This window comes from Vicia villosa, linkage group LG2, assembly GCF_029867415.1.
Source record: "Vicia villosa cultivar HV-30 ecotype Madison, WI linkage group LG2, Vvil1.0, whole genome shotgun sequence".
NCBI classification, from domain to species: Eukaryota; Viridiplantae; Streptophyta; class Magnoliopsida; order Fabales; family Fabaceae; genus Vicia; species Vicia villosa.
In genome coordinates, this window is record NC_081181.1 from 149,072,427 (window position 1) to 149,216,605 (window position 144,179).

Here is a 144,179-nt window from a genome sequence, read left to right on the forward strand (position 1 = left end):
ATACCATACATGTTCAAAACCATAGATGTTCAAATTCAGACATGCTTAAAAGCTTACATGTTCAACATAATACATGTTTAAAAGCATACATGTTCCAAAAGTGACACTGCCAAAATATGAAACTAACAGTCTAAACAATCTAAATATCCTAAACATTCTAAACATTCTTCTTGGATGAGTTTCTCTTTGTTGGAGTTGTCCTTCTAGTAGTTGGGCCAATTCTTGATGCTCCTAATCTTGTGGTTGGTCCAGGTGGTACCCAAGGTGTTGGTGCCCTTCTCACACCCAATTTCTTTGCCTTCTGAGCAGCAGGTTGTCTGATTCTGGATGTCTGAGAAGGCTGAGTTGTTTGCTGTTGAGTTGGCTGAGAAGCTTGTGTTGGTTGCTGTTGAGTAGGCTGAGAAGCTTGTGTTGGTTGCTGTTGAGTAGGCTGAGAAGCTTGTGTTGGTTGCTGTTGAGTAGGCTGAGTAGAAACCTGTTGAGAAGCTTGTTGAGTAGTTTGTGTTGAGTTTTGTTGAGTAGATTCAGTAGTTTGTGTTGGCCCTGTTACCTTACATGTGGCTTTGTTGTGCCCAGATTTCTTGCATCTACTACACTTCACAATTAGCCCAGTTCTCCTAAGTTTTCTGTCAGACCCATCTATCTCTCCTTGTTCCAGATTCCTTTTCTTCTCTGGTCTTCCAGGCATCTTTCTGTACTTTGGAGGATGCACATCTGGGTATTGTGTTTTTTCCCATAGGTTTGAACCATTAATAGGGTAAATGACTGGTTTGTATACTGCAATGTACCTGCTCTTCTTATAGTACTCAGGAATATAATCTTCAAATTTGAAGTTCCTACTCTTCATGCATGACAAGGCATGCACACATGGCAAACCAGTTAGTTCCCACCTCCTACATGAGCATTTGCTGTCTTTCAGGTTCACTGTAAACATCTCATTTGGATCTTGCACATGCTTAACTTCAAATATATGTTCATCAGACATCCTACATATTAGATAAACCAAACCATCAGAAGTAACACCCACATTCCACTTTCTTTGAGCCTTTGCCTTTATATCCTTTATCTTCATCCTTGGGTTACTTTTCAAAGAGTTTTGAATTCTCTTGCTCAGTCATTTAGTGGTCAACAATTTAACATTATAGTCCCTACTGCACTCATGCTTGTCAACAATCTTCCTTAATTGCCAAGTATCCTCATTTGGCAATTTGGCACAATAAGCTTCCCATTGACAACCAGCCTTGCAATGCACTCTAACCCTCACTTTGTCATTCTTTACAAACTTCAAATTTCTTCCACTTTGAACAGCATATGAAGTTATGGCTTCCTTGAATTCTTCCCTTGACCTAAAGTACACTCCAACTTCCCATTTGAAATTAGCCATGTCCTTCTTCAGATTGAACATTTGGTATCTCTTTTTGGTAACTGGACCAGTGCTATCATCACTATCACATCCACTATGAAGTTCTTCATTGTCATCCTCCATATCCTTTTCCATATCTTTATCAAACTGTTTTTTGCTTGGTTCACCATCAGGGTGTGGTTCATGTTCAAGTAGATTATCCAAATCCTCTTCCTCCAACTCATCAAAACCATCAGATGAATCATCAAATGCCACTTCCATAGCACTCTCATAGTTCTCATCAGCACTGTCATCTCCATTATCTGTACTAGACTCATCATGCACCTCACCAACATTATTATCCTCCACAGCCACATTACCTTCATCCAATCCCACATTACCTTCATCCAAACCCACATTACCTCCATCCTTTTCCAAAGCATCATCAGTTTCTTTATCCCTAGTCACATTACTCTCCTCCTGACCAACTACTTCATCATATATTTTAGACAGTAACTCTTCCTCCTCTTCATTCACTATGTCCTCCTCTTCATTCACTATGTCCTGCTCTATAGGGTAGTCACAAAATTCTGGCTCACATACAGTGTGTTGAATATATATGTCAACCCTGAGGTGAACCTTGTAAAGGTCAGCTATGTCTAAGGCTCCCTTATCATCAACTAACTCAGTCATGCCAAATGTAGGGTCCCTGTACCATATTCTCTCAAACTCCCTATAGCCTAAGTGCTTAAGAACACCAACTAATTCAAAATAGCTCCAGGTGTCTACATCTATTTTCTGGGTAGCAGTGTCTCCTCCTTCATAGTTATTATTGTCACTATCAACGAAGGCACCACTATGGTGAATTGTTAGATAAATGATCTCGTCCATTACACCTGATTCATAACAACCCTGAATAAGAACCCTAAATCATAACAATCAGAAACATTTACAAGATGAATAGAACCCTAACAAACGTAATCCATGTAATAAACCCTAAATCAAAACAATCAGAAACATTTACAAGATGAATAGAATCCTAAAAAACGATACCCTATAAGCGAACCCTAATACAAATGAGTGAACCCTAATACGAACGAAGATGAAGAGAACCCTAAAAACGAAATCTATTCGCAACAATCAGCACCATTTAGAGGTATAAATGACATACCTGTGATTCTTCAGTGATCGATATTCTTCACGCGTTCGATTTTGAGCTTTGGAGGTACATCCAGAACTTATCAGCTTCAACTTCTGTGGTTAATACTCTTCAATAGTTGCTAAGTATGAAAAAAGAGCTTTCTAAAGGATACTTGTTTAGTTTTAAATTAATGATACACACGTGGATAATACACATCAACATGTTAAATGTCACCTGTATAAAAAATAATAGCACAACTAACAGAAGCAAACGGAAGGATAAACGTGGTACGTTTTTAATAGATAAGGGAGTTATTTGAACTTTTTAAAAATTATGGGACAAAATTGGACCCCGAGTAAAAGTTAGAGGACGAAAAAGAGTATTTTGCCTAGTTTAAATGTAATTATTTAGTGTAATTACCGATATAACCCTGTAACCTTTATATATACGAGAGATAATAATGACAAAAGTATTAAGCCAAGAATTATTGACACTAATGGTACGAATTTTCCACCTCATGTATCAGAACTCAACCTTCATTCTAGATGGCACCATAGTTTTAATGCATTAAAGTTCTGTATTCGTTTATGCGGAGTTGCTTGAATTTCTGAATACAAATTAAAATTGGACCAAATATTCATTTCAGATAATGATAGGATTTATATATAGAAAGAGTTGTAGCAGCGTTTATATCCATACTAGAATGACCACACATACACGATCTAACTTGTGTATACATTCAGAGAGGTTGGCTTAAATTAACATTGAAGAAATTGAAATAAGCTCCAACACTCCATTGCATGTTTGCAAACTTTGTAGTTCATATACATTTATTCCTTAACATCACAATGTCATGCTCTATCTAATTTATTTTTCCAAATTTTCACACAAAGACAACAGATATAGGAATATTAACAGAATATTTTCCAGAAACCCACTTGATAGACCCTTGAGTAATCACGCTATCACCTCTCTTCTCTTTATCTTCACGTATAAAACCAACAAAATATGTAACCTAATTTTGCTTCACCTCATTGAATGTTATTTGAGATGGACTTACACTCATACCTATTGCCAATGGAACATCAGTCACCAAATTGTAAGTAGTGTTAACAGGTCCAACATTTGTCAATGTTCTTGTATAAAACTGTGATGTGGATCCCAACCAAATCGAAAATGATGGATAGTTAAGTTGTGCTTCGGGCATACTCTTCACCTCAGAGCATTTCACTTCCTGTTGCAAAATAAGTCCAACTTCTTTATCAGTGTAATTCAAACCACATAAATAAGGAATATAATCATTTGGTTCGATATCATAACCGAGTCCTGGGTCGTTTGCTTTTGAAGGGTTAACATGTCTAGCACCAGTGGCAAATACATCAGCGGGTAGAAGCCTTTGATCCAAAATAGGTTTTCCGCGAAGATTAAGGTGACCAATCGGGATGAGAGTTTTTCAACAGCGCTGCAATGCCGCTGAGATGAGGACAAGACATTGAGGTACCTGAAATCAGGGCCGGCCCAATCAAATCGGTGGCCCTGTTCTAATTTAATAAATAGGCCTAAATATAAAAAAATATATATAATTTTAATAATTAAAAATAACTTAAAAATTAAATTATGTAATAAGAAAAATCAATTACATAATTACATTAAATAGAGGATATTAGAAATTAATAATTAAAAGAACATTGACAATTAATAATAAAATTAGGAATTAGAATTAGTTTAACACTAACAAGAATTAGGAATTAACTTAACACTAGCGAGAATTAGGAATTGAGCAACACATGCCAAGTTGCCAACATAACATCACTGAGACTCTGCAAGAATTTGTAATGCTAGTTATCAAAACATCAGTTATTTTCCGGCAACATGTGATGTCAAGCTTCCTTAAATATGTGTTTTGACACAAGAGAAAAGAGAGAGAGCTTCATCTCTCACTTCCAAACATCTGTTTAAACTTAGTTCCTTCAGTGAAATGTACAAATTTCCAATGGTTTTTAATCTATCGGAGGTAATAGTGCCTCCGTCGAATATGATCGATTTACACACTAATAGAAACAATCAATTGAACACTAGCAGAATTAGGAATTAGCTTAATACACTAATAGAAAGAATCAATTAAAAAGGCATCTCGAATCTCTAATAATATCAATAATAAATCTTGAAAGAACGAAAAGAAAAAGAACATACAACAGAGGACGGTGGTGCGGCGTTCCGTTACGGTGCGACGTTTCATTACGACGTTTAGTTACAGTGCCTTGTGTGGCCGTGTACGGCGGTGGGCCAATGGTGTGTTTGGTTTTCTTTTTTAACATTGCTGATATTGAGAAGAAGATAAAGAGGGATAACAGAGAGGGCTTTGGATAGAGAGCGTGAGAGACAGAGTTGTTTTTAGTTTTTTTTTATGTTTCATTTTCCTTTCTTTATATATTTATGTTTATTAATAATAAAAATATTTGGGCCCCAGGATTGTGAGGCTCAGTGCTGAAGCACTGCCTGCACCTGGTTGGGGCCGGGCCTGCCTGAAATTATGTTAAACTGTTGTGTACTATTGTCTAATGAAACAGGCCATGTTGCTAGAATGTTAACATCTGGTCCAATAATGTCTGGTTTAAGAATTACAAAACTTTTTCGGCTTGGTCCTCTAGAAGAAAATGAAACAACAAAAGGAACATTTGAATCACCATTATTGTTCCTTTGAATGACAATGTTGTTGTTGGATTGTAGGTTTTGTGTATGTAATCTTTGATCATTAAATCAGCTGCATAAGTCACTTCAACTACAGGTAAAACATGAGGAATAACAAAAGTGCTGAAATTTAAAGTTTCTGAGTTCGCAAGAATCATGCCAACACCACCTGAGTTTAGAACTTCTCGTCTTGGCACAGTACTTGGAATTACAAAATATCCATGCATATCACACAACATGATAGGAAGCTATCCTACCAAGACTAAGAAATTAAGGTTCAACAATTAAAAGAGAAAGACATTAAAATTAAGCTAAGAAAATAGGGATAAAAACAACTTTGATTTCTTTGATTCCCTTAATTGTGTCAAAGACACTACATATATAATTCTCATAATGGATGTTCAATTAAAAGCCCAAATACACAAAAGCCCAATAACATACTAATAATACAAGACTTACTAAATTAATATTCTTACTTAATTTATCTCTCACTCATTTGTTTAACTACAATTTTACTCTCTATCATTACTCACCCCTTCAAAAACAACCTTGTCCTCAAGGTTGTAAGTGAGAGAAACTTCAAAAGAAATATTTAATATCATCTACTAAAATGTACTCCATTGCTTCCTCATATAATTAAAAGACCACCCACTAAGGTCTCATTGTTAGAAATGTGACCTCAACTCTTCATATGATAAAACTTTTTTCCTTGGCTTTCTTCGATGTAGACATTACCAGAAAAAATATTCCAAAATCCAAGCTATCATCCATTCCATATCTTCATGGCTAGTATAATCAATATGTATCTTCACAAACAGCCAAACATGTGAAAAAACATGCTTTAGAGTATTCTTATGTTTTGCTAAATCACCATATGTTCTTGCATTTACTTCAAAAGATATTACTCCAACATGGATCATGTGAAAACAAAAACAGTGGTTGAATGTGCTCAGGAGAGATGAAGCAAAAATCTTAGTAACACAGTGCAGAGCCATTTTCTTCAACCAACCTTTATAATTTCTTTTGAATTCATTTATGTTTTTGATGCCATCTAAGTCTTGTAGTGTTTCGTGTTCTATAATAACCCACTTGGCCTCTAGATGCTTCTTTAGTAATTGTCTAGTTGCAGAAAACATATTGGAAGTTGGAGGACTTAATTCAAGAACAGGTTTAAAGTTCTGCTTGAAAAGTAAAGTCCTACAAAATGAGATAGTGGTGAACCAACTTTCATCTATTGCTATTTCAAATACTTGTCCACTTTCCAACTCTTCTGTTTTACTCATTCCATCACTAATAAGAATCCAAATAAATGGCATTTTAGTTTCTTCTAATTCCAAAGTCAATTCAATAAGTTGTGAAGAAACTAGGTTTGGAACATTTTTAATACGTTCACAAAGCAAAGCATCCTGAACTGCTACACCATAAGCTACATCCTCATATGGGTTGATACTACTGCACATATCCTTTCCCTTAAAAAAGTCCTTCAATAGCTGCTGCACTTTTGGAATGCTAGAAGACCCACCAACAAGTATAATGTCGTCTATACTACCTCTGTCCATCTTAGCATTAGTAAGACAACTCGTCACAATCTCCAAACACTTTTCAAACAAATCCATATTGAGTTGCATCAGTGTTTCCTTCCAAACACTATATTTCCTTCCAATCAACCTCTTTACAAAGATTGCATCAGTGTTTCTCCTTGCATCGTGGGATTTCACCGTAGTCTTTGAGATGTGTGAATCTGGAGGTTTCGGTGGAATCGAGAAATTGACTTCATCGTTGGAATGAGATTCCTCCATGAGAGTTGTTACTGATAACAAATTTCCCATTTCTGCACAAGACGAAAAAGAAGGGACGCGGGTATTTTTGTGTTTCAGAATGGCTGAAGGTTGCAGAGATTTTTGGTCACTACCAACTTCAGGGAACGGTTTCACCATAAAATCTTCATGAGAGGAAGTGTCCAATATTAGATCTGGCTTCATTTCGTCAGCTGAATATTGAAGAAGAGAACAAGTCTCCTCAGATTTCAAGGGTTCATTTGTTGGTTCTCCTTGAGATGCTTCATCTTCAAATTTGTGAAAATCATCAACGATATACTTCCCAAGTGACTGTACTACTGTAACAACTGCATCACTATGACGTATTAAGGACGACCATGGTTGTCCATTAGGAAGTGCAAGCATTGGAGGTGGATACAGGTATTGGGGAAATGCATCAAAAGCACTACAACTCTTAATGAAATAGAGACCAAGCAAGGACCAAGAAATTATAAATTCAGTGATGTTGCAATGCAAGCTTCCAGTCAAAATTGTTTCCAATTCTTGTAAGAGGGCAATGTTCACATAAATGGGTGTCAGAGACATTTTAACAAACAGCTGGTGGGCGAAAGATGAAAACACAGTGTTGACATATTTGTATAATTCATTTTCTCCACGGCAAAGAATATGGGCAACTTGAGGATCAATTGAGGTTTTAGAATTGATGATGGTATAAAATGTGTTTCTAACTAAGGTGTTCAGCAAAGGATTTTTAGAGCCACGAGAAATATTTACCTTAGAAAGAAGTGGTGGAGGCATGATGAAACTGTTCAGAACAAGAACAGGATCGGGTGGTTTCTGCGGCGGCGGAAGTGGTGGATTGAAAGCATGCCTGCTGAATTTTCTGTCTTCTATGTTCGAATCTAGATCCATACCGTTTTCATGTTCGAAATTTGACATTGTATTGTAAGGAAGAAAGTAGAGTTGTTCTGAAACAGTTACGGTTGTCTTTATCAAATGAGATTTTGGAGTCGAAGCAGGTTCCTCTTCAATAGTTGCAGAAGTTGGATCTATAATTTTGTCATCAACAACATGTTCTTCTTCCTCATGTTTAGTATGTAAGAGTTGAAGTTCCAAGTTTGTCTCCTCCTCTTCTTCATCCATCGGTAAAATTTCTCTCCATTCAGGTTTAAAATGCCAAAGAAATACACTTGTAAAAGTGTCCCAACAAGATGGTGGATGAAGCTGAGACCTCCAAAGCCACCATTGTAGAGCCGGACCTTGCAATCCGGTCACAACTTCTGACAGCTTCATTTTTTCTGGTGTTCTTTATTCTTTGAAATATTTTTCAACACATAGCACCCACCAATAAGAATCTTCTTCTTCATCTCCATAAAACACTGGAATAGCCATATAATTTGGGAGATGAGATCGAAATGAAAGCACCAATTGATAGGAAGCTATCCTACCAAGACTAAGAAATTAGGGTTCAACAATTAAAAGAGAAAGACATTAAAATTAAGCTAAGAAAATAGGGATAAAAACAACTTTGATTTCTTTGATTCCCTTAATTGTGTCAAAGACACTACATATATAATTCTCATAATGGATGTTCAATTAAAAGCCCAAATACACAAAAGCCCAATAACATACTAATAATACAAGACTTACTAAATTAATATTCTTACTTAATTTATCTCTCACTCATTTGTTTAACTACAATTTTACTCTCTATCACAACACTACTTTACCTCGTACATCAATGTTCTTTAATGATGCATACACAAGGGGAAATAATTGTTGAGAAAAATCCTTAGGTTGCAACAATGTTTCACCTTCAAATTCTTCACCATTCTTTGCACCAATGAGCTTGTTGTTGCAAGTCGTTCCTCCATTGAATTGAGCTTGTTGTTGCAAGTCGTTCCTCCATTGATTTGACAGTAGCCTTTTCATTTTGCAGCTGGTGGAGGCATTCCCGCTGGATGATAAACCCCAAGAAAGTCGGAGTGTGAGTTGTGTGTAAAGAAAGTTTTCATGGATGATAAACCCCAAGAAAGTTGGAGTGTGAGTTGTGTGTAAAGAAAGTTTTCTCTCGAGTCTTATCGACACAACTCCATGCTTCTCTCAGTAAATCTTCAACCTCTTCTTGCGGCCACTTTCCCGCAAATCCAGAGGCAACCTCTTCTTGCGGCCACTTTCCCGCAAATCCAGAGGCAACATTGTGGTAAGAGAACACCACTCTTTCACCGCAAATCCAGAGGCAACATTGTGGTAAGAGAACACCACTCTTTCACCGCAAATCCAGAGGCAACATTGTGGTAAGAGAACACCACTCTTTCATTGTAAGCAAAAGCTTCCGGAAGAAATGAGTGATACCGGTTTTCTTCTGATTGAATTGAATTTACATTTTCCAACCTTTTAAGCTTCATGGAGAATCTTTTGATGATTTGCATGAAAGACTGTATGCATATATGAAATTCTGTTTTAATGAACTCAATATCCACCTGTTTGTGTTTTGTTTTACTTCGAGGGATTTGAATATAAAGATTAAGTTAAATTTGATAATTTTGTAGAACCAAAATCATAATTAACTCATAGAATAAAATAAAAGTTAAACTTCAATACAAATCTAATCATCATGATTAACTGTCAGGGTAAAGAAAAAATTTATAATCAATGTATACCAATTAAATTCTTTAGAGTTGGGATATGTTTTTATGTTAACAAAATGCAGAAAATAATTATAAAACTTCATTCTCCAATCATATAATTTGAATCTATTACATAAATCGCAAAATTATTGTAGTACTAAAATTGAAGTTCAGAGAATTCAAACTGATGGTGGTGGAGGAATAGGAAGAAAGTACTAAAATTGAAGGTCAGAGAATTCAAACTGATGGTGGTGGAGGAATAGGAAGAAAGGGAGGATTTGAAGGACAACATTTTTTGGGATTAATTATGCAAGCTGTCTCTTTGGGAAGACAATCATCATCTTCAAGAATTCGTGTTCCATGTACAAATTCAACATGGATAGTTGCAATAGCAACAAACAGCACCATCAATTGTAAAATTTTTTTCATTTCCATTGTAACTCTTTTTTCTTTGGACATCGGTTCGAGCCGGTTCGGGTTCGGGCCCAAGCTTCCAAACCGAGCTACGCGTCGAATGAACACTATAGATCCAATTCCCGACCAATTCCAGCTTCGATTAATTCGGGTTCGGTTTGAAACGGATAAGATACTGGAATTTTTCGGTTATGGAAAATCCTTCTGTTCCAATACTCCCTATAACTATCCACACTAATTCTTCTTCACTTTTCACTCTTCCATTGAACCACAGATCTTTCACACATCTTTGTCTGCAAAATCAAAACAAGGGCCATACAATATTTAATTTCAAACTTATTTCACCAAGTCATTTGATTTCATAAATAAATATCAAAAACTTAAACAAGAGAAATTATAAGTAGAAAAATATAATAGCATATTAAAAAACATAGATATTCTATGCCCCAGAGAAGAAAGAAAAGAGATGTAGGATGGAAAGAGACACTCTTAGAAGGAAGAAGAAGATGAAGTTAAGAAGCTAGAGGAAGAAGAATGCGGCGGCAGGTTTTAGGGTTTCTGCTATAACATTCAATTGAGATGGACTGGGTAGGAAAAATGATATGGACCTGTTGTTGGGACTAAGAAAGCCCATAATAAATATTGATGATTCGGTCGGTTTCGGATACCGACGGACCCAAATCTTTTAACCGAACCGAATCGGATGAAACCGTCCAGACCCTTTTTTACAACCCGTCCACCCGCCAAACCGATCCGATCCATTACCTTAAAAAACCACCGGATTCGGTCGGTATTGGTCGGATGACCCTTTCTTGTCCAGCCCCATGTGTACTTACTTATACAAATTGTTGTGATCTTTTTCATTAATTTCAATTATTCTATAAGTATTTAAATATATCAATTTCAAAATACTAGTCAAACCAACTTATATTGAAATTAAAATGTAGTCATGTTTTATACAAAAATGCAATTTATAGATAATATTCAAATTTATATTTTATAAAATTGCACTAAATAGAAATATCTTAAAAATTAAAATAAGATAAAATAAATAATAATATAAAATATAATGAAAAATAAAATTTAAATTTTACTAAAATTGACATATAACTTGGAACAAATTTTTATAATAAAATAATTTAAAATTTAAGACGAAATAAATAATAGGTTAAATTACAGTTTCGATCCCCTATTTTATCTGATTCACGAATTTAGTCCCCCTATTTTAAATTCCAACAGTTTTGGTCCCCCTATTTATTATTTAAACAGTTTCAGTCTCCCTCTCATATTTTTTCAAAGAAAATTGATGAGATTTTTATTTTTTAACTTATATTTTTATTTACGAAATTCAATAGTAAGTTTATTTACGATGATTTGTCATGTTTTATGTCGTTTAATAAGTAAAAATATTGTTTATTTTAAGTGAAAAAGTGTGAAAGGAGGACTAAAATTGTTTAAATCTAAAATAGAGGGACAAAAAGTGTTTAAATTTAAAATAGAGAGACATATAGAGACCAAAACTGTAACTAAGTTTAAATAATAATAATATATTCACTACTCTAAGGATTATGTTTCACTTTCGTATTTGTGAATCGAGAAACTCGTCAATAAATAAAAAAAATTAGTTTGGTAGAAATGTACTGTTTTTTTCATAATTTTATTTCATTTTTTATCTTGTGCGAAAATTTCGTTGAATTACTTTTGGAACAATCAATTGTTAAGGAAACTTGAGATTTGTCCTAATTAGGGGTGTTCGCGGTGCGGTTTGGGCGGTTTTGACGAAAATAATCATCCTAACCGCAAAAGAAAAAATCGTGCGGTTTGGTTTGGTTCGGTTGGCTTTTAAAAAAAATCCGAACCAAACCAAACTAATGCGGTTTGGTTCGGTTCGGTTCGTTCGGTTTTTTATAAATATTTTATTGAATCATACATATGCATATAGATGACAACATAACTTTGTATTTAGACATTCATACACTATCAAATAACAACAAAACTCGTCATATTTTGACAACAACTTTCTATTTGATATGTAAAAATTAAATTAGAGAAAAGTGGAATAATAAACATAAAATAATAGTATAAAACAATATAAAAATTATTAGAATGAAACAAAAAAATAGAAGAGACGAGAGATTGGTGAAGGTGAAAAAGAAAAAATAAAAGAGTTGAGAGATTAGAGAAGAAGAGGTGCGATAAAAACGAAACTGAAATAAGGAACATTTGCATAAAAATGAGAAGGTGAAAAAGAAATAATATAAGAGAGGAGAGATTATAGAAAAAGAGGGAAGATGTATGTGGAAAAGAAGGCGCGATAATGCTATTAGAGATTTGAGAAGATCGAGACTAAAATCATGTGTAAGGATGAGAAAATTGTTCGTAATCATAAGGTTAAGATATTATAGATTTAAGTTTGAGTTGGATGTGACTTAAGTAAAAGTTAGGTTGTAACATAATGTGGTTTGGTTCGGTTTACAAAATACAAACCGCAAACCGAACCGAACGGTGCGATTTTGTTAAAAGATGACCCAAACTAATCCGAAACAAATGCGGTTTTTTGCGGTTTCGATTTGGTTTGGTTTGGTTTGCGATTTTCTATTGGGTTGGTTTGGTTTTGAACACCCCTAATCCTAATTGTAGAGGTTTACTATTGAGTTATGGACCATATCATAAATACTGAAATTTCATCACATTAAACATAGTATTATTTCTTTTGAAAGTTCACCAAAATATATAAAAGATAGAGATCTCTATTATAAGTTCGATTCAAATGTAAACTTAATTTTTAAAATAAAATATTATATTTATTATATTTTTGTATTTATTTATTATTATAGATGGTAAAGATTTCTAATTAGAGTTCAAATGAAGTGTAAACTTTAGTTTTTTTAATAAAATATTATATTTATTCTATTTTTGTATTCTATTTTTGAATTATTTTTTAAAAATTTACATAATGCATTCATAAAAAATATAATGTAGATTTATTTTGGTCCCTTAGAAATATTACACAACCCAAATTAGTCTCACAAAAAAATTGATCTGATTTAATCTCTAACAAATTTAACCGGATCATATTAGTTGTGTTGTTAATATTTTTTCAAATCGGTTTAATCCTAATTTTAAACCGTGACTGGATTTCCACGTTGAATTTTATTTATTTTTCATTTTTAAATACTAAATTAATTTTTATTTTTAATTTATTTTTAAACAATTACGAATTAATAATATAAAAAAGCCAAAATTCATGATAATTAATTTTCATCATTTCTAGTAATCTTAAACAATTCTGAATTTAAAATATAAAATTTATACCGTCTCGAATCCAAATCTCTTCGAATTAAATGACAATCAATTTACTATAATAGAAACTGATTTGTCTATTTGTAAATGATAGCGACTTTAATAACAATAAAAGTTGATTTGTCTAGTTGTTATTTATATGTTAAGAAATGTGGTTGGGCCTAACTCAGCCCTACAAAACCGACTTGTATGGTGAGGATTGCCCTCACTTATAAACACATGTTCAGGCCATATATTGTCTGATGTGGGACTCTTAACAGTCACTTTCCTAACAGTAGAAATTGATTTGTTTAGTTGTATATGATAATCACTTTATTAACAATAAAAATTGATTTGTCTAATTGTAAATGATAGTCACTTTCCTAACAATCGAAATTGATTTGTCTCTTATTAACAATAAAAATTGATTTGTCTAGTTGTAAATGATAGTCACTTTACTAACCATTGAATTGATTTGTCTAATTGTAAATGATAGTCACTTTATTAACAATAGAAATAGATTTGTCTTCTACTAAATAATAGTCACTTTACTAACCATAGAAATTGACTTTTTTAGTTGTAAATGACAGTCACTTTATTAACCATAGAAATTCATTTGTTTAGTTGTAAAATGAATATCATTTAACCTGACGGGACTTAGATTTGAGATCTTATAGGTAAAATTTTATATATAGAACTAGTAGGAAACTCGTGTTGTCGCACGGGTCTAGTCGAGATTTCACATTACATGTATCTAATTATGACTTGCAAAGTTCCTTTATTTATATCAAACATATATATTAAACCAAAATACAACCAAAATTTTGTCTATGATCACTGAATAGTTGGTATCTCATAGATACGTTCACATCTACCCGTCAATTCACATCTATCTGAATTGACGAGTTAACAAATCCCAATTGAATCCAAATGAGTTAATTTTAAAAATTTATTAAACCTATTTAAGATATTAGTCCGTTTTCCCAACTCTAAAATGGATGATAGCTCCCGTCAAATGCTTTCAAGTTTCTACTAAACAAATATAATTTTAATTAAGAAATACAATATAGTTAGAGAATAAAATTTATTAAACCTATTTAAGATATTAGCTTATTTTCTAAACCTAAAATGTATGACAGCTCCCGTTAAAAGTTTCTCTTTTTAATGTATATTATTATAATAATTAAAAATTATTACAATTAATGTATTTTATTTTTTACGTTTTTATAAAGAGGCAAAACTTACTTTTGATGCGGTGATAAAACTTTATATTATGTATACTAATTAAATAAAATGATAATACATAATTGTAGAAATGTAAAAAGAATGATAAATTTATATTTTTCATAACAAATTTATGCATGTTTCTATCCTAATTGTCTCATGTCCTTTTATCATATACAAACACTTATAACACTTTTATAGTATAAATGATACAATTTTATCATAAAAAACACTAACATTTTTTGATAAATTAAAATTTTAATATAATTTATTATATTTTAATAGTAGTTTTAATTATAGTTAAGTTATTACTAAATTTTAAAAAGAAAAACTTAAATAAAAATTTAGTAAATGACTAAAATATTTATTTTAGTAATAAAGTCTATGTACAAACATCATAAACTGTTTAATTTCCATAAAAAAATTAACGTCTGAAATTATCATAATATGATTTAGTTTTCAATTCAATAATAATGATTTAATACAAATTTTTTAAAAAAGAGACACAATATATAGAGTAAATTAATTAACCTATTAATTATTCTCATAAATATTTAACTTATAATAAAATATATTAAATAAACCACAACCATCTCATTGTTCCACCATATATACACACATTGGCCAATTTGTGTGCTATTTATTGTAATATATTTGTGGTGATGATCTCTTGAGCAAATTGTTTCGCTACAAATATCATTATCCTAATATAAATTAAAAAATTATTAAATACAATATTAATTTATTAAATTTTTATAAAATTAGAAATGTCATAATCGGTGTGAAGTGTATGATAAAAATAATTAATATGATATATGATTTTTCAAGTATAAAAGAATCATATTGAATCAATTTTTATAATTGCAAAATGATCTGGTGAAAAGATTTTCCATTTTATAAAAAAAAAAAAATTTAAAAAACAAAATAATCTCCTTCTATTTTCATTAATAAATATATTTTTATTTTTTATACTCACAATTAAATCATTTTATTATAATAGCTTAGTGTTATAATTTTTTCACATTTACCTATAAAATTATAACAAAATAAAACATATATAAATTATGCAACCAATTTTTTGAATTTTATAACATAAAAATGAAATTTTATTAAAAAATGATTAATAACTTATTTCCCCTGTCATATGGTGAGATATGGTTTATCGTGTAAATTTCTTTTTTTAGATTTCAACCTTGTAATGGGGATTATGTCATTTTACATATTTGTGTCATCCATTCTTTCGATATGGCACGTTGACCCGGTTATTTTCTCCACTTTTTTAATCTCACTTAATTTATAGTAAAACATCTCCAATGTTTCCTTAGATTCTTGCTTATTTTGAAACTATAACTATTTGACTGACTACTAAATCACTTTTTATCATGCCAAAACTTTTCAAAACAGTGCAAAATTTATTTTAGAATATATAAATACCATCTGACTTTTAAAACACCACAGATCCCAAGAAAATCTACAAATTTTTGTGTGCAGCTAAAGCAATAATGATTTTTATTGTATCCATTCTTGGCCACTGTTGCACAAACGTTTATGTAGTCTTATCCATTCTTTAGCTTTATATTTATCAATCTTTTTATTTTTTACCAAAATATTTAAACAATGGCTTAGTGTTGTACTCTTTCCAATTAGTTATTCCCCACACCAAATCACATTTCTTATATGCCAAGATTTCATAACTTTTGACACACCATTACTAACTATCGGCTGCAATAACTCAAAAATCAATATCATTTCAAGGTTGCAACTACTCTTACATTAATAAAAGTCAATTTACATATTTACATGACATTTAACCTAATATGCATCTTTGTAAGATAGTCATGACACACCATTTTTGTCTATAAGCAATTTTTTAGCCATATAAAGCTTAAGGAAGAACAACAACACAAGAATGTAAAGTTTAAGGAAGAAGAACAACACCCGATATCTTACCCACCTATTATCATGCCTATGTATCTATTGACAATATTGATAAAGCTTTTTGAGCACAAGAAGCCGCTACTCTTGGTGTAACCGTAAGTCACTTTAGATAACATAAACCAAACTAAATATGTAAGAATCTAAAAAAAAAACATTGAACTATCATTACAGTTTAATTAGTTGGGATACTCCGATTCATTATCAAAATAAAATTTTTAAAGCTTTTTTTTTTGGTAAAAGGGAGGGCCTAAGCCCAAGACAACAAACAAGTAACCAACAAGAAAGCTAGAAACGAGAACACCATCCATGTCCAACTTCAAATCCTTCGACAGGAAGTCGGGCGCCTCAATAAAGGTAAAAAAATCTTGCTGCATCACTCTCCCACGGCAAGCTAGAGAATGAGCACAAGCATTTGTCTCCCTATGCGTAAAGGTGATTTCTACCTCTCCAATAGCTATCATCATTTGAATAATCTGCAGCTCCATTTTCGAAACGCCATCCATGTTCTTCTTTGCTTTAGATAGAATCTCCACAGCCACCCGAGAGTCCGAATTCACCTCCACCTTTGAAAAACCATGCTGCATAATCAACTTCAGCCCCATAAAGATGCCCTGTAACTCCGCCGCTAGCACACTGCACTTCCTAATGAACTTGGCGAAGCCACTGATCCATCTCCCATGCTCATCACGAATATAAATATTTGTTTTTATGGAAAAACATAAGACAATTATGATGGGTGAATACACAAATTTCTTATGAAAACACAAATTTCTTATGAAAATACAAATTTGTTATTCTTTTTAAATTATACAATTGTCACAACTTTATAATTATTAAAAAGAGAATTTTTTCTTAAAATTCAGTTTGTATAATATTTTTTGCAAGAAGTACTAGCATTTAGATTAAAAAATTGTTACAATATGTCTTTTTGTATATGAATTTCAATAGAGAATGTTGATTTGAAAAATTACTTTCATAATTGCATTGATTAATCAATGATCATTGATCTTTCTTAATCAATTTTCTCTTCTTTTCCAATTTCTATTTTAATCCTTAAATTTAATTAATCGTAATAAATGTATAATTAATTTAAATTTGTTAAATTTGTAAATATGATATAATAAGAAGGTTTTAAAATTGAAATTTAACGAGAAGTTGTCCTACATTGTAGGCTATAAAAAACTGAAAATTGAAGGGAGCTGTAATAGATTTTAGGTTTAGAAAATAAGCTAATATCTAAAATATGTTTCATACATTTTTAGAATTAACTCATCTGAATTGAACCAAGATTTGTCAACTCATGTGGATGCACGGGTATATGTGAACGTATCTATGAGATATCAACGGTAGATTGTTCATTTTAATGTTCATCTTTTAAATCTTTCTTACTGATATTTTATATAATTGAATTACAGAATTGAATGTACGATTTATTATAAGTACAAATCAATGCTTAAAAGTTGGTGTATATTATTAAACCAATAAACGCCTTTGGGCTATTTTACCTTGTTGGGCCATAGGTTTAATGTTAGATGGCCCATATACTTTCCCTAGCCTTTATATACTAATAGCTCTCTTATGTAAGCTTTAACATTCATCAAGTCATATACACGCGCACATTTTTCCTTTTTCAAATTTCTTCACCAAGATGGCTTTGCCACTTGTAATATGGTATTAGTAGATCAAATCCTATCTTCTTCTTCAACCTTCCGCCAACTCTTCCCCTGCATCTTTCTGCTTTCTTTTTCATTCTTTCTTCCATCTGTTCTTCCATTGATCTCTCCTTCACAAACCAATGCCTTCCGATGAAGATTCATCACCCAAAACCACCCCTAAAACAAGCCACAAACACATTGATCATGACCTAAACATCAATCCCAGCAACCCTTTCTACATACACCCCGGCGAAAACCCCGGAGCCACTCTCGTCTCTCCATCCCTTGATGATAATAATTGCCACAATTGGAGCAATTCTATGTGACGCGCTCTCACATCCAAGAACAAACTCGGCTTCATCAATGGAAAACTCAAGAAACCTCCTTTCTCCGATCAAAATTATGAACATTGGGAACGTGCAAACAATATGGTTCTTTCGTGGGTCAATCGCACACTTTCACCTCATATCGCACAAAGCACCATATGCTTCGATTCAGCCTTTGATCTTTGGGAAGATCTGCGCGAAAGATTTACAAAAGGTAACCACTTTCGCTTCTCCGATCTTCTTCGTGAATTGCATTCAATACAACAAGGCGACCGTTCTTTATCTGCATACTTCACCGCCATGAAAATCCTTTGGGACGAACTCGAAGATTTACGACCTACTCCATCACGTTCTTGCATCACACCTTGTACCTGTGACCTAGCTAAAGCCGTTCGTAACTACAAGCATATGGAGTATGTCACCTGTTTCCTGAAAGGCCTCAACGATTCCTATCACAACATTCGCACGCAAATCTTGTTGCTCGATCCTCTTCCTAGCATTAGTCGTGCCTATTCCCTCATCGCTCAACAAGAAATCTGCAATCCCTCTGCCCCAGCTTCTACCATTCTATCAGCTGCAGCATCTCAAACCAATAATTCCCGAGCCAAAGGCAAAGGCACATCTAAATCCAACATGTTTTGCACCAATTGCCACAAAACCAACCATACAATCTACACTTGCTATTTCAAACATGGCTTCCCACCTGGATATAGAAGCAACAACTCCAAAAAATCCACTTCTGATAGCAAGCCTTCACAACCACCAAAATCCACCACCGACAACAATGATATAGGAATCTCCAAAGAAGATTACCAACATCTTGTTCTCCTTCTTCAACAATCTCGCAAAGACAATCAACTTCCTAAAGAAGACAAAGCCATAATCTCATGTATAGTCCCAACAGGTAGTATGCTCAATAATTCTTCTATCTGGATACTTGACTTTGGCGCTTCTCATCATGTCTGCCCATATATTCATACATTTTCTGACATTCATCCTATAAAACCCATGCATATTAACTTACCCAATGGCTCTTATGTATCTGCTCAATTTTGTGGTGCAATTAACTTTACTCCCAATTTTAGATTACATAATGTGTTTTATATTCCCAAATTTACATTCAGCCTCATCTCTATTTCAAAACAGTGTACCAATTCCAAATTAACTGTCTCTTTCTTACATGATTCCTGCCAAATCTAGGATGTGTGTACCAAGGAGGTGATTGGACCTGTGACACTACTCCATAACCTTTACATACTTCACAAGACCCCTATCACACTATGCACTCCTATCTGCTATTCTGCTAACACTGTCAACACTGACCACAATGACAATTCCATATGGCATTATAGATTAGGGCATCCTTCCCCTGATGTTTTACATAATATGTCCAAACAATTCAATGAGATTACTTCTCACAAAACCAATATATGTAATACATGTCATTTAGCTAAGCAATGTAAACTTTCTTTCCCTTTAAGCAATTCCAATACTTCTATTTGTTTTGATATTGTGCATATGGATATATGGGGCCCCATAGCTATTCCCTCATTAGATGGCTTTCATTACTTTCTCACCATTGTTGATGACTATTCTAGGTATACTTAGACTCTCCTAATGCATAACAAATCTGAAACTCGTTTGCATATCAAAAATTTCATATCTTACTGTCAAACTCAATTTCAATGTAAAATCAAAATTATTAGGAGTGACAATGGTGCTGAATTCATTATGCCCTCTTATTATGACTCTTTAGGTATTATCCATCAAAGAAGTTGTGTTGAGACACCTCAACAAAATTCTGTGGTAGAAAGAAAGCATAGACACCTATTGAATGTTACTAGATCTCTTCTTTTTCATGCTCATTTACCCAAATGTTTTTCGTCATATGCATTGTGTCATGCTACTTACCTAATTAATAGACTAAGCAGTCCCACCCTACAACATCAAACTCCTTATAAACTTCTCTTTAACACACCTCCATCCTTTTCTAATCTCAAGACTTTTGGATGTCTGACTTATGTTTCTACACTCCTAAGGATTAGAGATAAACTTGACCCTCGATCCATTAAGTGCATCTTCCGAGGATTCCCTTCTGGTATCAAAGGATTTGTTGTCTTTGATCTTAACACTAGGGTTGTCATAACTTCTAGAAATTGCATTTTTATGAGCATCTCTTCCCTTATACACCACCTACTACCCCACAGAATCAACATTCTGAAGCAGCCTCCCCAAATGACACCACTTTTTTTTATTTGACCATGAGCACCACACTTCACAACCTATCATACAAACTAATCCCTCCAACACACAGGTTACCAAATACTCACCTATCAGCCAACAACAACAAAATTCCCCTCCTATTAACAATAACTCACCCAATAATGCCATCACTGACAACATAACACCAGAAAGTAGTGCTGCTGAACCCCAAACAATTCGCCAATCCAAAAGAACCAAATCTGCTCCTGCATACTTGAAAGATTTTATATGCAACACTGCTCATTCCAATATAACACATACATCTCTCACTACATTTCATATAGAAATATTTCTTCTACTTATTTCAATTTTTTAGCTGCTATATCTACTGCTGAGGATCCTGTATCATTTAAGCAAGCTACAATGCATGACCATTGGAACAAGGCCATGAATGCAGAAATTCAGGCCCTCACCAATAACAATACATGGATCTTTACTACTCTTCCACCAGGTAAGAAATGTATAGGCTGCAAATGGGTTTATAAAACCAAGTTTCATTTTGATCGTACATTAGAAAGATATAAAGCTCGATTGGTAGCTCAAGGTTTTAAACAAGTCCAAGGTATTGATTTCTTTGACACTTATTCTCCAGTTATTAAACTAACAACTGTAAGACTTATCCTTGCCCTTGCTTCTTCTTTTAATATGCACCTTCACCAATTGGATGTTCATAACGCATTTCTTCATGGAGATTTGGATGAGGAAGTATAACTGTCCCTCCCTAAGGGCATCACTCCCTCCTATCCAAATCAAGTTTGCAAACTCTTGAAGTCCATCTACGGATTGAAACAGTCTAGCAAACTTTGGTTTGAAAAGTTATCCAAAGTTCTTTTAGCTAACAATTTCAAACAATGCGCTTCTGATCATTCTCTCTTCATTCACCAATCCAAACCAGATTTTACATTCATCCTAATATATGTTGATGATCTTCTCATTGCAGGTACAAATCTCAACATAATCAATGACACAAAACTTCTCCTGCAGAAAAATTTCCATATCAAAGATCTTGGCACATTGAAGTACTTCTTGGGATTAGAGATAGCAAGAACCAAATCTGGAATTCATCTGAATCAGCGCAATTATACTCTCGACATACTTTCCAAGGCCGGTTTACTTGGTTGTAAACCAGCCTCCACTCCCATGGCACACGACACACGCCTCAACACAACTGATGGTGCCCTCATGTCTGATCCAACAAAATTTCGTAGACTTGTTGGCCAACTTATATATTTACTCAACACAAGACCTGACATATCTTATTATGTTCAACAATTGAGCCAGCACATGAGTAATCCAACAGATACACACTATAACGCTGCCATTCGTGTTCTGCGCTACTTCAAATCATCACCAGCACAAGGCCTCTTCTTCCCTTCCAATTCTACCATCCAACTCAAAGCATTCTCTGACTCAGATTGGGCCACTTGCCCTGAAACACGCAAGTCAGTCACCGGCTTCTGCATCTACATCGGAGAATCCTTAATATCCTGGAAGTCTAAGAAACAAGCTACCGTATCCCGCAGCTCAACTGAGGCTGAATACCGTTCCATGGCGTCTACTGTTTGTGAGCTACAATGGCTAACAAATCTTCTGCACGAACTTCACATCCCGTTTCAAAAACCAGCCTTATTGTACTGTGACAATGCATCTGCTATTCATATTACCAACAACTCATCCTTTCATGAAAGAACCAAACACATCAAACTCGACTGCCACATCGTTCACGAAAAACTACAACAAAACCTCTTCCAACTCATGCCTGTCTCCTCCTCTCAACAACTAGCAGACTCCTTTACCAAACCTTTGGATGTTTCTCTTCTTCACTCGCATATCCGTAAGCTTGGCCTCATGTCCATCTATCCTCAAGCTTATGGGGGGATATTAAACTAATAAACGCCTTTGGGCTATTTTACCTTGCTGGGCCATATGTTTAATGTTAGATGGCCCATATACTTTCCCTAGCCTTTATATACTAATAGCTCTCTTATGTAAGCTTTAACATTCATCAAATCATATACACACGCGCATTTTTCCTTTTTCAAATTTCTTCACCAAGATGGCTTTGCCACTTGTAATATATATTACTAGCCTATGTTAAGTTGGTGTATATTATTAGTATGTGTTTGTGACTATGTGAATGTTGTTCAATTGAAGAATAACTTCAAACTTTATAAATAATGATTTGATAGACGTGTAACGTGAATCCAAACGCGACCCGTGCGATAGCACGGGTATCTTACTAGTTAAGAAATTTTTCAAATAAACTATCAATTAATTTGACAAGTTAAGAAACCTACTTTTAGAAATTTTGTTTTGAAAAATACTATGAATTAATTAATTTTATACTTTTATTAAAATCAATGCACAAATTTCAACATATTCTTTCTTCAATTAATTTTTAACTTGTGTTCCGGACACAAGTTAGCATTACCCATATTCAGGCCCGACCCAAGGGCAAGGCAAGTAAGGCCTTCGCCTTGGGCCTCACATTTTTGGGTTATATTGGAGGCCTCCAAATAATTTTATCATTAAATATATAAAGCAAAGGTGAATGGATTACATAATATGTATGATAGCTCAGCGGTAAATTTAGATTGCAATGTTTTACAGGTTGGTGGTTCAATACCTACTGTTCACGTATTTTTAGTTTACTCTCATTTTTCAAATTTTCCTGTTCTTTAATCAATTTTCATCCGTAAGCATTTTCATTCAATATATATGATAAATATTTAAAATTAATGTTAAATATATATAGCTATATTTTATTTTTTATTTAAGCAAATCATATATAATTTGGATTTTAATATCTTATATATATTTTCATTTGGTTATAAAAAAAATCACTATGATCTTCTATTGTTTTCACCCAACTAAAAATAAATATTTTGAATGAATAATTCTAAATTAAATTTCTAAAATCGTACTCTCTTTTTAATATAGTTTTTAAACTATATAAATATAATAAGTAATTATTTTTATTATGTAGTTCATGAATTCCAAAAAATTATAATATTTTAGTTCATGAATTCCAAAAAATTATAATATTTTATTCAAACTATTAAGATTATACAACATAATATGATATTTTTAATAATAATTAAGAATTAAATTATTAAAATTAATATATTTAAAATATTATGAATTAAGTTTATATTATTTAAAGATTTAATTGAAGAAAATAATAAATTAATTCAAACTATTAAGATAATAAAAAATAACATGATGTATTTTTTTTAATATAATGATTAAATTAATAAAATTAAATATTTAAAAGATTATAAATTAATTTTTTATTATTTAATGATTTAATTGAAGAAAATAATAATTTAAATTTTTCATTAATAGTTTTTATAAAAATAATTTATTTAAATTTTGCCTTAGGCCACCAAATTCATTGGGCCGGCCCTGCCCATATTTATTATTCTATCAATTATGTAAATTTATGTTTCATATGTCATTAATGAAAAACAATTTTGTAAAAATCTTAATTTCTCATTTTCATACAACAATTACTTTTTTTTAATATGTGTGAAAAGTCTAAAACGTCTTATAATAAAAAATAAGAGGCGGAATGAGAAATTTCCAAAAAGATATCACTTCAATGCTTTGAAAAGCCTTGGGCTCGTGAGCATGAGCCTGTTGAAAGACTTGGATGTTGTTTAGGTGCCAATACTAACTCTTAATTTTTTTTATTAATGGTTAAGATCACATAGTTACCATAAAGTTGTTTAATAATTGAAATTCTAATGATAAATTACTTAAACCAAAATAATACAATATAATGTACATGCACGAGGAAGATTGAGTAAGCATGTATGTTATAGTTTGGTAGATGAGTAACTAAAAATGTATCCTTGTTCAAATCTCACTTATTTATTCTCTTTATTTCCAAATATACCTAATGGAGATGATTATAATTCTAAGATTGTGTTCTATTACTAATGGTTAGTAAGAAAATTGCGTTCAAGTAAAATATCACATTTCTTTATCCCCAATGTGTGTTTTTTACAATTAAAGCACTCTATGATTGAGGCTAAGTAATCAATAATGTAAAGTCAAATGCTTGCATTGGAATTCAAGGAATTAGGTGTTCATAATGTTATTTGATTTAAAGAAATATATGTTCTGACTTGAAGTTTGGGTGTTGTCCCCTGCAGTTTGTCCAATTTCCCTAATTTAGTTCAGTTTGGTGGCCTCGAGTTTGAGGGAGTCTCTGCATTGCTATAGGCTAGCATTTGGCAGAGTAGATTCGTAGTGGTTAGACGTGATTAAAGAACTGAACTCAACGAGTTTTCTTGACTATCTTCTTCTATTTTATCCTTTTGATCTTCCAATGATGTCATGATACCAAGGTAAATTCAGACGGCCCGTAAAAGATCGTAAAACCAGGATCGTAGCACGACACTTAAGATCTTATCGAAAGTCAAAATGGTAAATTCACTTGGATAAAAACATGAAAATTATAATACATGAACAAGATAACCTATAAATCACAATATTCAACTAATTTAATTAATAATTCATAATCATCATTCCCTAATTTAATAAGCTCAAAAGATCAAGTTCAAAATAAGTAGATCAAAAGATCAAGTTCAAAATAAGTAGCTCAAATTCGGTTCCTCTGAAGGTTTCCGATAATTCGATTCGCAGCTGTTTTGTTCCAGTAGTTGTGAGCAGTGGGACATGAGTCTTGTGTTATGGAGACCATTTTGAAAACTCGGATATTAGAAGGAATAATAGTAAACAATGAGATTTTTTAGATGAGGAAAGTGGTGGTAAATTGTAGGCGGCTATTGATGCTTTGGGAGTGGTGGATAGGGATGGTAAGAGATGTTTGATGAAGAAAATTGAGGAAGTGGTGTTAGCGGAGCTGAATATGAAGGCCGGAGGGAAGGAGAAATCAAGTAGTTTTTAAGGATTATAGGTACTATGAATATTAGAGGGGAGGTAATGCGCTTAAAAGAAGAAGGATAAGTTCTTTGATTAAAAATGGTGGAGTGGATGTGTTTTTTATTCAAAAAACTAAATTGGCTGATATGCAAGACTATTGTGCTAAAAGTTTATGGAGCAACACATCTATTGGGTATTCTTTCTCAAATTCGATCGGTTTATCAGGCGGGTTAATAACTTTACGGAGAGAAGGGGACTTGGAGGTGATTAATAACTTCAAAGGAGAAGGATATTTGGGGATTAAAGAGCTTGGAAGAATCATATTTATTACATTGTTAATGTTTATTCGTCGTGTATTTTAACAAAGAAGAAAGAGTTGGGGGCAAGTTGTTGGAGTTGAAAGAGGTTCTTACAGGTGGTGAGTGGATTTTCGGAGGGAATTTTAATGCCATTAAACATCATAGTGAAAGGAAAGTGAGATCGTTGAATGATAATAACATTGGTTTGAATCTTTTTGTGGAATTTATTGAGAAAAGTGAATTGGTGGATATCCCTTGCAAATGAAAGAAATTTTCTTGATATAACGGGGATGGGAGGTCTATGAGTCGTATCGACCGGTTTCTCTTTGGATGAGATTATTAATAGATGGAATGTGATTGGTCAAAAGATAGGTGATAGAGATATTTCAAATCATTGTCCCGTTAGACTTGTTTTGGATAATAACAATTGGGGTCCTAAACCATTTAAGTTCAATAACGAATGGTTCTCACTAAATTATTTTATTCCTTTTGTGGAGAAGAAGTGGAAGGATATCAAAGTGGAAGGTAGAGGTGACTTTATTTTGAAAGAAAAACTTCGTCGCTTTAATGATAGATTAAAGTTGTGGAATAAGAATGTGTTCGGTAAGATTCATTTGGAAGTGGAGGAGAATGTGAGGGCTATTAATATTGGGGATGATCGATTGGAAGTTGATTTAGATGACAATCATGCCGATATCTTGTTGAATAGGAAGGAGGCGACTAGTAGATTTTGGTTGAACTTGAGAATTAAAGAAAATATGCTTGCTCAAAAATCAAAAATCAAATGGTTGAAAGATGGTGATTGTAATGGTAGTTTTTTTCACAAGGCTATGAAGGAGAGGAGAATACATAATCATATTGGTCCTATCATGTCTTCGGGAAGTCTTTTGGAGTTGGTGGAGAAGGTGAAGGAGGAGGTGTACCGTCATTTTTTGAATAAATTTTTGGAAACGGATCGAGTAAGGATGTTGTTGGAAGGGATTTCTTTCAATAAGATTAGTAGAGAGGAAAGGTTGGAGATTGAGAATCCTTTTCTTGAGGAGGAGATTAAAGATGCTATTTGGAGTTGTGGTAATTCTAAGAGTCTGAGTCCGGAAGGTTACTCCTTTTTGTTCATAAAAAAATGTTGGGCTTTCATTAAAGAGGATTTTGTTATGTTCATTAATTGCTTCCATTCAGGTGATGAGTTGTCTAAAGCGGTGACTTTTTATTTTTTGACATTGATTCTGAAATCTCCTAATCCGGTATCATTGGATAATTATAGACCTATTTGTTTAGTAGGTTTTATGTACAAAGCAATTGAGAAGATTTTGGCGGGTAGATAAAAAGGGTGTTTAATTCTATTATATCGCCGTGTCAAAGTGCTTTTGTGTTAGGGCGTCAATTACTTGATGGAGTGTTGGTGGAAAATGAAGTGGTTGATTATGCTAAAAAGGAGGGGAGGAATTGTCTTCTGTTTAAAGTGGATTTTGAAAAGACGTATGATAAAGTGAATTGGAATTTTTAAGAACAATGTTGGAAAAGATGAGTTTTGGGTCGGTGTGGAGAAGATGGGTGGATCATTTGGTTTTTCATAACAAAATGTATGTGGTTGTGAATGGTAGTCCTACTAATGAGTTTATGATGGAGAAAGGTTTGAGGCAAGGCGGTCCGCTTTCTCCGTTCCTCCTTGTGTTGGTAGCGAAGGGTTTAACAGGGTTAGTTAGGAAGTCTTTGGAGATTGGGGAATTTTGTGGTTTTTCCGTAAAGGGGGGGATGTTTGGTTGATATTCTTCAATTTGTAAATGATACATTGTTGATAGGGGAAGGCTCTTGGAAGCATGTGTGGGCGATCAAATCGGTTTTGAAATCTTTTGAATTTATGTCGCGTCTTGGTATTAATTATCACAGGAGCAAATTGATTGGTATCAATACTAATTTCAATTTTTTGGAAGCGACGTCACATGTTCTTTCTTGTAGGATGGAAGCTAATTCTTTTAATTTCCTTGGAATCCATATTGGTGTCAATCCGTTATCCAAATATGACATTAAAAAAACCCTACAACCCAACAAAACATTGTCATTCAAGGGAAAAATAATCAGTTATTCAAATTCACCTTATGTTGTTTAATTTTCTTCTAAAGGACAGAGCCGATAAAGTCTTGGAATTCTTAAACGTGACATCATTGGACCGAGTATTAACATTCTAGCAGCATAGGCTGTTTCATTAGACAATGGTACTAAACGCCTTAACATAATTTAAGAAACCTCAATGTCATTTCAGTTGAAAAACTCTCATTTTGATTGGTCACCTGCTACTAAAAAATCAGCAATCATGACAACAGCTAATAGATTAATCTTAACATTATACCTATTTTGGATCAAATGCATCAATGGCATGTTACATTTTAGAAACAAGTACGTCTATCATACCAGTTGATCCAAATATCTCTAAAAAAGTGGTTATTTTTATAAATAATAAAAAGATGTTTCATTGCTACATATATTTTTATAAACGGAACCATTTGCTTTTTGGGTAATAAAGTATTAATATTTCCAATTTTTTTTTTTTTATAAACGGAAAAGTGTATGTGTGACAAAATGGGCGTACCAGACAAGAACTCGTTTATACGCACTAGTTTTTTTTATTAGTTTATGACATAAAAATAGGTAGTGCTTACCCTAGACTTATAGTCCTATATTACTAGTATAAAACAAAGACATGTTTGTCAATTACTAGAGATCCAAATTCATCATAGAAAAACAAAACACAGAGGTACAAAAGTGATAAAATTTGAGTTTCAGATGAAAATTGATTTCATTAAAACGAAACTTGATATATGCATACAACATTCCACGCAAACCATCAAAAGTTTCATCATGAGTTTACACCATTTCTTCCTCTCTTGTTCTTTCTGTACACTATCCATCAAACCACAGGGGTATTTTCTATAAGGAAGAATCAAACAGAAGATCTAATCCTAATGACATTTATTATTAATGTCAAAAATTTAGAAAATATGATGTATTGGTTATTGAATAATGGTTTGTATTTTTAGTTTTTTCTTTGTATTTTCAAACTAGTTTTGTTATGATTTTGGAGGATATTATTCTTCTTCTTCGTCCAACGGAAAGGTATGTTCATCTTCTTGGTAAAAATCACATGTTTTTTGTTTATGATTTGGATTTATGTTTTTTTAAAGATTGTTTATGAATGTTTATGGTTAGATTATATTATTGTTTAATAAACCGTATTGTTGGATTTTCTATTTATGTTTTCCATCTTTACCAACAAAATATTCTAATGTTATGTGTTGTGTTCAAAATGTTTTTATAAATGGTGGATTGACTTCCTATCCATTTTTTCCTATTTAAATATATTAATTTTCCTTTAAAAAACAATATTTTTAAAAACGGAAACAAGCTTACCATTAATCCAAATATTTTTATATATAATACCAAAATAAAAATATTATATAGATGGGTAAAAATATACTGTTAAATCAAATATTTATATATACGAAATAATTTATATCCTTCATATAATTTTGATGACATTTTAGAAAGAAATCTGGTACCACTCATTTCTTCCATAAGCCTTTGCTTTCAATGAACGATTGTTGTTCTCTTACCTCAATGTTACCTCTGGATTTTCACTAAAGTTGACGAAAGAAGAAGCTGAAGATCTTCGATAGAAGCATGGAGTTGTATCTATTAGACTCAAGAAAAAACTTTCATTACACAAAACTCACATTATAACTTTCTTAGAGTTGAAACAAGGGTGTAGTTTGTGGATTGATGATAATATCGGAAAAAGCATCATAATTGGACTCATAGACACTGGAATAATCCATCATTCAACGGAGAAGGAATGCCTCCACCACCTGCAAAATGTAAAGGCTATTGTCAATTCAATGGTAGAACAACCTAGAACAACAAACTCATTGGTGCAAGGAATTTAGTCCCATGTGCAACTCAAAAGCTTCCATTCGAGAGTACAATAGATGGAACATACACTACTACCAAAGCGGGAGGAAGGTTCTTAGAAAATGATAAGGGTGTAGCAGATGATATGGCACCTAATGCTCACATAGCAATTTACAAAGTGTGTGATATCGAAATTGTATGCCTTGGAAATGTTGTTTTAGATGCAATGGACAAAGCTATTGATGATGGTGTGGATGTTCTTTCACTTTTACTTGGCTTTGGTTCTCTTCCATTTTTCGAAGACCCAATTGCAGTGGGTGCTTTTGCTTCTATAGAAAAGGGAGATTTTGTTAGTTGCTCTACAGCAAACTCAGGGCCTAGATACAGTCTTTTATCAAATAAAGCTCATTGGGTCCTCACAGTAGGTGCAATTATGCATGATAGAAAAGTAGCTGCATCAGCAAAGCTAGTAAATGGTTGTGAAACATTGTTGCGAATTAAGTATTTTTCTCAATAATTATTTCCTCTTTTGTAATCATGTGCACAAAATAGGATTCAACCCTTTTTTTATCAGGTTCATTAAAGAACATTGATGTACGACGGAAATAGTGTTGTGGGATATGCATGGATATCTTGTCATTCTAAGTACTGTGCCAAGACGAGAAGTTCTAAACTCAGGTGCTGTTGGCATGATTTTTGCATACTCAGAAACTTTAAATTTCAACACTTTTGTGATTCCTCATGTTTTACCTGCTGATGAAGTGATTTATGCAGCTGGTTTAATGATCATAGATGACATAAAAAAACCTACAACCCAACAAAAAATTGTCATTCAAGGGAACAATAATCTGTGATTCAAATGCACCTTATGTTGTTTCATTTTCTACTAAAAGACAGAGCCGATAAAGTCTTGGAATTCTTAAACCTGACATCATTGGACTAGGTATCAACATTCTAGCAGTATAGGTTGTTTCATTAGACAATGGTACTAAACGCTTTAACATAATTTAAGGAACCTCGATGTCATTTCACTTGAAAAACTCTCTTCCCGATTGATCACATGCTACTATAAAATCTGCAATCATGACAACAGCTAAGAGATTAATCTTAACGGAATACCTATTTTGGATCAAAGGCGTCAGTGGCATGTTACATTTTAGAAACAAATACGGGTATCATACCAGTTGATCCAAATATTTTTATAAAAGTGGTTATTTTTATAAATATTAAAAAGATGTTTAATTGATACAAATATTTTTATAAACGGATCCATTTGTTTTTTGGGTAATAAAGTATTAATAGTTCTATTTTTTTTATAAATGGAAAAAGTGTACGTGTGACAAAATGGGCGTACCAGACCAGAACTCGTGCATACGCACTAGTTTGTTTTACTATTTTATGACATAAAAGTAGGCAGTACTTGCTCTGAACTTATAGTCCTATATTACTAGTATAACACAAAGACATGTTTGTCAATTACTATAGATTCAAATCCATCATAGAAAAAAAACACAGAGGTACAAAAGTGACAAACTTTGAATTTTAGGTGAAAATTGATTTCATTAAAACGGAACTTGATATATGCATACAACATTCCATGCAAACCATAAAAAGTTTCATAATGAGTTTACACCATTTCTTCCTCTCTTGTTATTTCTATAAAACATCCATCAAACCACAAGGGTATTTTCTATAAGGAAGAATCAAACAGAAGATTTCATCCTAATGACATTTATTATTAATGTAAAAAATATAGAAAAAATGATGTATTGGTTATTGAATAATGGTTTGTTGATTTAGTATTTTGCTTTGTATTTTCAGACTAGTTTTGTTATAATTTTGGAGGATATTATTCATCTTTGTCATCCAACGGAAAGGTATGTTCATCTTCTTGGTAAAAATCACATGTTTTTTTTTAATGATTTGGGTTTATGTTTTTTTAAAGTTTGTTTAAGAATGTTTATGGTTAGATCATATTATTGTTTAATAAACAGTATTGTTGGATTTTCTATTTATGTTTTCCATCTTTACCAACAAAATATTCTAATGTTATGTGTTGTGTTCAAAATGTTTTTATGAATGGTGGATTGACTTCCTATCCATTTTCTCCTATTTAAATATATTAATTTTCCTTTAAAAAATAATATTTTTAAAAACGGAAACAAGCTTACCATTGATCCAAATATTTTTATATATAATACCAAAATAAAAATATTATATATATATATATATATATATATATATATATATATATATATATATATATATATATATATATATATATATATATATATATATATATATATATATATGGGTAGAAATATACTGTTAAATCAAATATTTATATATACGAAATAATTTATATCCTTCATATCATTTTGATTACATTTTAGAAACAAATACGCATACCATGTTAGTTGATCCTAGTATATTTATAAAAGAGAATATGTGTATTGTTTATATTAATATTTTTATACATATTAAAAAAAATGTATTATTAATACCAATATTTTTATAAATGGAAAAGTGTATGTTTGAAAAATGTGCGTGCGCACAGGTTTTTTACTAGTTTACAATTTAAAAGTAGCTAGTACTTACTCTAGGATTATAGTCCTACGTTCCTGGTAAAAAACAAAGACAAGTTTGTCAATTACTAGGGATTTTAATCTCTCATAAAAAAACACAACACATAGGTGCAAAAGTGATAAACTTTGAGATTCAGAAGAAACCTGATTTCATTAAAACGGAACTTGATATATGCATACAACATTTCACACAAACCATCAAAAATTTCATCATGAAGTTTACGATGTTTCTTCTTCTCTTGTTTTTTCTATGCAGTATCTATCAAACTACAATGGTATTTTCTGCAAGGAAGAATCAAACAGATGATCTCAACCTAATGACATGCATTATTAATGTCAAAAATTTGGAAAATGTAACTTTAATTCAATCAAAAGAAATCTGGTACCACTCATTTCTTCTAGAAGCCTTTTCTTTCAATGAACGATTGTTGTTCTCTTACCTCAATGTTGCCTTTGGATTTGCACTAAAGTTGACGAAAGAAGAAGCTGAAGATCTTCGATAGAAGCATGGAGTTGTATCAATTAGACTCGAGAAAAAACTTTCATTACACAAAACTCACATTATAACTTTCTTAGGGTTGAAACAAGGGTGTGGTTTGTGGATTGATTATAATCTCGGAAAAGGCATCATAATTGGACTCATAGACACTGGAATAGACCCTTATCATCCATCATTCAACGGAGAAGGAATGCCTCCACTACCTGCAAAGTGTAAAGACTATTGTTAATTCAATGGTAGAACAACCTAGAACAACAAACTCATTGGTGCAAGGAATTTAGTCCCATGTGTAACCCAAAGTCTTCCATTCGAGAGTACAATAGATGGAACATACACTACTGCCAAAGCGGGAGGAAGGTTCTTAGAAAATGATAAGGGTGTAGCAGATGATTTGGCACCTAATGCTCACATAGCAATTTACAAAGTGTGTGATATCGAAATTGGATGCCGTGGAAGTGTTGTTTTAGATGCACTGGACAAAGCTATTGATGAGGGTTTGGATGCTCTTTCACTTTTACTTGGCTTTGGTTCTCTTCCATTTTTCGAAGACCTAATTGTAGTGGGTGCTTTTGCTGAGATTTTGTTAGTTGCTTCTACGAACCTTCCTACCACTCTGGCAGTAGTGTATGTTCCATGGATGGTACTCTCGAATGGAAGCTCTTGAGTTGCACCTGGGACTAAATTCCTTGCACCAATGAGTTTGTTATTGCAGGTTGTTCTTCCATTGAATTGACAATAACCTTTTCATTTGGCAGGCGGTGAAGGCATTCCTTCGCTGATGAATGATAGATGATAAGGGTTTATTCCAATGTCTATGAGTCCAATTATGATGCCTTTTTTGAGATTATCTGTCCACAAACCCCTCCCTTGTTTCAATCCCAAGAAAGTTAGAGTGTCAGTTTTGTGTAATGAAAGTTTTTTCTCGAGTCTTACTAACATAACTCCATGCTTCTGTCGAAGATATTCAGCTTCTTCTTGCCTCAACTTTACTGCAAATCCAGAGGCAACATTGAGGTAACAGAATGCCAATCGTTCATTTTAAGCAAAAGCTTCGGGAAGAAATGAGTGATACCAGAAATCGGTTTTCTCCTGAATCTCAAAGTTGATCACTTTTTCACCTATGTGTTGCGTTTTTCTATGAGAAATTTAAATCCTTAGTAATTGACAAACATGTCTTTGTTTTTTACCAGTATTGTAGGACTATAAGACTAGAGTAAGTACTACGTACTTTTAAATTATAAACTAGTAAAAAAACCTGCGCGTACGCGCATTTTGTCAAAGGTACATTTTTTCCATTTATAAAAATATTGGTATTAATAATACATTTTTTTAATGAGGAATTGCAAAATTGTTGAAATTTAAAGTTTCTGAGTTTGCAAGAATCATGCCAACACCAGCTGAGTTTAGAACTTCTCGTCCTGGCACAGTACTTGGAATGACAGGATATCATGCATGTCCCACGACACTATTTTCCCTTTTGAATCATCATTCTTTAATAAACCTTATAAACAAAAGGATTTCATCCTATTTTGTGCACATGCATACGCAAGGGGAAATAATTGTTGAGAAAAATACTACTGTTGAAACAATATTTCACCTTTAAATTCTTCGTTATTTACTAGCTTTGCTGATGCAGCTATTTTTCTGTCATGCGTGCTTGCACATACTGTGAGGACCCAAGGATTTTCATTTGAGAGAAGAGTGTATCTAGGCCCAGAATTTACAAATTATTGGTTTTTACCTAGATATACCTACGGAAACAAAATATCTAAGTTCTCTCCATGGATATACATACGGAACGTTCTATGACAGAAAATAGGTGGTCCATATTCATCTAGGTTTTCTATAAATTTGGAGTTTCTTATGTTGTCTTTCATACATACACAAAAATGTCTCAATATGATATCAACATCCGTTGGTATATCGCAAGTGTCTCTTACTCCGACGGTAGAACATCTGGGCGGACGTTTAAACTCAACGATTACACCTTGCTCGATGATATCATTGACGAAATCCGATATCGTCTAGCTTACGGAGACAAACAAAATATTCTGAAGCTCGAGTATCATTCACCTTTAGTTAACAACAGAGGGAACATCGTTTACAACAACTTTGAGCTCAAGAACCGAGAAGATGTTTTGGCGATGCGGAAAACATATTACGACTTCGAAGAGAAAATCCCGCTCGAGTTGGTAGCGACAGTGCAAAGAAAGGTCGAGAAAATATTAGAGATGTGCAAGCGTCCATCGGGCTATTGAAATATAATATTTAATTTGCTGCTAAAATCATCAATTTAATGCCGATTTTAATCTATAAATGTTGTTTTTATCATTACAATTGTTGTTTTTATCGTTGCAAATGTTGTTTTCTAGTTTTTAGTATCTGATTTATTCCGTAGATATACATACAAACATATCCCGTATATGCATCTACGAAACGTTTTCATACAAAGTAAAAAAAATGGTGCTTCTAAGAATACACCTCCGAAAATAGAGATACAATATTAGAAGTACACATGATGCCTAAGAACCCTAAGAGATGTAATAAGAGTTTCTTTATAATATAAATTAACTTTTCTCATAGGGATAAAGAGTATAGGTCTCTTTGATGTAAAAACTATTTTTTATTTTTTGATTGCCGTTATTTATATTTTTAAGGGTTTAATATATGATACCCCCTGCCAAACAAGCGAGATTTGATTTTTGCCCCCTTAAAAAAATTGTGATTCCCCCATTTCAAATGCGTCCCCCCTCATGCTGACTTGGCCATGGAATCTTCACACTTGGCATCTCAAGTGGCATTTTAATTTTTTTTAAAATCCACGTCATTTTTTTAATAATTTTTTTATATATTATTTTTTTTTTACCTTTTTTTAAAATTATTTCTATTAACATTTTTTAGAAATTATTTTTTTAAATTATCAAAATAATACTTTTGGGCCTAGGCCCATTTAAATTTCAATAGTTGCCCTCTTACTCCCACATTATTTTCAATTCATAAAGCTACATGTTTGATTGGTATATAAACACTACTTTTATTATTATTACAAACGATGTGGGACTAGAAAGGTATGCTTAAGACAATTGCTGGCTTTGCTTTTTATATTACACATTTCCTTATGCAACGCCATTCTTTATGTCTCCTACATATGTTTTCTTTATTATGCAACACCATTCTTTATCATCCAGGAAGCTAACAACAAAGTGAGAGTTGGAACCCACCAATTACACTTGACTGCATCACTCTTATACTTATATACTTGCTTCCTTCCACATTCTTTATCATACTTGTTTTTCCAAACCCTTATTTTAAACCACACACCAACAAGTGCCAATATGAATATGAACACCGTACTGAATGCATAAATACAATTTATTGAGATTAGTTAATGCTAAAATATCACAATATAAGAATACACCTCCGAAAATAGAGATACAATATTAGAAGTACACATGATGCCTAAGAACCCTAAGAGATGTAATACGAGTTTCTTTATAATATAAATTAACTTTTCTCATAGGGATAAAGAGTATAGGTCTCTTTGATGTAAAAACTATTTTTTATTTTTTGATTGTCGTTATTTATATTTTTATGGGTTTAATATATGATACCCCTTGACAAACAAGCGAGATTTGATTTTTTCCCCCTAAAAAAATTGTGATTCCCCCCTTGAGAAACCCAGATTCCAAATGCGTCCCCCCTCATGCTGACTTGGCCAAGTAAAAGTGAAAGAACATCCACACCATCATCAATAGCTATGTCCATTGCATCTAAAACAACACTTCCAAGGCATCCAATTTCGATATCACACACTTTGTAAATTGCTATGTGAGCATTAGGTGCCATATCATCTGCTCCACCCTTATCATTTTCTAAGAACCTTCTTCCCGCTTTGTCAGTAGTGTATGTTCCATCTATTGTACTCTCGAATGGAAGCTCTTGAGTTGCACATGGGACTAAATTCCTTGCACCAATGAGTTTGTTGTTCTAGGTTGTTCTACCATTGAATTGACAATAGCCTTTACATTTTGCAGGTGGTGGAGGCATTCCTTCTCCGTTGAATGATGATGATAAGGGTCTATTCCAGTGTCTATGAGTCCAATTATGATGCCTTTTCCGAGATTATCATCAATCCAAAAACCACACCCTTGTTTCAACCCTAAGAAAGTTATAATGAGAGTTTTGTGTAATGAAAGTTTTTTCTCGAGTCTGATTGATACAACTCCATGCTTCTATCAAAGATCTTCAGCTTCTTCTTTCGTCAACTTTAGTGCAAATCCAGAGGCAATATTGAGGTAAGAGAATAACAATCGTTCATTGAAAGCAAAGGCTTCTTGAAGAAATGAGTGGTACCGAAATTTATTTTGATTGAATTAAAGTTACATTTTCCAAATTTTGACATTAATAATGTATGTCATTAGGTTGAGAGCATCTGTTTGATTCTTCCTTGTAGAAAATACCATTGTGGTTTGGTAGATACTGCATAGAAAGAACAAGAGAAGAAGAAATGGCGTAAACTTCATGATGAAACTTTTGATGGTTTGTGTGAAATGTTGTATGCATATATCGAGTTCCATTTTAATGAAATCAGTTTTCTCCTAATCTCAATGTTTATCACTTTTGCACCTATGTGTTGTGTTTTTCTATGAGAGATTAAAATCCCTAGTAATTGACAAACATGTCTTTGTTTTTTTACCAGAAACGTAGGACTATAAGCTTAGAGTAATTACTAGCTACTTTTAAATTATAAACTAGTAAAAAATCTGTGCGTACGCACATTTTTCAAACATACACTTTTTCCATTTATAAAAATATTGGTATTAATAATATATATTTTTAATATTTAAAAAAATATTAATATAAACAATGCACATATTCTCTTTTATAAATATATTAGGATCAACTAGCTTGGTATGCATATTTGTTTCTAAAATGTCATCAAAATGATATGAAGGATGTAAATTATTTCGTATATATAAATATTTGATTTAACAGTATATTTTTACCCATATATATAATATTTTTATTTTGGTATTATATATAAAAATATTTGGATCAATGGTAAGCATGTTTCCGTTTTTAAAAATATTATTTTTTAAAGGAAAATTAATATATTTAAATAGGAAAAAATGGATAGGAAGTCAATCCACCATTTATAAAAACATTTTGAACACAACACATAACATTAGAATATTTTGTTGGTAAAGATGGAAAACATAAATAGAAAATCCAACTATACGGTTTATTAAACAATAATAAGATCTAACCATAAACATTCATAAACAAACTTTAAAAAAACATAAACCCAAATCATAAACAAAAAACGTGTGATTTTTACCATAAACAAAAAACATCTGATTTTTACCAAGAAGATGAACATACCTTTCCGTTGGATGAAGAAGATGAATAATATCCTCCAAAATTATAACAAAACTAGTCTGAAAATACAAAGCAAAATACTAAATCAACAAACCATCATTCAATGGCGAAGGAATGCCTCCACCACCTGCAAAATGGAAAGGTTATTGTCAATTCAATGGAAGAACAACCTACAACAACAAAATGGAAAGGTTATTGTCAATTCAATGGAAGAACAACCTACAACAACAGACTCATTGGTGCAAGAACAACCTACAATAATAGACACACTGGTGCAAGAAATTTAGTCCCAGATGCAATTCAAAAGCTTCCATTCGAGAGTACGATCCATCGAACATACATTACTGCCAAAGCGGGTGCAAGGTTCGTAGAAAATGCTAGTTTTTTTGGAAATGCTAAGGTGTAGCAGATGGTATGGCACCTAATGCTCACATAGCAATTTACAAAGTGTGTGGTATCCAAATTGGATGCACTGGAAGTGCTGTTTTAGCTGCAATGGACAAAGCTATTGATGATGTTGTAAATGTTCTTTAACTTTTAATTAGTTTTGGTTCTCTACCATTTTTTGAAGACCCAATTGCACTGGGTGCTTTTTCTTCTATTCAAAAGGGAGTTTTTGTTAGTTGCTCTACAACAAACATAGGGCCTAGAAATAGTCTTTTCTCAAATAAAGCTCCTTGGGTCCTCACAGTAGGTGCAAGTACGCATGATAGAAAAATAGCTGCATCAGCAAAGCCAGTAAATAGTGAAGAATTTGAAGGTAAAACATTGTTGCAACTTAATTATTTTTTCAACAATTATTTCCCCTTGTGTATGCATGTCCACAAAATAAGAACCGATCCTTTTGTTTATCAGGTTCATTAAAGAACATTGATGCAAGAGGGAAATAGTATTGTGGGATAATAATATATATCTTGTCATTCCAAGAACAATGCCAGGACGAGAAGTACTAAACTCATGTGGTGTTGGCATGATTCTTGCAAACTCTGAAACTTTAAATTTCAAAACTTTTGTGATTCCTTATGTTTTACATGCTGATGAAGTGACTGATGCAGCTAGTTTAATGATAAAAGATGACATAAAAAAAACCTTACAACCCAATAAAACATTGTCATTCAAGGGAAAAATAATCAGTTATTCAAATTCACCTTATGTTGTTTCATTTTCTTCTAAAGGACAGAGCCGATAATGTCTTGGAATTCTTAAACCAGACATCATTGGACCAAGTATCAACATTATAGCAGCATAGCCTGTTTCATTAGACAATGGTACCAAACGCTTTAACATAATTTAAGGAACCTCAATGTCATTTCAGTTGAAAATCTCTCATCCCGATTGGTCAACTGCTACTATAAAATCAACAATCATGACAACAACTAATAGATTAATCTTAACGTAATACCTATTTTGGATCAAATGCATCAATGGCATGTTACATTTTAGAAACAAATACGCCTATCATACCAGTTGATCCAAATATCTTTATAAAAGTGGTTATTTTTATAAATATTAAAAAGATGTTTAATTGATACAGATATTTTTATAAATGGAACCATTTACTTTTTGGGTAATAAAGTATTAATATTTCCAAAAAAAATATTTTTTATAAACGGAAAAAGTGTATGTGTGACAAAATGGACGTACCAGACCAGAACTCGTGCATACACACTAGTTTTTTTATTAGTTTATGACATAAAAGTAGGTGGTACTTACTCTAGACTTATAGTCCTATATTACTAGTACAAAACAAAGACATGTTTGTCAATTACTAGAGATTTAAATTCATCATAGAAAAACAAAACACAGAGGTACAAAAGTGATAAAATTTGAGTCTCAGATGAAAATTGATTTCATTAAAACGAAACTTGATATATGCATACAACATTCCACGCAAACCCAAAAGTTTCATCATGAGTTTACACCATTTCTTCCTCTCTTGTTCTTTCTATACACTATCCATCAAATCACAGGGGTATTTTCTATAAGGAAGAATGAAACAGAAGATCTCATCCTAATGACATTTATTATTAATGTCAAAAATTTAGAAAATATGATGTATTGGTTATTGAATAATGGTTTGTTGATTTAGTATTTTGCTTTGTATTTTCAAACTAGTTTTGTTTTAATTTTGGAGGATATTATTCATCTTCTTCGTCCAATGGAAAGGTATGTTCATCTTCTTGGTAAAAATCACATGTTTTTTGTTTATGATTTGGGTTTATGTTTTTTAAAGTTTTTTTATGAATGTTTATGCTCAGATCACATTATTGTTTAATAAACCGTATTGTTGGATTTGCTATTTATGTTTTCCATCTTTACCAACAAAATATTCTAATGTTATGTGTTGTATTCAAAATGTTTTTATAAATGGTGGATTGACTTCCTATCCATTTTTTCCTATTTAAATATATTAATTTTCCTTTAAAAAATAATATTTTTAAAAACGGAAACATGCTTACCATTGATCCAAATATTTTTATATATAATACCAAAATAAAAATATTATATATCGGTAAAAATATACTGTTAAATCAAATATTTATATATACGAAATAATTTACATCCTTCATATCATTTTGATGACATTTTAGAAACAAATATGCATACCAAGCTAGTTGATCCAAATATATTTATAAAAGAGAATATATGTATTGTTTATATTAATATTTTTATAAATATTAAAAAAATATATTATTAATACCAATATTTTTATAAATGGAAAAAGTGTATGTTTGAAAAATGTGCGTACGCACAGACTTTTTACTAGTTTATAATTTAAAAGTAGCTAGTACTTACTCTAAGCTTATAGTCCTACGTTTCTGGTAAAAAACAAAGACATGTTTGTCAATTACTAGGGATTTTAATCTCTCATAGAAAAACACAACACATAGGTGCAAAAGTGATAAACTTTGAGATTAGGAGAAAACTGATTTCATTAAAACGGAACTTGATATATGCATACAACATTTCACACAAACCATCAAAAGTTTCATCATGAAGTTTACGCCATTTCTTCTTCTCTTGTTCTTTCTATGCAGTATCTACCAAACCACAATGGTATTTTCTACAAGGAAGAATCAAACAGATGCTCTCAACCTAATGACATACATTATTAATGTCAAAATTTGGAAAATGTAACTTTAATTCAATCAAAATAAATTCGGTACCACTCATTTCTTCAAGAAGCCTTTGCTTTCAATGAACGATTGTTATTCTCTTACCTCAATATTGCCTCTGGATTTGCAGTAAAGTTGACTAAAGAACAAGCTGAAGATCTTTGATAGAAGCATGGAGTTGTATCAATCAGACTCGAGAAAAAACTTTCATTACACAAAACTCACATTATAACTTTCTTAGGGTTGAAACAAGGGTGTGGTTTGTGGATTGATGATAATCTCGGAAAAGGCATCATGGACTCATAGACACTGTAATAGACCCTTATCATCATCACTCAACGGAGAAGGAATGCCTCCACCACCTGCAAAATGTAAAGGCTATTGTCAATTCAATGGTAGAACAACCTAGAACAACAAACTCATTGGTGCAAGGAATTTAGTCCCATGTGCAACTCAAGAGCTTCCATTCGAGAGTACAATAGATGGAACATACACTACTGACAAAGCGGGAAGAAGGTTCTTAGATAATGATAAGGGTGGAGCAGATGGTATGGCACCTAATGCTCATATAGCAATTTACAAAGTGTGTGATATTGAAATTGGATGCCTTGGAAGTGTTATTTTAGATGCAATGGACATAGCTATTGATGATGGTGTGGATGTTCTTTCACTTTTACTTGGCCAAGTCAGCATGAGGGGGGACGCATTTGGAATCTGGGTTTCTCAAGGGGGAATCACAATTTTTTTAAGGGGGAAAAATCAAATCTCGCTTGTTTGTCAGGGGTATCATATACTAAACCCATAAAAATATAAATAACGGCAATCATAAAATAAAAAATAAATTTTACATCAAAGAGACCTATACTCTTTATCCTTATGTGAAAAGTTAACTTATATTATAAAGAAACTCTTATTACATCTCTTAGGGTTCTTAGGCATCATGTGTACTTCTAATATTGTATCTCTATTTTCGGAGGTGTATTCTTATATTGTGATATTTTAGCATTAACTAATCTCAATAAATTGTATTTATGCATTCAGTACGGTGTTCATATTCATATTGGCACTTGTTGGTGTGTGGTTTAAAATAAGGGTTTGGAAAAACAAGTATGATAAAGAATGTGGAAGGAAGCAAGTATATAAGTATAAGAATGATACAGTCAAGTGTAATTGGTGGGTTCCAACTCTCACTGTGTTGTTAGCTTCCTGAATGATAAAGAATGGTGTTGCATAAGAAAGAAAACATATGTAGGAGACATAAAGAATGTTGCTGCATAAGGAAATGTGTAATATAAAAAGCAAAGCCAACAATTGTCTTAAGCATACCTTTCTAGTCCCACATCGTTTATATACCAATCAAACATGTAGCTTTATAAATTGAAAATAATGTGAGAGTAAGTGGGCAACTATTGAAATTTAAATGGGCCTAGGCCCAAAACTATTATTTTGATAATTCAAAAAAATAATTTTAGCAGCAAATTAAATATTACATTTCAATAGCCCGATGGACGCTTGCACATCTATAATATTTTCTCGGCCTTTCTTTGCACTGTCGCTACGAACTCGAGCGGGATTTTCTCTTCGAAGTCGTAATATGTTTTCCGAATCGCCAAAACATCTTCTCGGTACTTGAGGTCAAAGATGTTGTAAACGATGTTCCCTCTGTTCTTAACTAAAGGTGAATGATACTCGACCTTCAGAATATTTTGTTTGTCTCCGTAAGATAAACGATATCGGATTTTGTCAATGATATCATCGAGCAAGATGTAATCGTTGAGTTTGAACGTTCGCCCAGATGTTCTGCCGTCGGAGTAAGAGACACTTGTGATATACCAACGAATGTTGATATCATATTGAGACATTTTTGTGTTTGTATGAAAGACAACATAAGAAACTCCAAATTTATAGAAAACCTTGATGAATATGGACCACCTATTTTCTGTCAAAGAACGTTCCGTATGTATATCCATGGAAAGAACTTAGATATTTTGTTTCCGTAGGTATATCTAGGTAAAAACCATAATTTGCAAATTCTGGGCCTAGATACACTCTTCTCTCAAATGAAGCTCCTTGGGTCCTCACAGTATGTGCAAGCACGCATGACAGAAAAATAGCTGCATTAGCAAAGCTAGTAAATAACTAAGAATTTAAAGGTGAAATATTGTTTCAACAGTAGTATTTTTCTCAACAATTATTTCCCCTTGCGTATGCATGTGCACAAAATAGGATGCAATCCTTTTGTTTATCAGGTTCATTAAAGAACAATGATTCAAAAGGGAAAATAGTGTCATGGGACATGCATGATATCCTATCATTCCAAGTACTGTGCCAGGACGAGAAGTTCTAAACTCAGCTGGTGTTGGCATGATTCTTGCAAACTCATAAACTTTAAATTTCAACACTTTTGCGATTCCTCATTAAAAAAATGTATTATTAATACCAATATTTTTATAAATGGAAAAAATGTACCTTTGACAAAATGTGCGTACGCGCAGGTTTTTGTACTAGTTTATAATTTAAAAGTACGTAGTACTTACTCTAGCCTTATAGTCCTACAATACTGGTAAAAAACAAAGACATGTTTGTCAATTACTAGGGATTTAAATTTCTCATAGAAAAATGCAACACATAGGTGAAAAAGTGATCAACTTTGAGATTCAGGAGAAAACTGATTTCCGGTATCACTCATTTCTTCCAGAAGCTTTTGCTTAAAATGAACGATTAACATTCTTTTACCTCAATGTTGCATCTGGATTTGCAGTAAAGTTGACGCAAGAAGAAGCTGAAGATCTTCGACAGAAGCATGGAGTTATGCCAGTAAGACTCAAGAAAAAAATTTCATTACACAAAATTGACACTCTAACTTTCTTGGGATTGAAACAAGGGAGGGGTTTGTGGACTGATGATAATCTCGAAAAAGGCATCATAATTGGACTCATAGACATTGGAAGAAACCCTTATCATCTATCATTCAACAGCGAAGGAATGCTTTCACCGCCTGCCTAATGAAAATGTTATTGTCAATTCAATGGAAGAACAACCTGCAATAACAAACTCATTGGTGCAAGGAATTTAGTCCCAGGTGCAACCCAAGAGCTTCCATTCGAGAGTACCATCCATGGAACATACACTACTGCCAGAGCGGTAGGAAGGTTCGTAGAAAATGCTAGTCTTTTTGGAAATGCTAAGGGTGTAGCAGATGGTACGGAACCTAATGCTCACATAGCAATTTACAAAGTGTTTGATATCGAAATTGGATGCCCTGGAAGTGTTGTTTTAGTTGCAATAAACAAAGCTATTGATGATGGTGTGGATGTTCTTTCACTTTTACTTGGCTTTGGTTCTCTTCCATTTTCTGAAGACCCAATTACAGTGGGTGCTTTTGCTGCTATTCAAAAGGGAGTTTTTGTTAGTTGCTATACAACAAACTTAAGGCCTAGATACATTCTTCTCTCAAATGAAGCACCTTGGGTCCTCACATTAGGTGCAATAACGAATTACAGAAAAAATTACTGTATCAGCAAAGCTAGTAAATGGTGAAGAATTTGAAGGTGAAACATTGTTGCAACTTAAGTATTTGTCTCAACAATTATTTCCCTTTGCGTATGCACGTGCACAAAATAAGATTCGATCCTTTTGTTTATCGGGTTCATTAAAGAACATTGATGCACGAGGGAAATAATGTTGTGGGATAAGAATGGATTTCTTGTCATTCCAAGAGCTATGCCAGGACGAGAAGTACTAAACTCAGGTGGTGTTGGCATAATTCTTGCAAACTCATAAACTTTAAATTTCAACACTTTTGTGATTCCGCATGTTTTATCTGTTGATTAAGTGACTTATGCAGCTGGCTTAATGATCAAAGATGACATAAAAAAACCCACAACCCAACAAAACATTGTCATTCAAGGGAACAATAATCGGTGATTCAAATGCACCTTATGTTTTTTCATTTTCTACTAGAGGACAGAGCCGAGAAAGTCTTAGAATTCTTAATCCTGACACCATTGGACCAGGTATCAACATTCTAGAAGCATGGCCTGTTTCATTAGACAATGGTACAAAATGATTTAACATAATTTAAGGAACCTCAATGTCATGTTAGTTGAAAAACTCTCATCCCGATTGGTCACCTGCTACTATAAAATCAGCAATCATGAAAACATCTAATAGATTAATCTTAACAGAATACCTATTTTGGATCAAAGGCATCAGTGGCATGTTACATTTTAGAAACAAATACGCATACCATACCAGTTGATCCAAATATTTTTGTAAAAGTGAATATTTTCATAAATATCAAAAAGATGTTTAATAGATACAAATATTTTTTTAAACATAAAAATTTGTTTTTTGGGTAATAAAGTATTGATATTTCCAAAAAAAATTATTTTTAAAACTGGAAAAAGTGTAATTGTGACAAAATGGGCGTACCAGACGAGAACTCGTGCATAGGCACTAGTTTTTTACTAGTTTATGACAAAAGTGGGTAGTACTTATAGTCCTATATTACTGGTATAAAACAAAGACATGTTTTTCAATTACTAGAAATAGAAATCCATCAGGTGAAAATTGATTTCATTAAAACAGAACTTGATATATGCAAACAACATTCCACGCAAACCATCAAAAGTTTCTTTATGAGTTTACTCCATTTCTTCATCTCTTATTCTTTCTATGCATTATCCATCAAATCACAGAGGTATTTTCTATAAGGAAGAATCCAACAAAAGATCTTATCCTAATGAAATATATTATTAATGTCAAAAAGTTAGAAAATATGATGTATTGGTTATTGAATAATGATTTGTTGATTTAGTATTTTGCTTTGTATTTTCATACTAGTTTTTTATGATTTTGGAGGATATTGTTCATCTTCTTCATCCAACTGAAAGGTATGTTCATCTTCTTGATAAAAATCACATGTTTTTAGTTTATGATTTGGGACTATGTTTTTTTAAAGTTTGTTTATGAATGTTTATGGTAACATCATATTATTGTTTAATAAACCATATTGTTGGATTTTATGTTTATGTTTTCCATCTTTATCAACAAAATATTCTAATGTTATGTGTTGTGTTCAAAATGTTTTTTTAAATGATGTATTGACTTCCTGTCCATTTTTTCCTATTTAAATATATTAATTTTCCTTTAAACCATAATATTTTTAGAAACGGAAACAAACTTACCATTGATCCAAATATTTTTATATATAATACCAAAACAAAAATATTTTTAATATATGGGTAAAAATATACTATTGAATCAAATATTTTTATATACGAAATAAATGATATCCTTCATATCATTTTGATTACATTTTAGAAACAAATACGTATACCATGCTAGTTGAGCCAAATATATACATAAAAGAGAATATGTGTATTGTCTATATAAATATTTTTATAAATATTAAAAAAAATATTATTAATACAAATACTTTAATAAACGGAAAATGTGTATGTTTGAAAAATGTGCTTACGCACAGGTTTTTTTGCTAGTTTATAGTTTAAAAGTAGGTAGTACTTACTCTAGCCTCATAGTCCTACATTTCTGGTAAAAAACAAAGACATGTTTGTCAATTACTAGGGACTTTAATCTCTCATAGAAAAACACAACACATAGGTGCAAAAGTGATAAACTTTGAGATTCAGGAGAAAACTGATTTCATTGAAACGAAACTTGATATATGCATACAACATTTCACACAAACCATCAAAAGTTTCATCATGAAGTTTATGCCGTTTATTCTTCTCTTGTTCTTTCTATGCAGTATCCATCAAACCATAATGGTATTTTCTGCAAGAAAGAATCAAACAGATGATCTCAACCTAATGACATACATTATTAATTTCAAAAAGTTGGAAAATGAAACTTTAATTCAATCAAAAGAAATCAGGTACTACTCATTTCTTCCCGAAACTTTTGCTTTCATGGAACGATTGGTGTTCTATTACTTCAATGTTGCCTTTGGATTTGCAGTAAAGTTGACGAAATAAGAAGCTGGAGATCTTTGATAGAAGCATGGAGTTATATCAATCAGACTCGAGAAAAAACTTTCATTAAACAAAACTCACACTATAACTTTCTTGGGGTTGAAACAAGGACGAGGTTTGTGGATTGATGATAATCTCAAAAAGGAATCATAATTGGACTCAAAGACATTGGAATAAACCCTTATCATCTATCATTCAACGGAGAAGGAATGCCTCCACCACATGCAAAATGGAAAGACTATTGTCAATTCAATGGAAGAACAACCTGGAAAAACAAACTCATTGGTGCAAGGAATTTAGTCCCATGTGCAACTCAAGAGATTCCATTCGACTGTACGATTCATGGAACGTACACTACTACCAAAGCAGGTGGAAGGTTCATAGAAAATGCAAGTCTTTATGGAAATGCTAAGGTGTAGCAGATGGTATGGCACCTAATGCTCACATAGCAATTAGTAAAGTGTGTGATATCCAAATTGGATGCCCTAGAAGTGTTGTTTAGCTGCAATGGACAAAGCTATTGATGATGGTGTGGATGTTCTTTAACTTTTAATTGGTTTTGGTTCTCTACTATTTTTTGATGACCCAATTGCAATTGGTGCTTTTGCTGCTATTCAAAAGGGAGTTTTTGTTAGTTGCTCTACAGCAAACATAGGGCCTAGATACAGTATTTTCTCAAATAAAGCTCCTTGGTTCCTCGCAGTAGGTTCAAGCAAGCATGATAGAAAAATATATGCATCAACAAAGCTAGTAAATGGTGAAGAATTTGAAGGTGAAACATTGTGTATTTGTCTCAACAATTATTTCCCCTTGTGTATGCATGTGCACAAAATAGTGATCATTCCTTTCGTTTATCAGGTTCATTAAAGAGCATTGATGTACGAGGTGTCATACCCCAAAATTTACCCGACACGATCCGCATATTTTAATTTACTAAGGGTGTTAAAATTAAGAGCCATGGGGTTTAACATATCTATTGTTAAATCTGCTCTCTTATAAAACCCTTTTTAATTAAATAGAGATGTGTAATTAACAGGTATTTGGGCCCAAAAATGTTAGCCCATATATCCCATCCTAAGGGTTCTTTTATCTATCTTTTTGATATTCTAGTATAATTTAGTTTTCATTATTTATTTATTTTTTATTATCATTTATATATTTATTTTACTAACTAATATTATTATTAGCTATTATTGAATTATTATTATTAGTATTAGTAAGATTATTATTAGCCTATTTATTCTATTAAGTTAATTAGGAGGTTAATATATTATTAGAATTATTATGAATTACTATTATCAATTTACTAATTAAAATATTTATTAAATTAATTAATTAGACAATAGGCCCATTAGGGTGTAGAAAACCCTAGGTTGTGCATTATAAAAGGAGGCCAATTTTTAGGAACAGAAAAAAAGACATTCACTTTGAGTCTGTTTTACAGATAAATGAAAGAAGAAGAGCAAGAACCGGAAATCAACACCCAGCGTTACCGGTCTCGATCTCTCTCTTTAATCTGTTACAGGTACTTTTCATATTTTTTTTCTCTGATGTTATCTTGTTAATACTTTGTGGAGTAGCCGCCTATTTATCGTTTCAATTTTAAGAGCTACTGTGTGGTTTTTATACCTATTTTATTAGCTAAGTCATAGCCTGTTTCACACCTCTATATAGAGGCCACATGATAGTTTTAATTTTCTATATCAGGTTTATTATTAATTCGTTCTGGTAAAAGTGTATATGTGTATGTAAACAATATTTTGACAGAGTATTTTCGATTCGGCCATATAATTAATATGCTGTATTTCAATTAGGAACTTGACTAACCTATATATTTCAAAGACATCACGTTACCATAAGTTACATGGGCTAGTTTTTTTGTTGAATTTATTACTAAAAAAATGGGGTTAACATTATGCCAAAGTGTTAAAAAAAATAATAGTGTTAATTTTATTCTATTTAAAAATTACAAAGAATATATTACAAAGAAACCCTAGAGATAGGTTTATCAATGCATTAGGGTTTGCCCAATCCCACTAGCCCCTTGGCCAAAGTTTTAGGATTTAATTTATTATTCGTTCCGACTAAATCTATTGGTCGCAATGGTTAATAATCAATTAATTAATTAATTAAATCCAAAATACATTTATTTTGCTAAATGGTTTTAACCAAATCTATTGGTTACGATGATTAGCATACTCAATTCGTTATCATGTAATAATCAAATCTATTGATTATGAGAGGTAATGATAAAATCAATAATTTTAATTATATAAAACTAAAATACACTTTATTTGCTGTTCGTGGTGATCGAATCTATCGGTCAGAACGGTCAGCAATCCCTATCTAATCCGTTAACCATGGTGATCAAACCTATTGATCATCGCAACTAACGGTAACAAATTAAAATCAGGGTTGTACGCCCAATCCTAAAACACTTCCCAAATCTAAAACATTCAAAACATTTCCAATCAAACTATGGATTTTCATCCTTATTCAAAACTACGATAGGCCATTCAAAAAGCTTCCAAAACCATATCAAATCAAATTCTAATTCTAAGGCGTACAACCCTGTCCCCGAACTACGTTGACTCTGATTCTCCCTAAGGAGATACGTAGGCACTTGGCAACAAGGCGAATCCCCTTCCCTCTAAATCTCATTTTTTTCCCGTTTCATTTCTCTTAATTATTTAACTCTCGAAAGCATAAACCTTACCTTAATACCCTTAGCTAGAAAACTGTTAACCTTAGATTCAAAGCCATAGGAAAGGGTTGAGGGTGCCTAACACCTTCCCTCGACCTGAATATAGTATCTTACCCTGATCTCTATACTGCGTAGGGTTTCCTATTCGCCCTTCAGAATAGGCGGCGACTCTAAACGTTAAATTTTTAGGCAGGTCACCACACGAGGGAAATAGTGTTGTGGGATATGCATGGATATCCTGTCATTCCAAGTACGCTGCCAGGACGGGAAGTTCTAAACTAAAATGGTGTTGGCATGATTCTTGCAAACTCATAAACTTTAAATTTCAACACTTTTGTGATCCCTTATGTTTTACCTGCTGATGAAGTGACTGATGCAGCTGGTTTAAGGATCAAATATGACATAAAAAAAACCTACAAGCCAACAAAACATTGTCATTCAAGGGAACAATAATCGGTTATTCAAATGCACCTTATGTTGTTTCATTTTCTACTAAAGGACAGAGCCGATAAAGTCATGGAATTCTTAAACCTCAAATCATTGGACCAGGTATCAACATTCTAGCAGCATAGCCTGTTTCAATAGACAATGGTACTAACTGCTTTAACATAATTTAAGGAACATCAATCTCATTTCAGTTGAAAAACTCTTATTTCGATTGGTACTCTTAACGGAATACCAATTTTGGATCAAATGCATCAATGGCATATTACATTTTAGAAATAAATACGCGTATCATACCACTTGATCCAAATATTTTTATAAAATTGGATATTGTTCTAAATATTAAAAAGTTGTTTTATTGATACAAATATTTTTATAAACGGAACCATTTGTTTTTTGGGTAATAAAGTATTAATAGTTTGAAAAAAAAAATTTATAAACGAAAAAAGTGTATGTGTGACAAAATGGGCGTACTATACCAGATTTCGTGCATAAGCACTAGTTTTTTTACTAGTTTATGACATAAAATTAGGTAGTACTTACTCTAGACATATAGTCTTATATTACTGGTATAAAACAAAGACATGTTTGTCAATTACTAGAGATTCAACTCCATCATAGAAAAAAAAACAGATGTACAAAAGAGATAAACTTTGAGTTTTAGGTGAAAATTGATTTCATTAAAACGGAACTTGATATATGCATACAACATTCCACGAAAACCATCAAAACTTTCATCATGAGTTTACTCCATTTCTTTATCTCTTGTTCTTTCTATACACTATCCATCAAACCACAGGGGTATAAAACAGAAGATCTCATCCTAATGAAATTTATTATTAATGTCAGAAAGTTAGAAAATATGATGCATTGGTTATTGAATAGTAATTTGTTGATTTAGTCTTTTTCTTTGTATTTTCAGACTAGTTTTGTTATGATTTTGGAGGATATTGTTCATCTTCTTCAACCAACAGAAAGGTATGTTCATCTTCTTGGTAAAAATCACATGTTTTTAGTTTATGATTTGGTTTTTTTTAAAGTTTGTTTATGAATGTTTATGGTCATATCATATTATTGTTTAATAAACTGTATTGTTGGATTTTCTGTTTATGTTTTCTGTAACACCCTTCTAAACCCCGCGGCAATTATTAAAATAATCAGAGTAAAAACATGCAACCAAGGGTGCCACAATTAATTTAAACAAAAATGTGTGTCAACTGTCATGCATTATTAGAAACAATTTGTCAGATAACAACATCATGTTTATCACAGCGGAAAATACGCATTACCAAAATCAAGGTAATAAAACAAAACCATGAAATAGAGTACATAGTTAAACTCTAAACTATATCGTTCTCCAGTGTTACACTATCAGACCATGACTGACACGACACCAACTACCAGATGAACTCTACAAGCTATCCTCACCGAGTAATAAGCCGCTACTTCTCAATATGAAAATGTCAATATGTAAGGGTGAGTCTCATTCAAATTAATAAGTATTATACATTCATAAGCAATAAAACATCATACAATTATTATTCACCCAACTATAACATGTATTTCAGATTCACAACTGTTAATCAAATAATCATGCCAACAAAACACGTCACTGAAAGTAACACGCAATCCATTCAGTCATACTATATCATTATGCACATGAATGAACTGACTCTATGCATGTGGTACCATACATGGGATAAACACATCCGACTGATCTATTCATCACCAAGATACAGCCCAACCGGCACAAATTCCACACAATGGGAATTATGCCCACCATTTGATCCACAACATCACCGGGATCCATCACCAAAATGCGTATGAATGGATGCATACATATGACATACTTACAACATCACCGATCCGATGAACAACATCGTATCACATAACTCAACATAGTTATCACCAACAAGTATGTACATGTATCATGCATCATTCAAAACAAATCAATCATCATCATATGATCAAAACAATCACCACATGATCACGTTATACACACATTATCAACATTATAATCATGTTGTCACAACATCACCACTGGATCAAAATGAACAATGTCATCACCAATAACTCACCAAAAGCAACACCGAATGGTATATTCGGTTTCAACACCATCCACAATTATATCACACATAATCATGTCAACATGTATTCAATTCTAGAATCATCATTATTCAATCCACATCTCGATACATACACATTTAAATGGTCATTATCAACAAGACACATTCAAATAGTATATATATATATATATATATATATATATATATATATATATATATATTCATCCCAACATATCATGGATATCACATCACTTAACACATCTATGAATATTAGTCACAAGTTATTAATTCGTAATGCACACATAAGTAAGTCACATGTTATCCATATAGTAACATCAAAATTAAACCATTTAACATCAACCAACTCTATCCTATCATATAGATAATCTCAGTAGCTTCCTAACGCTTCGAACGACGCATAAAACGGAGTTACGGATCAAAAGTTATGGTCTTTACAAAATTTTCTCAAAATTGAACCCCTAAGTCGACGCAGGCTCCTCCCAGGTCGACGCAGGAAAGTTTCTGTCTCCCTCGGGTCTGCTTAGGTCGACGAAGGCTCTGAGTAGGTCGACGCATGCTGCATTTTATGCAGAATATTACTGCAATTTTGACATCCTTCCTCTCTCAATTTCAGTCTAATCACACTATAATAATTCACACACCAAAATATCATTAAGTAACATAACATACTTCAATTATAACACATTTTAGAGGTCATCTAACACCAAAAACATTCATCAATTCATCAATTGCATCAAATCAACATAAACAACCTAAATCCCCTAAAACCTCAAAACCTAAACATGCAATCGAATCAAATAACAATCCTAATCAATTCTACTACCCTTGATTGTATAATAATCACTAACCCGAAGAGTCCCCCCTTACCTTAATTCACGGTTTGATTCTATTTCTCTTCGCGTTCTCTCTACGTATTCCTCCATGTTCTTCGTTCCCTAGCTCTCTCCCTTTACCTCTTCTCAAAACTTTGATCGTACAGAATGAATCCCTCTTTTCTCTTTTCTCTTTTTACCCCTAGGACCCCTAATATGGTCTTCCCATATTGCCCTCATTTACTCTTCACAAATGACCACTCTTACCCTTAATACCTCTAACACTGATATTATTTATTTTACTAATTAAAATAATTCCACTTATTATTCTAATTATTCTAAAATACACCAAAATTCATCAATACACATAAGCATCACGCAAATCACCAAGACATCATATGAATCATCAAGACATCACATAAGTCATCATAATCTCAAACATCACAGATCACCACAAACCATAATAAGGACTCAACATATCATCACATTATCAATACTTCACAATGACTCATAGAGTCACGCTAAAATAATTAAATAAATAATTAGTCTAGAATTCGGGGTGTTACATTTTCCATCTTCACCAGCAAAATATTCTAATGTTATGTGTTGTGTTCAAAATGTTTTTATAAATGGTGTATTGACTTCCTATCCATTTTTTCCTATTTAAAATATATTAATTTTCCTTTGAAAAATAATATTTTTAAAAACGGAAACAAGCTTATCATTGATCCAAATATTTTTATATATAATACCAAAATAAAAATATTATATATATATATATATAAATATTTGATTCAACAGTATAGTTTTACCCATATATATATATATATATATATATATATATATATATATATATATATATATATATATATATATATATATATATATATATATATATATATATATATATATATATATATATATATATATACGAAATAAAATATATCCTTCATTTCATTTTGATTATATTTTAGAAACAAATACGCGTACCATGCTAGTTGATCCTAATATATTTATAAAAGAGAATATCTGTATTGTTTATATAAATATTTTATAAATATTAAAAAAATGTATTATTAATACCAATATTTTTATAAATGGAAAAAGTGTACCTTTGACAAAATGCGCGTACGCGCATGTTTTTTACTAGTTTTTAATTTAAAAGTATGTAGTACTTACTCTAGTCTTATAGTCCTACGATAATGGTAAAAAAACAAAGACATGTTTGTCAATTACTAGGGATTTAAATTTCTCGTAGAAAAGCGCAACACATAGGTGCAAAAGTGATAAACTTCGAGATTCAAGAGAAAACTGATTTCATTAAAACAGAACTTGATATATGCATACAACATTTCATACAAACCATCAAAAGTTTCATCATGAAGTACGCTTACGCCGTTTCTTCTTCTCTTGTACTTTCTATGCAGTGTCTATCAAACCACAATGTTATTTTCTGCAAGGAAGAATCAAACAGATGATCTCAACCTAATGACATACATTATTAATGTAAAAAAAGATGAAAATGTAACTTTAATTCAATCAAATGAAATCCTGAACCACTCATTTATTCCCGAAGCTTTTGCTTACAATGAATGATTAGCGTTCTGTTACCTCAATGTTGCCTCTAGATTTGCAGTAAAGTTGACGCAAGGAGAAACTGAAGATCTTTGACAGAAGCATGGAGTTGTGTCAGTAAGACTCGAGAAAATTTTTTCATTACACAAAACTCACACTATAAGTTTCTTGGGGTTGAAACAAGGGCGGGGTTTATGGATTGATGATAATCTTGAAAAAGGCATCATAATTGGACTCATAGACACTGGAATAAACCCTTATCATCCATCATTCAATGGAGAAGGAATGCCTCCACCACCTGCAAAATGGAAAGGTTATTGTCAATTCAATGGAAGAACAACCTACAACAACAGAATGGAAAGGTTACTGTCAATTCAATGGAAGAACAACCTACAACAACAGACTCATTGGTGCAAGAACAACCTACAACAATAGACACATTGGTGCAAGAAATTTAGTCCCAGATGCAACTCAAAAGCTTCCATTCGAGAGTACGATCCATCGAACATACACTACTGCCAAAGCGGGTGCAAGGTTCGTAGAAAATGTAAGTTTTTTTGGAAATGCTAAGGTGTAGCAGATGGTATGGCACCTAATGCTCACATAGCAATTTACAAAGTGCGTGGTATCCAAATTTGATGCACTGGAAGTGCTGTTTTAGCTGCAACGGACAAAGCTATTGATGATGTTGTGGATGTTCTTTAACTTTAAATTAGTTTTGGTTCTCTACCATTTTTTGAAGTCCCAATTGCACTGGGTGCTTTTGCTTCTATTCAAAAGAGTTTTTGTTAGTTGCTCTACAGCAAACATAGGGCCTAGAAATAGTCATTTCTCAAATAAAGCTCCTTGGGTCCTCACAGTAGGTGCAAGCACGCATGATAGAAAAATAGCTGTATCAGCAAAGCCAGTAAATGGTGAAGAATTTGAAGGTAAAACATTGTTGCAACTTAAATATTTTCTCAACAATTATTTCCCCTTGTGTATGCATGTCCACAAAATATTAACCGATCCTTTTGTTTATCAGGTTCATTAAAGAACATTGATGCAAGAGGGAAATAGTATTGTGGGATAATAATATATATCTTGTCATTCCAAGAACAATGCCAGGACGAGAAGTACTAAACTCAGGTGGTGTTGGCATGATTCTTGCAAACTCAGAAACTTTAAATTTCAAAACTTTTGTGATTCCTTATGTTTTACATGCTGATGAAGTGACTGATGCAGCTAGTTTAATGATCAAAGATGACATTAAAAAAAAACCTACAACCCAACAAAACATTGTCATTCAAGGGAAAAATAATTAGTTATTCAAATTCACCTTATGTTGTTTCATTTTCTTCTAAAGGACAGAGCCAATAAAGTCTTGGAATTCTTAAACGTGACATCATTGGATCGGGTATTAACATTCTAGCAGCATAGGCTGTTTTATTAGACACTGGTACTAAACGCCTTAACATAATTTAAGAAACCTCAATGTCATTTCAGTTGAAAAACTCTCATCCTGATTGGTCACCTGCTACTATAAAATTAGCAATCATGACAACATCTAATAGATTAATCTTAACGTAATACCTATTTTGGATCAAATGCATCAATGGCATGTTACATTTTAGAAACAAGTACGTCTATCATACCAGTTGATCCAAATATCTTTATAAAAGTGGTTATTTTTATAAATATTAAAAAGATGTTTAATTGATACCTATATTTTTATAAACGGAACCATTTGCTTTTTGGGTAATAAAGTACTAATATTTCCAAAAAAAAAAATTATAAACGGAAAACTGTATGTGTGACAAAATGGGCGTACCAGACCAGAACTCGTGCATACGCACTAGTTTTTTTATTAGTTTATGACATAAAAATAGGTAGTACTTACTCTAGACTTATAGTCTTATATTACTAGTATAAAACAAATACATGTTTGTCAATTACTAGAGATCCAAATTCATCATAGAAAAACAAAACACAGAGGTACAAAAGTGATAAAATTTGAGTTTCAGATGAAAATTGATTTCATTAAAACGAAACTTGATATATGCATACAACATTCCACGCATACCATCAAAAGTTTCATCATGAGTTTACACCATTTCTTCCTCTCTTGTTCTTTCTCTACACTATCCATCAAACCACAGGAGTATTTTCTATATGGAAAAATCAAACAGAAGATCTAATCCTAATGACATTTATTATTAATGTCGAAAATTTAGAAAATATGATGTATTGGTTATTGAATAATGGTTTGTATTTTTAGTTTTTGCTTTGTATTTTCAGACTAGTTTTGTTATGATTTTGGAGGATATTATTCATCTTCTTCGTCCAACGGAAAGGTATGTTCATCTTCTTGGTAAAAAATCACATGTTTTTTGTTTATGATTTGGGTTTATGTTTTTTTAAAGATTGTTTATGAATGTTTATGGTTAGATCATATTATTGTTTAATAAACCGTATTGTTGGATTTTCTATTTATGTTTTCCATCTTTACCAACAAAATATTCTAATGTTATGTGTTGTGTTCAAAATGTTTTTATAAATGGTGGATTGACTTCCTACCCATTTTTTCCTATTTAAATATATTAATTTTCCTCTAAAAAATAATATTTTTAAAAACGGAAACAAGCTTACCATTGATCCAAATATTTTTATATATAATACCAAAATAAAAATATTATATAGATGGGTAAAAATATACTGTTAAATCAAATATTTATATATACGAAAAAATTTATATCCTTCATATCATTTTGATGACATTTTAGAAAGAAATATGCATACCAAGCTAGTTGATCCTAATATATTTATAAAAGAGAATATGTGTATTGTTTATATTAATATTTTTATAAATATTAAAAAAATGTATTGTTAATACCAATATTTTTATAAATGAAAAAGTGTATGTTTGAAAAATGTGCGTGCGCACAGGTTTTTTACTAGTTTATAATTTAAAAGTAGCTAGTACTTACTCTAGGCTTATAGTCCTACGTTTCTGGTAAAAAACAAAGACATGTTTGTCAATTACTAGGGATTTTAATCTCTCATAAAAAAACACAACACATAGGTGCAAAAGTGATAAACTTTGAGATTCAGGAGAAAACTGATTTCATTAAAACGGAACTTGATATATGCATACAACATTTCACACAAACCATCAAAAGTTTCATCACGAACTTTACCTTGTTTCTTCTTCTCTTGTTCTTTCTATGCAGTATCTATCAAACCACAATGGTATTTTCTGCAAGGAAGAATCAAACAGATGATCTCAACCTGATGACATGCATTATTAATGTCAAAAATTTGGAAAATGTAACTTTAATTCAATCAAAAGAAATCCGGTACCACTCATTTCTTCCAGAAGCCTTTGCTTTCAATGAACGATTGTTGTTCTCTTACCTCAATGTTACCTCTGGATTTGCACTAAAGTTGACGAAAGAAGAAGCTGAAGATCTTCGATAGAAGCATGGAGTTGTATCAATTAGACTCAAGAAAAAACTTTCATTACACAAAACTCACATTATAACTTTCTTAGAGTTGAAACAAGGGTGTAGTTTGTGGATTGATGATAATATCGGAAAAGGCATCATAATTGGACTCATAGACACTGGAATAATCTATCATTCAACGGAGAAGGAATGCCTCCACCACCTGCAAATGTAAAGGCTATTGTCAATTCAATGGTAGAACAACCTAGAACAACAAACTCATTGGTGCAAGGAATTTAGTCCCATGTGCAACTCAAGAGCTTCCATTCGAGAGTACAATAGATGGAACATACACTACTGCCAAAGCGGGAGGAAGGTTCTTAGAAAATGATAAGGGTGTAGCAGATGATATGACACCTAATGCTCACATAGCAATTTACAAAGTGTGTGATATCGAAATTGGATGCCTTGGAAATGTTGTTTTAGATGCAATGGACAAAGCTATTGATGATGGTGTGGATGTTCTTTCACTTTTACTTGGCTTTGGTTCTCTTCCATTTTTCGAAGACCCAATTGCAGTGGGTGCTTTTACTTCTATTCAAAAGGGAGATTTTGTTAGTTGCTCTACAACAAACTCAGGGCCTAGATACAGTCTTTTCTCAAATAAAGCTCATTGGGTCCTCACAGTAGGTGCAATTACGCATGATAGAAAAGTAGCTGCATCAGCAAAGCTAGTAAATGGTGGTGAAACATTGTTGCGAATTAAGTATTTTTCTCAATAATTATTTCCTCTTTTGTATGCATGTGCACAAAATAGGATTCAACTCTTTTGTTTATCAGGTTCATTAAAGAACATTGATGTACGACGGAAATAGTGTTGTGGGATATGCATGGATATCTTGTCATTCCAAGTACTGTGCCAAGACGAGAAGTTCTAAACTCAGGTGGTGTTGACATGATTTTTGCATACTCAGAAACATTAAATTTCAACACTTTTGGGATTCCTCATGTTTTACCTGTTGATGAAGTGATTTATGCAGCTGGTTTAATGATCAAAGAGGACATAAAAAAACCTACAACCCAACAAAAAATTGTCATTCAAGGGAACAATAATTTGTGATTCAAATGCACCTTATGTTGTTTCATTTTCTACTAAAGGACAGAGCCGATAAAGTCTTGGAATTCTTAAACCTGACATCATTGGACCGGGTATCAACATTCTAGCAGCGTAGGTTGTTTCATTAGACAATGGTACTAAACGCTTTAACATAATTTAAGGAACCTCGATGTCATTTCACTTGAAAAACTCTCTTCCCGATTGGTCACCTGCTACTATAAAATCTGCAATCATGACAACAACTAATAGATTAATCTTAACGGAATACCTATTTTGGATCAAAGGCGTCAGTGGCATGTTACATTTTAGAAACAAATACGCATATCATACCAGTTGATCCAAATATTTTTATAAAAGTGGTTATTTTTATAAATATTAAAAAGATGTTTAATTGATACAAATATTTTTATAAACGGATCCATTTGTTTTTTGGGTAATAAAGTATTAATAGTTCTATATTTTTAATAAACGGAAAAAGTGTACGTGTGACAAAATGGGCGTACCAGACCAAAACTCGTGCATACGCACTAGTTTGTTTTACTATTTTATGACATAAAAGTAGGTAGTACTTGCTCTGGACTTATAGTCCTATATTACTGGTATAACACAAAGACATGTTTGTCAATTACTAGAGATTCAAATCCATCATAGAAAAACAAAACACAGAGGTACAAAAGTGATAAACTTTGAGTTTCAGATGAAAATTGATTTCATTAAAACGAAACTTGATATATGCATACAACATTCCACGCAAACCATCAAAATTTTCGTCATGAGTTTACACCATTTCTTCCTCTCTTGTTATTTCTGTACACTATCCATCAAACCACAGGGGTATTTTCTATAAGGAAGAATCAAACAGAAGATCTCATCCTAATGACATTTATTATTAATGTAAAAAATTTAGAAAATATGATGTATTGGTTATTGAATAATGGTTTGTTGATTTAGTATTTTGCTTTGTATTTTCAGACTAGTTTTGTTATAATTTTGGAGGATAATATTCATCTTCTTCATCCAACGGAAAGGTATGTTCATCTTCTTGGTAAAAATCACATGTTTTTTTTGTTTATGATTTGGGTTTATGTTTTTTTAAAGTTTGTTTATGAATGTGTATGGTTAGATCATATTATTGTTTAATAAACCGTATTGTTGGATTTTCTATTTATGTTTTCCATCTTTACCAACAAAATATTCTAATGTTATGTGTTGTGTTCAAAATGTTTTTATAAATGGTGGATTAACTTCCTATCCATTTTTTCCTATTTAAATATATTAATTTTCCTTTAAAAAATAATATTTTTAAAAACGGAAACAAGCTTACCATTGATCCAAATATTTTTATATATAATACCAAAATAAAAATATTTATATATACGAAATAATTTATATTCTTCATATCATTTTGATGACATTTTAGAAACAAATATGCATACCAAGCTAGTTGATCCTAATATATTTATAAAAGAGAATATGTGTATTGTTTATATTAATATTTTTATAAATATTAAAAAAATGTATTGTTAATACCAATATTTTTATAAATGAAAAAGTGTATGTTTGAAAAATGTGCGTGCGCACAGGTTTTTTACTAGTTTATATTTTAAAAGTAGCTAGTAATTACTCTAGGCTTATAGTCCTACGTTTCTGGTAAAAAACAAAACATGTTTGTCAATTACTAGGAATTTTAATCTCTCATAAAAAAACACAACACATAGGTGCAAAAGTGATAAACTTTGAGATTCAGGAGAAAACTGATTTCATTAAAACGGAACTTGATATATGCATACAACATTTCACACAAACCATCAAAAGTTTCATCACGAACTTTACCCTTTTTCTTCTTCTCTTGTTCTTTCTATGCAGTATCTATCAAACCACAATGGTATTTTCTGCAAGGAAGAATCAAACAGATGATCTCAACCTAATGACATGCATTATTAATGTCAAAAATTTGGAAAATGTAACTTTAATTCAATCAAAAGAAATCCGGTACCACTCATTTCTTCCAGAAGCCTTTGCTTTCAATGAACGATTGTTGTTCTCTTACCTCAATGTTGCCTCTGGATTTGCACTAAAGTTGACGAAAGAAGAAGCTGAAGATCTTCGATAGAAGCATGGAGTTGTATCAATTAGACTCGAGAAAAAACTTTCATTACACAAAACAGACATTATAACTTTCTTTGGGTTGAAACAAGGGTGTGGTTTCGGGATTGATGATAATCTCGGAAAAGGCATCATAATTGGACTCATAGACACTGGAATAGACCCTTATCATCCATCATTCAATGGAGAAAGAATGCTTCCACTACCTACAAAATGTAAAGGCTATTGTCAATTTAATGGTAGAACAACCTAGAACAACAAACTATCTGGTGCCAGGAATTTAGTCCCATGTGTAACCCAAAATCTTCCATTCGAGAGTACAATAGATGGAACATACACTACTGCCAAAGCGGGAGGAAGGTTCTTAGAAAATGATAAGGGTGTAACAGATGATATGGCACCTAATGCTCACATAGCAATTTACAAAGTGTGTTATATCGAAATTGGATGCCTTGGAAGTGTTGTTTTAGATGCAATGGACAAAGCTATTGATGAGGGTGTGGATGCTCTTTCACTTTTACTTGGCTTTGGTTCTCTTCCATTTTTTGAAGACCTAATTGTAGTGGGTGCTTTTGCTTCTATACAAAAGGGAGATTTTGTTAGTTGCTTCTATGAACCTTCCTACTGCTCTGGCAGTAGTGTATGTTCCATGGATGGTACTCTCGAATGGAAGCTCTTGAGTTGCACCTGGGACTAAATTCCTTGCACCAATGAGTTTGTTATTGCAGGTTGTTCTTCCATTGAATTGACAATAACCTTTTCATTTGGCAGGCAGTGAAGGCATTCCTTCGCTGTTGAATGATAGATGATAAGGGTTTATTCCAATGTCTATGAGTCCAATTATGATGCCTTTTTTGAGATTATCAGTCCACAAACCCCTCCCTTGTTTCAATCCCAAGAAAGTTTGAGTGTCAGTTTTGTGTAATGAAAATTTTTTCTCGAGTCTTACTAACATAACTCCATGCTTCTGTCAAAGATCTTCAGCTTCTTCTTGCGTCAACTTTACTGCAAATCCAGAGGCAACATTGAGGTAACAGAACACCAATCGTTCATTTTAAGCAAAAGCTTCGGGAAGAAATGAGTGGTACCGGAAATCAGTTTTCTCCTGAATCTCAAAGTTGATCACTTTTTCACCTATGTGTTGCGTTTTTATATGAGAAATTTAAATCCTTAGTAATTGACAAACATGTCTTTGTTTTTTAACAGTATTGTAGGACTATAAGACTAGAGTAAGTACTACGTACTTTTAAATTATAAACTAGTAAAAAAACCTGCGCGTACGCGCATTTTGTCAAAGGTACATTTTTTCCATTTATAAAAATATTGGTATTAATAATACATTTTTGTTAATGACGAATCGCAAAAGTGTTGAAATTTAAAGTTTCTGAGTTTGCAAGAGTCATGCCAACATCAGCTGAGTTTAGAACTTCTCGTCCTGGCACAATACTTGGAATGACAGGATATCATGCATGTCACACGACAATATTTTCCCTTTTGAATCATTGTTCTTTAATGAACCTGATATTTTGTGCACATGCATACGCAAGGGGAAATAATTGTTGAGAAAAATACTACTGTTGAAACAATATTTCACCTTTAAATTCTTCGTTATTTACTAGCTTTGCTGATGCAGCTATTTTTCTGTCATGCGTGCTTGCACATACTGTGAGGACCCAAGGAGCTTCATTTGAGAGAAGAGTGTATCTAGGCCCAGAATTTGCAAATTATGGGTTTTTACCTAGATATACCTAAGGAAACAAAATATCTAAGTTCTTTCCATGGATATACATACGGAACGTTCTGTGACAGAAAATAGGTGGTCCATATTCATCTAGGTTTTCTATAAATTTGGAGTTTCTTATGTTGTCTTTCATACAAACACAAAAATGTCTCAATATGATATCAACATCCGTTGGTATATCACAAGTGTCTCTTACTCCGATGGCAGAACGTCTGGGCGGACGTTCAAACTCAACGATTACACCTTGCTCGATGATATCATTGACGAAATCCGATATCGTCTACCTTACGGAGACAAACAAAATGTTCTGAAGCTCGAGTATCATTCACCTTTAGTTAACAACAGAGGGAACGTCGTTTACAACAACTTTGAGCTCAAGAACCGAGAAGATGTTTTGGCGATCGGAAAACATATTACGACTTCGAAGAGAAAATCACACTCGAGTTCGTAGCGACAGTGCAAAGAAAGGTCGAGAAAATATTAGAGATGTGCAAGCGTCCATCGGGCTATTGAAATGTAATATTTAATTTGCGGCTAAAATCATCAATTTAATGCCGATTTTAATCTATAAATGTTGTTTTTATCATTGCAATTGTTGTTTTTATCGTTGCAAATGTTGTTTTCTAGTTTTTAGTATCTGATTTATTCCGTAGATATACATACAAACATATCCCGTAGATGCATCTACGAAACGTTTTCATACAAAGTAAAAAAAATGGCGCTCCTAAGAATACACCTCCGAAAATAGAGATACAATATTAGAAGTACACATGATGCCTAAGAACCCTAAGAGATGTAATAAGAGTTTCTTTATAATATAAATTAACTTTTCTCATAGGGATAAAGAGTATAGGTCTCTTTGATGTAAAAACTATTTTTTATTTTTTGATTGCCGTTATTTATATTTTTAAGGGTTTAATATATGATACCCCCTGCCAAACAAGCGAGATTTGATTTTTGCCCCCTTAAAAAAAATTGTGATTCCCCCCTTGAGAAACCCAGATTTCAAATGCGCCCCCCCTCATGCTGACTTGGCCATGGAATCTTCATACTTGGCATTTCAAGTGGCATTTTTAATTTTTTTTTAAATCCACGTCATTTTTTTAATAATTTTTTGATATATTATATTTTTTTTTACCTTTTTTAAAATTATTTCTATTAACATTTTTTAGAAATTATTTTTTTAAATTATCAAAATAAAACTTTTGGGCCTAGGCCCATTTAAATTTCAATAGTTGCCCACTTACTCTCACATTATTTTCAATTCATAAAGCTAAATGTTTGATTGGTATATAAACACTACTTTTATTATTATTGCAAACGATGTGGGACTAGAAAGGTATACTTAAGACAATTGCTGGCTTTGCTTTTTATATTACACATTTCCTTATGCAGCACCATTCTTTATGTCTCCTACATATGTTTTCTTTCTTATGCAGCACCATTCTTTATCATTCAGGAAGCTAACAACACAGTGAGAGTTGGAACCCACCAATTACACTTGACTGCATCACTCTTATACTTATATACTTGCTTCCTTCCACATTCTTTATGATACTTGTTTTTCCAAACCCTTATTTTAAACCAGACACCAACAAATGCCAATATGAATATGAACACCGTACTGAATGCATAAATACAATTTATTGAGATTAGTTAATGCTAAAATATCACAATATAAGAATACACCTCCGAAAATAGAGATACAATATTAGAAGTACACATAATGCCTAAGAACCCTAAGAGATGTAATAAGAGTTTCTTTATAATATAAATTAACTTTTCTCATAGGGATAAAGAGTATAGGTCTCTTTGATGTAAAAACTATTTTTTTATTTTTTGATTGCCGTTATTTATATTTTTATGGGTTTAATATATGATACCCCTGACAAACAAGCGAGATTTGATTTTTCCCACCTAAAAAAATTGTGATTCCCCCCTTGAGAAACCCAGATTCCAAATGCGTCCCCCCTCATGCTGACTTTGTAAATTGCTATGTGAGCATTAGGTGCCATATCATCTGCTCCACCCTTATCATTTTCTAAGAACTTTCTTCCCGCTTTGGCAGTAGTGTATGTTCCATCTATTGTACTCTCGAATGGAAGCTCTTGAGTTGCACATGGGACTAAATTCCTTGCACCAATGAGTTTGTTGTTCTAGGTTGTTCTATCATTGAATTGACAATAGCCTTTACATCTTGCAGGTGGTGGAGGCATTCCTTCTTCGTTGAATGATGGATGATAAGGGTCTATTCCAGTGTCCATGAGTCCAATTATGATGCCTTTTCCGAGATTATCATCAATCCACAAACCACACCCTTGTTTCAACCATAAGAAAGTTATAATGTGAGTTTTGTGTAATGAAAGTTTTTTCTCGAGTCTAATTGATACAACTCCATGCTTCTATCAAAGATCTTCAGCTTCTTCTTTCGTCAACTTTAGTGCAAATCCAGAGGCAATATTGAGGTAAGAGAACAACAATCGTTCATTGAAAGCAAAAGCTTCTTGAAGAAATGAGTGGTACCGAATTTATTTTGATTGAATTAAAGTTACATTTTCCAAATTTTTGACATTAATAATGTATGTCATTAGGATGAGAGCATCTGTTTGATTCTTCCTTGTAGAAAATACCATTGTGGTTTGATAGATACTGCATAGAAAGAACAAGAGAAGAAGAAATGGCGTAAACTTCATGATGAAACTTTTGATGGTTTGTGTGAAATGTTATATGCATATATCAAGTTCCGTTTTAATGAAATCAGTTTTCTCCTAATCTCAAAGTTTATCACTTTTGCACCTATGTGTTGTATTTTTCTATGAGAGATTAAAATCCTTAGTAATTGACAAACATGTCTTTGTTTTTTACCAGAAACGTAGGACTATAAGCCTAGAGTAAGTACTAGCTACTTTTAAATTATAAACTAGTAAAAAAACCTGTGCGTACGCACATTTTTCAAACATACACTTTTTCCATTTATAAAAATATTGGTATTAATAATATAATTTTTTAATATTTATAAAAATATTAATATAAACAATACACATATTCTCTTTTATAAATATATTAGGATCAACTAGCTTGGTATGCATATTTGTTTCTAAAATGTCATCAAAATGATATGAAGGATATAAATTATTTCGTATATATAAATATTTGATTTAACAGTATATTTTTACCCATATATATAATATTTTTATTTTGGTATTATATATAATAATATTTGGATCAATGGTAAGCATGTTTCCATTTTTAAAAATATTATTTTTTAAAGGAAAATTAATATATTTAAATAGGAAAAATGGATAGGAAGTCAAACCACCATTTGTAAAAACATTTTGAATACAACACATAACATTAGAATATTTTGTTGGTAAAGATGAAAAACATAAATAGAAAATCCAACAATACGGTTTATTAAACAATAATATGATCTGAGCATAAACATTCATAAAAAAATTTTAAAAAACATAAACCCAAATCATAAACAAAAAACATGTGATTTTTACCAAGAAGATGAACATACCTTTCCGTTGGACGAAGAAGATGAATAATATCCTCCAAAATCATAACAAAACTAGTTTGAAAATACAAAGCAAAATACTAAATCAACAAACCGTTATTCAATAACCAATACATCATATTTTCTAAATTTTTTACATTAATAATAAATGTCATTAGGATGAGATCTTCTGTTTGATTCTTCCTTATAGAAAATACCCCTGTGGTTTGATGGATAGTGTATAGAAAGAACAAGAGAGGAAGAAATTGTGTAAACTCATGATGAAAATTTTGATGGTTTGCGTGGAATGTTGTATGCATATATCAAGTTTCGTTTTAATGAAATCAATTTTCATCTGAAACTCAAAGTTTATCACTTTTGTACATCTGTGTTTTGTTTTTCTATGATGGATTTGATCTCTAGTAATTGACAAACATGTCTTCGTGTTATACCAGTAATATAGGACTATAAGTCCAGAGCAAGTACTACCTACATTTATGTCATAAAATAGTAAAACAAACTAGTGCGTATGCACGACTTCTGGTCTGGTACGCCCATTTTGTCACACATACACTTTTTCCGTTTATAAAAAATATTTTTTGGAAATATTAATACTTTATTACCCAAAAAGCAAATGGTTCCGTTTATAAAAATATCTGTATCAATTAAACATCTTTTTAATATTTATAAAAATAACCACTTTTATAAAGATATTTGGATCAACTGGTATGATAGGCGTATTTGTTTCTAAAATTTAACATGCCATTGATGCATTTGATCCAAAATAGGTATTACGTTAAGATTAATCTATTAGCTGTTGTCACGATTGCTGATTTTATAGTAGCGGGACCAATTGGGATGAGAGTTTTTCAACTGAAATGACATTGAGGTTCCTTAAATTATGTTAATGTGTTTGGTACCATTGTCTAATGAAACAGGCTATGCTGCTAGAATGTTGATACCCGGTCCAATGATGTCAGGTTTAAGAATTCCAAAACTTTATCGGCTCTGTCCTTTAGAAGAAAATGAAACAACATAAGGTGAATTTGAATAACTGATTATTTTTCCCTTGAATGACAATGTTTTGTTGGGTTGTAGGGTTTTTTTTATGTCATCTTTGATCATTAAACTAGCTGCATCAGTCCCTTCATCAGCATGTAAAACATAAGGAATCACAAAAGTTTTGAAATTTAAAGTTTCAGAGTTTGCAAGAATCATGCCAACACCACCTAAGTTTAGTACTTCTCGTCCTGGAATTATTCTTGGAATGACAAGATATATATTATTATCCCACAATACTATTTCCCTCTTGCATCAATGTTCTTTAATGAACCTGATAAACAAAAGGATTGGTTCTTATTTTGTGGACATGCATACACAAGGGGAAATAATTGTTGAGAAAATACTTAAGTTGCAACAATGTTTTACCTTCAAATTCTTCACCATTTACTGGCTTTGCTGATGCAGCTATTTTTCTATCATGCGTGCTTGCACCTACTGTGAGGACCCAAGGAGCTTTATTTGAGAAAAGACTATTTCTAGGCCCTATGTTTGCTGTAGAGCAACTAACAAAAACTCCCTTTTGAATAGAAGCAAAAGCACCCAGTGCAATTGGGTCTTCAAAAAATGGTAGAGAACCAAAACTAATTAAAAGTTAAAGAACATCCACAACATCATCAATAGCTTTGTCCATTGCAGCTAAAACAACACTTCGAGTGCATCCAATTTGGATACCACACACTTTGTAAATTGCTATGTGAGCATTAGGTGCCATACCATCGGCTACACCTTAGCATTTCCAAAAAAACTTGCATTTTCTACGAACCTTGCACCCGCTTTGGCAGTAGTGTATGTTCGATGGATCGTACTCTCGAATGGAAGCTTTTGAATTGCATCTGGGAGTAAATTTCTTGCACCAATGTGTCTATTGTTGTAGGTTGTTCTTGCACCAATGAGTCTATTGTTGTAGGTTGTTCTTCCATTGAATTGACAATAACCTTTCCATTCTGTTGTTGTAGGTTGTTCTTCCATTGAATTGGCAATAAACTTTCCATTTTGCAGGTGGTGGAGGCATTCCTTCGCCGTTGAATGATGGATGATAAAGGTTTATTCTAGTGTCTATGAGTCCAATTATGATGCCTTTTTCAAGATTATCATCAATCCATAAACCCCACCCTTGTTTCAACCCCAAGAAACTTATAGTGTGAGTTTTGTGTAATGAAATTTTTTTTCTCGAGTCTTACTGTAACACCCCATACATAACTGACTAGTATATTATGCATGAAACGTTAAAATTGATATTGAGTACATACAAAAGCTATAGATATAGAAAGATCCATATTAAAATACAACATCAGATTTTACATTGAATTACAAAACATGTGTCTCCAATGGATCTGCACAGCGAAAAATGAGATCTAACAAGGTCTCCAAGCCATCACCACTTTCAAGTCTTCAGTCCAAACCTGCTGCTGACCCAAACGCTACTAAACTGCTCCTGAAAAAGATAAGATGATTGGGGTGAGATTACTAAATCTCAGTGACTCTCCCTATCTTACAGGTTCACTCGGTTCTACAAGGTGCATGCAAGCAAACGGATCCGCTGTGGATCCGAGGTTTTACTCACGGCTTGGTACAAATACACAACAAGGACAATATCACCATTGGTAGTCCCATAACTAACCAATGAGATAGCAAAAAGCACACAAATACACACAAGTATGCAGACCCGTACCCGTGTACGAGGAATCCAGGAGCACGTTAATGCCTATATGTCGGTCATATAATCACACCCTCGATGAGTTATCTCCCATGCCTAATGTCAAGAGACTTGCCCACGCACACCGCAAGTGAATCAGATAAGTCCTACATGGAAATCTATTTGTGACGATTTACCGCAGTTACATTGCCTATATGGCTGTCACGGCCCCGTCAATCACCATACGCATATGTGATCGCCATAGTGGCAAATACGCCATCAAGACTACATGGGCCCATCGGGCGAAAGCCTAGTGGCATTGCCTACGTGGCACCACTAGAGGTGAGTTAATCCGCTACGATATTGCCTAAGTGGCATCGCAACCCCACCATACCAAGCACGCCGATGCTTTCATAACGCCAGCACAGAAATGCCCTTTTGGACCCTTTCCAGGACATCACAATGGTAGCTCAGGTGTATGCCTAGTAGGTAGGCCTGCTCCGATTCAAGCATACAATGAGTCGCACACAGGATTCGCCTAAACTGGACATCATATCCAGGTTTGCCCTGTCAGTGCTCCTCAGAAGTACACAGGAATCGCCTAAACTAGGTGACCATGCCAGGTTTTCCCTGTCAGTACCTCACACACAATACAATCAGAAAACAAGGTATATAAATATAGCATAAAACATTATGCACTATATACCTGTATCAACATAACAATATATATCAGCATACATATACATTAGCCCCACAGGCAACCAACTTCCAAACGTTCAACCCGAACAACGGAAAACAACCTCTAATGATCACATTATATTATTTCATCACATAACTCATATACAACACTTACATGTATTCAACAATCATACATATCCATGAGTTTAGTACATAAGTGATCATACTCGGTGCAACACGTTCTATAGCATAATTTATAAGTCTCAAAGACAAAGGAGGCATTCGGTTCACACTACGGAACTGAACTACTCTCGGGGGATTTATCGCATAGAATTTTATTCGCAATAACCCACTAAATGGGGTTTAAACGTGTCAAAGAACGACAATTTGGTACTGGAGATAAAGTATGCGTCAAACGGACTTACGGAACAGAAGTTATGAATTTCTGAAGTTTTGAAAAATCTGCCCAACAATGATGTAACCGGTTACATGTAGAGCTGTCAAAATGGGCTACCCGGCCCATTTAGGGCCGGCCCTAATGGGCCTGAGCTTTTTAGGGCTGGGCCAAAAAAGCCCTATTGTATTATGGGCCTCAAAATTACTACCCGAGCCCGGCCCTAGATGAGCTTCGGGCTACCCGGCCCTAAACAGGCTTTTTTTAATAAAAAAAATTAAAATAAAAAATCCATTATATTTATTATAAATTAAATAAAAAATTATATTATTTTAAACATAATACATTTTTAAGTACTATATCATCTTTTATAAATACTATAATGTGTTTTTAAATACACTACATGTTTAAATTGTAGAAAATAATACCCAAATATTTAATATAAGAGAAACTAATAGAATACGAGGAAATAATGTTGATTATATTAATGTATAATATTTAAAAGAGAAAGATTGAATATAATAGAAACAAAATTTAGTGAAGTGAGAAAAATCAATGTTTTATTTTGGAGTGACACAATATAAAAACTAATATAATTTTTTGAAATTTATACTTGTGCGGGCCTCATGGGCTACCCATGGCCCATATGGGCTAAGCCCTAATGGGCACCGGGCTTTTTAGGGCTGAGCTAAAAAAGCCCTTAAAAATATGGGCTCTAATTTGAAGGCCCAAGCCCTATGATTTTTCGGGTCGGGCGGGCCGGCCGATATGAGCTAGCCCATTTTGACAGCTCTAGTTACATGAATCATGTAACGGGTTACATGACTCAAAAACTGCGTTTTTCACCCTTTTTCACACATGTAACTGGTTACATTGCTGACAGACCCAAAAATTCTGCATTTTAAAGTTCCAAACTCCAATCCAACTTCATTCCAAATAAATCCCAACATACCACAACAATTTAAATCATGTTTATACATACATATATCAGAGATTAGCAGGAATAGGCATAGGGTGTCAACATGCAACATCAATTATTTCCAAAATTCCAAACTCATTGTTTAATTATGCATGTATCACATTGATCACAAGCTAAACCCTTGAACATGTAATTTCCCAAATCCTACCCACATTCCTTACTATGGAACTCACCTTGCATCAATGGAGCTTTGGATGATGAACATGCTGCAATTGAGCTCCTAACTTGACCAAAACTCCAACTCCAAATTTGTGCACATGCATATCCCACAACACTATTTCCCTCGTACATCAATGTTTTTTAATGAACCTGATAAACAAAAGGATTGAATCCTATTTTGTGCACATGCATACACAAGGGGAAATAATTGTTGAGAAAAATACACAATGTTTCACCTTCAAATTCTTCACCATTTACTGGCTTTGCTGATGCATATATTTTTCTATCATGCTTGCTTGAACCTACAGTGAGGAACCAAGGAGCTTTATTTGTGAAAAGACTGTATCTAGGCCCTATGTTTGTTGTAGAGCAACTAACAAAAACTCCCTTTTGAATAGCAGCAAAAGCACCCATTGCAATTGGGTCTTCAAAAAATAGTAGAGAACCAAAACCAATTAAAAGTTAAAGAACATCCACACCATCATCAATAGCTTTTTCCATTGCAGCTAAAACAACACTTCTAGGGCATCCAATTTGGATATCACACACTTTGTTAATTGCTATGTGAGCATTAGGTGCCATACCATCTGCTACACCTTAGCATTTCCATAACGACTTGCATTTTCTATGAACCTTCCACCTGCTTTGGCAGTAGTGTACGTTCCATGAATCGTACAGTCGAATGGAATCTCTTGAGTTGCACATGGGACTAAATTCCTTGCACCAATCAGTTTGTTTTTCCAAGTTGTTCTTCCATTGAATTGACAATAGCCTTTCCATTTTGCAGGTGGTGGAGGCATTCCTTCTCCGTTGAATGATAGATGATAAGGGTTTATTCCAATGTCTTTGAGTCCAATTATGATGCCTTTTTCGAGATTATCATCAATCCACAAACCCCGTCCTTGTTTCAACCCCAAGAAAGTTATAGTGTGAGTTTTGTTTAATGAAAGTTTTTTCTCGAGTCTGATTGATTCAACTCCATGTTTCTATCAAAGATCTCCAGCTTCTTCTTTCGTCAACTTTACTACAAATCCAAAGGCAACATTAAGGTAATAGAACACCAATCGTTCATTGAAAGCAAAAGTTTCGGGAAGAAATGAGTGGTACCAGATTTCTTTTGATTGAATTAAAGTTTCATTTTCCAACTTTTTGACATTAATAATGTATGTCATTAGGTTGAGATCATCTGTTTGATTCTTCCTGGCAGAAAATACCATTATGGTTTGATGGATACTGCATAGAAAGAACAAGAGAAGAATAAAAGGCATAAACTTCATGATGAAACTTTTGATGGTTTGTGTGAAATGTTGTATGCATATATCAAGTTTCGTTTCAATGAAATCAGTTTTCTCCTGAATCTCAAAGTTTATCACTATTGCACCTATGTGTTGTGTTTTTCTATGAGAGATTAAAATCCCTAGTAATTGACAAACATGTCTTTGTTATTTACCAGAAATGTAGGACTATGAGGCTAGAGTAAGTACTACCTACTTTTAAACTATAAACTAGCAAAAAAAACCTGTGCGTAAGCACATTTTTCAAACATACACATTTTCCGTTTATAAAAATATTGGTATTAATAATACATTTTTTTAATATTTATAAAAATATTTATATAAACAATAGACATATTCTCTTTTATGTATATATTTGGATCAACTAGCATGGTACACGTATTTGTTTCTAAAATGTAATCAAAATTATATGAAGGATATCATTTATTTCGTATATAAAAATATTTGATTCAACAGTATATTTTTACCCATATATTAATAATATTTTTGTTTTGGTATTATATATAAAAATATTTGGATCAATGGTAAGTTTGTTTCCGTTTCTAAAAATATTATGGTTTAAAGGAAAACTAATATATTTAAATAGGAAAAAATGGACAGGAAGCCAATACATCATTTATAAAAACATTTTGAACACAACACATAACATTAGAATATTTTGTTGGTAAAGATGTAAAAAATAAACATAACATCCAACAATATGGTTTATTAAACAATAATATGATGTTACCATAAACATTCATAAACAAACTTTAAAAAAACATAGTCCCAAATCATAAACTAAAAACATGTGATTTTTATGAAGAAGATGAACATACCTTTCAGTTGGATGAAGAAGATGAACAATATCCTCCAAAATCATAAAAAACTAGTATGAAAATACAAAGCAAAATACTAAATCAACAAATCATTATTCAATAACCAATACATCATATTTTCTAACTTTTTGACATTAATAATATATGTCATTAGGATAAGATCTTTTGTTGGATTCTTCCTTATAGAAAATACCCCTGTGATTTGAAGGATAGTGCATAGAAAGAACAAGAGATGAAGAAATGGAGTAAACTCATAAAGAAACTTTTGATGGTTTGCGTGGAATGTTGTTTGCATATATCAAGTTCTGTTTTAATGAAATCAATTTTCACCTGATGGATTTCTATTTCTAGTAATTGAAAAACATGTCTTTGTTTTATACTAGTAATATAGGACTATAAGTACTATCCACTTTTGTCATAAACTAGTAAAAAAAACTAGTGCCTATGCACGAGTTCTCGTCTGGTATGCCCATTTTGTCACAAATACACTTTTTCTAGTTATAAAACTAATTTTTTTTGGAAATATTAATACTTTATTACCCAAAAAGACAAATTTTTATGTTTAAAAAAAAATATTTGTATCTATTAAACATCTTTTTGATATTTATAAAAATATTCACTTTTATAAAAATATTTGGATCAACTGGTATGGTATGCATATTTGTTTCTAAAATGTAACATGCCACTGATGCCTTTGATCCAAAATAGGTATTCTGTTAAGATTAATCTATTAGATGTTGTCATGATTTTTGATTTTATAGTAGCAGGTGACCAATCGGGATGAGAGTTTTTCAACTAACATGACATTGAGGTTCCTTAAATTATGTTAAAGCGTTTTGTACCATTGTCTAAAGAAACAGGCCATGCTTCTAGAATGTTGATACCTGGTCCAACGGTGTTAGGATTAAGAATTCTAAGACTTTCTCGGCTCTGTCCTCTAGTAGAAAATGAAAAAACATAAGGTGCATTTGAATCACCGATTATTGTTCCCTTGAATGACAATGTTTTGTTGGGTTGTGGGTTTTTTATGTCATCTTTGATCATTAAGCCAGCTGCATAAGTCACTTAATCAACAGATAAAACGTGCGGAATCACAAAATTGTTGAAATTTAAAGTTTATGAGTTTGCAAGAATTATGCCAACACCACCTGAGTTTAGTACTTCTCGTCCTGGCATAGTTCTTGGAATGACAAGAAATCCATTCTTATCCCACAACATTATTTCCCTCGTGCATCAATGTTCTTTAATGAACCCGATAAACAAAAGGATCGAATCTTATTTTGTGCACGTGCATACACAAGGGGAAATAATTGTTGAGACAAATACTTAAGTTGCAACAATGTTTCACCTTCAAATTCTTCACCATTTACTAGCTTTGATGATACAGTAATTTTTTCTGTAATTCGTTATTGCACCTACTGTGAGGACCCAAGGAGCTTCATTTGAGAGAAGATTGTATCTAGGCCCTGAGTTTGTTGTAGAGCAACTAATAAAAACTCCATTTTGAATAGAAGCAAAAGCACCCACTTCAATTGGGTCTTCAGAAAATGGAAGAGAACCAAAGCCAAGTAAAAGTGAAAGAACATCCACACCATCATCAATAGCTTTGTTTATTGCAACTAAAACAACACTTCCAGGGCATCCAATTTCGATATCAAACACTTTTAAATTGCTATGTGAGCATGAGGTTCCATACCATCTGCTACACCCTTAGCATTTCCAAAAAGACTAGCATTTTCTACGAACCTTCCTACCACTCTGGCAGTAGTGTATGTTCCATGGATGGTACTCTCGAATGGAAGCTCTTGAGTTGCACCTGGGACTAAATTCCTTGCACCAATGAGTTTGTTATTGCAGGTTGTTCTTCCATTGAATTGACAATAACCTTTTCATTTGGTAGGCGGTGAAGGCATTCCTTCGCTGTTGAATGATAGATGATAAGGAACTCTATAAACCCTTAACCAAGTGACTTTCTCCTTATCAACATCATCTACCCTCCATTCCCTGATCTCGGAAAACCACGGGTTCCACCAACTTCTGCCTTCTCTAATCAAGTCTTTAATTTCACCCTCTTCGACTTCTTCCAACAAGCCGATATTCGCTCCAAAAGCAGTTACTTTGATAGAGAAATACCCCTCAGTTTCGAAACACGATTGAATATTTTAAGCCATACATAGGTTGATCACAGTCCCCACAAAAGTCTTCTTACATCTAGATAACTCTTCCTCTTTGGATTCATAACTCATATGAAAATAAGAGTTCACAAAAGCAGATTCTTTCCAATTCTAAATGTTGTTTACCACCTCCACATACGATCTGCTTCCAACCTTTCCTTCACGATTGGTAGGGATGGCAACAGGTCGGGTCGGGTGCGGGTTTCGCACTACCCAAACCCGCACCCGAAATCGACACCCGAACCCAAACCCAATAGTTGTTCGGGTGGCAAATTAACACCCACGCCCACACCCATTGGGTTCGGGTTTTTTCACCCAAACCCGAACCCACAGCAAAATACATAAAATACAATTTTCCTCCACCTTTCCATAATATATATATATATATATATTATATAATAAATATAATATAATATATATAATATATATATATATATATATAAACGGGTGTGATTTCGGGTTTCGGGTGCGGGTTTCATATACTACCCGAACCCAAACCTAGTCAACTCGAGTTTTCACCCGTTGACTCGGGTTCGGGTGCGGATGGGTCCCGCGGGTTTGGGTCTGCTTGCCATCCCTAACGATTGGGGTCCTTCCAATGATTCAATCATGCTGATCTAGGAGGAACAACTTTGGGTCTGGCTTCTGGGCCTCCCTTTCTCGATTCTCCATCACTCCTAATAAACTGTTGGACATTTGCATGAATTTTCTTCCCTTCGATTAACACATAATCCAACTTTACAACGAAGATCCTTGCATCTTCAACTCCTTTAAATCTTGCAAAACTGAATCTCTTCCTTATCTTGTTCCTTTTGGGCGGAATCACCACCTCTACGATTGCCCTAATACAACCAAACAGTTCAAAACAACCGTAACTTTTGTCTTATCTAGAATTTCCAAGAAAAAATTGGAAGAAAGCGTATCCTCCTCTCTTTCTTGGACCCTCCTCCCACCGAATATGAATCCCATTTAGTTACTAATTTCCTAAACCCTTTCTATTGAATATTGTTCCAATCTATTAGGTAGTCTGGAAAAATCGGTGCAATAAAAACTAACAAAAAAATGGTAGAGAAAAGAGGATCGATATCTCTCTCTAGACATCTCTGAAGAATCTTAAAACTAAATTTCACTGTGTATCTACACTTCCGATCTTATTTTTAAAAATATTTTTTTTATACATATGTTTGTCTGCGGATAAACTTAAATTATGTCAAAATTTAGTTCACCATTTTAAGTGTAATGTTAAATTGGAACACAATTTTTTTTCTTCTTGATATCATTTATAATGGGGGGCGCATAGTAAAAATAAATTTATTTAAAGTTAAAGTTAGTAACTTTTAAATTTAAATATAATTTTTATATTAAAATTTACTGCTCAACTCTTTTAAAAATATTATTTAAATATAAATAATTTGATTAAAGCGTTAGAGATTGGTATAGACGAGTAAGGATCCTCTCCATTTCTCAAAAGAAATGGAGGTGTCCATTACTATGATTTTGATGTATAAATGTGTAATTAATGTCACTATTTTTAAAAATACGTGCATTTATATCTTTTATTTTCTTGAAAACTATAGTAATAGACACCTCCATTTCTTTTGAAAAATGGAGAGGAATCTTACTCGGATGATTCAAAATGTGAAAGTAAGTAGTAGCCTAGTAGCTCTAGAGTATTTGATTATTTGGTTCAACAAATTTATGAGATTCTTGTGCAATTTTGTGTTATGTCAGATAATGTAGTGTAACCAAAAAAGAAATGGATACAGCTGTTACAATAGGGATGGAAACCTGAATTTGGTTTGTAATCTCTTTCCGGTGGGTTTTTGTTTTTATCCGCCTTTTGTGTATCAGGTTTGAGAACCCTTAGTTCTCCTATTAATACCATCTTGCTTACACAAAAAAATAGGGATGGAAACCTGAATTTGTGTACAGTCTTATACAGTACCCCTATAATATGCTCAACTGCTGTATCACTTTATAAAAATAGATACGTTAGTCATCTAATAGAAAAAGATACGATGCTGAAAAATTATTTAATAAAGAAAATAACAAACAACATATTATTTAGGCCACATATGAAATATATTGCCTATTATTACACCACACCAAAAAAAAAAGTTCATAAGACAAAATAAGATAACACCATACAAATTTTCTTGAGCAATTGAATCATGAAAAGAAACACTTATTTTTTAGGATCATCGTCCACCTTCTCCTCTACCACCTTTTTAGGATCATCTTCCACCTTCTCCTCTACCACCTTCTTCTCCTCATCCTTCCTAAAAAGTTTATGATGAATATGCTGAGCAAAAGTTCTGGGTGGAAAACGGGCTGGTTCAATTTCAGTAACAAGTTCGGGAAGTGGCTTAAGAATAATTTTCTCCTTAGGTGGTTCACAAAACACAGCCCAAGAAATTCTAACTTTTTCCTTATTCACCAATCCACGATGAAGAATACTCTTGTATTTTCCATTGCTGAGAATCTCAATTGTGTCACCAATATGCATGAGAATTGAACCAGGTACACATTTTGCAGTGATCCATTTTCCTTCATAGAAAAGTTGCAAACCTGGCACCATGTTATGGAGGAGGAAAGTGAGGGAGCTTATATCAGTGTGAGCTTCAACTCCAAGTGCTAGCTCTGGTTCAGGGCAAATTGGATAGTAATTGATTTTCATTTGGAGTAAAAGCTCTTCTTTTCCACCAACTTCTTGCTCTAATCTTCCTCCTTCTAACCCTAACTCTAGAGATAGTACTTCCATTATCTTTGTGGCTAGGGCTCTTAGTTCCTTTGCATATTCAAGTGTAACCTCACTGCAGGCATGCAATAAATTAGTTATTGAGTGTAGATTACTATGTATCAACTAATTTATCTAATAGAATTTTAAATTAAATTATTGTATTTTAAAATATTAAAATAAATGAGTTTGTAAAAAAAAATGGAGCGATGAATATATATTTCTTTTGATCACTGATTTAAATAAAAATTTGCTTTTTTAAAATTTATTAAATAACAGATGTATGTGATATGAATTAGATCAATTAGCCATTCAATAAATTCTAATTTTGTTTAAATAGATATATTTTATTTGTTCTTTATTAAGATGCGTACTATATCTAAATGAGTTTTTTTATTATATTTTCTTTTTACTCCACCAAATTATATTATAACTATTCAAATCTAAGCACGAAGTCATATTAAAATATAGGAAATAGGAGTTAAAAATAATTTAAAGCCTACAAGACCAACATGTTCAAATAAATATAAATAATTTAATTTATAAATATTTATATTAGATTTTATACTGTGTGATAAATAATTTCATTTTTTATTTTTTAGAAAAAATATTTTTCATTGATTTAAATATATTAGGTTATATTATGCTTTGGGGTCAATCTAATATTGACCTTTAAAAATTGGTTCAGGGATATGAACCTTTACTATTTTTAATTAGAAAAATAAATTTTATAATAGTAAAATAGAGAATAAATATAAAATTTTGTTGGAATTATCTTTTCAAATGTTTCAAAGAAAATAAATTTTCCTATTTTTAATTAAAAAAGAAAATTTAAAATAATAAAAAAAATAAGTATATTATTTTATTAAAATTTATTAAAAATATGATTATTCACCATTGAACAATTTTTATATTCAACGTCCCATATTTTTATTATATAAATATTGAATCTTAAATTATAAGTTAATATATGTGAAATATTTATTTAAAAAGGTTAATACAAAATCGTTTTTTAAGTAGCTAAATTTATACCTTATATTATGATTTTTTTTAAAAATAGACTAGTAATTTTTATTTTTAGTCTTAAATTTTAGTATTTGACCTTGCAACCGATTAGACACATCAAATTTAAAATTTTAAAAAACTTTGATGAAAACACACTCTAAAACCTAAATATTTATATACTCTTTAATGGAAGAAAAAAAAAAGTTTGTCCTATAATATTTTTTTCCTCTAAAATCTAACAAGAGAAATCAATATATTCTTTTAAAATTTTCAACATTACTTTTGTTTATCAACAACTTCTTAACCCTGCCAAACTCAATATATATTCAAATAGAAAACACGATTAGTGATTTATATTAAAAATAAAACAAAAAGAATTGAAAAATTATGAAGAATAAGAAGAAGAAGAAGAAGAAGAAGAAGTGACTAACGTATAATCAGCAGGTGTCTTAGGCCAGACAGACAAATCACACTTATCCTCCGGAAAAATAAGATGAAAGAAATAATCTTCCCATTCAAGCTGACCACTAGCATTATTAGCCAACTTACTTCCATACCCTTGAATCTTCCCAGCACTCTGATCATTAGCATACTTCTCTTTCTCCTCAACCGGCAACTCAAAAAACGTTTCACCAGCTTTCTTCAACCTCTCAAGCAACTCATCCGCTATACCATGGTTCACCAAGTTCATCACCCCCCATTCCTCTGCAGCTTTCTTCAACTTGAACCTGCATTTCTTCCTCACTATTTCATCTGAGGAGTTTATTTCCTTTATGTCAATGGTTGGAACTTGGGGACCTTCTTCCTTTTTCTCTTCCTCGAAGATGTTTCCTATGTTTGTTAACTCTTCTTTTGGTCTCACGTATTCCTTTGGGATTGATGATATTCCACTTAACGATAAGCTTTCAACTCTTTGAGCTATTGTTCCCATCTTTACAACAATAATACTATTATTATTATTATTATATTCTATGGTTGTAATAACTTGTATATGTATATTTTCTCTACTCTTTCTCTCTTGTATTTATATATATGTGGTGTGATATGTTATATGTGCCTACTTCACTTTCAACTGAGAATGACAGATTAATATTGTAGAACATATGGTTTGAATTATTTTTTAATATTTCTCTTTGAAATTTATGAATATGGTTAATAATGAAGAATAATGTGAAGGTTAACACGTGATGAATGAAGACTGAACTCAACGTTCAACATGAATTATGTAGATAGGTTATAGTTGAAAGGTAGTTAAACCAAACCACGTGGTACTATATGCTTAACTTAACTGTCTTTCTTTTGGTCACTATGTCTCTTTCAACAACCTCCAAGCAATGCATAATGAAGGAAATGAAATGAATTCCAATTCTACTTGTGGCTAAATCAAGTTTTTAATTATCTGAAGGATGAAGATATTTATTATTTGAATCTAATATAATACACATTAATTCAGGCTGTTAAGCCTATATTATCAAGGTGGAAAAATGCCACTTGAGTAATTTTGCCATTTTAACAAAAATAACAAATTTTAGTGGAGCCACAACTTTATTATTATTCAATTCTATAAAATCATATTTTGAAGAATCACTAGGCCGCCATTGATTTACTTTTTATTCACATATCTTTAAATATTTACCAAACTAATTAACTAATCTAATATTACGTCTAGTCTTTTTAATAAGAGACAATTCATCTTTCTAGATTCATTAAATGATTAATGTACCTAGTCAATATTATAGACCAATACATTAATTATTCAATGAATCTAGAAAGGTGAAGTGTCTTTTATAAAAAGAACCGGAGGGAGTAATAATAAAACTGATAGTTCTCATTGAATAGGATGGTGGATTCTACATGATTTTAATTAAAACATCATGGAAGAGAAGGAGGGAGAGTGAAGAGTTTGGTCAATACATCGGCTAACTGCGACTTAGAAAGAACTGGGAGTAAATGGATCAGATTTAACTATAATTTTTCTCGAATGAGGTGACACTCCAGTTTAATATCCTTGTTTTGTTTATGAGACAAACACCCATTCGCTCATGGAGTTGGGTGGCCAGGGATAAGTACATATTTGTGATCTGAACCTCACGAGGGTAGATGACGTAGCGACATAGCTAGTCAGTAAGTCAAAAACGCTATGTGCTCGTGAGCGTGGATGGTATCGCTAGAGCCACAGTGCTTCTCAATGAAGGGGTTGTAGCCACCGTTCGAAAATCTAAAATCAGAATCGTTCTTTTTAGGCTCATAATTCATCCCAGTTGGCCGTATGCCAGCAATGACAGCTAAATCGAAAAGTGTGGAGGTAATCATCCCACAAGGAAGGTGGAAAGTGTTCGTTGAAGCCTCCAATAAACACACGACAACAAGGAGCGTGGCATGGTTGTACCTCAGGCATACCCTTAATAATTAGATAAGGTCATAAATCCCTTGTTCTTCCTATACAAGTCTCATCTTTGTCTCTACTCTATCCAGTTATTGGATATAGTCTGAGTCAGCAGCCTCGAAGGGAGGAGAAACACGAAACACCTTGTTCTTTAAAAAATAGAAATCCAAGGAGGATTTTCTTAAGACCATAAGATTTCGTCTAGGGTAGTTAGGAAAAAAGTCCTGAAAACAGGAAGGAGACATAGTGGCTTTGGAAATATGACCCATGAAAACGAGAGTAATACCTACAGTCGGAGTAGGAAACTAGTAAGTTTGCATACCAAGGTCCCCTACAAGCATCCTCGATAGGAGGTTATGAGACATATATTCGACCGTTGATGACAGTTGTTTCTTCAAATTATATAGGCCAAAGGAGGATGTCCCTGGATGTTGCATTTAGGTGCCATTGTAAATCGGGAGAGGTTGGAAAATGATGGATGACATATTGTTAGTGTTTCTCTCACGCTAGTTATCTCAGAAATGGGAATTAGGGAAGAAAAACGAAAGTGGTAGAAGAAAAGGGTTTTAATAAAAAGAGAAAAGGTGGCGAGGCGTTTTCTTCCAAAAACGTGGAATGGCCACGAGTTGTGGAAATATGATTAATGAAATTAAAAAATAATTTTTTAATTTCGGTGTTAGTGGTTATTTAATAACTTCGGAAATCAGAGTAATGATGGATTACTAGTTATATAAGGAAAAGAAAAGGGAAAATAAGGGGTTTGACTACTGAGAAAGAAACGTTATGTTTAAGGGCGATTTTGGAGCTTTTTAAGGTCATTGAAGCCACTGGAGAGCTTCTTGTTTAGTGATTCTTCATGTTTTTCGAGTCTACACTTATGGTATTGATTAATTTCAACATGAGTAGCAAGATTTCTCTTTGGTTAGGCTTTATCTGATGATGAACCTTTTTCTATTTTATTGGGACATATGATCAGATGATGTTAACTTGATTGCTTTGAGCCTTTGTTATTATTTAGTTATTAATTGCGTTAATTGCTTATTGTTTGTTACGACATTCAATTCGATCTTGATAATAGAGACTACTGACCCCATGACTATTTATCTGATATACTTTAACTGTCGAATTTGCTAATTGACTAGGGATAATATAATTAGGAATTATGACTTATGGATTAACGAGCTCTACTGCTTAGTCTGACGTTACAACTTGCCAGAGGGATCAGGGAATTTATGCTTAGGTTAGTCAGCTACACACCAAGGGGTTGGGTTTAGTGGTAGAGTTAATTTGTTGTGTACTCTGTATTCTGATAATAAAACCTGGTTGTTTTCTTTTAATTGTGATAAAACTTCTATCTTTTGTTTTCGACCAAAACAATCTAAAAACCCCTTGTTTACTGTTTTTAATTACATCACACAACGTACTTTGTTCTAAATTCTCAATTCTAGTGGAGACGGATTTATTTTTATTACTTCGATAACAACATTAGTACACTTGCTAGTAAATTGTCCATTAGCCAAACAGTGAAGACATCGAGCATCTAATGCAAATGAGGGAGGCATGAGGATCTACAAGTATGTTAGGAAGCATTGTTTATATGCATTGGGAATGGAAGAATTTCTCAATTGCATTAAAAAAGAAGTATGTTCGAGGTGATCATGGGAAATCAAATGTTATGCTTGAAGTAGTGGTTTCACAAGATTTGTAGATTTGTCATGCGTCCTTAGGGGTATCAGGTTCAAACAACGATATTAATGTGTTAGACCAATCCAACTTTGACGATGTTCTACAAGGGCGAGCTCCTAGGGTTTGTTATACAATCAATCGTACTCAATACAACAATCTATCAGATGGAATTTATCTTGAATGAGTCATGTTTGTGAAAAGTATCTCGATGTTCCAAAGGGATAAAAGGGAATTGTTTGCCAAACATTAAGAAGGGGAAAGATAGGATATTGAACGAACATTTGGAGTTCTTCAATCCCGATTTACGATCACACGTAATCCAGCACGATCTTGACACTTAGACACACTTCAACGCACAATGAATACATGCATCATATTACACAATATTGTTAAAGATAACGCGACAATATTGTCAAATGATTCTAATAATTTTCAAGAGTTTCTATGTGGAAGATCATTTGATGTTCGTGATAAACAAATTCCTCGATACTTTCAACAAAACTTGATAGAACATATATGACGTTATGTGCAAGAGAATAACAACAATTGAAAAATGTTTTGATTTTTTTTTTTTTTGTGTTTTGTGTTAGTAATTTATTTTAACATTTATATTTTTTAATATATATTATTTGTGTCATGTATTGTGTTTTTTAAATTTATATTTACTTTAATTTTGTTAATGTATTACTATGGTATATTTGAATTAATTTGTTTTAATATATTATGATATGAATGTGAGATATATTGTAGGATTTGATGAAATCTATTTTAAAATATTTGATGGATAGTTGAGTTGCTTAAATAATTAAAAAAGAGAATCTCTAACTCCATCTATTAGATCTCTCATCCATTATGAGTTGTCAAAATTGTTTACGTGCTTTCGTAGATGTATTTTCGGAAACACTTTTTAAAAAAAAAATTGGTTTTTTCTGTAGATGAATCTACAGAAATGTTAAAACATAGTGAAACTTGGGAAAATCCCAAATTAAGTTCATGAAATCTTTGGTATCTACATCCCAAGCAAAGATATCTTATTGTTTCCGAGAAATTTTTCGGAAGATTATTGCAGTACTCTTAAACTTAACGTTGATGATATTGAGCCCATAAAGTACTACATGTGTGGGGACGAATACTGTGTTAATGAATGTTCCAGCCATTATTTGAGCACATCCGTACATGATAAATGTGCGAGGTGTGGGAGTCGTTATGACCGTCCAGTTTTCCCAAAGTCTTTTGTTAAAGGATTTGTTAACAATGTTGCTACTTTTGTCATTACTGATGGTTTGTTTATCATGCCAAACTCTATGGTTTATCCAAGTTTTTCTCTGCTACAGAATTCTGGAATAGATACATGTTCTGCAAAAGAATTGACCTTAAATGTCAATGAGGAAAAGGTTTTTTTTCTTTTCTTGTTATGTTCTTTATAGTGATTGCTTGCTTATTGCTACTTTTCTTATTCAGTTTATCTTTAATTGATTAGTATAACTATAACTATTTCTACTCAGGTACTCGATCTTCTAAAGTGTGCTTTGGTTTCTCAGTCGCCTTTGACGGATGTGTTTCTAAGAGAGAAACCGTCCATCGAGAGGTATTGGTGTTCCTCACGTGGTTTCGGAAACAGTGATCATATTAAAATCACCCTGCAGCTTGTTATAAGTAAATCAAAAAGAAAGATATTGTTTGCTCACGGGGAGCAAGATTTTGTAGATTTACTATTAAGTTTTCTCACATTTCCTTTGGGAGGTGTTGTGCGGAAGTTAGGAGGATATAGTTCTATAGCCAACATTGATAGAATGTATGCTAGTATAGTTGAATTAGATGAAAACAAGTATTTGATGTCAAAAGAAGCAAAGATGAGACTCGTTGATCCTCACGTGGTCTCGAAGTTCAAATCAAACAAGAAGATATTGCCAACAGTCGAGCCACGTCAGTACTTATATTGTCATTATAGAGGTGAAAGTTACAAAAAGAGTATTATCAATGGTCAATTTTTCATAACCAATGAATATAGGAGTGATGACAGAAAATGTGTAGAGATGCCCCTAGTTAAGTCCCAAAAATGTTGCGCAATTGAAGAAGGTTATGTGAAGGGACCAAGAACATATCTAATTACAGATGATTTGGTAATTGGACCTTCATCTCCAATTTCAGCTCTATTGTTAACCAATCGTTTGCAAATTCCTCTTGATGACTTGAAGGAAAAGGTTGTCATGATTGGCTTGAAGGAGGTAAGGGGTTAAAAAAAATCTATACATAGATTTATGAACTTCATTTTATTACTACTTTTGTGTTTGAAGTATCATGCAACAAGACTTATTGACAAAGTTTTTTGTTGCTGTAGTGTCTCAACATATTGAAAGCTGCTTTGACCACAACATCGGCTCTAACTAATGGTCTTAGCCACTTGTTAACTGTTACTGAGAAGAATTAACAATCGTTATCATTGGCTGCACTTGGTACGTGTGGACTAATTGGTTAAGAAATTAATATCCCTCTCTCCTTATGAGCCGGGAAGCTTTCTAGAATTCCTCTTAGATTTTCAGCTAGTACTTCATTTTTCAATTGGTTTTATATCATATTCATCGGTTTTCCCTAAATTGTGTATTTGTACTTGTTGAATCTTGTGGAATAGTAGTACAGTTTACACTCAAATATCTTCTCATCTTGCCTTTTAATTTATTTCTTAATCATAATATTTAGTGATTTCATTCAAATTTTCCATGTCTGACAATACTAGAATGAAGGGTTTGGAAAATGTTGTTGCCAACATCAGCAAAACATGCACAAATTGCTTGAAGATTCAGATCGACGTTACTCGAAGTACATTTAGTGTCGTCACTTGGACCAGGCGCAATTTGACTTGAACATCAGCTAGCTGCCTTCGACAACATCATATTTATTTTTTATTTTTGGGTTCTTTGTGAGATCCATTAAATACTTTATTTTGAAATAATTCCTTTAATTTTCACTTCAATGGTGCAATTTTAAAGAATCTATATTAGATTCCATAACTTTATTTTATTCATTAATATTTTATTTAAAATATTAATTTAAATTTTAATTAATATAAAACAAATAAAAATAAAATTATATGATAAAAGTTTTTGAAAGAGAAATTGAAAACATAATAGAAAAATAAAAGTGTGAAAGAAAATTTGTGTGTATAATTTTTTAAATAAGGTGTATTTATAATTAACTAAAAGTGTTAGAAAAAAAAATAAAAAAAGAAAGAGACATTGAACTCAATTTTTGAATTATATTAATTTTTTATTCCAATGAACCATTGCAATGCAGTGCAACGGTTAGCCAACTCCAACGATATAAAAATTGAAGTATACGATGTCCACGTTGGAACATCTGTGAAAAAACCTCCTCTGGAGGTACTCTCACTAGAAGAAATCCACTCCGACACCACCTTTACGTATCTGCAACATTAAGTTAGATTTCCACCGTTTTGACGGTTCCGATGAAACGAACTGGATCTTTAAAGTTGGGAAGTTTTTTTTTTATTATTATGCCACTTTGGATCAGCAATGTCTCATCATTGCTACTGTGCAAATGGAAAAAGACGTTGTACTGTGGTTCCTGATGCTTTCACGTAATCAACCTTTTCAATTATGGGATATTTTCATGCGTGCTCTTGAAATTGAATTCGGTCCATCACCCTATGAATCCCCTCGCACTACCCTGTTTAAACTAAACCAAACCACCACCGTCACTGATTATTACTCAGCCTTCACCGTTCTAGCCAATAGAATCCAATGCTTCATCCCTAATGCTACCATAGATTGCACCAATTATCAGGCTCTAAACTCGATCACAGTTAAGCATAATTTTCTAATACCAACTGTGGATGAACTTCTTGATGAGTTGTATGGTGCTCAATATTTTTCCAAGCTCGACCTTTGTTCCGGTTACTATCAGATATTGGTTAGGCCAAAGGATCAATATAAAACGACTTTTCGGACTCTCCAAGTCTTGTATGAATGGCTTGTTATGCCTTTCGGGCTCTCCAATGCCCCTACATCATTCCAGATCTTGATGAATCATGTTTTTCAAGACCAATTGTAAAAATCGGTGCTCGTATTTTTCTATGATATATTGGTTTATAGCCCCCCATGGACTGTGCATCTCCATCATTTACACGAGGTGTTGCTGCTCATGCGCCAATATTCATTGTATGTCAAGCTATCAAAGTGTTATTTTGGTTTCACTACTGTAGACTATGTTGGTCACACTATGTCATGCCAAGGTATACAGATGGATCAAGATAAAACCAAAGTTATCCTCGAGGGCCGTTACCTTAAAATTTGAGACAATTGAGAGGATTTATGGGGCTTTCTGGTTACTATCGCATATTTTTTTTAAAGTATTCCATGATTGTCGCACTTCTCAATACTTTATTGAAAAAGGATGCATTTGTATGGTCCAAATTAGCTATACTACTGCTTTTTTGGAACTCATAACTGTCATCACAACCGCGTTAGTTCTAGCTCTACTTGATTTCACAAAACCTTTCATCCTTGATACGGATGCATCGGGTACAAGTATTGGAGCGGTAATGAGTCAAATAAAGATCTCATTGAATATTTCTCTTAGAAGTTGAATTCTGCAATGCAAAAATAATCAGCTTAAGGGAGTAGTAATTTAAATTTGTGTCTTAATAATCTTTCAATCAAGATTGAGTTTATTCACTATACTTCTCTCAACACATACTATTATAACGTCATTGACATCCTTATCACATCACAAACACTTTAATTTGAGACAACATTGACATCCTTATCACATCACAAACACTTTAATTTGAGACGTTGTCTGACCACCACCATATGAAAAAAACTTTATATACAAAAAGACAATTTCTTACTCATATCATCAACTCTGATACCACTTATAAGTCATGAGGAATATTCATAGATATCAAGACCCTTTTTTAAGATTCAATGAGTCATCTCCTATTAAATTTTCACTATTGAGCCACTCACCATGTATTTTTATGCTCCAGATGTATTATCATAGGTGAGAGGACACGTATTAAGAGTCTCAACTTATATAATATAGAGTTTAAACATGTGCTTATAAATTGAGATTATCTTAATCCAAAAAACTGATTTTGTAGCGTTGAATAAAATTCAAGAGCAATTGTTAACAAATCTTATTAAACATATATCGAATTTATGGTGGATCTTGTTGAACATATATCAAATTACTTGCTTACAACATTAATATGAAAAGGATTTTGAAACAGGGTACAGCCAACAACAAAGGACATACTACCTAGGATTTTGATCTAGACATTGATATTATTATTAAATAAATAAATATAATAGGGTTAATGAACTTTTTGGTCCCTCTAAATATTACAGATTTCGTTTTTAGTCCCTCTAAAATTTTCCTTTAAGAAATCGTCCCTCCAAAATTTTTCGTCTAAACTATTGGTCCCTAACGTCAAATTTCGTAGCTAATCGGTGGCTAAAGTCGTAGCTAATCTCTAGCAAATTTGACGTTAGGGACCAATAGTTTAGACGGAAAATTTTGAAGGGACGATTTCTTGAAGGAAAATTTTGGAGGGACTAAAAACGAAATATGCAATATTTAGAGGGACCAAAAAGTTCATTAACCCAATATAATATAATAAATCAATGAATATGCCACCAACTCCCTCCACACATTAGCCGTTGCCTTATCGTTGAGCTCTCTTTTGTTTCCCTCCAAACAATCTTCACCCTCAAATACACTAAACAATAATACCCTTCATTCATCACCAATACAACACATTCTTTATTACTTTATCATCATCTTCATCATGGCTAGCAAATTATTAGCCTTCACATTGACATGTCCACGTCCATTCACTGCCTCTCCAACATTCTCTTCCTTATTATCATCCACTTCTGTTTCTAGACTCCATCATCCTATTCAATTCAACACCGGCCGCCACTCTTGCCTTCGTCGCCGCCTATTCGAGTTTTCCCTCAAAGCCGCCTCCGATCAACAGGAAGATGCTGTTGTTGATAGTAAAATATTACAATATTGTAGCATAGACCAAAAAGAAAAGAAATCAATCGGTGAACTTGAACAAGAATTTCTTCAAGCACTTCAAGTATATATTCCTTTCAACTCTTTGACTCTTTTTATTTTATATTCTGTTGTGAGCAAAGCTTAAAGCAGCGGCTGTTATATTGAATAGGCATTCTACTATGAGGGGAAGGCAACTATGTCGAACGAAGAATTCGATAATCTCAAAGAAGAACTCATGTGGGAAGGAAGCAGCGTTGTAATGCTAAGTATGTATTTCAAATTTTTGTTCAACTTCAACATTTTCTTTAGTCTTGAATATTGATTATGTATGCAGGTTCTTCTGAGCAGAAATTTCTGGAAGCATCTATTGCTTATGTGTCTGGAAAACCAATCTTGAGTGATAAAGAGTTTGATGAATTAAAACTCAAGTTAAAGGTTTGCTATTTTCATCATTATGACAAAATCTAAACATTTATATATGAAATTTATATAAAATAGGGATTTTTTCTTATATATGAGATAATGATTCTTAGATGGAAGGAAGTGAAATTGTGGCTGAGGGTCCCCGGTGCAGTCTTCGTAGTAGAAAGGTAATCATGTTGGAATAAACTTGGTTAAAGTTCGAATCGGAGAATGAAGATGAATGAATAATTTTCTATAGGAATTCATGAAATGATTCATGTATGTATTTACTGTTAATGTTTATTAGCTACTGATCAATAGTCTTTTATATATAGGTTTATAGTGACCTTACTGTTGACTATTTCAAGGCATTGTTACTGAAAGTTCCAGCAACTGTGGTTGCATTAGGATTGTAAGTGACTTTCCTTCTTGTAATTGATTACAGTATTTAAAATTATCATTGTTGTTAACGTGTCAGTGTCGTGCCTGATGTTCGAGTAAGTGTTTCATAATCCGTATGACACTGAGCACACGATCCATGATTGGAAGAACATTTTTGACGATTTTTCTGACTTGTACAAATATATGTTATCATATTAACCATGGTTTGATTTTCGCTGCTTTTTTTTATTCTTTTCTCAATACTGTCAGGTTCTTCTTCCTTGATGATGTAACTGGATTTGAGATCAATTATTTCGTAGCGGTATATCTCCTCATTTTTCCTTGTTCTAACATCTGTAGTTAGTTATTTAGATGCAATGGATTCTTAAATGTCATAATATCTTCATATTCTCAATGATTGTAATAGGTTTCGTTGTGAATTGTTAAGTGCAGATTCCAGAACCTTTCAGTTTCATTTTGACTTGGTTTGCTGCTGTTCCTTTCATTCTGTGGTTAGCACAGTCAATTACAAATGCAATCATAAAAGATTTCTTGATATTGAAGGTATAGTTTTGATAATATTGTGCCAATGTTGGGTTTATATTGAACCATTACATAAACTAAGATAGTTTATTTTTTAATTAAAGGGTCCTTGTCCTAATTGTGGTACTGAAAACACCTCATTCTTTGGGACTATATTGTCAATTTCAAGTGGTGATTCAACCAACAAAGTCAAATGTGAAAAGTAAGTATAAAACTATTTTTGCACTATTAAGTCATTTCATTAGTTTCATATTCATTTTTCTTGTTATTAAACCAATATGATTTATGATATAGACATTAATTTAACATTGTAAATTTGTGACTCAGCTGTGCAACTGTTATGGTATATGATTCAACTACAAGATTGATAACATTGCCAGAAGGAAGCAATGCATAAGTGAAGGTTTCTTAATTCTCCTTTAATACTGTCACATCATTGGTAGAGAAGCTACTTAATTACATATGGAAGCTAGGGTAACTCAAGTCAAGAAATTATCAGTCTCCCTCTAGTTTGATATGTATATATTCTGTGATATTTGTATAGCATACATAGAATTTTTCATTGGGAGAGATGGGTTATGAGGATCCTTAACTCCAATTATTGATTTTATTAGTTAACATAGTTGGTATATATTTTTATCCTATTTTCATGTATTGAAATTATATATTATGATGGTATGCTATTTATTCATCAAAAATTAAGAAGGCAAGTTCAGCAAAACTTGAGATTTGGCTATGGTTTTATCATTTTTATTTTAAATTTAAATTAGGCAAATGTAATTTACATGAAAGTGAAAAGCTACAAATATGATAATTGAGTTACTAAAAAATATCAAAAAAATTATATATATATATATATATATATATATATATATATATATATATATATATATATATATATATATATATATATATATATATATATATATATATATATATATATATATTGTATTGGTATTGTTGTGAATTCAATGTCACGAACAAAGTATAAAATAAGGGATGAATAAAGGACAAGGAAGAAGAAGAACACAAGAATTGGTTATAGCTGCTATTCTTTTACTTTCTCTTAAAACAAGATTACAAGTTTACAAGAATAACAAATAACCTCTCTCACCCTAAATTAGGATTTGCAGCTTAGCAATGATGAGAGACTAGTATGCTATTTATAATAAAACCTAACATACTAACTAATGGGCTTTTTCAGCAAGGCCCATTACACAAGCCAACTTAATACACAAGCTAACTTAACAAATTAGGGTTTAAACACTAAAACCTAATTTAACATGCTAACAACTCTAGCATCTTCGACATCTGCATGCTAGACTCATCTTCGACACCAGCATGTGAACAATCCTTCGACTTCATGCTTAACTCTGTCGAACTGTCGAACCAAGAAGCTACCCTTCGACAATACTAGAGTTCGATCCAATATCTCACAAATCTCCACCTTGGACCTAACTCTACAACGTCAAGGAACAAACTAGCTTTCTTCATGCAACTTTATCAACTGCATACAGTGGAAAAACTTGCAACTCGACAATGTCTTGGTGATCATATCAGCAGCATTGTCTTCAGTCGAAACCTTCAGCACTTGGACTTCTCCACGCTCGATGACTCCTCTGACGAAATGCAGCCTCACATCAATGTGCTTAGTTCGCTCATGATAGGCTGAATTCTTCGAAAGGTGTATTGCACTTTGACTATCACATTTAACAGTGATACCTCGACCTTGAAGTTTCAGCTCCTTTGCAAAACCTTCAAGCCACAATGCTTCTTTCACAGCTTTAGTTAGGGCAATATACTCCGCTTCAGTGGTTGATAGAGCAACAACCTTCTGAAGTGTTGCTTTCCAACTAATTGCAGTGCCAAACATAGTGAAAACATATCCAGAAATAGATTTTCTGGAATCCATACAACCTGCATAATCAGAGTCGACATATCCTTCTATTACTGCTTTACTATCTTCACCCAAGGCTCCACCATAAATTAGGACTCTATTCAGAGACCCATTTATGTACCTTAAAATCCACTTCAATGCTTGCCAGTGAGCCTTTCCAGGATTCGCCATGTACCTGCTTACAAGACTTACTGTGTATGCTATGTCGGGCCTAGTACAGACCATAGCATACATCAAAGAACCGACTATATTAGCATATGGGATGCTATTCATATAGGCTCTTTCGACATCAGTACTGGGACACTGATCAATACTCAGCTTGAATTGAGGGTTTGTTGGAGTCACAACTGGCTTCGAATTCGACATACCAAACTTTTCAAGAATCTTCCGTAGATATGCCTCTTGAGATAGGCATAACTTCGACTTCTTTCTATCTCTTCGAATGTCAATTCCAAGAATCCTGGAAGCAGCTCCCAGATCCTTCATATCGAACTCCTTATTGAGTTCAGCCTTCACCCTCATCACATCTTCGAAACTGTTGCTTGCTATGAGAATATCATCCACATAAAGCAACAAAATAACAAATGAATTACCAGGTCGAAACCTGAAGTAAACGCAGTGGTCGAACTGACTTCTAATGAAACTTATGCGTGCCATGAACTTGTCGAATCTCCTATTCCACTGTCGAGGAGATTGTTTCAGCCCATACAAAGATCTCTTTAACTTGCACCCATAATCTTCCTTCCCCTTTTCGACATACCCTTCAGGTTGCCTCATCAGGATCGTTTCATCTAGATCACCATACAAGAACGCAGTCTTCACATCCATCTGTTCCAGTTCAAGATCGAATTGTGCCACCATGGCAAGCAACATTCGAATGGACCTATGCTTCACAACAGGAGAAAACACATCATTGAAGTCGACACCTTCTTTCTGAGTGAAACCCCTTGCAACTAACCTTGCCTTGTATCTTTTCGACGTCACTCCTTCAATTCCTTCCTTAACTTTGAAAATCCATTTACAGCTGACTAACCTTGCCCCAACAGGTTTCTTGATCAGTTCCCAAGTATGATTATCATGAAGAGATTTCATCTCATCATCCATGGCCTTCAGCCATTCAGTCTTATTTCGACTCCTCATAACTTCCTTATAGTCTCTAGGTTCTTCGTCTAGAACCTCATTCGCAGAGATTAAGGCATAAGCTATAAGATCTGCATATCCAAGTCTCTGAGGTGGCTTGATGACTCTTCTCGACCTATCTCTCGACAATAGGTAGTCATCGTCAGTTTCCTCAACTTCAGCATCTTCTGCTTCTTCTTCGACTTCATCTGGGATATGCAATTCAGCATCAACATGCTCCACCTCAACAGGAATCTCTACCTGTTCCAGCTCTTCGTCAGATGTTTCTGTACTTCGACCAACATCATCTGTTTTCTTAAAAGCCATTTCAGCTTCATTGAAAACTACATCTCGACTGGTGATACACCTCCTGTGACCTGGCTCTAGGCACCATAGCCTATAAGCTTTGACTCCTTCAGGGTATCCCATGAACATGCATTTCAGAGCTCTAGGTTCGACCTTGTCTTGCCTAATGTGAGCATAGGCTATGCAGCCAAATACTCTCAGTTTGTCGAGATCTGGTGGATGTCCCGACCAAACTTCTTCAGGTGTCTTCATATCTAACGCTGTCGAAGGACATCTGTTTATCAGATATGTTGCTGTCGAAACAGCCTCAGCCCAGAACACCTTCTTTAAACCGGCACTAGTTAAGATGCATCTGACTCTCTCCAAAATAGTTCGATTAAACCTTTCAGCTAAACCATTTTGCTGTGGAGTACCTGCAGTAGTTCTATGCCTTGCAATACCAGAGGCAGCACAAAAACTGTCGAATGCCTCATTGCAAAATTCAAGGCCATTGTCGGTTCTCAACCTCTTGACCTTTCTGCCAGTCTGATTTTCAACCAGAGTCTTCCAACTTTTGAAATTCTCAAAAGTTTCATCCTTAGTCTTCTGGATGAATACCCATAATTTTCTGGAATAATCATCTACTATGGATAGAAAATACCTTGCTCCTGAATGTGATGGACACCTTGCAGGCCCCCAAAGATCAGCATGGATGTAATCAAGGGATCCATGTGTTCTTTGTTTGCCTTTGTTGAACTTCACTCTGCAAGATTTTCCAAGTACACAGGGTTCACAAAACTTCAGCTTTTCGACTTTGTCTCCACCAAGCAGATTTTGTTTCCCTAATTCGACCAGACCCCTTTCACTGACATGGCCCAATCTCATGTGCCAGATTTCTGTTTTCGACAAAGGTTTCGTGGATGCAACATTTGTCGAACCACTTACAACTTCAGCCTCAAGGGTATACAAGCCTTGTTTCTTCACGCCTCTCAAGACTTCCTTCGAACCCTTCATGACTCTTAGGATACTTTTCTCTCCTTGGAAAACATATCCTTTCTTGTCGAATTCACCAAGAGAAAGCAGATTTCTCTTCAAATCAGGAACATACCTGACTTCAGTCAACAACCTTATTGACTCATCATGGAGCTTGAATCTCACAGATCCAACACCTGCAATCTTGCAAGCCTTGTTGTTTCCCAGCAATACTGATCCACCATCTTGATCACATAATTCCTCGAACAAGTCTTTGTTTGGAGTCATGTGCCAAGTGCAACCTGAATCCATAATCAACTCCTTCTTAGAGTCACTGCTTGAAACCACAAGAACATCAGATGATTCGAAATCATCTTGAACAATGGCAGCGTTGCCATTATCCTTACCTCCATGATATTTCAAGCGTTCAGGGCACACCTTTCTTGTGTGACCCTCCTTCTTACAATGGTAGCATCGAATGCCAGATGCTTCGCCACTGTAAGTCTTCGACTGGCTTTTGCCTTTCTTCTTGTCGAACTTACCATCCTTTCGTAAGAGTTTTCCTTTAACGGCCAAACCTTCACCAACAGTCGAAGGTTTATGCTCCTTTCGTTCGTTCAGGTCCTTTGAATATAGGGCTGATTGAACTTCTTCAAAGGTCAGGGACTCCCTTCCATACAAGAGAGTTTCTTTGAAGTGAGCATGTGATCGAGGCAAAGCGCACAATAGTAACAGCGCTTGATCTTCATCATCAATCTTTACATCGATATTTTCAAGATCAAGAATCAGCTTGTTGAACATATCCAACTGCTCAGTCAACACTTTGTCTTCAACCATCTTGAATGAATACAAAGCCTGCTTCAGGTAGAGTCGATTTACCAGCGATTTGGTCATATACAAACTTTCAAGTTTCGCCCATAACCCTGATGTCGTCGTCTCCTTTGATACCTGTCGTAGAACCTTATCACCAAGGCTCAACAGAATTGCGCTGTGTGCTTTCTCGATCATAGTTGTCTTCTCCGCTGCCGTTAATGCAGCATTCATGGCTGCCTCTCCCTTCAACGCTTCCAAACAACCCTACTGAACCAGTAGGGCTTTCATCTTCAAGCGCCACAGACCGAAATCATTCACTCCAGTGAACTTTTCAATCTCATACTTTGTTGAAGGCATCTTCTCCACGCTCACCGCACCAATTTGTTGTGAATTCAATGTCACGAACAAAGTATAAAATAAGGGATGAATAAAGGACAAGGAAGAAGAAGAACACAAGAATTGGTTATAGCTGCTATTCTTTTACTTTCTCTTAAAACAAGATTACAAGTTTACAAGAATAACAAATAACCTCTCTCACCCTAAATTAGGATTTGCAGCTTAGCAATGATGAGAGACTAGTATGCTATTTATAATAAAACCTAACATACTAACTAATGGGCTTTTTCAGCAATGCCCATTACACAAGCCAACTTAATACACAAGCTAACTTAACAAATTAGGGTTTAAACACTAAAACCTAATTTAACATGCTAACAACTCTAGCATCTTCGACATCTGCATGCTAGACCCATCTTCGACTACAGCATGCACACTTCGACACCAGCATGTGAACAATCCTTCGACTTCATGCTTAACTCTGTCGAACTGTCGAACCAAGAAGCTACCCTTCGACAATACTAGAGTTCGATCCAATATCTCACAGGTATTTTGTAAGGGGCCATGAGAGGCGATGGGTGAGACGAGTGATGCATCGTCTTGCCATAAAGCTCTCATGATCGCATGTTTACGAGATCGACCGCTTGTTTAGTGGATGTGTTGCCACTTTATTAAATATGTCACCTATTTCTGGAATGACTTGTCTAACGTGGGAGAATGGAGATGTGACATATCCATGATCCACTACGATATGGAAGGAGTTATAGGGAAGTTAACCATGCTCTCCTAAATAATAGGGGAATGACTATCCACCCCTCACATTCTCTCGGCGTTGGTTGCTATTCTCAAGGGGCCTATGATCCAACTTCCCCCCTACATTCTTACGAATTGTACTTTTTGCAAGTACAAGTGGCGCCCACCGAGGAGGGCCGGTAAAACTGACTTGAGCCATTATCATAACATTTTTTTAGAATTGCCATCCCACGTTCATCCTCGTCGTCCATCATGGTTAACAAAAAGACAACAATCTAGCTAGCAAGGAATCTGGTAACGAGGAAAGCGCCAAGGTAGAGATGCGTGCCACCATGAAAAACCTTCATCACCATAACCAATCTCTTCAGGATAATGTTCTCCATATCCAACAGCGCCAGTATGGAAAAACCCTATAGACAAGGCGGAGATGCTAGACTCCTAACCTCTCTTAAATGATATATGGGAGATGTCCGTTCATGAGAACTTGTAAACATTGGCTATGTTCGATGAGCCCAACGACCTATATGAACATGTTGCCTCCATCAACACTCAAACGACCATAATTGGAGCCCTTGACTCCTTAAAAATAAATGTCTCACTCAAGAACAAAAGTGTGGGGTATCGGAGATAGAAGAACATCTATAAACTTGAAAGGAGTAGGCGAAGTTCAAGAGACAAGAACGGAGAGTTCCGTGGGAGAAGACTCGGAGGGCTTAAACCTCTTACTCAAACTTTCCCTATGGGGAGCATATGAATCATGATACCTCTTGGTATTATCATTGGGGGCCGAAGATCGATCATCTGACCCTTTGATCATCCCAACGAAGGAAGTTTTACCTCAACCAAAGAGAACCGAGGAAGATTGAGATGGAGATTAACTCCCAGCGCCACCCAAAAGTTTCTTTGACAGTTCCTATTCGGAAGTAATAATAGAAGAAGCTGAAGGAGAAAAAGTGACCGCCCCTGTTCTTTGACGGGCTTTCTCCCTACCAAAGAGGTTTCTCACCGCAACAATACCTTTTGAAGCCATCATATTTTCACAATTTCACACATTTTTCTTTCTCCGTTGGAGATCAATCACCGTTGGATTGAATATTCGGGTGAGGGTTACCCAACTTAATAGGTGCAATTGCCTTTTACTATCCATTTCTTTCATTTTATTATTTTCTTTTATTTCCCCCAGCTAAATAATTTATAATGTGCAACTCAAAATTAAGCCAAACCGAATCAAGTGGTTTACTAAAAAGAACATCACAATTGGCAAAGACTAAACGTAAAATTAAGTTAAATTGACACCTAATTGGGAAACTTTAGGTGTTTGGACAAATAAGATTTTATCAAAACTTTTTCAAATTCCTCAAACTTAATCTCTCTTCACATAAATCCACTATATTTTCTTAGTGAAAACATAATTAGAACTTTTGAAAAAATTTCAGAACACGATTCAAATTTGGGGAAAATTTTCAACAGTCACACATAACAGATAAACAAACAAATAAACTAAAAACTAATAAAGGAAATATCCCATATACTTAAACCAAACATTTTCCCGAATGTTTAAGATAAAACTAAAAGAAAGGTATAAAACACTCACATAGATCAATCATCTAGAGAGAAGAAATACCCCTGAGAAATATGTTTGTTATTACATATGATTGTCAATATTTTACGGGCAACAAGTGAAGAAAGATATTATGTCAATATCTGAGACACCTTGTCTCTATGTGATCAAGATAAGTCAGTAAGAAAGCAACATGTTAAGCATAATTTCCTTCATTCTATAAGACATCATGTCTCGCTCTGGGTTGTTTCACGTGTAAGTTAATTTGGGTAATTCTCGCGCTTTTAAGGATTTGTTTCCATTTATACACAATCAAGGATTTCACCCTTGTGTGCTTTTGTAATTGAGAAAATTTTATTCATGATATGTATTAGCAAGATTAAAATTGAATAATTCTGATTTGTTCAAAATTTATTCAATGAAGTTTTACAATCAGCATTATTAAAGATTGATTTCTTACGCTTTTAAGAAGTCTATTTGTGTTAAATACCTAAACCCCGGTGGGCTTTAGTGTTGGACCTTTGTTTTTATTTAAGGAGACATTTTTTATTGTAAAGACTCAGACCTTGCATAACTAAGCTTGGCGTGTTAAGTTTTTTTAGTCGTGTTTATTTTTGTGCAATACTTTATTCTTGTATCTCATTTCTAAGTTATGAGAATAATGTGTTTGAGTTGTAATATCGTTTCATCATTCATAATCTTTTATAACTGTACAAACATTTAAGAGAGTGTTTGAGTGAAAGTGATAGGGGTCTCAGATTCAGGGGGAGTTCTGGATCAAAGTTCTCGGGTACTATTTGGAAAAGAAGGATTGAACTAGGAGAGTTCAAATTAGACGAATTTGTACTTATGACTATTAAGAGTGAGTTTTCTTTCATTGGGTTAACGCCCTCCAGACGTAGATAGATTTGTACCAAACTGGGTTACCCATTCCTAAGTTATTTTATATTTTTCATTTATTCTACAAGTTACACATTATACTTGTCATACCCTTTGTTATAACATTCTATCTGACATCTTGTTATCTAGAAAACAAAATTTCAAATGACATCAAAGCAAGCACCCTATTCTTCTAAGATGAGTTCCAGGGGTTCTATATATGCTTTTCAAAATGGAAAATGTTAAAGAATGGAGATCTGTAAATCGGCCACCTATTCTGGATGGCATAAACTATGATTCTAGAAAGCTTGCATGATTGCCTTTCTCAAGTATATGGATAATAAATCTTGGAAAGCAATCATAAAAGGATGGAAACCTCCAAAGGTTATAGCTGAAGATGACACATAATCTTTGAAGCCTAAAAGTGACTGGTCGAAAGAAGAAGATGAAAAAGCACATGGTAACTCTTGTGAACTCAATTCCATTTACAACGGAGTAGACAAAAATATTTCCAGGCTTACTAATACTTGCTCCAACACCAAAAAAGCTTGGGAAACTCCCCAAATTGCTCATGAAGGTACCTAAAAGGTTCGCATGTCAAGACTGCAACTCCTGACTACTAAATTTGAAATTTTGAGGATGAAAGAGGAAGAAATAATTGCTGATTTTAATGTCGACCTCCGTGACATTGCTAATAACTCATTTTCTCCAGGTGAAAAAAATATCAGATCAGAAGTTGGCTAGAAAAATACTCATGTATCTTCCCTAGAGGTTTGATATGAAAGTATCAACCATTGAAGAAGCACTATCAAATATGATGAGCTAGTTGACTCGCTACACACCTCTGAAATTGAAATCAATGACAAATCAGAGAAAAGAAACAAAAATGTGGCATTTAAAACCGATGTTGAAGATGAAGAAGAATAGGTAAAAAAGATATTAATGATAACCTAATTGAATTTATTGCACTTCTTAAAAAGTATTTGGGAATGTCATGGGAAGACTTGACACTAGATCAAGGAATAACGTCATAACCAATGTCAAAGACAATCTACCTTCCAATACCAAAGGCTTCAATCCTTAACAAAAAGCAAAAGAATGAGATAAAAAAATAAAGGCAAGGGAATCAAATGTCATGAATACGAGGGATTTTGGCACATTCAGGCATAATGTACCAACTACCTTAGGAAACAAATGAGGAGATGCAATACCATATTGTCAAATGAAGAATCAGAGGATGATAGTGAAAGCGAGAAAACCAACAATGTTGTTACCTTCACAGCTTGCTTAAGATCCAAATTCACTATGCATAATAATAGTATGGAGTTAAGTGATGAAGATCTCTCTGATGATGATCTTGCTGAAGCTTACAAGTTGTTGTATATCAAGTGAAAAGAAGAATTCATTCCCGGTGAAAAACAAAGAGAGAAAAATTAATGTTCTGCTTCGAGACAAAATTAATCTTACCACCGTCATCGCTGGATTAAAGGAAGAAGTTAACCGATTGAACTCTATGCTTGAAGGTATGACCAAATTTGTACGTATGCTAATTTTTTGTTCTTAAACCCTTGATGAAATTCTAGGGATAGGCAAGACCGCAAGAGATATGATGAGAATTAGGTTTGACTATAGCTTCTTGAAAGCAAAATCAAAATTCGCCCCTTGTGTAAAAGACTGAGATCATCATGTCAAACTATATGTCATAATATCTTGTACAATATCGTTGCATGCACACTAATGTTTACACCATAGCCTCATGGGTGTGTCACTATTATGGTCAACAAGGCCATATAAGACCTATATGCTACAAATTATATGGTAGATCATACCATCATTATCAACATTGTCCCATCAAGAACACTTCAAAATATGTCTGCGCTCAACAAGTATGGAAAGCTAAAGAAGTAACTACAAGTTACATTGCCTACATTTCTTTAAAAGCTAATTCTCATGAAGATTGATATTTTGATAGTGGCTCCTCCAAGCACATGATTGGAGAAAAGAATTACTTGAAAGAGCTAAAGTCTTACTCCAATGGTTGTGTTACTTTTGACAATGTAGCTAAATCATTGGAAAGGGAAAACTGGATTACCCAGACCTCCCTAGTCTAGATGATGTTCTCCTTGCTGAAGGTATCACTACAAACCTCATCCGTGTGCGATCAAGAATTATGCGCCAATTTCAATTGTTATGAATGTACAATCACTAATAAACATGAGGAACAAATAATAAATGGTACCAGATCATCAAACAATTGCTATATGTGGTATTCTCAATCAAAAGACCGACTTTAAGTTTGTATGACCTCTAAGGTGGATGAGACTAAATTGTGGTACAGATAACTTGGTCATTTGAATCTCTGAAGTATGAGGAAGATTTCCTCAAAAAGGCCATCATTAGTCTTCCTACTTTGAAGATTGAAGAAGGAAATATTTATCGAGACTGTTAGATAGGTAAATAGATCAAGAAGTCACACTAGAAGATTAAACATCTTACTACCTCAAGAGTTCTTGAGCTACTACACATGGATCTAATGAGGCCCATGCAAGTAGAAAGCATAGGTGGATGAATATGTCTTTGTGTGTGTTGATGACTTTTAAGGTACAATTAGGTTGATTTCCTTTGAGAAAAATCAGATATTTTTATCACTTTTGAAAGTCTATGCCAACACTTGTAGTTTGAGAAGGTGGAAAAATTAGTAAGATTGTTCGAATCCGTAGTGATTATTGAAGGGAATTTGAAAACTCTAGTTTTTCAGAATTTTGTTCTTCTGAAGGTATATCTCACGAGTTTTCAGCCCACATTACTTCTCAATAAAACGGAGTTGTTGAACCTAAGAACCGAACGCTTCAAAAAATAACTTGTTAACCTTTTTAGTAAATTTCTTGTCTTTTTTTTTTTTCTCCTTATAACAAAATAAAATGAGTTGACAAATTAGTGGATATAACTAACATTAAATATGAAAGTCAGCTATTGAAAACTTTGTTGACTAACAACCTTAAGTAATTGTTATAACGACTAACAAAAATGATTTTTCTAACCATTGCCGGTATGCAAAGCTCTATGATACTTGTACGCACGTTTTTCAGTCATATATGACAAAATTTAGAATGGCTTTTACTTATATTCCATTTAACAAAAATAAAATAGAATTCATTCATCATAATATATGTCAGAAAATTCTATTTGGCGCCGACATACGTACAATGTACCAGTACCATATTAGTGTTCTTGTAAAAAAAATATTAATATTGACTTTGTATAGATTTTAGAAACTACATCTAATTCATCGTGGGATCACGTCTCATATAATTACAATAAATCTACAACGTGATATAGGAACTGTACTTCATATATAAAGGATACATGTCCTTGTAATTCTCAATCAGCATCGATTGCATTCAAAGATAACTAATTAGCCTATTAGTTGTCCAAAAAAACTTAACCATGGCATCTATTCTCCAAGCTCGTAGCTTCATGTTGATTGCTTATGCAATGATGTTCAGTTTCATGGGAGAACCAACAGTAATTGCTGTGACATTTAGACCCAGTAAATGGTCTCTTGCTCATGCCACCTTTTATGGAGATGAAACTGCTTCTGAAACCATGGGTATATATTTATATCTTATGTTATATCAAAATTATCATTCATTTTCACTTTGCTTATTGATATATATTTGTTTGCTCTTAAAGGAGGAGCATGTGGATACGGGAATTTGTTTACGAACGGTTACGGAACTGATACAGTGGCTTTAAGCTCAACATTGTTCAACAATGGCTATGCGTGCGGTAGTTGTTTCCAGATCAAATGCTACCAAGCGAGTGCATGTAACAGAAATGTAGCCTTCACCACTGTCACTGCCACCAATCTTTGTCCTCCTAACTGGTCCAAGCCCTCCAACAATGGTGGATGGTGTAATCCGCCACGCGTTCATTTTGACATGGCCAAACCTGCCTTCATGAAAATTGCACAGTGGAAAGCTGGTATCGTCCCTGTTATGTACCGCAGGTAACTCAGAATCCTAGAGGTGTAATTTTTTCTGGTATGAAATAATTAGTATCTTCTTTTAATGTGTTTGGTGATTAATTTATAGGGTGCCATGTCAAAGGAAGGGAGGGATTAGATTCTCCTTCCAAGGAAATGGGTACTGGCTATTGGTGTATGTGATGAATGTGGGAGGTGGAGGAGATATTTCAAGCATGATGGTGAAAGGAAGCAGAACCGGATGGATTAAAATGAGTCATAACTGGGGTGCTTCTTATCAAGCATTTGCAACACTAGGTGGTCAAGCTCTATCTTTCAGAATTACTTCATACACAACCAAAGAGACTATTATTGCATGGAATGTTGTTCCTTCTAATTGGAATGTGGGACTCACTTATTCCTCAAGCACCAACTTCCACTAAAGAGTTCATGGTCATGGCATGCCACAAACTTTGTGACCGGCTACTCCGTTTTAATATGAATGAACTACAGCACTTTTCTATTAGTCTTTCAGGTTTTATTACTTTTAAGTATATAAGTTATTGAAACTGCTGCAGATGAAATTTTCAGAAGCTCAGCAGGTGCTTATGCAAAGAAACTGACACCTTTTTGTTGGTTTGACAAACTTGTAATGTGACCCCTGCGTTCAGTAGTCAACTTAATTTTTCCACAAGGTTGACATTGTAGAAATTTGTGTTTAAACTATAAAGTAAAGTGCTTATCATAAAAATTATAGACTTTGGTGTACTGAACGGTTTTTATTTTTGCTAGAACAAAAAATATATAATAATTATGAAGATCAAGATAAACTGATTGTCTTAGGTTTTTGGTTCCAGAAGAACAAATTAATGGTTATGGATGGTATAATAACAACATCCAGAACATAACATTCAGTTACCTTGAACCAGCCCTTCTCCATGGGAGTCCATATGCAATACATAATTGAAAACACTAAATTAGAATAGAAACAAACATGAGTTAGATCTTTACCTGTATGTTAAGATGAGGGTAATTTCACATTTTCACTGATTTCTAGGAACTACACATGAGTGAGAGCTTTGCATGAACTGCACATTGGCACCAGATTTGCTTAAAATCTGTTATGTATACTTGTAAGGCATATTCGGCTCCTAAGATGCCTTTTTGCATATACATCCTTCTCGCAATTCTACAAAACAAAAATCAGAAGGACCACATCCATAAGACAGAAATCTGCTATTGCTAATTTTTTTTGAAGTATGATATATATGACATTGAGCTAACTAATATGAAAACAAATGATGAGTTAAGGAAGCTTTTGATTGGAATCACGAGTAAGTCTGTTGTTGTTACCGAAGATATCGGTTGTTCGCTTGATCTAACCGGTCAGAGGAAGACGGATTCGGAGAATAGAAATGAAAAAAAAAAAATGAAAAGAATGAGAGGAATGTGAAAAATGAGATGAATAATCAAGTTGTTGCTTATTCTATGAGTCAATTATAAAACATGGAGCAAATAAGAATGAAACGAGTCAGGTAACACTTTTTGGATTATTGAATTTCATTTATGGGATTTGGTCTGATAGTACTGGTGAGAAATTGATTATATTTACTACTAACTACATTGAGAAACTCGATAAAGCATTGATTCGTCGAGGATGAACGGATATGCATATTGAGTTATCAGATTGTGGTTTTGATGGATTCAAAATGTTGGCTATGAATTATATGAGTGTTGAAACACATTCTTTGTTCCAGTCGGTACAAGGTTTGTTGGAAGAGACCAATATCACACCTGCTGATGTTACTGAAAACTTTATGCCTAAGGTAGCTAATGAAGATGTTGAAACATCATTGGAGAGGTTGATTGAAGCACTTAGAAGCTCTAACGAAGAGGCAACGAAGAAGGCTGAGAAAGCAGAAAGTGGGTTATGTAGAATTGTAAATATATTTAGTACCTGTTTGGTTGCAAGTTTGCCATGCTATTCTGCAGTCATAAAATTAAGTATCTTAAGCTTAAAATATCTTTGTTATGTGAGTTTTTTATCCTTTGTGTTGAAGTATACAAAATCACTATTTTCATATTGGCTTTCACATGAGAATAAACTAACAAACAAATAAATAAATGACACATAAAGTAGCACCATTTTTTATGATAAAAATCAAGATATTGAGAGGGTCGGACCGGGTGGAAGGGAACCTCTGCAATACAGCCATCACTATGGTTGAAGTAGCCAAAGAGATATAAAACTGCAAGCGGTTAAGATATTTATCACTTGAAAGCAATATCCAAGAAGCCACTTGTAATAATTTGAATGGATATCAAAGCAACTTAGGCACTAGTTATATTTCATTTTTGACAGAAGTTTTGTTTGATATATAGGGTCTCTCCCTGCACGAAAATACCAGACATCACTACTTCAAAGTTGTTGCAATTTAACAAAATAATCACCTCGCAATTTCATATAAATATGAACATTCACCTGGAACGGTACCTGATTATTGCTACTAGGCTGGAAAATCAAAGTGTGTCGCACTTTCTTACATAGAAAGCAAGCCATCTGCATTGCTCGGACAGCTGTTGAAAGTGTAAATCATAGTGTCAATTTATGTTACTTAGGAATCATGTAACAAGTTGGTTAGTGGCTAAAATTATGTTATGTAACTCTCTTCTTCTTCCTCATCCCTCTCTCTATTCCAATCTTTATCTTTTCTTCTTTTCAATTCTAAAGTGTGAGGAACAAGCTTGAATCTTTCAAACCTTGTGAGTGTATCACTTGAGTGAAGAGTGGTGTGAAGGTTAATCAATCACTTGAGTGAAAGATTTTTGTTGCTTGCTTAAAGTTAAAGATAATGTCAAAAGACAGAATACAATACCAGAAAACCTGGATACCAAGTCCGGAATAGAGTTTAAGGATTAGCATGAAAATTATGCTGTGAAATTAGTATTATTACAAAATGAACTTGTTCTTATCATGTACACATATGCACCAAGCTTGGGTGCTGACACATATTTTTAAATACTAGGCTTGAAAATTTATGGATTAACATCAAAAGTTACAAACTAAATTGACAGAGTTGCCTAAAACATTAAAGCCACAGCCGGAATGGTCAATGAGATCAATTACCACCCAATCTCCTCCACCAGAAGGAAGTCTTAACTTCTTGTGATTTAAATCCTTGTGAGGCAGGAGGTGTGAGAATATCAAGCATTGTTTCCTTCTCTCTTGGGGTCAATGGAACACCCCTAACAAGGTTCAGAGCCATGATATGAACATTAGTCTTTTGTTTATGCTTCTGGTAAGCCCATGCTCCAACAGCCGCACCAGCAACTAAGAGCTATTCAAAAGCACATATTATCGAAATCAGTACAAATATAAATTGCACTGCCAAAAAAATTACAAGTTCAAGTACTTTCAATCCTCCAGGAAAAAGTTACCGGTGATAACCACAAAGCTGCTGTCTGCATATCAAACTTTGGTGCATAGAGTATAGTCTCTCCAAATTCATCTTCAAGCTTTTTGTAGATTTCCTTGTCATTTTTTCCAGAACGAATTTCGTCACGGATTAACTGGAAATTGTTTGAGTGTTTAGAATTTACATAAAAGCAAAAAAGCTCACATCGAAACAAGGAATTCAAAACCCGATCTGACCAGCGGTTCAACCGGGAACCAGAACTGTGTACGGTACGTTCAGTCATGAAAACCACCCTGCACTAAAAGTAAAACCAGGGAGAAAACTGAAACCGGTGAAAACCAGCGGTTTGGCCAGTTTCCCATGATGGACTACATTTTTCAACTAAACCAAAACATGAAAATGTGATTTAAAAATTAAAATTCAATGCAGTGCACTTCAACCTCACAAAAGAGAATGAATTGTCATGGTTTTGATATGTATAAAAGATCAAAATTTGGCATAATGTCATCAAACAACCTTATCATGTGTGTGTTCATTAAACTAACTATCATTATTCATTATATGATGTCCGGAGATACAATATATGAAGTGTTAAAAAAGATTAAGGATTAAAGATGGTGATGAGAAGGCTATTGAACATTGGTTAGTGAAAAAAGGATAAGTAATAGGTGTAGTAACTACAAACTAGTTCATCGTAAAAAAACATCTTGCAAAAAAGCGTTTAATACTCAAAGTACAAGTGGAACACAACATCCTACACAGTCTTCCACTCCACCATAAGTCATAACCCTTTGCATCCCATCCTATTATGAGTCAAGTATTCCATCACAACCGTGTGCATTCAGCCTACTATTTATAATTATCTAAGGCCAAAACTAAATCTTCAAAAGCTATAACAAAGTCTATATCTCAACCAAATCCATGTTTAACAGATAAGCCACCAAAATAGACAAAAAATGAAGAAATCTGATTTTTCCTAGTTGAAGCCAGTAGAGGCAAATCTACTTTCATATAAATATCTTTTTGTTCAAAGAAGTTGGAACTTCCCCAATGGTGACTTAATCAAAGATGCAAACAACGAATCCAACACCATAGATTTAGACATTTTGTTTCGGAAGTATAATTTTTGTGTGATCAACATGGTACGATCTTTAAATGCTCTGAGATTGTTTAGGATCTTTACATTTTGATGTTTTTATCCTTCTGAGTGAGTAAGATTAGATACATTTTGATGTAGTCCTCTTAGATTATGAAGTTTTATAAATCATAATCAATATTACTTTGACAAGTCATGTTACCATATACAAATCAAGTTACGTTGACGAATTACATTACATTGGCAAATGCATTAAAAATATATTGACTTTAAACTAAACACATTACAAATATACTGACTTAAAAATATACCTTTCGAAGAAGAATGGCAATGTCGGCTTGAGAATCTTCAATGGATTGACTCCCACATTCAGTACATCTCACATTGTGACTAATGTTTTGTGCCCGAGCATCTACTATCCGCGCCTCTTTCACAGCATCGTCGTTACTCGCCGCCATTCAAACCTTCCCAAACAACCGGTATTAGTATTAGTATTAAACTATCCTATCCTATCTTGGAAGTTGAAAAAACCATTTCTAAACAAATAAATAAAAACTAGTGAGTGAGAAGATAGAACAAATTAAGTTTTGTTTCAGCTGAGCATTTCATCGAACAGGTAGAAGACGCGAACATAAAAACAGAGCAGAAAACGAAGAGTGATTATGGAATTTTAATACCCGATGAAGATGAATTTTGATGATCGTTGAGGAGAACCGGTGAGGCTGAATGAGTCCGCGGTGCCGTCGAGTATATACGCCGGTGGAGCTGACTGTTACTGTTATTTCTTTCGTTTATAAGAAAACCAATAAATTTGAGGGATCGTAATAGGTCGTTTGGTTGGGAGGAGGGAAGGGGATATTTATTAAAATATGTGTTTTGGTTAATTTTTTATAATGGGAGGGAAGCAAAATCTCTCCTAGACTCACTTTTGCTACCCTCTAAAATGGAGAGATTTGGAGGAGAGTGAAGATTTAGTAATCATAATTTTATTATTTTCCCTATTTTAATTTTGATTATTTTTTTAATTTCAAGATTGTCCTTATTAAATTATTAAAGACTAGATTTTTTTCTCTGTATTATTTTACGTTTGTTTTTTTCTATTGTGCGGTTGCTATTTGTGCGTTTCTCAGGTGAGTTTTTTTTCTTTTTATTTTGTTGAAGTTCCCTTTTTGATCTTTTATTATTTTTTTATAATAATAAATACTTATATTTATATTGGTTCTTATATATGATAGTAATAAGGTTTTTTTATTATATTTTTAATTGGTGAAATTTACTCAATACTATTGTTATTTAGAATTATTTTTACTAAGCACATATAATAATATTTATAAGGATAAAAAGGTAAATTGATTTTAAAATCCATCCCCTTCCCTTGTCAACCAAACATACTTATTGTTAAAAATCTCTCCGCTCCCCTCTCATTCCCTTCTTTAAACCAAACATATATTTAGTTAAATTCCCTCCTCTCCCTTCCCCTCCATTCCCCTCCCCTCGATTAAATTCCCTCCCCTTGTGAACCAAACATACTTATTGTTAAAAATCCCTCCGCTCCCCTCTCATTCCCTTCTTTAAACCAAACATATATTTAGTTAAATTCCCTCCCCTCCCTTCCCCTCCATTCCCCTCCCCTCGATTAAATTTCCTCCCCTCTCCTCCCCTCCGTTGAACCAAACGGACCCTTAATAGAATCGTGAAAGTGAAGAACGCATGGTAAATTAAAGAATAAGGCTATTCTTACATCCATATTATATATCAATATTTACATCACATATTGTTCACCAGTCTTTTTTAAAATAAAATAATATTTTTTATTTTTTATTTTTAAAATTACAGACAACACTGTTTATGTACGGACGTGCATTAACCAACTTCATTACTGCATTAACCAAGTTTTTACATTGTATTAATCAAGTTTGATGACTGCTAAAAATTATTTTTAATACCTGGATGTTGCATTAACCAACTTCATTACTGCATTAACCAAGTTTTTACTCTGCATTAACCAAATCTGATGACTACTGTAAAATACTGTTCATGGGTGTAAGTGTTGGATGATTAGAATAAGTCAATTGCAGTGTAATTGGTTTTGAAGTATTTTTGGAAAACAGCTTATTTGAGAAGCTATTTTGATAAAGCTGTCATACTACTCCAAAAAAAAAAAACCAGAAAAATATTTCTGTTTTTAGGCTATTTTGTTTAGCTTTTGTTTGTTACTTTGTTTAGTGTTAGTAGGCACTATATATACATTTTGTAACATGTTGAATGATTTAATGCCATATGATTTTTTACTCTCTCAGTTAATCTCTATTCTCTCTAAACTTGATCTTTCCCAATTCTCCAATTTCAACAAAATTATCCATCACCTCCATTGATTCACATACAAGGTTTTGTGCTTGTTCCAACATTTGGCATCAAGAGCTTTGGTTACAATAGTATTCCGCTGCAATGTCCGTTTCAAACGACAAGATCCCCACCAATCTTCCCATTCTTGATTCAAAGAACTACAACAAATGGTGCAAACAAATGAAAGTTCTGTTTGGCTACCAAGACGTGCTCGATGTGATTACTACCGGTGTTACCCCTCTTGCTGAAGAGGCTACAGCTGCCCAACAAGCCACTCACAAAGAAGAGAAGAAGAAAGACTACAAGGCTCTCTTCTTGATACATTCTTGCGTCGATGAAGACAACTTCGAAAAGGTTGGTGATTGTGACTCGGCGAAGAAAGCTTGGGATATACTCGAGAAGGCGTATGCGGGAGTTGACAAAGCGAAGGTGGTGAGGTTACAAACTCACAAGAGGCAGTTTGAATTACTTCAAATGGAAGAGAAGGAAACGGTCAACGATTACATAACGCGTGTGACGCGTTTGGTGAATCAAATGAAGGCTTGCGGTGAGTCAGTTTCGGAGGAAAACATTGTGTCGAAGGTGTTGCGTTCTTTAACGGCAAGATTCGACAACATTGTTGTTGCGATTGAAGAATCGAAGGATCTCAAGACCATGACGAAGGATGAACTACAAAGTTCATTGGAGGCTCATGAACAAAGGATGGATGAAAGAGGAAACGATAAGGCAAAAGCGGAAGTGGCTTTACAAGCTCGTTTCAATGAGAAGAATAAGAGATCGAAAGGGAAATGGTCTTCTAGAGATAAGAAGAATTTCCAGAATTTTGGTGAAAAAAATCCACAAAATTCAAGAGGACAGAGAGGAGAAGGAACCTCCAAGGATGGTAGTCAAGGCAACTACAAGCCGCTCGACAAAAGTACCAAGAGATGTTACAATTGTCAAAAGCTTGGACATTTCTCAAGAGATTGTCGTTTCAAGCGCAAGGAGAGTGATGCGGATGAAGCTAAGGTTGCTAGGCAAGAAGTGGATGATGATAACACACTTCTTGTGGTGATTACGGAGGAGAATAATGGCATGGACAGCAGTAGAAAGTTGCTGGATAGCAACTACTGCAGTACCGAAAAAATGCAGAGAACGCATTCGGAGAAAAACGCACTGGTAACGGTTCGAGATGGAGTTCAAGGTAGTGATGAGTGGTACTTGGATTCTGGTTGTTCGACTCATATGACGGGTAGAAAGGATTGGTTCGTGAAGATCAATCAAGCCACGCGAAGTAGAGTGAGATTCGCGGATAACACGACTTTAGTGGCCGATGGTGTCGGTGATGTTTTGATCATGAGAAGGGATGGTGGTCATTCCTTGATCAAAGATGTATTGTATATTCCTGGAATCAAATGTAATCTTTTAAGTATTGGCCAATTGCTTGAAAGAAATTACACGGTTCGCATGGAAAACAAGGTTTTGCGCGTTTTGGACCAAAACGGTGTTTTGATCCTTAAGGCTCCTATGGCTGCCAATAGAACTTTCAAGATTGAGTTGAAAGTTATGGAGCATAGGTGCTTAGCTACTGCTGCAAGTCGTGAGGAATGGTTATGGCACTACCGTCTCGGTCATCTCAACTTTCGTGATCTCGACGCGTTACAAAGACATGGTATGGTGTCCGGGCTGCCAAGGATTAAAATTCCAGCTGAACTATGTGAAGAGTGTGTTCACGGGAAGCAACACAAGAGTAATTTCAGCAAGGATGCGGGTCATAGGACCAAACATCACCTTGAGGTGGTGTATTCCGATGTATGCGTACCGATGCAAGTCAACTCCTACGGTGGCAATCGATACTTTGTCACGTTTGTTGATGATTTTAGTAGGAAGTTGTGGATTTACCTCATTAAGAGGAAGGATGAGGTGTTTGAAGTGTTCAAACGGTTTAAGTCAATGGTTGAGCGCCAATGCGGTAAAAGGCTCAAAACTCTCAAAACAGACGGTGGTGGTGAATTCACATCCGGTGAGTTTATGAGCTATTGCAATGATGAGGGGATAATCCGTGAGGTGGTGCCTCCCTACACTCCACAACAAAATGGCATTGCGGAGAGAAAAAATCGGACAATCATGAACATGGTACGAACCATGTTAAAAGGCAAAAATTTACTGAAAGAGCTTTGGGGTGAAGCGGTATCTACAGCTGCCTATTTGTTGAATAGGTGTCCGACAAAGAAGCTGGAAAAGATAACTCCAGAAGAGGTATGGTCCGGATTCAAACCGAGTTTGAGTCACTTGCGTGTTTTCGGTTCGGTTGTGTTTCGACACATTCCGGGACAGCTTAGAAAGAAGCTTGATGATAAGGGTGAGAAGTTGTTACTTGTTGGATATCATCCTACCGGAGGCTACAAATTGTTTGATATTAGTAGCAAGAGGATTGTGGTAAGTCGGGACGTGATTGTGGACGAAATCCGGACGTTTGACAGCAAAATTTCTGCTGTTTCTGTACAGGAAATCGATTTACCAAATGAGGTAATTGATTTCCAGCCTGTGACAGAGCCCCGTGGTGCTGCTGGAAGTCAAAATTCAGGCCCAGAAATCGATTACCTGGGAGGAAATTTGAATTTCCAGCCTACTAATGATCCTGGACAGCAACCATTCGCAACGGAGGATAGTGAAACGAATAGACGACCAACGAGGCAGAGAGGTATGCCTCAAAGACTCCGAGATTGTGAGGTATTCCGTGATAGCGAGATCAATCATGATGGTGATCTCATCCATTTCGCTTTAATGGCCGAATCCGAACCGGTGAATACGGAGGAGGCATTAAGCGATCCAAAATGGATGAATGCAATGAAGGAAGAGCTTGAATCAATTGAGAAAAACAATACTTGGATGTTGGTTGACTTACCGAAAGGAAAAAAGGCAATTGGTGTGAAGTGGGTCTTCAAGGTGAAAGCGAATCCGAAAGGTGAAATAATCAAGCATAAAGCTCGATTAGTTGCAAAGGGATTTTTGCAAAAGGAAGGGATAGATTTTGATGAGGTGTTTGCACCGGTAGCAAGGCATGAAACCATCCGGTTAGTTGTTGCGATAGCTAACAACAACAGCTGGCCGTTATATCAAATGGACGTCAAATCGGCATTTTTGAATGGTCCACTTGATGAGGAGGTATATGTTGGACAGCCACCTGGGTTTTTTATTCAAAATCAAGAGGCAAGGGTCTACAAGTTAAGGAAGGCACTCTATGGTTTGAAACAAGCTCCAAGAGCTTGGAACAAACGCATAGATGGTTTTCTTATAGACATTGGTTTCAAGAAGTGCGTATCCGAACATGGTGTTTATGTGAAGTCGGATGCAAGCGAAGGAGTAATCATACTTTGTCTCTATGTGGACGATTTATTGATTACGGGCAGCTGTGAAAGTTATATTTCAAAGTTCAAAGAAGAGCTTATGAGGGAGTTTGAAATGAGTGATCTTGGCACAATGAAATACTTCTTAGGCATAGAGTTCCAAAAGACAAAGTTGGGGCTGCTCATGCATCAAAAGAGGTATGCAATGGAGATCTTGAAGAGGTGTGATATGGAGCATTGCAATGCTGCCACAACACCAGCCGAGGCACGTTTACAGCTGTCCAAGAGTGAAGATGAGCAAGATGTGGATCCTACTCAATACCGGAGATTGATAGGATCATTGCGTTACTTGTGCAATACGCGGCCAGATTTAGCGTTTAGTGTCGGTATTGCAAGTAGGTTCATGGAGAGGCCGAAGGTATCACACTTGGCAGCGGTTAAGAGGATCCTTAGATATGTGAAAGGTACTCTTGGCTGTGGGATTTTATTTCCTGCAAGTGACATGGGCAAAAGTTGCGAATTACTCGGATACACCGACTCCAATTGGTGCGGAGATAAGGACGATCGGAAATCAACGGCCGGTTATGTTTTTATGTTCGGAGGAGCACCAATCTCTTGGTGTTCTAAAAAGGAGCCGGTGGTTGCTCTCTCTTCTTGTGAGGCGGAGTATATCGCAGCTTCGTTATGTGCATGCCAAGCTGTGTGGCTAGTGAACCTGCTGCGTGAGTTGGACAGCAACACGAGAGGAGCTGTTCTGCTGTTGGTGGACAATGTTTCAGCCATCAACCTTGCTAAGAATCTCATAGCACATGGGAGGAGCAAGCATATTGAGATGAGATTCCACTACTTGAGAGATTTAGTAAGTTCTGGACAGTTATGCTTGAGCCACTGCAGAAGTGAAGAACAGGTCGCAGACTTGTTGACGAAAGCGGTTACAAATGATGTTTTCAAGCGACTCGTGGTGAGGTTGGGCATGAAGAACATTGAGCATTTGACTTAAGGTGGTGTGTTGGATGATTAGAATAAGTCAATTGCAGTGTAATTGGTTTTGAAGTGTTTTTGGAAAACAGCTTATTTGAGAAGCTATTTTGAAAAAGCTGTCAGACTACTCCAAAAAAAAAACCAGAAAAATATTTCTGTTTTTAGGCTGTTTTGTTTAGCTTTTGTTTGTTACTTTGTTTAGTGTTAGTAGCCACTATATATACATTTTGTAACATGTTGAATGATTTAATGCCATATGATTTTTTTACTCTCTCAGTTAATCTCTATTCTCTCTAAACTTGATCTTTCCCAATTCTCCAATTTCAACAAAATTATCCATCACCTCCATTGATTCACATACAAGGTTTTGTGCTTGTTCCAACAGTAAGAACAACATTACTCAAATTTGATTAATGCAGTGTAAAAACTTGGTTAATGCAACATCCAGATATTAAAAATAATTTTTAGCAGTCACCAAACTTGGTTAATGCAGTATAAAAACATGGTTAATGCAGTAATGAAGTTGGTTAATGCAACATCCAGGTATTAAAAATAATTTTTAGCAGTCATCAAACTTGGTTAATGCAGTGTAAAAACTTGGTTAATGCAGTAATGAAGTTGGTTAAAGCACGTCCATACATGAACAATGTCGTCCATAATTTTAAAAATAATTTTTTTTTATAAATATTATTATTTTATTTTAAAAAATATTGTTCACCGTATAAATACGGTGAACAGTGTCTGGTGTAAGTATTGGTGTATAATATGGGTGTAAGAATAGCATTACTCTAAATTAAAATAGAGTCACACCAAATACTTATAGCAAACACTATTTATATCGTGAATATTGTTTTTTAAATAAAATAATAATATTTATAAAAAATATTTTTATAACACAAAATATAAATTTTGTCATTTATCAATTTTATTATTGCATTAACTAGAAAAATACATGTTATTAACCCCATATTTATCTTATATTTCATTAACCAAGTTTACTACTTCATTTACTAATAAATTGTTGTTATGAATATTTATATTAGTGGATGTCCATCCATCTCCTAGTTCTTCATCTTCCTATTTCATACTTAATATGTGTTTAATATGTGTGATTTTCTATCTCCATTGAGTTCTATAAATAGAGACTCATATTATAATGTAAAGTACACTTGAAAGATGATAATACAATATTACTTTTTCTCTTCTCTTTCTCTCATTCATCTCTCCTTCATCTCTATATTGTTTTGGTGAATTTCATAACACGTTATCAGCACGATACTCTACAATGCGAGTGATGAGATAGTCAGGTTCTACGTTATTTTTCTAATCTTAATATATTTGAACCAATATAATATAATTCATTATTTTGTTACTATTTTTTTCTTCATATAAATATGTTTATTTTTATATATTTTATAGAGAAATTGATTTACCTTGTACAATAATATTATATTTCCTTGATCATTCTTGTTAAATTCCGGAAGAATTTAACATTAAAGTTTTTCTATATGTTTGCCCGGAATTGAATTTTTAACACATAAAAGTGTTAATTTACTATTCAAGCATCCCTGAAGGATTGCAAAAAGAATAATTTTTCTTGACTGTTGTTTAAGGAAATAGTTTGTGATGTGATATTTGTAGAACTAAAGATTATTATTATTAAACTATCTCCAAATTATTATTCAAAGATTGAGTTTAATCGAATATTGTGTTTATAAATAAGGGTTAATGAACTTTTTCGTCCCTTTAAATATTTTAAATTTCGTTTTTAATCCCTCCAAAATTTTCCTTCAAGAAATCGTCCCTTCAAAATTTTTCTTCCGAACTATTGGTCCTTAACGTCAAATTTCGTAGCTAATCAGTGGCTAAAGTCGTAGCTAATCTCTAGCAAATTTGACGTTAGGGACCAATAGTCTAGACGAAAAATTTTGAAGGGACGATTTCTTAAAGGAAAATTTTGGAGGGACTAAAAACGAAATCTGCAATATTTAGAGGGACCAAAAAGTTCATTAACCCTATAAATAATTGATGAATTCCAAAAGAATTCAACGTTCAATCACCTTTAAAAGGCCGCATCTATAATATTATTGAATCCCAGAAGGATTTCATAATTTTTTTTTGTATCGATCTAAAAATTTATAATTTGTAATATGCTCATTAAAAGATTGTCATTCCAGAAAAATGACACAAATAATTTTAACGCATCCCAGAAGGATGGTTATATTTTTTTTAGATTATTGTTTATAACAAATTTTTTATATAGTTCCTGAAGAACTTATCAAGCATCCCTGAAGGATAGAAAAATAAATTATTTTTATAGTTCTTGAAGAACCTATCCATCCCTGAAGGATAGTAAATTAAATTAATTATATGACGATATAATTTTAGTGATATAATATTGTATTATTAAATATGTTTAATTTTATAAGGGGTAATTGTTTGATAATTATATGATAATATGTTCATATGAATGTGTTTGATTAAAGTGTTTAATACTGAGATACTATTATATTGGTTTTGAATTATATTGGAGGTATTGAATATCTTTGTATTACACAACACAATTTGGACAGAAAATGTGTAATAGAAAAGCTACCGTCTTTTTCCTTGGGCTTGTACTACACTTATATCAGTACAATTTAAGCACATGTCATTGTAAACTAGTAGTTTACAAATTACACTTAAATGTGTTGTTGGTAAAACCAGTTGGGTCATCTCGGATATAATATGATGCAAATAATTTGTATTGAAGAACCAGAAGTTTCTTCAATCCAGTCAATTTTTGTGTGTTTTTAAAGGAAAATGAAAAATTTGAGAAATTGCATTTTTATGACATTAATTGTTGCATCGACTAAAATAGCATGCATATGTCTCTACTCACAACCAGAAGTTTGTGAAATTATTTTCTCAACTAATTAGACTAAGATCTTGTTTTCTAGATTTTTTAGAAATTCTTGTATAAGTATCACATATATTATTAAAATTGATATTGAATATCATATAATATATGTTCATAAAAAGAAAATGGACCTGAAGATCCATTCTTTAGACGTCTAAAGTTAATTATATGGTTGCTACTTATGAAATAATCAATTCTAAATAATATATTTGAAACATTCAAAGTATGATATTAAGATATTTATTCGCATTAAGCCAACAATATACTATATCTTAGTCCTCCCTAATTTATTCTAATATCTCTCATCTAAGTGAACATTTGGATGTGTTGTGTATATTCCAATTGCTCCAATATAATACATTAAGATGAGTCATGAAAAAATATTTGAAAAATATAATTAATATGAATCTCAATTTTGAGGATATAATTTGAGAAAATAATCAAATACTTAATTGCAGCCCAGTAGGCTGATTATCACTTGATAAATTAATTTTCCCAATATTAGGGGGAGGGAATAAGCAGCTGAAATCATGAACAAGAAGTTCAAATGAAAAATTTAAAATAAATTATTGTCTTGATCCTCGTACAAATCAATATGAACCAAAAGTTCAAAATATTATTCATGTGCAAAGTTTATGAAATAAATTATCAGGTGATAATACTCCACTCAAAGTGGATTCTCCTATTGGATAATATAATATTGCAAATAAGTTGTTGCTGCGCCTGAAGCGCGGTATGAAAGTCGGTTCCAATGTTAAAAGTCATCTACTAAGAAAAGAAACTAATGATGACCCAAGTGAGGATATGAAAATGCTAATAGCATTTTGACCTAATTTAATTTTCAGTTCCCGAAGAATAAATCAAGTACTTAAATATGAAATAAAAAGATCTCGATAAATTATGTCGTGGATGAAATGGAATGGAACTGAAACTGAGATAACCAAATAAAGTCAATATTGACAATGTCCTTGTATACAATATAGCGCTAAAAGTGATCAATGATAACGAGGATCATGAGTCAAAGTCTATTAAAGATTGTAGACTAAGTGAGAATTGGCCAAAATAAATCTATTCAATTGAAAAAGAATTAAACTCACTTTACAAGTGACTCACTTTTGGACATGTAGTTCGAACACCTCAAGGTGTGAAACTAAATGGATATAAATGAGTTTTTGTGAAAAAGAAAAAGCAATGATTTTTACATAGACCTAAGATTGATTTTGATAAAAACATATTTACCTGTAGTGGATTCAATCGATTTTTGATAATTAATTAGCCTTGTAACACATGAAGGGCTTAATTTGAACATGATGAATGTTATGACATATTATTTATATGGTTCACTTAATAGTGACATTTACATGAAACTTCTTGAAGGGTTCAATATACCACAAACACGTAATTGTGGATCTTGAGAAAACTACTACATCAAATTGAACAAGTCTCTCTATGGGCTGAAAGAATTTGGATGCATGTGGTATAATCGCCTCAGTGAATATTTACTAAATGATGAATATACAAATAACTCACTTTGTACTTGTATTTTCATAAAATTATGTGGAAAAGGATTTGCAATAATAGTTGTCTATGTGGATGACATAAATATTATTGGAACTCCTGAAGAGCTTCCAAAATTTATAAATCTTAAATAAAAAGTTTGAGATAAAGGACCTAGAAAAGACAAAATATGTCTAGGTTTGCAAATTGAGCATTTGGACAAAGAAATATTTGTACATCGAGAAGGCTATATAGAAAAGTGTTGAAATGCTTCTATATGGACAAATGTCACATGTTTCCTACTCCAATGATTGTTATATCATTAGATGTAGAAAAAGATTCTTTCAGGCCTCAAGAAAATGATTACAAAAATTACTTGGTCCTGTGTTGAAGCGGTAAAGCGGCAAGCAACAAAAGATTTGGAAATATTTATCCGGGAATTATCGTGTCCACAGAGATTGGTGATACCGAACTGCCGTTCGACGGATTCTTAGTTCTTGAGTTCGGGTTAAATGGGTTGAAAGTAAACAAGGAAAATATAACATATGAACATAAAATAAATTTATTCTTGATAGAGAATAGCTTATCTGGTTTGAATCTAAACTACTCCTCACAAACTTAGATTTATCACTCCGCCGTACTCAATCTACAATACTCATCAGAATCACCACATATCCCTCACATCAATGTCCATTTCTGCAACATCGACGGAAATTCAACTATATTGCTCTTTCGGCGATGTCTCAACCGATCAAACAACACAGAGACATTAAACTCAGATATTATGTGGATGTTAACCCCAATCCTATGTCTAGAATCAAAAGCTAACAGATATCCCCCTAATCAAGATTTGTGATGTCTATGTCTACAACAACATAAATCCAGAGCATTTAAGCAAAAAGATCAAGGAAACACCGATTAAGATTTGTAAAGCAAATATATTATACAACTAGTACAAAGAGTAACAAACATCCATGTGTTTAGAGTAAACTTACAAACAGGGCCGGTCCCGACTTTTTAGAGGCCCTGGACAAATATTGAATTTTTTAAATTTTAATTTATTTTATAAAATAAAATTTAATAATATATTTTTTATAAAACAAAAAGTAATACAATTAGACACAAATAATAATATATTATATTTTTTATATAAATTTAAATAATAAATGAATTTATCATAGGATGAATCCTTTTAAATATAAAATAAATATCATTAATATATTACTCAAAATTTAGTTTTAAAAAATTGAAAAAATTTATATATGATTTATTTAGTTTATATTAGTACAACCTTTTTGAAAGTTCATGAGTTCATAAAAAAAATAAAAACATGGAATTGTAAGAATTGTTACATGTTTTTTGCGGAAGTTCAAGTGCCATGGTACGTGAATATGACAAAAAATGTTATCGTAAAAGTTTTTCCTACAGGAATTGAACACAGGACCACAGCTTATTAAGCATTAGTGTCATACCGCTGGGCTATTGCAAAAGTTTAGTTTAGATTTAGCAAATAATATATTAATTATATATTATTTATTATTATCTTTTACCTATTTTCCCGATTTTGAGGCCCTCGATTTTATGAGGCCCTGGGCCGTGGGTCTGGTTGCCCTGGCCCAAGGCCGGCCCTGCTTACAAACAAACCCAACAAAAGTGGTTACAAAGAGAAGAGGAGGAGAAGAAAACCAAATCTTTCGCGGTGTCAATCACGATCAATCGAGCTCCCGACCAAGAATCTTCCGATTACAAGCCACAAATGTTGTTTTCTAAGCTCAATCTACCAAAAATTGAAGGTTGATGAGTTGGGGTTCAAAAATACCCAGAACATACCTAAAAAATATGATTTTACAACATATATACCAAAACTGAAGTCGCAGACCGCGCTAAGCGCGCCCACCGCGCTAAGCGGGCTGCTTTTTATTTTTCTTAGACCGCCAGACCGCGCTTAGCGCCAAAAACCCGCGCTAAGCGCCCAACTTTCTGCCAAATGGGTCAAAAATGCTCCCAGGCCGCGCTTAGCGCGGTCAAGCCCGCTTAGCGCGCTCAACAGAACAGCAAATCTTGTTTTGGTCATATCTTGAGAACCGTAACTCCGATTTGCGCCCGGTTCGAAGCGTTGGAAAGCTTATTCCATGCTCTATCTAACAATGAACAAATTGCAACCAAATTGATGAATTTGATCATCCTTATTTTGAGCCTTGCCCGCCGATGAATTGGTAAAATCGCGTGTTCGCCGCCGTGTCTTCGACACTTTATTCCTCAAAGCTTCGAACACACATAAATACCTACAAAAAGACAATAAAACTATCAAACGATATACATTTACACGAAAACGTAACAAAACACAAATGATACAAATATACACAAAAACGGGGAATTATTCAAACGGTATTAACAAAAAGTATCGATAAGTGCCACTATTTACAAACACAAAATAACTACATTTTGGCACTTAACATCCTGAAGTACCATATCTTAGTGCAATTTGAGCACTAATATACCTTGCTAATTATACACGTTTCAATATATTGTTTGTGGTCAAACTATTACCAAGATACACGAAGACATTTGAACAGAGTCAAACATATACTTCGTTATCTTAGAGATGCAGGTTACTTGTCAGATTCTCACAATGGTAGATCAAAAAGAGTTTATTTATTTACATGTGATAGTACAACCATTTCATGGAGATCTATGAAACAAATCATGGCATCAACTTCATAAAATCCTGCATAACTATTACCACTACATGAAGTCACTTCGAAGGACATTTTAAGCAACGACTACAAAGAATATCGTCTCACATGTAAATGTCTGCATGAGGGGGAGAAATACATATGTTTTGCATTCTTTTTTCCTTCACTGTGGTTTTGTCCCATTGGGTTTTCCTGGTAAGGTTTTTAACGAGGCAATTCACATTCAAGGGATATTGTACTCTTTTTCCTTCACTAGAATTTTTCCCACTGGGTTTTTTCTAGTAAGGTTTTAACGAGACATATCCTCAATGGACATCCAAGGGGGAGTGTTATGAATATTTATATTAGTGGATGTCCATCCATCTCCTAGTTCTTCATCTTCCTATTCCATACTTAATATGTGTTTAATATGTGTGATTTTCTATCTCCCTTGAGTCCTATAAATAGAGACCCATATTATAATGTAAAGTACACTTGAAAGATGATAATACAATATTACTTTTTTTCTTCTCTTTCTCTCATTCATCTCTCCTTCATCTCTATATTGTTTTGGTGAATTTCATAACAATTATTTAATATTAACCAAATTCTAACATTTAGATATGATATTTCATAGAATGTAAAATTTGATTATGACATTTCATATTTTTAAGGTCAGAACTTGGTTAATAATATGTAATTTATTGGTTAATAAAGTAATAAACTTGGTTAATGAATTAAAAGTAAAATATGTGGTTAATAACATATATTTTTCTGGTTAATGAAATAATAAAATTGGTTAATGACAAATTTTATATTTTATGTTATAAAAATAATTTTATAAATAAGTTTTTTTATAAATATTTTTTCAAATCAATTTTTTTTACTTTTGAATCGTGACTGAAGTGCCTATGTGTTAGTCTTTCTGTATTGTTTGTGCCTGTGTATTTTTTTTTTATCATACAAATAACACTTATATTAATTATTGTTTTATTTTTTTATTATTAACAATACTTTATATATTTTAATCTCTAACCAAAAAAAGACCATTAAGTTAGTCTCATATGTTCAAAATTTAATTAGGGTTAACATTTTGATATCTTACAAAATTTAATTTGGTCATGTTAGTCTCATACGCTCAATCATATATTATAGTACGAGTGTTCGCGGTTCGGTTTGGATCGATTTTAAGGAAAAAAACTCATTCGATCCAATGATAAATTTACTAACGGTTTGGTTCGGTTTTGGATGATATTTTAAAAAACCCGACTTGATCTGATCCAATTTACTACGGTTTAATTTGGATCGATTTTTAGATATTCAAATTATAAATTATATTTTTATTAATATTATAAAAATACTAATAAATCTTAGGTTTATAATATATAACATATATTATATTAAAAGTTAATATTATAAAATAAGAGAGAACGAGTATGGTTAAAATAATAAAAATAAATAAATTAAACCAAACTAATAAATATTATTAAAAAATAATTATCATCTAATAATAAATTCACATAGTATATCATACTATTAAAAAAATAAGTATAAAAATATATACATGCGGTTTGGTTCGGTCTGGATCGATTTTAAAAAATTAATCTGAAATTTGATCCGAACCGAGCGGTTTTCACAAAATGACATCCAAACACATCTAATAAATTTCGATTTTTTTGCAGTTTTTGGTTTTTTTTATCAGATTGCGGTTTTTATTTGGATTGGTTTGGATTTGAACACCCTTACATTATACTACCATCACATTGAAACCAAACAACAAAAAGTTTACATTATCATCACTACATTATAGATGTACCATCAAATTCAAAATATTATAGTACCATCAAATTCCAAAATATTATACCAACATATAGAACTTCAAAACATCTAGTATCACCAAAATAAAGCCAACAAAACATACAAAGTGTCCTAAAATTGAAAAGAAGTGGTACCAACAGTTACTACTTAAAAACAAAACATATGATGATGTCATCAAATCTAAAAGACAAACTAAATAAAGTAAAAGGAAACATCATATTGACCGCCATTGTGTAAATTCAGGAGTAGGCATGAATCTTTTGATGGTACAATAATATTTTGAATTTGATGATACATCTATAATGTAACGTTGATTTTTTGCTATCTAGTTTCAATGTGATAGTACTATAATGTATGATTGAACGTATGAGAATAGCATGACCCAATTAAATTTTGTAAGAGATCAAAATGTTAGGCTCAATTAAATTTGGAACATATGAGACTAACTTAAGGGTCTTTTTTGTTAGAGATCAAAATGTATAAAGTATTGCTAATAATTAAAAAATAATAAGAACATGTATTGATATAAATTTGAAGATAAACCAAGGAAAATACATTGATATAGTGGTAGAGCAAATTGTTCATTGACCAAGGGGTCATTGGTTCAACTCTTGCTTGGTTTATTAACATTCTCTCTCTTGATGAATTCAATAGTTGATATCTGTTCCTCTCATTTCTCATTATAAAATGCTCTCACTTGATATGCTCCCTATATATATATATATATATATATATATATATATATATATATATATATATATATATATATATATATATATATATATACACACGTTATCTAATCTTCACTTTCACTTTCCTCATATTAAATCTCGAACTGACATGGGCGTTGGAGTGCTAATCATGTAGGTCCACCTTGTGCCACTGTATTAGAGATCAACACCATTGGTTCGAGATCTTCAGTTCACCAATTGCATTCACTTCTTGTTCCTAAATGGAACAATGACGCCATGTGTGTGAATCAACTTCTAATTCCTATGTTTTCCATAATTTTCGCGTTCGCTCTTCAATTCGCCAGTTTGTAACCTTTGCATGTTACTGAATCAAGAGCAATGATAATCGAATGCGGAAATCCGTGGTATTAAATCTAGTTGACCATCGTCCCAACCTCGATTCATCGAATTTCTAAATCTCTTAATACCGCGTAAACACCGTGAAGTGAAAGATTGACTGATCCTAAATCCAAATCAGGATCTACGTGAGTATAACTAAAGAATGTAGGGAATTACCTTCAAAATCATGCTAGAACTCCTGATAAACCTTCTGATTTTGTGTTACCTCAATTATCTATCACTAGTGCAATACTTACCATAATAGCTTCGAAGATACGGAAAGTCCATAGTTACTCCTCGCGTAGATCTGTTACAAGAGCACCTTCTTCAAGCAACTAAGGACCTTCTAATGAAGAATGGAGACTGCCTCAGGGCAGATCTGATAGATCTTGATGAAACTTGTATTGCGACTAAAGCTACTTAGTCGTCGCAAGGTGAAATGAACTTCTAGTGCAAAATCATATGATGTTGAACCAGTGATCACCATGGATGACGCTATGCACCGTTATGATGCAAAATGTTGAATAGTCCAACTTTGATGCACCTTCTCCTCAACACTTAGATCCGGATCACATTGGGTTTTAGCGACGATCTCCTGGTAAGATTCCTCTTCCGTATGGTTGTTCAACATTGCGTTGAGAATTAAAGATGTCTAGGCACAAGCATGTTCGAAGAAAGAGAACATCAAGCCAACTAAATTTACAAGATGCCTAGCGATCATAGAAGGTTTCACCAACGCAAAAGTTCAGACAAGATTACTTAAGGGCAATGTCCTCTAAACAATAATTCTCGATCCAGCATGGCCAAACTCCCACATCTATATAGCCAAGCTCATAGGGAGACGGGAAGTCATTGAGCATATATGGGGAAGCAACACCTCTGACCATGGTAGTAGGGAAGTGAGGTCTCTTCAAAGACACCTCTGGTTAGCATTTGTATTTAACTCCTTGTATGGCTTCGCCGGTCCGTTAAAGATTTATCAGGTGAAGGTGTTGCACCCCAATTTTTGACCTCTGAGATCCCATCATTTTCTAAAGTATTATGATCATTATCATTATCATTTATCATTATCATTTATCATCATGCATATTTTTATTTACTAACAAAAAAATAAAAAGAAAAAAAGTTTGTTGCTTATGTGTTAAAAAGACAGGAGAATGATCAAGAGAAAGCTGAAGAATTAAGGGTTTTGAGGCCCACAAGAGGTTCAAAATTCTCTCAAGATTCAAAGGTTCCTTCAATCAATATTCAAGTCCAAGGATGGCTCAGTTTAAGGCAGACAACTCTCAAGATCGCCAAAAGCGCCAAATTAGGGTTTTGACCTAATTTCACCAGAGGATTGACTTTTAATCAGGAGATGATTCCAAGACTCAAAATATGATTCAAAGGCCTTCAAATCAACATTATAGTCCATTCATGTCATTCAATTGAGGAGAAGACCTTGATTCATTGAAAGATCGCAAAACTGCAGTTCATCGAGAAAAAGTCAACTACAGTCAAAAATCAAGATTTTTGGTCAACACCAATCATTTGAAGTAATATTCACTATTTGATCGAGGATTGATCATAATTCATCAAGAAAAGTTCAGAAATCAACAAAACTCAAAATTGCAAAATTAGGGTTTTTTACCTAAAAGTCAACTGAACTTTGACCGACCATAACTCTCTCATAATTTATCAGAAAAATTCCAACCAAAGTTCATTCTCAAGGAAATTCAATTCTCTACAACTTTGATGTTGGGACCAAGGTCAAGAAATGCTTCCGCCTAAGAGATATAAGCCAAAACATTACAGGTCATTTTCAAAGTCAACAAAAAGCAGTTTTTTGTCAAAGCCCATATCATCAAGTTAACTTCTCCAAATGCAAAAACACTTCCAAAGTGGCTTGTAGAGGACATCTTGGGCTTTCCAAAGAGTACAAGAACACTTTCATAGGATCAAAATTGAGGGAGATATGCCTTGATGAAGTTCACCTTTTTTGGGAAAATGCATAAAACAAGTAATGACCAAAACTTGATTCTTTTTCAAAAAGGCCAATTATTTTGTGATTCAATCTTGATTCCCATATGTCTAAGGGCATCCATGACCTATCCATGGTTCATGACATTTTTATTTCATTTTTGTTGAATTTTTATTTATTTAAAAATTTAATTAAAATGAAATAATTTTAAAGATATTATCAAAAGATGCTTAAGTGATGTAAGGCATGACACAATTCATCCCAAAAATATCTGATATGATCATTGGCTAGAGCTTTGGATCAAAAGGAATCAAATTGCCATCATTACATTTTTGGAAATTTTGAAATTTCTTCATGGCCAAGCAATTCAAACATGACCTCATCAAGCTCACCTCACTCTCTACCACTTGAGATCAGTTTTCCTATAAATACAGAAGCAACTCAGAAGCAAAGGGGACGAATGGACAAGCAAAGAAACCTCTCAAAGAATTCAAAATTCTCAAGAAAAATCTCAAAATAAAACAATTTTCGTTTTCATATTTCCACACCCTTTCAAGTTCTAATAACCACTTCAATCTCTTTCTGGGATAATATAGGGTAGGTCCATGTAATCTCTAAGCCATGAACATGTTCATAATACATATATCATGAACATGTTCATCATCCATGGTGTAATTTTCGTTTTATTATTATTATTATTGATTTTTTAATGTGAAACAATGATACTAACATGTTCCTGAGAATATTTAGAGTAATTTTGAACGTTAGCATGAAGCTTTAATGGCCAAAACCAAGAGAACCATGTTAAAACACCATGTATGAACATAACCATGGCCAAACTCGAAACTCATAGCTACGTTGCTCAAATGGAAAAACTAACACCGCTATCATGTTTAGAAGGGTCAAATTAGGTGATCTGGGTGGCCCTTGTTTTTTTCCATCTTCATTTTGTAGGTCGTTCAAGAGTTTTAAAATTCGAAGGAAAAATCCGCAGGAAATTCCGCAGGTAAATCTGCAGCAAAATCCGCAGGTAAGAGGTTGAAGAAGATGAATAGTAAGTTTGAAAAGTTGACTGCTGCGTGGCGCTTCTTTATTGGGCAGTCAGCACGCGTGGGCCCAGCCAGAATATTAATTTTTCCTTGGATTCGGTGCACTCCATCCACCATCATATCATGTACACTCTCTCTCACAGCCATTAGATCATTCTACTGATTCATCCAACAGCCCTGGACACGCAAGCACACCATGGTCCACCACAAGTTAACCACACAGGATCCAGTTTGTTTTAATTTTCTTTATATTTTCTTATTTAATCTATTTTCTTTATAAAATTAATTAAAAATACTTTAAAAAACCAAAAAAATATTTTAGTTTCAGTTTTAAGTTTATAAAATATTATTTTATTTTTTAGCATAAAAATATTTTATTTTTATTTATAATTTATTTATTTTGCTTAATTAATTAGTAATTATATAAATATTGCTTTTTTTAATTATTTTTAACCAATCAAAAAAACTCCAAAAAAATATTTTCCTTTTAAATTTAGGTTTATATTATTATAATATAATATTTGACATAAAAATATTATATTTTTATTTATAATTATTTATTTTGCTTAATTAATTAGTAATTATGTATATATTTGCTTTTTAATTATTTCTAACCTATCAAAAATTTCCAAAAAAAATAATTTCTTTTGTTAAATTAGGTTTATATATTATATACTAATTTTATACATAATTAGATTTATTTTTATCTTTAAGTTTAATTATTTTTATAATTATTTGTTTAATTAACTTGTTAATTAACTTAAAATCAATTCCAAAAAATCACAAAAAAAATGAATTAAGTTTAATTTGTTTTATATTTATTTTTGTATATTATTTGATATTATTTCTTATCCTTTTTTCTTTGTCCCGACTTGGAATTAAAGATCAAATATGGCAGAGATTGTATGCAGTTGATTTAAGACTTTTGGAAATTTATCGTGTAGTCGCTATGATTCTATCAAGCTTCTGATAAATTTTCATTAACTTTAAATCCGAGATCATCATTCACTCACCATCGATCTTCACTAACATCGTGAATATACTTGACTAGCTTCAAGATGATTCACGTGCTAACATACTAACAATTGACTTTAATTTCCGCATTTTATTATATTGTCCTTTATATTTCTTGCTTTATGCTTTATTTTATTATTTATTATTTATGTTTCTGTTATTTTTTCTTTGTCCATTTGGACATATTATTTATATTTCTGTTATTTTTTCTTTGTCCATTTGGACATATTATTTATGTTTCTGTTATTTTTTCTTTGTCCACTTGGACATATTATTTATATTTATGTTATTTTTTCTTTGTCCACTTGGACATATTATTTATATTTCTGTCATTTTTTCTTTGTCCATTTGGACATATTATTTATATTTCTGCTATTTTCTCTTTGTCCATTTGGACATATTATTTATGTTTCTGTCATTTTTTCTTTGTCCATTTGGACATATTATTTATGTTTCCGCTATTTTTTCTTTGTCCATTTGGACATATTATTTATATTTCCGCTATTTTTTCTTTGTCCATTTGGACGCTATGTTTATGTTTCCGCTATTTTCTTTTTGTCCACTTGGACCATACTTTACTTTTATGCTAAAACACTAATAAACAACAAAAAACTAAAAAAAAAATGCTTAAGGTTCTCTCTTGGACTACTGGTTACTATCCCTAGCATTTTGGAGATTCGGACTTATGGACTTAGTGCCTCTGGACCCTTATTCTGTTATTACTCTGTGGTTGTTCTGTCTGGCATTGGATTGTTGTCTGTTTGCATATGCAGGTATTTCCTTGAAAGTCCTTGATGGTTAATTCCAAGGCATTGAGATAAGGATTTTACCCGAAAACAGCCGTTACTCTGCCCGATTTTCATCAAAATTTTAATGTGCTTAATGCAAAGTGGTGCTAAAGATAATAAGTTCATCTGGATCCCCAAGTGGTAGTGCGTCGGTCAACTGTTGGTTTCTTATTTTGGTCAGATCATTCTCTCCTTAAACTTTTATTTTATGCACTAGGTTAGCCTCTTCATCTCCTCCACTTCTTATATTTTCAAAATCTTCTTCCTTTTTTTCCAAAATCTTCTTATGTTTGTAAAACCTTTTTTTAAAACCTTTCTTAAAAATGTCTTTTGCCCTTAGTGGTTTTTTCTGTAAAAGTTTAGACACGATTAATTGTTGTAGTGAGTTGCGATACCCCACGATTTTGAAATTGATTGATATAATGAGATCTTTTCTGCGTGAGAGAGCTAGTGGCATACTCGTTGATTTTATCCGAGTTGGAGCCTTTCTTTCATTAGCGATGCAAAGAAGTCATTTGTTCTCATGCTCAAGATCAATGGCCGAGTATTTCTCTCCGACGATGATAAAGTGTTTATTCGTTTTTTTTTAAACCGTTTTCCCTTTTAAGCGGAACTACATTAGCTCTGACTTCTCCATTGCACCGAGGAGGTATGTAGGCACAAGGCTTAATGTCTTGCCGAGCTTATTTTAAAAATCAAACAAGAGCAAAAGTGATCTAAGCAAAACTAAGAGCCCATGGATAACCATGGATACAAAGGGTGCTTAAAACCTTCCCTTTGTATAACCAACCCCCCGAACCCAAAATCTGTCAAAAGGTCTTTTTCTGTTCTTTTATGCCTTTCCTAATACAATTGGATAAAATAAAAGTCGGTGGCGACTCTTGCAAAAAAAATAAAAAAAAATAGAGCAAGGAGTCAGTTCGCCTCAAAAAACCGAGTGACAGAAGGGAACAGGGAAGGTGTCACCTTGTTTGTCAAAAGGTATCACGACGGGCTACCCTAAAAGATAAATTTGTGGCTTCAGAGTATCCGTGAATCATCATTTAGCAATGTCCTTAACAAATCTGACCATCCCATGGTGCCCATCGGTTAAGAAGACCCAGAGGCATCTTAAGTCGACCTTCATACCATGTGAGTCAATCTTTTCAAACAGGCTTCACAGCCAAGGAGTACTCTTCCCAACGTAGCTGGCGCACCCCCTTCGGATCTAGCCAATCCAAAGACTTTAGGCTTTGGAACCTGGAGACTCACAGTTCACCGATGAACACTATTAATGCCCTTATGGAAAACAAAATTTACATTATATGAATAATAAGTAAACTCTGGTCTACAATACTCGGAAATAACCAAAAGGGCAACATAACAACAAATAGAGGAAGCCAAATACATGACTCAAAGCTAAACAATGTGCAAATCACTAATGTAAAAATATTTTTAAATATTAATAGTCATTACACCCAAGGCACAATTAAAGCCTGGAAAATGTTACAGGAAACAAGAAGTGATCAAGTTGAAGCGTCTTAAGCTGAAGTACCATGATCACCTTTTGGAGTCCCATCGAAAGTAGTATGGAAGGGGTTCAACTAGCTTTTCAGCATGAATTAGGGCTGTGGGATAGAACCTCTCTGCCTATTCCACAGCCTGATCACGAATCTCATACACGGTTTGCACAGTTCTTTGAAGGGATTTATGGAGCATCACCTTCAAAGTTCACAGGGTCTTGACATGAGCCTTGGCCTCCCGTTGAAAAGTTTTATAATCCTCCTTCGCACATCGGGTCATCTCAGTAACAGCATTAGAGGCGTCTTGACGCCGCTTCTCCTTCACCTTAAGAGCAGTCTCCAACTCGGTTACCCAAATAGCCAATGTAAAAGGGGAGTCGTGGATCTTTGCCTCCTCTTACGCAAAGAGTCAGCAAGCTTGGCCTTCTCTTGCAGCGTAGCAAACTCCTTATAAAGAGCGAAGCATCCATGCTTGATAGCTTCACACATCTCTTTCCAAGTGTCCATTTCTTTGGAGGAATTGCCAACTGACTTAACGTCTCCTCTGTCAGCAGCGACAAGAGAGAGCAGATGAGCAGTCTGTTTTATGTTGTGAGTGATCTCAGAAACGAGTTCCATCTTCTCCGCCTCAGAGAGATTTTGACGGAAAGACAAGTCCGTCATCGATAGAGTAGTAGAAACCTCCTTAAGAATGCGAGCAAGTCGGGATGAGAACACGTCAAACATACGCATGAAGGAAATTATCTCCCCTGAGTCATTGTCCCCAAAGAGACGCGAAAACAATAATATAATATAGTGTGAATTATATTATTAAGTTTTTTTATTTACTATTGTTTATTCTACTTTATTAAAAAGTACAACTAAAATCTTTATGTATTATTAGTTTGATTTCGGTTCGATCTCGATTAGACATTTAAATCTTAAATCTCTATCTATCACATTTCAATGTTCGGTCCGATCTTGTTTATCTTGCTTATAATACACCTCTCTTATATACATTTAATCGATTTAATAGATTTTACCATTCTGATTTATTTTTTTTTGTCTTATAGAGGAAGATTAAAAACTTACACACACTAGATTTTGAATGCAAACTTATAATAAAATGTTCAACTTAATATTCATACACTCCTCATTTGAGATAAGCGTTAAATAGAGAAAGACAGATGATGAGAATGAAAATCACAAGAAATGCGTGGGAGTTATTTATGGTTTGAGAAATTGCCAATGTGAGTTTTGAGGTTACATCACTATGTGTTAACGTATAAGTCCTAGGAAGATTTCCTGGATGTTTGTTTTCGTCAATTCCTAAGAACAAAACCTTAGGTTTCGAAGCTTCAAATATAGCTGGTCCAAATAACCTAGCAACCTGTTCCAAACAAAACCCACAAATACAGAATAACATTAAAGTCCACAAAACACTTATTGTTGGAAAATTGAGAAAAACAGAAAAACATACAGGAACAAATGATTGATTCTTCTTCCAGAATTGTCTTCTATGTAGAAAAAGTGCTTTTTGTTGAGGAGAGAAAACGAAGGTTTGAACTTAGAATTAAGCAAAGGAACACTCGTTATAGTATCCATGCTACGTGATTCTTGAAACAACAAGTAAAGAGTAGCATTGTTTAATGAATAATGAAGATTAGGGAACTTCTTTTTGTTATGAATTATTCTTTACTTTGCTTTGTTACTAGTTATATAAGATTCTTCTATAGAAATCTTCTTGATAAGGATGTTGCAGTTTCAAACTATAGGGGTCTCCCTGTGTCCCACCAATAGGCTGCGAAGCCTCCTATAGTGGACTCTATCATAGACTCTCTCTACCTTGTTGAATTCTAGACTGAATTTATCAAACATACCAAAAATAAATGTTTCTTTATTAGTTCATGACTCTATCAAACATACCATAAATAAATGTCTATAGTATGATTTGATTTGCGGTGAGTTGGTATGATTGTTATGACAGGTTAATTAGTTGTTACAAAGTCTACATAATATCAAACATGCAATTCATCGAGTAAAAAAATGTCTAAGTATAGTTGTAATTGTAACTTAAATGATGAAACATTGCAAAATATATACTGAAATGCAAAATGCAAGAGTGTCAGAACTGAGTTTTTACCTTGATTCATTTTACTTAAGTAAAATCGAAACGTAAAATATACGACATATATATACTTATATAATATTCTAAATGCATTAATTATTTAAAATTTTAACTTAATTATAAAGAAAAAATATATTATATCATCATAATAAAGTGTAATATTCATAAATTTGTATCAAACTACATAAATTAGCCACCAAATTATAAAAAATAACATCCAAAAGATTATAAAAAAACAATAGTGTTGTGAAAATGATGCCTTGATGAACAAAGGATAAACTGTTTCTTTGTGATCAAGAAACACACAAGGGTAGAAAAGATGATAAACAAGAAGAACAACAAGTTATAACTGCTATTTTTTCCCTTCTCTTTCAATCAAGATTACAAGTTACAAGAATAACAAATAACCCTCTCACCCTAAATTAGGATTTGCAGTATGCAATGATGAGAGATTAGTATGTTATTTATAATAAAACCTAACATACTAAACTAATGGATTTTTTCACAAATACCCATTACAAGCCAACTTAGGGTACAAGTTAACTTAAACAATTGGACATAACAAACAGGCCTAATTCGAAATACTAACAACCCTAGCATTTCAACACCTACATACTAGAACACACTTCGACTATAGTATGTGAGTCTTCGACCCACTAGAGTTCGACCCAATTCTCACAAATCTCCACCTTGGATCAAGCTCAATAACATCAAAGAACAAAACTAGCTTTCTTCATGCAGCTTTATCAACTGCATACAGTGGAAAAACTTGCAACTCGGCAATGTCTTAGTGATCATATCAGCAGCATTGTGATATGTCGAAAACTTCAGCACTTGGACTTCTCCATGCTCGATTACTCCTCTGATGAAATGCAACCTCACATCGATGTGCTTAGTTCGCTCATGATATGTTGAGTTCTTCAACAGGTGTATTGTACTTTGATTATCACATTTAACAGTGATACCTCGATCTTGAAGTTCCAGTTCCTTCGCAAAACCTTCAAGGCACAATGCTTCTTTCATAGCTTCAGTTAGGGCAATATACTTCGCTTTAGTGGTTGATAAAGCAACAACCTTATGAAGTGTTTCTTTCCAACTAATTGTAGTGTCAAACATAGTGAAAACATATCCTGAAATAGATTTTCTAGAATCCATACAACCTGCATAGTCAGAGTCGACATATCCTTCGATTAATGTTTTACTATCTTCACCTAAGGCTCCACCATAAATTAGGACTCTGTTCAAAGATCCATTTATGTACCTTAAAATCCACTTTAATATTTGTCAATGAGCCTTTCCAAGATTCGCCATGTACCTGCTTACAAGACTTACTGCATATGCTATGTCGGGTCTAATAATGACCATAGCATACATCAAAGAACCTACTATATTAGAATATGGGATGTTGTTCATATAAGCTCTTTCGACATCAGTACTGAGACACTGATATACACTCGGCTTAAATTGAAAGCTTGTTGGAGTCACAACAGGCTTTGAATTCGACATACCTAACTTGTCGAGAATCTTTCGTAGGTATGCCTCTGGAGATAAGCATAATTTCGACCGCTTTCTATCTCTTCGAATGTCAATTCCAAGAATCCTGGATGCAGCTCCCAGATCCTTCATATCAAACTTCTTATTGAGTTCAGCCTTCACCCTCTTTACATCTTCGACATTGTTGCTTGCAATGAGAATATCATCCACATAAAGCAACAAAATAACAAATGAATTATCAAGTAGAAATATGAAGTAAACGCAATGGTCGAACTGACTTCTAATGAAACTTATGTGTGCAATGAACTTTTCGAATCTCCTATTCCACTGTCGAGGAGATTGTTTCAATCCATATAAAGATCTTTTTAGCTTGCACACATAATTTTCCTTCCCCTTTTCGACATACCCTTCAGGTTGCTTCATCAGGATCGTTTCATCTAGATCACCATACAAGAACGCAATCTTCACATCCATCTGTTCCAGTTCAAGATCGAACTGTGCCACCGTGGCAAGCAACATTCGAATGGACCTATGCTTCACAACAGGAGAAAACACATCATTGAAGTAGACACCTTTTTTCTGAGTGAAACCTATTGCGACCAACCTTGCCTTGTATCTTTTCGACGCCACTCCTTCAATTCCTTCCTTAACTTTGAAAATCCATTTACGGCTGACTAACCTTGCCACAGCAGGTTTCTTGCTCAGTTCCTAAGTGTGATTATTATGAAGAGATTCCATCTCATCATTCATGGCCTTCATCCATTCAGTCTTATTTCGACTCCTCATAACTTCCTTATAGTCTCTAGCTTCTTCATCTAAAACCTCACTTGCAGAGATTAAGGCATAAGCTATAAAATCTGTGTACCCAAGTCTATGAGGTGGCTTGATGACTCTTCTCGACCTATCTCTTGACAATAGGTAGTCTCTATAGTTTCCTCAACTTCCTCGGAATCTTTTGCTTTTTCTTTGACTTCATTCGGGATATGCAATTCAATATCAACATGCTCCACCTCAACAGGAATCTCTACCTGTTCTAGCTCTTCATCAGATATTTCTGCACTTCGACCAACATCATCAGTTTTCTTAAAAGCCATTTCAGCTTCATTGAAAACTACATCTCGACTGGTGATACTCTTCTTGTGACCTGTCTCTAGGCACCATAGCCTATAAGCTTTGACTCCTTCAGAGTATCCCATGAACATGCATTTCTGAGCTCTAGATTCGACCTTGTCTTGCCTAATGTTAGCATAGGCTACGCATCCAAATACACTAAGTCTGTCGAGATCTGGTGGATGTCCCGAACAAACTTCTTCAGGTGTCTTCATATCTAACGCTATCGAAGGCATCTGTTTATCAGATATGTTGTTGTCGAAACAGGCTCAGCCCAAAACACCTTTGTTAACCCAACACTAGTTAACATGTATCTAACTCTCTCGAAAATAGTTCGATTAAACCTTTCAACCAAAGCATTTTGTTGTGGAGTACCTGCAGTAGTTCTATGCCTTACAATACCAGAGGCAGCCCAAAAACTGTCGAACGCCTCATTGCAAAATTCAAGGCCATTATTGATTCCCAACCTCTTGACCTTTCTGCCATTCTGATTTTCGACCAGAGTCTTCCAACTTTTGAAATTCTCAAAAGTTTCATCCTTAGTCTTCTGGATGAATACCCATAATTTTCTGGAATAATCATCTACTATGGATAGAAAATACCTTGCTCCTGAATGTGATGGACATCTTGCAAGCTCCCAAAGATCAGCATGGATGAATATTATTTGTTGCATTTCCAAAGTGTTTAACCTATTATGTCAAAGCATAGGAAATCTTCTCCTTCACATGGTATAGTATTGTAATTTCAACATATTTCAAGAAATTCATATATTTCTCACACACCCTTCTGAAATGTATGAGAGATTTAGCATATAATTGTTTCGTAGAAGAATGTATTATAATATTCTAGACATTTGTGGAACCATGTTTTGCAGGTTATTTGAAGAAGCGATCAAAGCTTGATATCGATAATGTGATTTTGATGATTATAACTAAAATGAGCTTTGGATGATACAACCTTTTACACCCTATGAGAATTTGGTGATCAACGCAAACATCCTCTGATAGTGTTATGCAATTGGAATAAATCTCATGTCTCATCTACAAGAAGATTTAAGCAAGTGTCTACATGATTTGTTTGCTTGATAAGGCTTGAAGCTTCAAAGTATGAAAGATAAGAAATGTGAAAGCTCGCCCTATCACGTCTAAATGAATAGTGTGATGTAAAAGCACAAGGGGTTTTTCATAAATTTATACAGCAAAATTACACACACACACCAAAACAAATTTTTAAACATTTATTTCTTAAGAAAATATTTCTAAAAATTATTTTGGATTTGTTCTAGTTGAACCAAGAACTGCTAGAATAGTTCTGGACAAAATTATGTATTGTCCAATCGATTGGCAGTCATATCTAAATCAATAGGGTTAGTGCAAAATGTATCCTTAAATATTTGTGATGGTGTCTTAATGAAGGCCAACGTCTTCGTATCTTTTCTTTCTCTTTAAACATTCATAATCGTTTATTCTTGAGGCTCCTAATTGATTGGAGCAAGATTTCAATCGATTGACACATTAATTTTGACTAATGGATCTTTCCTTTTTTGTGTCAACCTCTAACTTATAAGTAGAGGCCCATTCTTTCACATTTTCACATCCAAAAACGCGAGTCTTCTTATCTCACTCCTCACTATCTCTCTAAATTTTTTTTCACTTTTTCTCACTTTATTTTAGTTGTAGCGTTTCGAGAAAATATTTGCATTTTGTGATAAAGTTTTGTAATTCGAGAAAGGCCATTATTGTAAATTTATCAAGGAATATTTTTCTCTTTGTTGAATAATTTATCTATAAGATAGTGTTCGTTTGAGTTAAAAGCTAAACCCTTTAAAATCTTTAGTTTTTGAGATTTAAGTTCTAAGTCTCTGGTTCGGTTTGTAAGCTCAACCTATTTAAAAGTTTACCTCAATTCGAGATTAGCCAAGTTCAAAATCTCATTTCACGTTGTGATTTAAGCCTGATTTAAAAGCTCTATTTGGTTTGAGATAAGTCGGGTTCAAATCTCAGCTTGGTTCGTGGTTAGCCTAGTCAAAACCTCGCTCCAGTTTGTGAGTTCCGGCTAGTTAAAAACTCACGCAGGTTTGAGATAATTCCAGAGAAAATCTCGGTTTAGCTTGGGGACTAACCGCCACAAGTTAGTATTTGGAAGGAAGACTAACCGCTTCTCTCTCCAAGTTCGTGCTTGCAAGAAAGACCAATCGCTTCTCTCTATTGATAGTTGTTTTGATTTGAAGTTAGCATGAAACTTCTCTTTTCTTTGTATTTGGGGGTTTGATAGTTTAACCAAATAAAAGATCTTAAGCAATATTGGATACTTTAAGATTAAATCTTGGAGACAAGATTTAATCTTCTTAACTCAATTTGTATAAATTTATGGTGTCATTTCTCTTTTCCTTAACTCTTTATTTTTCGCATATTTACTTTTCCCTGCTAATCTTTAAAGCATTTTTTTTAAAATATTTTTAAACTGTAAATAATAACAAAAGTTTTTAAAACAATCTTTTTTCTAAATCCCACAACTTATCCCTCTTGTATGTAGAGTCACATGTCAAACACCTATATCACACCGACTTTGATCATTTTTCCATCTCATCGTTGATTTGTTTGATCCCTACCACAAACTTAAGTCTAGTTCTTACCACATTTTTTGTTATGTGATACCAACAAAGTGATGCATTGATGTAGAAAACACCTTTACAACAGAAGTCATCAATGTAATATCGCGATCAGTACTAGTGGCATGTTTCAACTTAGTCTGGCACACTTCCAAAACTCAAGTAACATTGTCATTTTTTTTACTTTCTAAAAAATGAAAAACCCAAATGAAAAAAATTTTTTTTTATAGAAGTAACACCAACAAGTATTAAAAGTGAAAATATGTACTTGTTAGTCTTATAACTTGAATCATTTATCAACATAGGGTCTGTTTGGTAAAAATAGCGGTTGACTGATAAGTTAGCTGATAGCTTATAGCTTATGACTGATGGCTGATGACAGATGGCAGATAGCTTATAGCGGATGGTTGAGACTGATAGCTTTTAAGCTAATTGAAGTGTTTGGTAAAATTAGCGGTTCAATTAACTTATAAATGTAAAATGACATAAAAGATATTTAATGTATAATTATTTTATTTTAAATTAAAATAAATTAGAAGGGTTAAAAATGGATATTAATTAAAATAATAAGGATAAAAAAGGAAGAAAAAACAATAAGCTATAAGACATAAGCTAAAACGCTATTTAAAATAGCGTCTAGAAAATAAGCTATAAGTTAGTAAAATAAGCTATAAGCTCGTGATAAAAAAACCGTTACCAAACAGGTCTAAATTATCATATGAGCTTATAAGACATAAGACATAAGCTATAAGCTCGAAAACATGTCTTACCAAACAGAGCCATAATGGAATCAGAATGAGTCCAAAACATTTTAAAATACCACAAATTACATTAAATGCCCATATATCATTCATTTTAAAATACCTCCGTAGTAACTTAAGAGAACACTCACATTTTTTTTATTTTGTTGTCATCTCGTTTCAACTTCCAAATAATTTTTTGGTATTTACCACTTCTTTCGCATTGTCATCGCCACAAATGCCATTTTATTAGAACCAAAATTGACCTCCTGATTACAATGTCGAACCGATTCATTGGCACATATGATCACAAATAACAAATTCATGTTTAATTATAAATTGTTTTCCACATCTACATGGACTATATCTGATATGTTGACATTACTCTATTTAACATCTAAATTGTTTTCTCACTTCATATTTCTTAATTTCAAAATCTAGATTGTATCCAATGTAAGAGCTTATGGGCCCGTTTGGTGCACAGGATATGATAGAGACATGATAGGATATCAAGTAGGATAAGAATAGGATATGATACAGACAGGATAAGATTTATCCTATCATGTGTTTGGTTCACAAAGGATGCTAAATTATATATATATATATATATATATATATATATATATATATATATATATATATATATATATATATATATATATATATATATATATACCCTTGTAAAACAATTCTATTTTTTTAAAATTATTTTGTAAATATTTTAAAATTTATAAATTGGTAATAAAAATTATGATTTTCTATAATTAAAAAAAACTCATGAACACTGAGTAAATAATTTCAATTTTTTAAAAAAAATCATGAATTCTAGTATATATTAGATAAACAAAATAAAAGTATATATATCCTATTTGATAAAAATAAAAAATAGTATTCATATATTAAAATTTTAATAATTATTTTATTTTTAAAAATTCTAATTTTTTATATTTTATTAAGTTAAAAAATCATCCTGATGACATTGATACATATTTTTTTAAAATTATTTATTAATATTTTTAATATAATATCAAATTATTTTTTATTTATATTTTTTCATATTTAATTTTTTATTTTAAATTATATTTTATAAGAGTAAATTAGTAGATCATTTTCTTATCTTATCCTGTCGAATTCTAACCCAGCTCATATTCAGGATAGCAATTTGAACTAGTAAGGCAAAATAGAATAAGTTTCAGGATTAATTTATCCTATTCTGTTGTATCAGCAAACACTGAATTGAGATAGGATATGATACAGTTATCTTATCCTGTCTCTTATCCTGCGCACCAAACAGGCCCTATAGAACTTAGATTAGATTGTCCAACAATAAAATCCAACTAAAAAAATAACCTCTTGGCGCAATCTCAAATCAAGCCACCGCTAGCAAAATCCTTTAAGCACCATTTCAAATCAACTCACCGCTAAATTAACTTTGACATAAGAGAAACTCAAAACATAACATGTTTTTACCTAAGGAAAATTTCACAAATTATTACAAATTTTTATATATTTTAATTGATATTGCAATTTTAAATACTTGTGTATAAGTAACATACAATACAAGACCTAACTTTCATGAATAAAAAATCATACACACTAGGAAAAAAAGCTAAAAAAAACAATTCCAAACATGACTTTTTCTTATATCTATTTATTTACATTGAAAATGATTTTGAATTTTCCCCACAATAAAGTCCCGTATAGAAGAAGCAACAAGGGTATCGTGTGTTTACAAGTTACCCTGTTGGGTTCCAATTCCATCAATATTTTCGTAAGTATTATCATTAATAAGTTCATTGGAGCACGCAATTGGGCTTAAATTCAACGGTGGAAAACAACACTCACAATCTTCTTCACAAGATTGTGGCAATTTCAAATCACTGTGGATCCCACTAGTTGGTTGTGAAGCCTCCTTTAGTGGACCCCAACATTCTACCTTGTTGAATTCTGGAATCTTTGAATGAAAAAATACCCAAACTAATGATTCCTCTAATTCTGGATAGTTGTTGAATAAGTTGCCGTCACCGTGAACAAAAGCCTTCAATACCTAATCAAATCAAACACATAGTTAAGATCAAGTTAAGATCAAATCAGACACAAACACCATACTTCACGGACACTAGACTTTTGATGAATATTTCATAAGACACCTTTAGAAGAGGATTACAAAAACACGGACACACTTCATAAAAATATTGAACACCATGCCTTATAAAAATAATACACTAAAACCATACACGTTTTCACATACACTCTACTTCATAAAAATACTACTCAAACACACGGACAGATGGACACTAATCACACTTAGACACGTCGAACACTAATCACACTTAGACACGTTTTTTTCCAAAAGAGTATTAAACAAAAGAATATTTCATAAAAATATTACACAACACCAGACACAAAAGACACCAGACACTTTATAAAAGACACTTCATAAAAGTATTAATCAAACACTAATTACACTTAGACACGTCTTTTGACGGATCTTTTTTCAAAAGAATACTACACAAAAAAATATTTCATAAAAATATTACACAATATCAGACACTTCATAAAATTATTACAGAGACGGACATATAGACATCAGACACGTCTTTCAGCTACTAGAAAAAAGACACCAGACACTTCATAACACGACACTTCATAACACGTCTTTCAGCCACTAGAAAAAAAGACATCAAACACTTCATAAAAATATTAGAAAGACACGGACATATAGACATCAGACGCGTCTTTCAGACATTAGAAAAAGACACCAGACACTTCATAAAAATATTAAAAAGACACAGAGATGTTTATATAAACATCTGACGCGTCTTTTAAAGACTAGAAAGACACGTCTGACACGTCTTTTTTAAAAAGTCTTCTTTAAGAAGAGTAGGTGTACAAAATATTACATGAACACTAAACAAAAAAATATTAGAAAGACACGGACATATAGACATCAGACGCGTCTTTCAGACATTAGAAAAAGACACCAGACACTTCATAAAAATATTAAAAAGACACCAGAGATGTTTATATAAACATCTGACGCGTCTTTTAAAGACTAGAAAGACACGTCTGACACGTCTTTTTTAAAAAGTCTTCTTTAAGAAGAGTAGGTGTACAAAATATTACATGAACACTAAACAAAAACAATATACTTCATAAAAATAATACTACACTGACACGACATATGGACACCATTCACGTAGACACGTCTTCTTTTAAAAGAATGCTTCATAAGAATACTACACGGACATGACACATGAACACTATTCACGTAGACACGTCTTCTTTTAAAAGAATGCTTCATAAGAATACTACACGGACATGACACATGAACACTATTCACGTAGACACGTCTTCTTTTAGAAGAGTACTTCATAAAAAATATTACACAGACACGCCACATGGACACTAGACACGTCTTCTTTTAGAAGGGTATTTCATAAAAATATTACATACAATATCTTATTGTACGCCACATGGACACTAGACACGTCTTCTTTTAGAAGAGTACTAGAGTACTTCATAAAAATATTACATACAATGTCTTCTATTGTCTTTTTTTAGAAGAGTTTTTCTGAAGAGTAAGTGTACAAACACAGATATCAAACATGTCTTCTTTCATAAGAGTTTTTCAAATGAGTAGATGAGTAGGTGATGAGTAAGTGTACAACAACCGTAGATACCAGATACATACCAGACACGTCTTCTCTCAAAAAAAAAAAAAAAAGTAAGTGTACAAACGCATATACCAGACACAGAAAAGATAAGACACGTCTAAATGTACACAGAAAATATAAGACACGTCTAAATGTACAAACGCCTCAAAAGAGTAAGTGTACAAACACATATACTAGACACAGAAAAGATAAGACACGTCTAAATGTACAAACGCCTCAAAAGAGTAAGTGTACAAACGCATATACTAGACACAGAAAAGCATATACTAGACACAGAAAAGATAAGACACGTCTAAATGTACAAACTACTCAAAAGAGTAAGTGTACAAACGCATATACTAAACACAAAAAAGATAAGACACGTCTAAATGTACAAACTACTCAAAAGAGTAAGTGTACAAACGCATATACTAGACACAGAAAAGATAAGACACGTCTAAATGTACAAACTAGACAAAAAAGTAACTGTACAAATGCATATACCAGACACATAAAAGATAAGACATGTCTAAATGTGCAAATAAAGAAAATGCTTACCACGGGTAACTCTTTGCAGAAGATGAAGTATCTAAGTCTTGCAAAGATATCCAAAAGAAAATGGCCTCCACTAATGTGACAGTGAACATGTAGAGACATCTTTCCCTTCACCTTCTTCCATTGCGCAACCACTTCATCTCTCTGCAATCTATTGTACCATCCCTGCAACTGCAATCCAATTCACATATTTGTAGTATACTTTTTATTCCTAATAATCAATACTCAGATATGACTTTTCACCTCTTCAACTCTGTTTTGTGACCCTTTTTTAGGAAGATAGGTTTACGATGATGAATTGATGATGATGATTATAAGAATGAAAACCAAGAGAAATACCTGAGAGTTATTTATGGTTTGAGAAATTGCCAAAGTGAGTTTCGAGGTTACATCACTATGTGTTAACGTATAAGTCCTAGGAAGATTTCCTGGGTGTTTGTTTTCGTCAATTCCTAAGAACAAAACCTTAAGTTTCGAAGCTTCAAATATAGCTGGTCCAAATAACCTAGCAACCTGTTCCAAACAAAACCAACATATACAGAGTAACATTAAAATCCACAAAAACACTTTTTGTTTGAAAATCGAAAGGAAAAAAAAACAGAAAAACATACAGGAACAATTGATCGGTTTTTCTTCCCGTTCTCAAACCGTTTTCTATGCGGAAACCA

General features: G+C 33.3%; 6 protein-coding genes, 1 long non-coding RNA gene and 2 pseudogenes across 7 annotated transcripts in view; 3 read left to right on the top strand and 6 right to left on the bottom strand.

Moving 5' to 3' along the window:
- Positions 1 to 3,256: 3,256 nt before the first annotated feature.
- On the bottom strand, positions 3,257 to 68,891 carry LOC131650298 (subtilisin-like protease; annotated as a pseudogene).
- Positions 9,957 to 10,607, bottom strand: LOC131652416 (uncharacterized). The gene is made up of 2 exons (XR_009298695.1): positions 10,482 to 10,607; positions 9,957 to 10,289 (listed from the first exon to the last, which is right to left on the bottom strand). It is a non-coding gene; the product is annotated as an uncharacterized LOC131652416 (long non-coding RNA).
- Positions 68,892 to 74,548: 5,657 nt separating the features above from the next.
- Positions 74,549 to 76,040, bottom strand: LOC131650299 (subtilisin-like protease; annotated as a pseudogene).
- Positions 76,041 to 78,056: 2,016 nt separating this feature from the next.
- LOC131652417 (leucoanthocyanidin dioxygenase-like) lies at positions 78,057 to 80,797 on the bottom strand. Its single transcript, XM_058922265.1, has 2 exons — positions 80,229 to 80,797; positions 78,057 to 78,868 (listed from the first exon to the last, which is right to left on the bottom strand). Exons 1-2 carry the CDS (start codon positions 80,726 to 80,728, stop codon positions 78,241 to 78,243), a joined length of 1,128 nt encoding a protein of 375 aa, XP_058778248.1. The 5' UTR covers positions 80,729 to 80,797; the 3' UTR covers positions 78,057 to 78,240.
- Positions 80,798 to 84,821: 4,024 nt separating this feature from the next.
- On the top strand, positions 84,822 to 86,490 carry LOC131647020 (uncharacterized). Its single transcript, XM_058916937.1, has 3 exons — positions 84,822 to 85,263; positions 85,375 to 86,097; positions 86,211 to 86,490. Exons 1-3 carry the CDS (start codon positions 84,985 to 84,987, stop codon positions 86,298 to 86,300), a joined length of 1,092 nt encoding a protein of 363 aa, XP_058772920.1. The 5' UTR covers positions 84,822 to 84,984; the 3' UTR covers positions 86,301 to 86,490.
- A 3,054-nt stretch (positions 86,491 to 89,544) lies between these two features.
- LOC131647021 (PGR5-like protein 1A, chloroplastic) lies at positions 89,545 to 91,873 on the top strand. The gene is made up of 9 exons (XM_058916938.1): positions 89,545 to 89,975; positions 90,063 to 90,159; positions 90,228 to 90,328; positions 90,427 to 90,483; positions 90,631 to 90,707; positions 90,947 to 90,998; positions 91,130 to 91,240; positions 91,324 to 91,421; positions 91,547 to 91,873. Exons 1-9 carry the CDS (start codon positions 89,679 to 89,681, stop codon positions 91,614 to 91,616), a joined length of 960 nt encoding a protein of 319 aa, XP_058772921.1. The 5' UTR covers positions 89,545 to 89,678; the 3' UTR covers positions 91,617 to 91,873.
- Positions 91,874 to 103,167: 11,294 nt separating this feature from the next.
- LOC131652418 (expansin-A7-like) lies at positions 103,168 to 104,567 on the top strand. Its single transcript, XM_058922266.1, has 3 exons — positions 103,168 to 103,444; positions 103,528 to 103,843; positions 103,929 to 104,567. Exons 1-3 carry the CDS (start codon positions 103,282 to 103,284, stop codon positions 104,239 to 104,241), a joined length of 792 nt encoding a protein of 263 aa, XP_058778249.1. The 5' UTR covers positions 103,168 to 103,281; the 3' UTR covers positions 104,242 to 104,567.
- Positions 104,568 to 106,701: 2,134 nt separating this feature from the next.
- Positions 106,702 to 109,170, bottom strand: LOC131652419 (cytochrome c-type biogenesis CcmH-like mitochondrial protein). Its single transcript, XM_058922267.1, has 4 exons — positions 108,988 to 109,170; positions 108,622 to 108,774; positions 107,237 to 107,368; positions 106,702 to 107,136 (listed from the first exon to the last, which is right to left on the bottom strand). Exons 2-4 carry the CDS (start codon positions 108,766 to 108,768, stop codon positions 106,918 to 106,920), a joined length of 498 nt encoding a protein of 165 aa, XP_058778250.1. The 5' UTR covers positions 108,769 to 108,774; positions 108,988 to 109,170; the 3' UTR covers positions 106,702 to 106,917.
- Positions 109,171 to 140,922: 31,752 nt separating this feature from the next.
- The window catches only part of LOC131652420 (protein STAY-GREEN, chloroplastic), a 3,649-nt gene continuing 392 nt past the window's right edge, over positions 140,923 to 144,179 (bottom strand). The window contains exons 1-4 of the mRNA XM_058922268.1: positions 144,123 to 144,179; positions 143,851 to 144,024; positions 143,515 to 143,682; positions 140,923 to 141,347 (exon numbers count right to left, since the gene is read on the bottom strand). The exon at positions 144,123 to 144,179 is cut by the window's right edge and continues 392 nt beyond it. Of these exons, the coding sequence (XP_058778251.1) occupies positions 141,030 to 141,347; positions 143,515 to 143,682; positions 143,851 to 144,024; positions 144,123 to 144,179 (717 nt within the window). The 3' untranslated portion in view covers positions 140,923 to 141,029. The remainder of the gene's footprint in view (positions 141,348 to 143,514; positions 143,683 to 143,850; positions 144,025 to 144,122) is intronic.

Coding starts and splice junctions, on each gene's coding strand:
- LOC131652417 (XM_058922265.1), bottom strand. CDS start 80,728: ATGGGAACAATAGCTCAAAGAGTTGAAAGCTTATCGTTAAGTGGAATA. Junction 78,869..80,228: donor AAGACACCTGCTGATTATAC/GTTAGTCACTTC, acceptor GCATGCCTGCAG/TGAGGTTACACTTGAATATG.
- LOC131647020 (XM_058916937.1), top strand. CDS start 84,985: ATGTGTGGGGACGAATACTGTGTTAATGAATGTTCCAGCCATTATTTG. Junction 85,264..85,374: donor TAAATGTCAATGAGGAAAAG/GTTTTTTTTCTT, acceptor ATTTCTACTCAG/GTACTCGATCTTCTAAAGTG. Junction 86,098..86,210: donor TCATGATTGGCTTGAAGGAG/GTAAGGGGTTAA, acceptor TTGTTGCTGTAG/TGTCTCAACATATTGAAAGC.
- LOC131647021 (XM_058916938.1), top strand. CDS start 89,679: ATGGCTAGCAAATTATTAGCCTTCACATTGACATGTCCACGTCCATTC. Junction 90,999..91,129: donor AGATCAATTATTTCGTAGCG/GTATATCTCCTC, acceptor TGTTAAGTGCAG/ATTCCAGAACCTTTCAGTTT. Junction 91,422..91,546: donor AACAAAGTCAAATGTGAAAA/GTAAGTATAAAA, acceptor TTTGTGACTCAG/CTGTGCAACTGTTATGGTAT.
- LOC131652418 (XM_058922266.1), top strand. CDS start 103,282: ATGGCATCTATTCTCCAAGCTCGTAGCTTCATGTTGATTGCTTATGCA. Junction 103,445..103,527: donor AACTGCTTCTGAAACCATGG/GTATATATTTAT, acceptor TTGCTCTTAAAG/GAGGAGCATGTGGATACGGG. Junction 103,844..103,928: donor GTCCCTGTTATGTACCGCAG/GTAACTCAGAAT, acceptor ATTAATTTATAG/GGTGCCATGTCAAAGGAAGG.
- LOC131652419 (XM_058922267.1), bottom strand. CDS start 108,768: ATGGCGGCGAGTAACGACGATGCTGTGAAAGAGGCGCGGATAGTAGAT. Junction 107,369..108,621: donor TTGCCATTCTTCTTCGAAAG/GTATATTTTTAA, acceptor AACAATTTCCAG/TTAATCCGTGACGAAATTCG. Junction 107,137..107,236: donor CAGCTTTGTGGTTATCACCG/GTAACTTTTTCC, acceptor GCTTTTGAATAG/CTCTTAGTTGCTGGTGCGGC.